The sequence below is a fragment of the Paramormyrops kingsleyae genome, chromosome 17 (genome assembly GCF_048594095.1).
Source record: "Paramormyrops kingsleyae isolate MSU_618 chromosome 17, PKINGS_0.4, whole genome shotgun sequence".
Lineage (NCBI taxonomy): Eukaryota > Metazoa > Chordata > Actinopteri > Osteoglossiformes > Mormyridae > Paramormyrops > Paramormyrops kingsleyae.
Genome location: NC_132813.1, coordinates 17,978,150 through 18,117,549, shown reverse-complemented (window position 1 = coordinate 18,117,549; position 139,400 = coordinate 17,978,150). Strand labels below are relative to the sequence as shown.

The window sequence follows — 139,400 nt, the reverse complement described above, 5'->3', positions numbered from 1 at the left end:
CATACTTCTCCCAACAGTTCGAGTCTGCGGTAAAATCGCTCATTTCTGTGATCAAAGATGATCTCAGGAACTTCGTGTCTCCGCTGAGGACAAGCCATGTTGCAGTAAGACAGAAACCGACGAAGTGGCGTCCAGTAACTAGGCAACGGAACAAGGTACGTTACATCATTACGTAACGCATCGGAAATTCGAACGAAAACATGAAATAACTTTATTTTCCCCCTCCAAGAAATCACAGGTATTACATAAAACGTTTCTGCAAACACACCCATTGGCATTAGTTCCACCAAAAAAAAATCAGTTTCAGTAACTCACAATATACACCTCTAGTTTTAATGAGAATATTAAATCAGCAATCCGACACGCTTTTACTGTCAGGTACCCAAACCCAAGGGAGGGAAACAAACAGCACGCGCAGCGGCTGTAAATGGCGCGCGGAGCGCTGCGCGGAGAGGAAGCCGGCATTTAGTCAATGTAGCTATTGCCAAGGTATTATTTTATAAAGGGGAATCTAAGTTGCATTTAGTTAAGTATATTTATAATTTAATTTAGTAATCGCACTCTTATTGTGCTGGCGTAATATACTTAATATACGGTTAATAACAAATAAAGAAAGGTGAAAAAAAATATATATACACGATTCCTATGATAAGCAAGTCGCAAGCACGGACATCGTTGAACTCTGGAAATGAAAGTTAGTTACAAGAACGTAGACCGACAATTTCCCTTTGTGGCATGCAGCGAAGGATGTATTTAATGTTTCTTTGCAGCTTGTTTTACTAAAATGTAATTCCGCAAGCTGTGCATTCTATTGATTTGTGTGTGGAGTTTGCATGTTGTTCCTGTGTCATCATGGGGCTTCTTCCAGGTTTCCCAGTTTCCCCCCACTGTCCAAAAACATGTGAAGTTATTCAGAGTTACCAAACAGCCCATAGTGAGTGACTGTGTGTCCTTGGTGATAGGTTGGAGCCCGATCCTGGATTGCTCCTTCCAGGGCAGGGTGTGCCAGTGCTTTTCCTGGGTGCTGCCTCACAAAAAAGATCTTGACTTGGTTTCATTTTGAGACAAATTGGCCCAAAATTGAAACAGCCGCACTAGGTGGCAACAAAGGAAGGATGGGGCGGCTATAGACGACAACTGACCTTATGAATTGTCGTCTTGTTTTCTGGTTGGTATAAGAATTAATAAAGCATTACAGCATGTCCCCGACCGCGTCCTGCTCGCCTGCAAGGGCCCTTGCTGTATCCTGCTAACCACAAGGTGCCCCAGCTGCATCCGACCTGCCTCCAGGTGCCCCAGCCATGCCCTGCTTGCCTGCTGTCCCCTTGGCATTCATCGCATCTGCGGAGCTGAGAGCTCCTGCCTGGTCTCCTGCCATCCCGTCGCTAATTAACAGGAAGACTATTCCATACTCTAACTACATACTGTGTAAAGAAGTGTTTTCTCAAATCTATTTTAAAATGTTCTCCCGCTAATTTCCACTTATGGCCACGAGCTCTAATATTTAAATTAATATTGAAATAGCCATTTGGCTGAACAGCATCCAGACCCGTTAGAATCTAGACCTGGATCATTTCCCCCCTTAGTCTCTTTTCTCCAGGTTAAACAAATTCAGCTCAGCTAACCTCTCCTCATAAGACATTCCTCTAAGACCAGGAATCATTCTTGTAGCCCTTCGTTACACCCTTTCCAAGGCAGCAATGTCCTTTTTAAGGTATGGTGACCAAATCTGCACACGATATTCTAGGTGGGATCTTACCAAGGAATTGTATAATCGTAGCATCACTTCCCTTGACTTAAACTCCACAGACCTAGAGATGTAACCCAACATCCGATTGGCCTTTTTTATTGCTACCCCACACTGGCGAGAGTGGGACATGGAACCATCAACATACACACCGAGATCTTTCTCGTAATCAACAAAATCACAAAGCGGAGGGACACATGTAACATTTTTCTGCTTGTCACACACACCCCATAAAGAGAATCACTTGAACAAAAAAGATGAGCATTGCTTAGCTAACATGTTTTTAACCACAGCGATAAAACATGATGTCTGATGATGAGGAGTTAAGGTGGCTACATAAATCTTTACACGATAGTATATATTTTATACAATTTTATGTACATTATACTATATACAACTATTATTTATTTGATTAATAAAATATGGAATATGGCCTTTTCCCCCTTCAGAACGCTTTCATTTGAGAACAAGGTTATACAAGTGGATTTCCCTGTTTACAGAACAATTCACTATACTATATTCACTATATCTTCCATTTCTTATAGCCCAGAGCATATGTGAAATTTGAGCACTATTTTTCATATGCAAAAATAATTTGAGTAGCCACTTGTGTGTTTATATCAGGACTTACCAGGAGAGGGGGCCATTGCTTTTCTTACATATACCATATGTAGGCCTACATCCATTCATCTTCCAACACCTTAGTTAGAAGGGTAGTTACCACATACTCAGCCAGGTGGCTCTATGTGGTTTGGAAAACAGTCAATAGCAAACATGCAATGCAGCCAATGTTAATATCTGCTGTTCTGTACAGGAAATGCTCAGAATGCATGTGACATCAGTCCCAGAAAATTCAGCCCCACCTTCTCATCTGTGGTCAGTCTATTTTAGGTGCATTAAGTGGTAAATACTTTTTTCATCCACCCCATCCTCTCCACCTCGACACACAACCCCTCTAAAAGGACGTGGTTAGACTCTGCTGGCCTCAGTTTAGCTGCAGAAGTGAGGCTGATCTTCACAAACGTCCAGTGGAATCATGAAGTCCCATCAGATCTCTGCCTTCTTCCTCCTGATGACAGTGCCGTTGGCTCATAGTAATCTGCAGCATCTCACAGCTTTTATCAGGACTTAGTCGGCATCTTAAATTTTAATGATTCATTAAGATTATGGACCCAATTGTGACATGAGTCCAGGTCTGACTAGTTTTCACTGCATTTCTAATGTACGTATTCAGAGTGGCTGTATATATTTTGTATATAGACTGTATATACATTTTCTGTTCTTCATGTCTGTCCAGATGAGTGCTGTCTTGCATACTTTCCGGGATGGCCCTGATACCTGGATATGAAGAGGCCATTGTGAAATGCCCTATACCTGGAATTATGTAAATATTTACTCTTTTCATATATTGTTTTGACCTATTACTGTTTTGAGACTTAAAGTCTTGTGTGCATAATGTCTATAATATGCTTTTTACTTCAGGGATCGATACAAATGATTTTAACAAGTGAGAAGCAGATCCATGTGTTTTTTTCAACTTTTGGACTGTTCACCAATATCGGCAGTGAAATTTGTGTCAATCCCAGCAGTTACTGCGTTTAGCAGGTCAAGAAGAAGCTGGATCAGCAGTAACGCCTCCTCTCTGCCTGGCAAAATGAAAAAAGAATGAATTTTATTGCATTTCACCTTCTGCTGTAATTCTCATATAACATTATTTTGTGTCATCATCCAAATCATTTAAGGTTCTGCTACATTTTATACTTCATTATCTTCAGCTTATATGTTTTTAAAACAGTAGTCAAATTTCAGTTGCACTTATATTGCTTTGCATGCATGTAACTGATTAAAGAGTATTGAAAGTTAATGGTGGCTGACTCGGGTTTTTCATTTAAACCGTTTAATTTACAAAACAACAATTCTTTGGTTGGTGGGCATATGAAAAAGACAGTTACAGCTAACAAATGTTGAATGAATGATACAAATACAGTCATGGCCGAAATTAACGGCATCCCTGGACTTTTTCCAGGAAATGCACCATTTCTCCCAGAAAATTGTTGCAATTAGAAATGATTTGGTATATCAATCAATCAATTTATTTATAAAGCACATTTAAAACAACTTCCGTTGACCAAAGTGCTGTAGAAGTATAGGAAACAAGTCAGTAGGTACTATGCAGTGTTTATAGTTAATATACAGCGAGTATTAATACAATAAAATACCACAGGACACAAATCAACAAGATAAGATAAAAATAATACAGTGGTACCTCAAAACTGGAATTTAATCCGTTCAGAACTCTAGATCGAATCCTAAGAAGTTCGAGTTGTGATCGAATTTTCCCCCCATAAGAAATAATGGAAAACCAATTAATTGGTTCCCGGCCCCAAAAAATTACACCTAAATATGTTTTTTTTTTTAAGCATTTAAACACAAAATGAACCGGATAAAACAAGAAGAGCATATACTGTACTAAACACATTTATCAAAACAGTAGTTTGTAAAGTAAGAAAATAAATGCATCCAAACAATGTGTAAAGTTAAAAAAATAGAATGTGTCCTGCCCCAATCGTCCGCACCTTCCGTGTGCCACGCCCCCTCGTTAACCCCGTGTGGAATCCCCCTCTGATGAGCTGTTTCTGGTTGTTGTCATTAGTCCTCTGTATTTAGTCCGCGTTTCAGTTTGTTTCTCCAGTCCGGTCATTGTATTACCTGTAATTAAACCCTGTTTAAAAGTGCACACACCCCTTAAAATTCCAGGTTATTGTGATGTAAAAAATGACATCATGATAAATAATTTCAAAACTTGCCCACCTTTAATGTAACCTTATAACCTGTACAATTCAATTGAAAAACAAACAAATATTTAAAAAAAAAAAAAAAAAGATACAATAAGCTGGTTGCATAAGTGTGCACATCCTTAAACTGATACTTTTTCAAAGCACCTTTAGATTTAATTGCAGTCTTATTGGGCAGGAGTCTATCAGCATGACACATCTTCAGTTGCCAATATTAGCCCTTTCTTCCTCGCATAAGCGCTCCAAATCTGTCAGATTGCGAGGTCATCTCTTGTGCACAGCCCTCTTCAGGTCACCCCACCGATTTTCAATTGGATTTAAGTTGCTAGCGGGACAACAACCACCTGAAAATACAAAGGAAGGCGTTGAGGCCCAGGAGTGGAGGGCTGGACTTTAGGTCACACTGTAGCACTGACATTCAGCAAAGACGGCATCTGCCATTCTGGCGGCCATCTGGGCCCCTGGGCTGCAGCCTAGACAAGCCTGTTCATTAAATCGCCCCTAAAAGTGGGGTAATGTAACTTATTCTTTTCACCAAATTTGGAATCCTACCACCAAAGGCCATTCTGGGGAAGCATTTCATCAATCAGCGGCGCTACAACTAAAAACTAAAAGATTCTTTTTTCCTCAGATACAGTGGGCCATGCCCTACCAACATCTGAATCACACTTTTTAGCTGTGCCTTGAATTTTTTTTTTGGCTAATTTGCATAATTTTCAAAACCTACTTTTGCAAACTAGTCCTAGGTTTTCTGACCAATCCAGACACGTGGTTTCTGACCAATCAGACCTCTGAGCTGATCACTAATTAGCAAAAAAACCTTTGACATTTGTCTACCGCAAAGCCAATAGCTACACACAAACTGTACCATAATCTGACCAGTTTTCATCAGACAGCTATCACTCATGATGACTTAGCCAATTTTCACCAAATTTGGAATGCAAAAGGCCATTCTGGGGAAGCATTTCATCAATTGGCGGCGCTAAAACTAAAAACTACATACATCTCTTGACCTCCTTGGCCAATAGAAGTGAAATTCGGCACATATATTCTGTGACCAAGCCTGAGGTCAGCCATGTGCAGTCATATATCATAAAACCCCGGCCACCATCAGCCAATCAAAATCAAGCAGCCATTACACAGGCCTAACAATCACCAATCCGAATCAAAACTGGATGATCCATTTCTATACAGACCCTCAGCTCACCATGTTAAGGGAAACCCAGTCTGCCAGATGGTGGCGCTAGAGACTACAGAAGCAAACTCAGAGGGGCAGCCGATCCTCCTCTGGCCCGGCAGCAGTCAGTGTGGTATGTTACGCTCCCAATCCGACTCCATTAATAGTGCAGTGGATGATGCAGTAGCCAATAGGCTGCATAGACAGATGATTGGCAGCAGGCAGAGCCTATCCAGATGAGCAGAGAAGCTCCTCCCTCACTGGTGTCCTAGGGATATAGATAGGAAAAGTGAGGTTCGAAATCTGGAAGATAAAAAGGCAACACTTAAAATGTGTATTGTAGCGACTTTACAGTTTAAGGTTTGGTTTATTGAGCATAATTCACCATTCTATCAAGTCTATGTTGTTCATGAATACTTGATATCTAATCTGTAATTGGCTATCTATGCCTTAACCTGGGTTGTGATTGACCTATTGGAATTAGTGCTCATCTTCACATGGTGGGATTGTTCTGGTAAGATAATTCCGTTCTTTGCTATATGTGCAGTTGTGAGTTAATAAAAGAGAGTGACGTGCGTCACTGCTAGTGAGAAATTGTCAGATTTTTCATTCCAATTTCCACGCTGTAAACGTATTATAGATTCTGTCATAATGCATTATAATGGTCAGTATAAGAATGAAGGATGCTTTGTAATGCATTATAAATGTATCTATAGTGCATTGTAGATGAGAGCAAAAAGCATCCATGATGCATAATAAATATGGCTGTAATGTATTATGCCTTTTCATAAGTAGTTATAGCCATGTCCCAGGACGTGGACGCAAGAGGAAATGCAACCCCAGGTTGATCAGAAGGATGGTGTGGATGGTAGAAAAAGAGTCAAGGAAACCATCCAAAACCATTCAAGCTGAGCTCCAAGGACAAGGTACATCAGTTTCTGATCACACCATCAGATTTGTTGGCACCCTTCCACAAAAAACAGATAGAGGGCCAGGATTCCTCAGCTCCATGTCTGTGGAGTTTGCATGTTCTCCTGTGTCAAAACAGTGTTTCCTCCTCAAGAAATATGCTATAAATATTTTTTAATTAAAAGTAGGGCTGTCAAAATTAACGGGTTAACGCAAATTAATCCATCATCGTGATTAATCCATCTGCAGAGCAGAATGACTCAAAATCCCTGAAATGTCTCTGTCAACCCATTTCGGGCAGTTTCGGTGCGTTCCGTTTGCCCTCGGAACTCGTATTTCGAGTCGTATTTCGAGTTTTGAAGCCACAAGTGACAACATGCGCACTCCCGCTTCTCTGAGATCCGAGAAATATCTCGGAGCGGCACAAAGGATCCCAAGTTCAGAATCCAAGATGGCTGCACCCTTTATGAACAGAAGGGAAAGTTGTAGTTACAGTATATACTGTTTAAGCACTACTTTTTTGTGGCTCATTAAATCGGTCGCACACACTATACCGTCCAACTTATCTGTGGACGTGTTGCTACAGAGTTTTATATGTAAAACACTGTGTGTCATGTGTTATCAGCTGATATTGCTGACAGTGGCAATTAACCGGGCTAGAATTGCATTTCATGATTAGTCGGATTATTTGTCGGATTTACGGTAGTTCAGGCTAGGTGAACGAAGATAAAGACCATTTAAACTGAGGTACCTTAAATCTGACAAGTTATCCGGCTAAGCAAAAAATCTTGCTTTTTGATATGGGTCCATGGTATTGCACCTCTGTGGCAGATGGAGTGCATCTGACTCGTGTTCAAGATGTTCAATAAACATGTTAAGTGTATATATATTCCCTTTTTTCTTGAGTGTGTTTGCTCATACAAAATGAAATGCGATTAATATAGATTAAAAATGAATGCTATTTAATCGTGATTAATCGAAATTAATCCACAGCAACCCTGTGATTAATCTGATTAAAAAAAATTATCGTTTGACAGCACTAATTAAAAGGTATAAATAACAATTACATAATTTTAACAATTTTTTCATGCTTTGTACAAAATAATACACGTGCCATTGTCTAAAAATCAGTTAATATGCATCCATCCATTTTCTGTAACCACTTGTCCTCTCCAGAGTTACTGAGGGTCCAAAGTCTATGGATACAAGGCAAGGAATTACATAGCATAGGGCAGCAACCCATCACAGAGCACACTGACACCCCATTCCCTCACACAGTCATACCACCTGTAATTCAGACTAGGTCATCCACCTGGAGCTAAGTAGGCTTGGGCCTGGATAACACTTAGAGGGGAGACCAGTTAGGAAGGTTGGCTTGCTGTTGGAGGAGGTATTGGTGTGGCCAACAGGTTAGGCCAGGGGTGGACAATCTTATCTGCAAAGGGCCGGTGTGTATGTGGGTTTTTGCTGCAACTCCCTAACTAGATTACTAATTAGAGGACTGATTGGCTGTAGAGTCCTCACACCTGGATTTGATCAGCTGACCTACAGGTTATCCCTGCATACACACTGGCCCTTTGCAGATAAGATTGCCCACCCCTGGGCTAGCCAGTCATGTGGTCCATCTGGATCCTAGGACAGATTTCCAACCCATCACAAGCTTCAGATACAACCAGTTATAATTAACAATAGCAGAACATCTGTTTGTGCTTAAATAGACATAAATATTGATATATTTATATAATACACATGTATGATTGGTGCTGTGAGAATTTCCCACTTTGTGGTCGTCCAAAGTTACCCATCCGTCATCTCTGGCCGGGATCCTCAGACCTTCCTCTCCTCTAGTCACAAAGACTTTGGAAGAAAAAAAAGTCATATTGCCCTCTGTGTTTGTCCTAAAAGGTGTTGCATGTATTTTTCCTTTCTATATACACCGATCAGCCATAACATTAAAGCCACTGTCAGGTGTAGTGAATAACATTGATTATCTCATTGATTATCACATTAATTATTACATTACAATGACACCAGGTATATTAGGCAATTGAACAGTCAGTTCTTGAAGTTGATGTGTTGGAGGCAGGAAAAATGGGCAACCATACGGATCAGAGCTACTTCAACAAGGGCCAAATTGTAATGGCTGAATGACTGGGTGAGAGCGTCTCTGAAATGTTTAGTTGTAGTTAATTGTTGCTGCAAAAGGGGATCAGGCCAGATACTGAAATGAAAGATTCACATACTTTTGCCATTGACAGATATGTAATGTATTAGATCATTTTCCCCAATAAATAATTGACCAAATGCAATATTTTTTAATCATTTATTTCACTAGTTTCTCTTCATCTACTTTGAGGACTTGTGTGAAAATCTGATGATGTTTCAGGTCACATTTATGCAGAAATTCTATGGGGTTCACAAACTTTCAAGCACCATTTTATTTAGGTGCAGCAGCGTCCTCCAGGCCAAAGTCACTGGATCATCTCAGTTTGTGTTGGGGGCTCCAAGATGATCAAAAATATCACTGGCAGTAGGATTTGTTTTTTTTATCGGTGATGGACAGGCAGCTCTCCAGGGTGTACCCCAGCCACGTGATGGACAGGCAGCTCTCCAGGGTGTACCCCGGCCACGTGACGGACAGACACTCCTCCAGGGTGTACCCCAGCCACGTGATGGACAGGCACTCCTCCAGGGTGTACCCCAGCCACGTGATGGACAGGCAGCTCTCCAGGGTGTACCCCGGCCACGTGACGGACAGACACTCCTCCAGGGTGTACCCCAGCCACGTGATGGACAGGCACTCCTCCAGGGTGTACCCCAGCCACGTGATGGACAGGCAGCTCTCCAGGGTGTACCCCGGCCACGTGACGGACAGACACTCCTCCAGGGTGTACCCCAGCCACGTGATGGACAGGCACTCCTCCAGGGTGTACCCCAGCCACGTGATGGACAGGCACTCCTCCAGGGTGTACCCCAGCCACGTGATGGACAGGCAGCTCTCCAGGGTGTACCCCGGCCACGTGACGGACAGGCAGCTCACCAGGGTGTACCCCGGCCACGTGACGGACAGGCAGCTCTCCAGGGTGTACCCCAGCCACGTGATGGACAGGCAGCTCTCCAGGGTGTACCCCGGCCACGTGACGGACAGGCAGCTCTCCAGGGTGTACCCCGGCCACGTGACGGACAGGCAGCTCTCCAGGGTGTACCCCGGCCACGTGACGGACAGGCAGCCCTCCAGGGTGTACCCCGGCCACGTGATGGACAGACACTCCTCCAGGGTGTACCCCAGCCACGTGATGGACAGGCACTCCTCCAGGGTGTACCCCAGCCACGTGATGGACAGGCAGCTCTCCAGGGTGTACCCCAGCCACGTGATGGACAGGCAGCTCTCCAGGGTGTACCCCGGCCACGTGACGGACAGGCAGCTCTCCAGGGTGTACCCCAGCCACGTGATGGACAGGCAGCTCTCCAGGGTGTACCCCGGCCACGTGACGGACAGGCAGCTCTCCAGGGTGTACCCCGGCCACGTGACGGACAGGCAGCTCTCCAGGGTGTACCCCGGCCACGTGACGGACAGGCAGCTCTCCAGGGTGTACCCCGGCCACGTGACGGACAGGCAGCTCTCCAGGGTGTACCCCGGCCACGTGACGGACAGGCAGCTCTCCAGGGTGTACCCCGGCCACGTGACGGACAGGCAGCCCTCCAGGGTGTACCCCGGCCACGTGATGGACAGACACTCCTCCAGGGTGTACCCCAGCCACGTGATGGACAGGCACTCCTCCAGGGTGTACCCCAGCCACGTGATGGACAGGCAGCTCTCCAGGGTGTACCCCAGCCACGTGATGGACAGGCAGCTCTCCAGGGTGTACCCCGGCCACGTGATGGACAGACACTCCTCCAGGGTGTACCCCAGCCACGTGATGGACAGGCAGCTCTCCAGGGTGTACCCCGGCCACGTGATGGACAGGCAGCTCTCCAGGGTGTACCCCAGCCACGTGACGGACAGACACTCCTCCAGGGTGTACCCCAGCCAGGTGACGGACAGGCAGCTCTCCAGGGTGTACCCCAGCCACGTGACGGACAGACACTCCTCCAGGGTGTACCCCAGCCAGGTGACGGACAGGCACTCCTCCAGGGTGTACCCCAGCCACGTGACGGACAGACACTCCTCCAGGGTGTACCCCAGCCAGGTGACGGACAGGCAGCTCTCCAGGGTGTACCCCAGCCACGTGACGGACAGACACTCCTCCAGGGTGTACCCCAGCCACGTGACGGACAGACACTCCTCCAGGGTGTACCCCAGCCAGGTGACGGACAGACACTCCTCCAGGGTGTACCCCAGCCAGGTGACGGACAGGCAGCTCTCCAGGGTGTACCCCGGCCACGTGATGGACAGACACTCCTCCAGGGTGTACCCCAGCCACGTGATGGACAGGCACTCCTCCAGGGTGTACCCCAGCCACGTGATGGACAGGCAGCTCTCCAGGGTGTACCCCAGCCACGTGATGGACAGGCAGCTCTCCAGGGTGTACCCCGGCCACGTGATGGACAGACACTCCTCCAGGGTGTACCCCAGCCACGTGATGGACAGGCAGCCCTCCAGGGTGTACCCCAGCCACGTGACGGACAGACACTCCTCCAGGGTGTACCCCAGCCACGTGATGGACAGGCAGCTCTCCAGGGTGTACCCCAGCCACGTGATGGACAGGCAGCCCTCCAGGGTGTACCCCAGCCACGTGACGGACAGACACTCCTCCAGGGTGTACCCCAGCCAGGTGACGGACAGGCAGCTCTCCAGGGTGTACCCCAGCCACGTGACGGACAGACACTCCTCCAGGGTGTACCCCAGCCAGGTGACGGACAGGCACTCCTCCAGGGTGTACCCCAGCCACGTGACGGACAGACACTCCTCCAGGGTGTACCCCAGCCAGGTGACGGACAGGCAGCTCTCCAGGGTGTACCCCAGCCACGTGACGGACAGACACTCCTCCAGGGTGTACCCCAGCCACGTGACGGACAGACACTCCTCCAGGGTGTACCCCAGCCACGTGACGGACAGACACTCCTCCAGGGTGTACCCCAGCCAGGTGACGGACAGGCAGCTCTCCAGGGTGTACCCCAGCCACGTGACGGACAGACACTCCTCCAGGGTGTACCCCAGCCAGGTGACGGACAGGCAGCTCTCCAGGGTGTACCCCAGCCACGTGACGGACAGACACTCCTCCAGGGTGTACCCCAGCCACGTGATGGACAGGCACTCCTCCAGGGTGTACCCCAGCCACGTGACGGACAGGCACTCCTCCAGGGTGTACCCCGGCCACGTGACGGACAGACACTCCTCCAGGGTGTACCCCAGCCAGGTGACGGACAGGCAGCTCTCCAGGGTGTACCCCAGCCACGTGACGGACAGACACTCCTCCAGGGTGTACCCCAGCCACGTGACGGACAGACACTCCTCCAGGGTGTACCCCAGCCACGTGACGGACAGACACTCCTCCAGGGTGTACCCCAGCCAGGTGACGGACAGGCAGCTCTCCAGGGTGTACCCCAGCCACGTGACGGACAGACACTCCTCCAGGGTGTACCCCAGCCAGGTGACGGACAGGCAGCTCTCCAGGGTGTACCCCAGCCACGTGACGGACAGACACTCCTCCAGGGTGTACCCCAGCCACGTGATGGACAGGCACTCCTCCAGGGTGTACCCCAGCCACGTGACGGACAGACACTCCTCCAGGGTGTACCCCAGCCACGTGATGGACAGGCACTCCTCCAGGGTGTACCCCAGCCACGTGATGGACAGGCAGCTCTCCAGGGTGTACCCCAGCCACGTGACGGACAGACACTCCTCCAGGGTGTACCCCAGCCACGTGATGGACAGGCACTCCTCCAGGGTGTACCCCAGCCACGTGATGGACAGGCACTCCTCCAGGGTGTACCCCAGCCACGTGACGGACAGACACTCCTCCAGGGTGTACCCCAGCCACGTGACGGACAGACACTCCTCCAGGGTGTACCCCAGCCACGTGACGGACAGGCAGCTCTCCAGGGTGTACCCCAGCCACGTGACGGACAGACACTCCTCCAGGGTGTACCCCAGCCACGTGATGGACAGGCACTCCTCCAGGGTGTACCCCAGCCACGTGACGGACAGGCACTCCGCCAGGGTGTACCCCGGCCACGTGATGGACAGGCACTCCGCCAGGGTGTAACCCGGCCAGGTGATGGACAGGCACTCCGCCAGGGTGTACCCCAGCCACGTGATGGACAGGCACCCCCCAGGGTGTACCCCAGCCACGTGACGGACAGGCATTCCTCCAGGGTGTACCCCGGCCATGTGACGGACAGGCATTCCTCCAGGGTGTACCCCAGCCACGTTCCCTATGCCACCCTGTGACCCTGAATGGGATAAGCATGTAGAGGTTTATAAAATCAGTTTCTCTTTGGTACATGGAGTAATCTGATCAGTCACTGAAAGGCTGATTAGGATATGACTGGGTGGGTTGAACCGGAATGAAGTGCAGATTTATTAAGGCTCAGTTTGGCTGCAGCACAGACTACGGTAGAATCTGCCAAGTATAGCTTAGTTAGAAGGTTAGTTACCCCTGATTCAGTCAGGTGGCTTCATATGCTTTGAAAAACAGCCAATAGCAAACATGCAATGCGGCCAGTGTTAATATCTGCTGTTCTGTATACTGTAGGAAACACCCAGAATGCATGTGATGTCAGTCCCAGAAAATTCTGCCCCATCGTCTTGTTTGTAGTCAGTCTATTTTTGGTGCTTTAAATGCTAAATGTTTCTTCTTTAATCTTCCATCCACCCCTTCTAGCCACCTGCAGTCACACAACCCTTATAAAAGGTTGTAGTTCAACTCTGCTGGCCTCAGTTTAGCTGTAGAAGCGACGCTGATCTTGACAAACGTCCAGTGGAATCATGAAGCCCCATCAGATCTCTGCCTTCTTCCTCCTGGTGACAGTGCTGCTGTCCTCCACTCTGGCTCACAGTAAGTCTGCAGCATCTCACAGCTTTTATCAGGACTTAAGATTCATTAAATTTCTTTTATATAAGAACCAGGTTACAGACCAAATTGTAAGTTTTTTTGTTGTGCATTATTTTTTATGTATGTATTCAGAGCGGCTGTATATATTTTGTATGTAGCCTGTTATACATTTTCTGTTCTTCATATCTCTCCAGATGCCAATGGACTAGATCAGTGCTGTTCTACATACTTTCCTGGAAGACTGAGGATGGAGCTGATAGCTGGATATAAAGAGACCGGAGGGAACTGCAGTAAACCTGGAATTATGTAAATATTTGCTTTATTCATGTATTGTTTTGAACTATTACTGCTTTGGAATTTAATGTTTGTTGTGTGCAAAATGTCTTTAATAGAACTGACTTGTAGTTCGGGATCAGATGTATATGGAGAAGGATTCTAACAAGTGACAAACAGACCCATGTCATTTTATTTTTCATTTTCAGACTTTACACCAAAAAGGGCAATGAAATGTGTGTCGATCCCAGTGATCACTGGGTTCAGGAGGTGAAGAAAAGGCTGGACCAGACCTTCTTTCAGTAATGCCTCCTTCCTGACTGGCAAAATATGAAGAACAATTTTATGAAATTACATTTCAGCCACTTTTTTATTCTCCTATAATATTTTTTCCTGTCATCTTTTGCTGCATAAGATATGTCAGTATCTTTAATTTGTCATTTTTTAAAACAGTAGCCTAATTCTCCTGTAACTTTATTTCCTATCTTCCAAATCATATACATTTTAACTGCATATTATTGTTTAATATCTAAAGTTTTATTTAGCCAGTAGTTAAATTTGAGTTGCACATATACTGTATTGCAAGCATGTTACTAAATAAAGACAATTAAAAGGTTATGGTTCAGGTTTTTCATTTTAATCGTTTAATTTGCAAAAAATAACATTCTTGGTTGGGGAGCATATGGAAAAAACAGTAAGAGAAATATACAATGTAAGAATGAAAAATGTAAATGTATGCATGGAAAACAGACACATAAACCAGTGTCCATGCTAACCCCATTCAGAGGGTCCATGCTAACCCCATTCAGAGGGTCCATGCTAACCCCATTCAGAGGGTCCATTCTAACCCCATTCAGAGGGTCCATGCTAACCCCATTCAGAGGGTCCATTCTAACCCCATTCAGAGGGTCCATGCTAACCCCATTCAGAGGGTCCATGCTAACCCCATTCAGAGGGTCCATTCTAACCCCATTCAGAGGGTCCATTCTAACCCCAGTCCACTGTCGACAGAGCCTACAATGGCCATACAAATGGATAATAATAAATACTTTATTGATCCCTGTGGGGAAATTGTCTTTATGTCCCTCTCAACTTGCACTTTGTAAATTAAGTTGTCCACAAAGGGCAGCCACCCATAGCAGTACCTCAGGAGCTGAGGTTTAAGGGCCTTGAGGTTAAGGGTTTGAACCAGCAACCTTGTGATGCAAGACATACAGGCTTAGCCCACTGAGCCACACACAGCTCCAATTGTGCTTTGAGGAATGACTTCTACTCACTTGTAACACAACATAATGACAGTATGATGAGCAGCCAGTGGTTTGATCACAGGCTCAGTCTGCTGTTTATCACACCTGAATCAGGCACCTGAGTGACTTCAGCCATGTGTGACTCAGCATGGAAAGATTAAGCACTCAGAGCCACTTCAGTTAGCTGTATATTTACAGAGCTTTATTTAATAAAACAGTATTTACACATCTACTGATATTTTCCCCCTTGGAAATATTATAATCACACACAGACCCAAACGGGTGCAGAACACACAGAAGCACGACACAAAAAACAAACCAACAACCATGCAAGCATTGCTAGTGTAATGAGTTGGTGCCCCATCCTGGGTTATTCCTTGTGCTTATTGTTTCTGGAATAGGATCTGGACCCCTGTGACCCGGCATAAGATCACGGGATTTGGGAAATGAATGAATGAATGAATGAATGAATGAATAAATCACCAGTGTTCGCTACATTGATGCTTCTATCATCACCAAAGTCATCATACTCATAACAGAAGGACAGACACAGCCACAGGTAATACACTGTATATATGAGGGAGTTAATTAGTAAAGTGATGGATGGGTTAAACCCTGCTGAAAATAGCAGAACAACAGATGAAGAGAAATTAAAGTCCAGAAGAGACACGAACTGCAGAGAATTTTGATGACAAATTACCAGGCAGCAGTGGCAGTGATGACAAAATAGAAAGTGCAGCTGGCAATACAGACACAGCAGAAGGAACAGGAGATGCCATGTATGACAATGGGGACCAGGAGACAGGAGCCAGTCACAGCAACTGTGAACATGAGGAGGAGATAAGAACATCAGAGAGCGCTGAGCCAGAAACCAGGGTCACCAGTGAGGCTGAAGTCGGCCAAGAGGTTCCAGACGAGCTGCTGGACAGGAAGATGTTTGACCAGGAGGAATCAGGAGACTCCCACCTCCTAACCAGGGAGACACTATCCGGTGAGGAAGGCCGTTTACGGAAGTGGGCACTGTAACGAGGAGGGGGGCCCTTAGGGTAAGGCCCAGCATTCCTGAGATTAAGGGCTGCCTGGTGGAGGAGGTCCAGGGGAGCGAGCTGAGCTACGAGGAGAGCAAGAGGGAGCTGGAGGAGCTTCAGGCCGAAAGGGATCAGCTCAGCCAGCTGAACGGGCAGTTTCAGGCAAAGCTGGCGGAGTATTTCCTCCAGAGGAGGGGAGAGGAGGAGCGGTTTGAGAGGAGCGATGGGCACCGTTACCTCGTCTTCACCTCCCACATACAGAAGATCAGGCAGCAGCACCAGCAGCACAAAGAGCACTTTGGGAGGCAAGAGGAGGAGTTGCGGCAGCAGGTGCAGGAGAGCCTTCGCCAGGCAGAGTTGGAGTGGCAGGTCCTCCAGGCCCGGAAGCAGGAGGTGGCAGGACCAGCGTTGGCCTGGCATCTGGGTAAGGAATCTGCAAAGGCCCAGATGGAGCAGATCCAGGCAGCCGAGCGGCACAAGGAGAAGGAGCTGGCGCGTGTGCGCCTGGAGAACATGAAGCTGAAGGCGGCATCGCCAAGGGTGAGAGAGCACTGTCTGCCAAGAAGGGGCTGGCGGAGGGGCTGCACATCCTCGACTTCGAGCAGCTGAAGCTGGAGAACCAGACATACAGTGATAAGGTCGAGGAGCAAGACGAGGAGATTCTGAAACTGTGTAACAAGATCGCGGGCGCCGTGCGCGTGCTGACGCACATGAAGGAGAAGCTGCAGTGGGTGCAGATGGAGAACCGAACACGGCGCTCGCAGCTGGCGGAGATGGCGGTGGCGGTGGCACAGTCACGTGACTCTCTGACACGCACCAAGCGGGCTCGGGACAGGGTGCGGGCAGACAACCTGCGGCTGCGCCAACGCAGCGAGCTGCTGGGGAACAGCGTGCTGCTGCGAGACATGGAGGAACGGGTGGGCGATGTCATGGCGCTGGAGCTCAGGCTGGGGGCGCTGAAGAGCAGCAACTGCAGAGCTGAGAGGAAGGTGGAGCCGGTCTGGGACACACCGTAGTGGGAAGGACAGTCAGGCAGACAGATAGACACACACACACATGTCAACTGTCACATATGCAGGCTTTCAGATCTATTCCTGTTGGGCTAATATTTAGCATCACGGGTGTTGTTAGAGATTTTGGGCCCCATGAAAGCATATCATATTGGGCCCCAACCCAGCCCAGTTGTATTTTAGGGCCCTTGTCACTCAGGGGCCTAAATTGTCACATGCACAGCTGAGCCAACACATGATGCTGGAACCATTTTGATAGTTTTAAGTTATATATGTTTAATATCCATCCATCCATTCTCCATAACTACTATCCTATTCAGGGAGCCTGTACTGGAGGCTACGGGTGCAAACAGGGAACAACCCAGGATGGAGCGCCAACCCCTTGCAGGGCACAGTCACACACCATTCACTCACACACCACTCACTCACACACCACTCTCTCACACACCACTCTCTCACACACCATTCACTCACACACCACTCACTCACACACCACTCTCTCACACACCATTCACTCACACACCACTCACTCACACACCACTCTCTCACACACCACTCTCTCACACACCATTCACTCACACACCACTCTCTCACACACACACATCTACGGGCAATTTGGTAACTCCAATGAACCTCAGCATGATTTTGCACTGGGCGGGGATGGGGCGGAACCAGAGTACCCAGAGGAAAGCCCACAATGACACAGGAGAACATGCAAACTCCACACACATGGAACCATAGTGGAGACTTGGACCCAGGTGCAAGGCAGCAGTGCTAACCACAGAATATTGTCTATTACCTATTATTATGCCTAAATGCAATCTGTCTGTATAGGAACGCCTGCAAATTGATATCATGTTTTGGATACGTCCCAAAACACATTTAAATAATAATTTGTCACAGTAGGAGGAACAGATCTTTCTAACTGGAGTCACACTGACGGATACAGGTTTTGGACCGCAGTTGCCGAACCCTTTGAAGTTTGTGTAAGTACCCTTTTCCGTGTATAAATATTTACGTTTTCCTTAATTACGTTTTGTTGAGCAAATGTGGCTGTATATCGCAAGCGTCTGCTGGGTCTATTATTTATTCTATTTGATCGAACATCAAGACAATATTTTTTCCAAAAGGTCCCATTATACTTTCACATATTTGCGACGCATTAAACTTCAGTCGCAGCATACAGACGTTTAAAAACAGGAATCGGAGCTGTTTGGCAAATTAGGAACATTAGGAAAGCGATCCGCGTCGAGTGTATATGTCAGTAACATATATACACGGGAGAAAATGAGTAAACTTGTCTGCAAACGACATTTAAATATGAATTAATATTGAACTCGACACGTCTAGCAAATATATTGTGCATCACACAGAAAATACAAACGTACTTACATAAGAAATTCGATGATATGGTAAATGGTAAATGGACTGCATTTATATAGCGCATTTCTACTCTTACGAGTACTTGTTAAGATGTATGAAAAATATGTGTCCTCAGTTGTCAATGATCTAAAAAATAATTTAAAAAAGGGGTTATTTTCTGTTCGTATCACAAGAGGGCGCGAGAACACACAGAATGAATGTGTGTGAATATGCATTGCAGAGGTGTAAAGAGTACCTGAAAACCATACTTGAGTAAGAGTACAGATACCTTACTGTATAAATTACTCCATTACAAGTTACAAGTCACCAATTCCAATAAGACTTGAGTAAAAGTCGTAAAGTATCCAATTTTAAAAGAACTTAAGTATTTTACTCGTACTGAATGTAGGCTCAAAGAACACCAAGAAATGTGGAAAACAAGGAACTATTTATTTATGAGGCTTTATTTCCTAATATAGACATTAAATTGAACACCTCAATGTTTCAAAATGGCAGAAGAAGAAAATAGAACAAAAAGTCAGTCTCAGTCAAACTCAAATGTTCAAAAAAAAGGTAAAACAATAAAAAAAACTAATAAAAAAACAAATTCAGAGCTGACTTTAATGGTGTCTTAAGGGCAATTCTTAAGGGCAATTCTTAAGGGTATTTCAAGCAAAAATGGAGCACTCCTAGTAATAAAATAATGACTTGAATTACACCATGATAATTATCAATATCGTTTGATATGATCATGATAAAAATATTTTTGCTATATCGCACAGCCTTAATGGATGCTACCACAGTGGCTTTGCTAACTAGCTAATAACTAGTAACCCATAGGAAGCAAGCTGAACAGTCGTTTGAGCAGACAGTAATATCTGATGACGCACAAAGTCTTTAAGTGTCAAGTCTTGTTAACTACATGGAAGCTATATTATCAGCAAGAAGGTCTTTACCTAGTTACCATAGTTTTGGTAGTGAGTCGGCTAGATAGTCAGCTAACTGATGGAAACGTTTAACCAGCAGCAAAACAACCACAAACAACCATGCGGGTCCCACAGTAAAATCTTTGTGCAGTAATTGACAGTCAATAGTGTGTCTAGCAGAAACATTAACAAACAAAATAATAAATAATAGATAGCACTGTTATTACACTGGGATACTAAAGATTTTTAACTTAATGACATAACAGGTACTACAACGATTCCGTTCTGCGAGTTCGCTTTGGCTTCCGCTTTAAGACGTGTTGGACAAGGGCGTGGCTTTCGCGGTACGAATGGGCCGGGTTGGATGTGGGCGGGGTTGGATGTCCAACCCCGCCCTCCTGCAGGCTGCAGCCAGACATACTTGAAGAAATTAGCCGTGGTAGATAAAGATCCTGACTTGTCGCACGCAATCACAATGTAGCGAGTAACGGTAAGCGTCCGTTCAAATGTAGTGGAGTAAAGAGTACATATATTCAGTCACAAATGTAGTGGAGTAGAGAGTAAAAGTTGCTTATATTTTTGATACTCAGTACAAGTACAAAGTAGCCAAAAAAATACTTAAGTACAGTAACGAAGTCCATTTACTCAAGTACTTTACACCACTGACACAAAGTGTAGCTTCTATCCCGAGCACAATCCACATTATTACTTAAAACCTTATTGACCCTCTGATTCTGCTATCACTTATCAGTAATTTCAAGTAAACATTATGTGTGTTGTATTTGTATGATGAAACCAATCTTTGAGCTCAGTATGAAATAACTGAAATAAACACACAGTCATTCAAACTTGGGCACTTTTTAATTTTGTTTTGTCTTTCAATAAAAACTGCAGCATCAAATCTGATCTGCTTGCCATTCTTGCCTAAAAACAAATGCTGGGGTTATCAAAAACTATGTTATATAGCTATATTCCAGATTTATCACATCTCGGAGCTCCGAGGAACCTCCTTCCCCATACATATCCCTCTTTCCCACTCTTCCCTCAAATACTGTTACATTTGTGTTTTTTCCACTCACACCCTGTCTTGATCATGCTCTGACTGCATGGCATCCATATGCATGGCAAATTATTTTACAGTCTTATCTTATATAGTAGGACATGAACATTGAATTTGATAGTTATCTTTTATTTTCACTTCTGAACACAACGCACGAACAGGAAGGAATCGTTTGCATTTGCAACCAACCCCTCCGCAAAAGCCCCAGCGGAAAACTGGCCGCGAACCGGGGTGGGAATCCCCAAGCTGCAAGGCAGTACTGCTTCATGTTCACATTAGCTAGCTAGCTAGTTAGCATGGATTCAGAATGCACTGTACTACAACTATAAAGGACGTAACGTGACACAGAAAAACAATTACTAACTGGCAATGCAGGTTAGCATTACTTTAAATGACAACTTTACCTGTTACTTACCAGAAGAGTTGCCTATACTTTAGCCGAATGACAGCAGGCAGAAGCCGGCGCATTTTTCAGTAATATACCGGAGTTAAACTTAATTACACACTTTTAACACAAACACTGGCAGCTATAAACTCATAGGACAATGGAAAGGACATTAGACAATGGAAGACTGGAAAGAGGTTGCCTGGTCAGATGAGTCTCAATTCACTGCTGCAACATCCAGATGGTAGGGCCAGAATTTAGTGTAAGCAAAATTTTATTTGCACACTTTGGGGCCCTTAGTGCCAACTGAGCAATGTTTAAATGCCACAGCCTACCTGAGTATTGTTGCTGACCATGTCCATCCCTTTATGACCACAGTGTACCCAACTTCTAATAGCTACTGCAGCAGGGTAACGTGCCATGTCACAGAGCTCATATCATCTCAGACTGGTTTCTTGAACATGAAAATAAGTTCACTGTACTCAAATGGCCTCCACAGTCACTAGATTTCAATAAAGCACCTATGGAATGGGAGATTTGGATGGATGGATGGATTTGCAACAGAAGAGTCGCTTATACGTTAGCCGAATGACAGCAGGCAGAAACTGGCGCGTTTTTCAGTAATATACCGGAGTTAAACTTATTTACACACTTTTAACACAGACACTGGCAGCTATTAACTCATAGGTGGCAGTAAAGCTGAAATTAAAATAAGGCAACACTTATTTTGATACTTTTTTTGTTTGTTCTTTTTCTTAACCGTTCCTTCCTCCTATTCCTCTGTCTCTGCTTATTGACGTTTAGGAGAGAGTGCCAAACATAAATTAACGATGCAAGATTTTCAAACCAAGACAGACAAAGCACAAAAGAGACAACAAAGACACAAATATTGTATATATGTTTTATTGTAAAGCTCATATCCTAGCATATCTTATCCTAGCATATCTACAAACAAATTTACTTTTGTATAGCACGATATCACATTACACCGTCTCAAAGAGCTTTACAGCATCCCCACCCAAAGCCCCCAGTGAGTAAGCCATACATAGGCGACAGTGGCAAGGAAAAACTCCCTATTAGGAAGAAACCTTGGGAGGGACCAGACTCAAAGGGGGAGCCCATCCTCCAGGGGCCGGCAGGGAGAGTCAACTTATCTAACTTACCTACCTTAGCTTATCTAACTTACCTACCTTAGCTTATCTAACTGAAGTACCAACACTTAAACGACATCTCTATTAATACGCCGTCCCCGGCCGTAGCCCATTATTAATCCATTACTCCTGGCGGATTGCTGAGGCTGCCCCTGGCCCCTCTCAGGTCGCCGGTCACTGGAGCCATCGAAGTCCGTGCTTCGCCGTCCCCGGCCATAGCCCATTAGTCCAGCAGTATTCTGTTTAAAGACAAGGAGAGGTTATTGATATTGTATTGAACCTCTGTGGGTATTAAAGGTATATCCACAAGCAAGCCAGCAATAGTCCTAATTCACACTGTGGTGTACGCGAAACACCCCCCCTCCTAAGCGGCAGCATATACGATTCCATCCAGCACCCTCCCTTAGCACGCCATATTGCACGAGCCCAACTACCCATCCTAAAACAAACACACACATACATACACAAAGAAAATTAAAAAGGGCAATTCCCCATCTTCCACGAGAGCCACCCATAGGGTCTGGTCAGCTAACTGGCAGAGAGAGTGTTATGCCAAAAAAGGCATCCCTGTCGAAGAATGCATGCCTGTCTCTAAATGACCGATTGGTCACTGATCTGAAACGAGTTGAGCTACTTTGTCGAGTTAGGCTACCGTAGTGCTAATCGATAGCCCTAACCCTTACCCTAACCCACCAAACCCACCCCCCCTAAAACCCTAACCCTCAAAAAAAAAAACTAAAACCCCAACCCTAACCCCCAAAAAACCCCTAAAAGCTCAACTAGTCAGAACACCGGCATGCATTCTGCGGCAGGGATGCCTTTTTCGGCATAATGCATGTTATACTCTAATTCAAGTGTTCTAATAGTCTCTTAATCTAGGGCTTTACCTTCGGCATGTAACACTTCCTCCGCGTCTTATCTATCCTTTCCGTTTCCTTACTTGTTATTTTAATTTTGATAATAATTTTAATTTTGATCTTGATTACTTTAATTTCGTTTCTCTCCATTTTACAGAAGACTTCAAAACGCAGTCACTCGTTAAAGCGCTGGAAAGAAGTTTGAGAAAAGAAGCACATGTGATTCAAAAGTAATCAAGCTGTTGTCACGGATGCCCATTCGTACCATAACTGACAATACGATCCTATGCAGGTCGTCGGCGACTTTCGGCCGCGATCGGCTCCTACTGACCGGTCGTAGGTCCGATTCGGCCGTAAGCAGGGTTGCCAACTCTGACGCATCTGGCGTGACACTCACGCTTTCAAACTGAAACGCTCACAGCAAGAAATCTTACGGCGAATATCTATTAATCCATTTAAACCTAAAATTGCCTACATGAAAAGCGTTGGGGCAGTTTGTAAATAGTCTGCAGGGTTTGCAAGGTAATAAAACTGTTATATACATGTAAATATATGTGTGTAGACTTGTCTCGAATTCAAAATCTCACGCCAACGCCAACTCGATCATTCGCTGTCTAAAGCTATACGCGCTGCAATGTCTTGTAGTGCTTATTTTATGTGCATTCGCGCTGTTATGACAAGAAATCACTGTGCATTTTAGCTACAAATTAGCCACATAAATGTTAAAATGCAGGGTAATTTTTCGTCATAACAGCGTGGACGCACATAAAATAAATAGGCATTTGCGCTGCTATAACGAGGAATTGCCGCGCGTGTACGGGGAATGCGTAGGGGAGACCGGGTATGGTTGTAACACTTTTTGCTTTACCACCTATAACTCGATCACTGAATTTTTGAGCTAGAGATTTACATTTTTTCTATTAAGTACCTGTAGAAAAGGCTGCTAAATGAGCGGTTTGTTTAATTGTGCAGTGTTTTGAGCAGGCATTATTTCGGCCATTGGAGGCGTCACGCAGGACCCCAGGTTGGTTTTTTTCTTCTCTTCTTCGCTTTCCTTTAGGCTGGATGCAGAGTTCAACGTAGTTATACAAAGTTTTGTTTGGTTTATGGTGTAGTTGTGCGTGCATGCTGAGTAAGTTGCAGTTCATTCGTACCGCAACTATGCTTTGTAACCGGAGCAAATGTTTATTGTTTTATACGTTTGTAATTTAAAATAAACATATCGCGCTGATCGCAGTTCGCTGCGTTAATGCCGCTCAGTTTTGAGTATTGTATGTTTATTTGCGTTTTGTAATACAAATGGTTAATATAATTTAATATCTATATTTGTTTAATGTTTGTAAAACTATGTTACCCGTGAGCGGTAGTTATATGTTGATTCCTATGTTTTTATTTCTGTTTCAGTAAACCACAATTGCATAATCCCCCAACGAGTATCCGGACTGTTTTATTGGTGGTGTGTTAATGCGCTACTATCCAACTATAGGATAACCTGTCAAAAGTAGGCAAACAAACCCAGTGTTCTGATCGGACACTTTGTAAAGGTTACCACCGGGAGAGAATCGGCGTCCCTTTTTTTTTTAAACGACACTCTTCTACATGGTCCTTCGAGCCGGATAGGGTAAGTTTTACAGCAGTAATGATGGATGACAGAGAAAAGGATCTTGTCCTGAGTCAGGGGAGGCCTCGTAGAACAATTCGTCCTCCATGCTACCTAGACGAATATGAGACAGGCCATCATTACAGACAAAGAGGATTACCTGCATCATATCACCACCCTGATGCAAGAGAATATATGACGGATAGTTTCTCGGCGCATGACCAGCAGAGAAATGAACACTCATCACCTGGTAGTGTCCCAGAATGGGTGAAGACACTCAGGGAAGAGAACGATCAGCTGAGGAGAGATATTCGTGAACTAATTGAGTGGCGTGCATCGCAGACTTCTCCAACTCATATCCAGTCAGCTCCTCCTAGGCAGAGCCAAGATGATGAGGAAAGAGCCTCAACCTCATCCAGTATCGGCACCCCAATCTCCCAATATGGAGTCATGATGTCAGGCGATCGGTGGGATCCATGTCACGCAGGCCAACAGTCAAATCCAGTGCCTTGGGAGCATCGAGAGCCGTCAGTATGTGAGGGAGAAGAGGTAAATGAGATTGTGGAGTGGGTCAGGGATATTGCATTGCCACATAAGCAGTACCTTCATTCATCTGGTTATGGAGCACACCAGTCCCGACGGTCATCTCGCCATGTGACTCCTGAACGCCATCATGGTAACTCATTAAACAAGCCGCTCATTTAACAGCCTTTTCTACAGGACCCACATTTGTTTGCTACAAACTGCACCAAGTCAAACCTCTGCAAGAATATCACAGACCTGGTGAGTTCATGACAAATAGGCCTACGTGGTGCTCCTTTGTTACAACCTGCCCCACTACCGGGGTAGGATGTAACACGTGTTGCGGTAAGTTGCAACAGTTAGACAAAAGAAGCAAAAACACTGGCCACACTGTGCTATATGGTTCAAAAAGAAGTTTTTGAAGACTGACCATAACTCATATATCCACTAGTGTGCTAGAACAAATTTTCTTAATGGTATGTATGCTTAATCAATACTCTACTACAATGCATCTGAGCAAAAAAAACATCCAAGTCAAATAAAAATAATGTGTGTGTGTGTGTTCTTAATCGGTCACAATGCTGACAAATGAATCTTGGTAACCCTGCAGTACAGGCTTGGTGGGCCCAGATACTGTCAGTCTTTCAGTCTTTCTTTTCTACTGTCTAGACATTCTGTAAAATTATTAAAATCAAGAAAGTGTCCTTATTTGTATGTAAGGGGATGGTTGTAACACTTAAAGATGTGTTACAACCCAGCCCAGCCCTCTTAGCTATTGCACCTTCCTCTGTTGATCTGAGTGCTGTTACTGGACTGATCATTAAGCAGTGAGGCAGATTGCACCACCAACTACAGAGTAAATGAACAGATAGACTGGAAATACACTCACTGGCCACTCTATTAGGTATACCTGTTCACCTGTCTGTATGTCAGCAGCACAATGTATAAAATCATGCAGATCAAAGTCATGCTCATATCAAACACCAGAATGGGGATTTAAGTGACTTTGAAGGTCACATTGTTCTTGGTGTTAGGTGGACTGGTATGAGTATTTCAGGATATGCTGATCGACTGGTATTTTCACCATCTTTAGGGTTTACAGAGAATGGGCCGAAAAAGAAAAAACATCCAGTGAGCTGTGGTTCTCTGGGAAAAAATGCCTTGTTGATGGCAGAGGTCAGGCACAGACTGGCTCTAGGTGATAGAAAGGCAAGAGTAACTCAACAACTCGTTACCACCAAGGTATGCAGAAGAGCATCTGTGAATGCACAACACATCCAACTCTGAAGCTGATGGGCTACAGCAGCGGAAGACCACACCAGGTGCCACTCCTGTCAGCTACAAACAGGAAACTGAGGCTACAGCGGGCACGGGCTCACCGAAATTAGACAATGGAAGACTGGAAAGAGGTTGCCTGGTCAGATGAGTCTCAATTCACTGCTGCAACATCCAGATGGTAGGGCCAGAATTTAGTGTAAGCAAAATTTTATTTGCACACTTTGGGGCCCTTAGTGCCAACTGAGCAATGTTTAAATGCCACAGCCTACCTGAGTATTGTTGCTGACCATGTCCATCCCTTTATGACCACAGTGTACCCAGCTTCTAATAGCTACTGCAGCAGGGTAACGTGCCATGTCACAGAGCTCATATCATCTCAGACTGGTTTCTTGAACATGAAAATAAGTTCACTGTACTCAAATGGCCTCCACAGTCACTAGATTTCAATAGAGCACCTATGGAATGGGAGATTTGGATGGATGGATGGATGGATTTGCAACAGAAGAGTCGCTTATACGTTAGCCGAATGACAGCAGGCAGAAACTGGCGCGTTTTTCAGTAATATACCGGAGTTAAACTTATTTACACACTTTTAACACAGACACTGGCAGCTATTAACTCATAGGTGGTAGTAAAGCTGAAATTAAAATAAGGCAACACTTATTTTGATACTTTTTTTGTTTGTTCTTTTTCTTAACCGTTCCTTCCTCCTATTCCTCTGTCTCTGCTTATTGACGTTTAGGAGAGAGTGCCAAACATAAATTAACGATGCAAGATTTTCAAACCAAGACAGACAAAGCACAAAAGAGACAACAAAGACACAAATATTGTATATATGTTTTATTGTAAAGCTCATATCCTAGCATATCTTATCCTAGCATATCTACAAACAAATTTACTTTTGTATAGCACGATATCACATTACACCGTCTCAAAGAGCTTTACAGCATCCCCACCCAAAGCCCCCAGTGAGTAAGCCATACATAGGCGACAGTGGCAAGGAAAAACTCCCTATTAGGAAGAAACCTTGGGAGGGACCAGACTCAAAGGGGGAGCCCATCCTCCAGGGGCCGGCAGGGAGAGTCAACTTATCTAACTTACCTACCTTAGCTTATCTAACTTACCTACCTTAGCTTATCTAACTTACCTACCTTAGCTTATCTAACTTACCTACCTTAGCTTATCTAACTGAAGTACCAACACTTAAACGACATCTCTATTAATACGCCGTCCCCGGCCGTAGCCCATTATTAATCCATTACTCCTGGCGGATTGCTGAGGCTGCCCCTGGCCCCTCTCAGGTCGCCGGTCACTGGAGCCATCGAAGTCCGTGCTTCGCCGTCCCCGGCCATAGCCCATTAGTCCAGCAGTATTCTGTTTAAAGACAAGGAGAGGTTATTGATATTGTATTGAACCTCTGTGGGTATTAAAGGTATATCCACAAGCAAGCCAGCAATAGTCCTAATTCACACTGCGGTGTACGCGAAACACCCCCCCTCCTAAGCGGCAGCATATACGATTCCATCCAGCACCCTCCCTTAGCACGCCATATTGCACGAGCCCAACTACCCATCCTAAAACAAACACACACATACATACACAAAGAAAATTAAAAAGGGCACTTCCCCATCTTCCACGAGAGCCACCCATAGGGTCTGGTCAGCTAACTGGCAGAGAGAGTGTTATGCCAAAAAAGGCATCCCTGTCGAAGAATGCATGCCTGTCTCTAAATGACCGATTGGTCACTGATCTGAAACGAGTTGAGCTACTTTGTCGAGTTAGGCTACCGTAGTGCTAATCGATAGCCCTAACCCTTACCCTAACCCACCAAACCCACCCCCCCTAAAACCCTAACCCTCAAAAAAAAACCTAAAACCCCAACCCTAACCCCCAAAAAACCCCTAAAAGCTCAACTAGTCAGAACACCGGCATGCATTCTGCGGCAGGGATGCCTTTTTCGGCATAATGCATGTTATACTCTAATTCAAGTGTTCTAATAGTCTCTTAATCTAGGGCTTTACCTTCGGCATGTAACACTTCCTCCGCGTCTTATCTATCCTTTCCGTTTCCTTACTTGTTATTTTAATTTTGATAATAATTTTAATTTTGATCTTGATTACTTTAATTTCGTTTCTCTCCATTTTACAGAAGACTTCAAAACGCAGTCACTCGTTAAAGCGCTGGAAAGAAGTTTGAGAAAAGAAGCACATGTGATTCAAAAGTAATCAAGCTGTTGTCACGGATGCCCATTCGTACCATAACTGACAATACGATCCTATGCAGGTCGTCGGCGACTTTCGGCCGCGATCGGCTCCTACTGACCGGTCGTAGGTCCGATTCGGCCGTAAGCAGGGTTGCCAACTCTGACGCATCTGGCGTGACACTCACGCTTTCAAACTGAAACGCTCACAGCAAGAAATCTTACGGCGAATATCTATTAATCCATTTAAACCTAAAATTGCCTACATGAAAAGCATTGGGGCAGTTTGTAAATAGTCTGCAGGGTTTGCAAGGTAATAAAACTGTTATATACATGTAAATATATGTGTCTAGACTTGTCTCGAATTCAAAATCTCACGCCAACGCCAACTCGATCATTCGCTGTCTTAAGCTATACGCGCTGCAATGTCTTGTAGTATTTATTTTATGTGCATTCGCGCTGTTATGACAAGAAATCACTGTGCATTTTAGCTACAAATTAGCCACATAAATGTTAAAATGCAGGGTAATTTTTCCTCATAACAGCGTGGACGCACATAAAATAAATAGGCATTTGCGCTGCTATAACGAGGAATTGCCGCGCGTGTACGGGGAATGCGTAGGGGAGACCGGGTATGGTTGTAACACTTTTTGCTTTACCACCTATAACTCGATCACTGAATTTTTGAGCTAGAGATTTACATTTTTTCTATTAAGTACCTGTAGAAAAGGCTGTTAAATGAGCGGTTTGTTTAATTGTGCAGTGTTTTGAGCAGGCATTATTTCGGCCATTGGAGGCGTCACGCAGGACCCCAGGTTGGTTTTTTTCTTCTCTTCTTCGCTTTCCTTTAGGCTGGATGCAGAGTTCAACGTAGTTATACAAAGTTTTGTTGGGTTTATGGTGTAGTTGTGCGTGCATGCTGAGTAAGTATGCAGTTCATTCGTACCGCAACTATGCTTTGTAACCGGAGCAAATGTTTATTGTTTTATACGTTTGTAATTTAAAATAAACATATCGCGCTGATCGCAGTTCGCCGCGTTAATGCCGCTCAGTTTTGAGTATTGTATGTTTATTTGCGTTTTGTAATACAAATGGTTAATATAATTTAATATCTATATTTGTTTAATGTTTGTAAAACTATGTTATCCGTGAGCGGTAGTTATATGTTGATTCCTATGTTCTTATTTCTGTTTCAGTAAACCACAATTGCATATTTCCCCAACGAGTATCCGGACTGTTTTATTGGTGGTGTGTTAATGCGCTACTATCCAACTATAGGATAACCTGTCAAAAGTAGGCAAACAAACCCAGTGTTCTGATCGGACACTCTGTAAAGGTTACCACCGGGAGAGAATCGGCGTCCCTTTTTTTTTAAACGACACTCTTCTACATGGTCCTTCGAGCCGGATAGGGTAAGTTTTACAGCAGTAATGATGGATGACAGAGAAAAGGATCTTGTCCTGAGTCAGGGGAGGCCTCGTAGAACAATTCGTCCTCCATGCTACCTAGACGAATATGAGACAGGCCATCATTACAGACAAAGAGCATTACCTGCATCATATCACCACCCTGATGCAAGAGAATATATGACGGATAGTTTCTCGGCGCATGACCAGCAGAGAAATGAACACTCATCACCTGGTAGTGTCCCAGAATGGGTGAAGACACTCAGGGAAGAGAACGATCAGCTGAGGAGAGATATTCGTGAACTAATTGAGTGGCGTGCATCGCAGACTTCTCCAACTCATATCCAGTCAGCTCCTCCTAGGCAGAGCCAAGATGATGAGGAAAGAGCTTTAACCTCATCCAGTATCGGCACCCCAATCTCCCAATATGGAGTCATGATGTCAGGCGATCAGTGGGATCCATGTCACGCAGGCCAACAGTCAAATCCAGTGCCTTGGGAGCATCGAGAGCCGTCAGTATGTGAGGGAGAAGAGGTAAATGAGATTGTGGAGCGGGTCAGGGATATTGCATTGCCACATAAGCAGTACCTTCATTCATCTGGTTATGGACCACACCAGTCCCGACGGTCATCTCGCCATGTGACTCCTGAACGCCATCATGGTAACTCATTAAACAAGCCGCTCATTTAACAGCCTTTTCTACAGTACCCACATTTGTTTGCTACAAACTGCACCAAGTCAAACCTCTGCAAGAATATCACAGACCTGGTGAGTTCATGACAAATAGGCCTACATGGTGCTCCTTTGTTACAACCTGCCCCACTACCGGGGTAGGATGTAACACGTGTTGCAGTAAGTTGCAACAGTTAGACAAAAGAAGCAAAAACACTGGCCACACTGTGCTATATGGTTCAAAAAGAAGTTTTTGAAGACTGACCATAACTCATATATCCACTAGTGTGCTAGAACAAACTTTCTTAATGGTATGTATGCTTAATCAATACTCTACTACAATGCATCTGAGCAAAAAAACATCCAAGTCAAATAAAAATAATGTGTGTGTGTGTGTGTGTGTGTGTGTGTGTTCTTAATCGGTCACAATGCTGACAAATGAATCTTGGTAACCCTGCAGTACAGGCTTGGTGGGCCCAGATACTGTCAGTCTATAATACAGGTCTGCCGCCTGAGTCAAATATTCTGCCAGTACCTTCTCCTGCACCTCAGAGAAGACTTTGTCGCTGCTGTGGTAACCTTCACTGGGAAGATCACTGGACCCCTGGTCTCTCAGCTTCTGCAGTGATTTGCAGTATCTGCTCAGTGTTACATGGCAGATCCCGTGTGCCTTCGCAACTGACCTGACTGACTTGCCCTTCCTTGTGACCTCATCAGATGCTTTTTTAAAAACACTGGCAGGCACACCTCTTTCAGTCTTTCTTTTCTACTGTCTAGACATTCTGTAAAATTATTAAAATCAAGAAAGTGTCCTTATTTGTATGTAAGGGGATGGTTGTAACACTTAAAGATGTGTTACAACCCAGCCCAGCCCTCTTAGCTATTGCACCTTCCTCTGTTGATCTGAGTGCTGTTACTGGACTGATCATTAAGCAGTGAGGCAGATTGCACCACCAACTACAGAGTAAATGAACAGATAGACTGGAAATACACTCACTGGCCACTCTATTAGGTATACCTGTTCACCTGTCTGTATGTCAGCAGCACAATGTATAAAATCATGCAGATCAAAGTCATGCTCATATCAAACACCAGAATGGGGATTTAAGTGACTTTGAAGGTCACATTGTTCTTGGTGTTAGGTGGACTGGTATGAGTATTTCAGGATATGCTGATCGACTGGTATTTTCACCATCTTTAGGGTTTACAGAGAATGGGCCGAAAAAGAAAAAACATCCAGTGAGCTGTGGTTCTCTGGGAAAAAATGCCTTGTTGATGGCAGAGGTCAGGGACAGACTGGCTCTAGGTGATAGAAAGGCAAGAGTAACTCAACAACTCGTTACCACCAAGGTATGCAGAAGAGCATCTGTGAATGCACAACACATCCAACTCTGAAGCTGATGGGCTACAGCAGCGGAAGACCACAGCAGGTGCCACTCCTGTCAGCTACAAACAGGAAACTGAGGCTACAGCGGGCACGGGCTCACCGAAATTAGACAATGGAAGACTGGAAAGAGGTTGCCTGGTCAGATGAGTCTCAATTCACTGCTGCAACATCCAGATGGTAGGGCCAGAATTTAGTGTAAGCAAAATTTTATTTGCACACTTTGGGGCCCTTAGTGCCAACTGAGCAATGTTTAAATGCCACAGCCTACCTGAGTATTGTTGCTGACCATGTCCATCCCTTTATGACCACAGTGTACCCAGCTTCTAATAGCTACTGCAGCAGGGTAACGTGCCATGTCACAGAGCTCATATCATCTCAGACTGGTTTCTTGAACATGAAAATAAGTTCACTGTACTCAAATGGCCTCCACAGTCACTAGATTTCAATAGAGCACCTATGGAATGGGAGATTTGGATGGATGGATGGATGGATTTGCAACAGAAGAGTCGCTTATACGTTAGCCGAATGACAGCAGGCAGAAACTGGCGCGTTTTTCAGTAATATACCGGAGTTAAACTTATTTACACACTTTTAACACAGACACTGGCAGCTATTAACTCATAGGTGGTAGTAAAGCTGAAATTAAAATAAGGCAACACTTATTTTGATACTTTTTTTGTTTGTTCTTTTTCTTAACCGTTCCTTCCTCCTATTCCTCTGTCTCTGCTTATTGACGTTTAGGAGAGAGTGCCAAACATAAATTAACGATGCAAGATTTTCAAACCAAGACAGACAAAGCACAAAAGAGACAACAAAGACACAAATATTGTATATATGTTTTATTGTAAAGCTCATATCCTAGCATATCTTATCCTAGCATATCTACAAACAAATTTACTTTTGTATAGCACGATATCACATTACACCGTCTCAAAGAGCTTTACAGCATCCCCACCCAAAGCCCCCAGTGAGTAAGCCATACATAGGCGACAGTGGCAAGGAAAAACTCCCTATTAGGAAGAAACCTTGGGAGGGACCAGACTCAAAGGGGGAGCCCATCCTCCAGGGGCCGGCAGGGAGAGTCAACTTATCTAACTTACCTACCTTAGCTTATCTAACTTACCTACCTTAGCTTATCTAACTTACCTACCTTAGCTTATCTAACTTACCTACCTTAGCTTATCTAACTTACCTACCTTAGCTTATCTAACTGAAGTACCAACACTTAAACGACATCTCTATTAATACGCCGTCCCCGGCCGTAGCCCATTATTAATCCATTACTCCTGGCGGATTGCTGAGGCTGCCCCTGGCCCCTCTCAGGTCGCCGGTCACTGGAGCCATCGAAGTCCGTGCTTCGCCGTCCCCGGCCATAGCCCATTAGTCCAGCAGTATTCTGTTTAAAGACAAGGAGAGGTTATTGATATTGTATTGAACCTCTGTGGGTATTAAAGGTATATCCACAAGCAAGCCAGCAATAGTCCTAATTCACACTGCGGTGTACGCGAAACACCCCCCCTCCTAAGCGGCAGCATATACGATTCCATCCAGCACCCTCCCTTAGCACGCCATATTGCACGAGCCCAACTACCCATCCTAAAACAAACACACACATACATACACAAAGAAAATTAAAAAGGGCACTTCCCCATCTTCCACGAGAGCCACCCATAGGGTCTGGTCAGCTAACTGGCAGAGAGAGTGTTATGCCAAAAAAGGCATCCCTGTCGAAGAATGCATGCCTGTCTCTAAATGACCGATTGGTCACTGATCTGAAACGAGTTGAGCTACTTTGTCGAGTTAGGCTACCGTAGTGCTAATCGATAGCCCTAACCCTTACCCTAACCCACCAAACCCACCCCCCCTAAAACCCTAACCCTCAAAAAAAAACCTAAAACCCCAACCCTAACCCCCAAAAAACCCCTAAAAGCTCAACTAGTCAGAACACCGGCATGCATTCTGCGGCAGGGATGCCTTTTTCGGCATAATGCATGTTATACTCTAATTCAAGTGTTCTAATAGTCTCTTAATCTAGGGCTTTACCTTCGGCATGTAACACTTCCTCCGCGTCTTATCTATCCTTTCCGTTTCCTTACTTGTTATTTTAATTTTGATAATAATTTTAATTTTGATCTTGATTACTTTAATTTCGTTTCTCTCCATTTTACAGAAGACTTCAAAACGCAGTCACTCGTTAAAGCGCTGGAAAGAAGTTTGAGAAAAGAAGCACATGTGATTCAAAAGTAATCAAGCTGTTGTCACGGATGCCCATTCGTACCATAACTGACAATACGATCCTATGCAGGTCGTCGGCGACTTTCGGCCGCGATCGGCTCCTACTGACCGGTCGTAGGTCCGATTCGGCCGTAAGCAGGGTTGCCAACTCTGACGCATCTGGCGTGACACTCACGCTTTCAAACTGAAACGCTCACAGCAAGAAATCTTACGGCGAATATCTATTAATCCATTTAAACCTAAAATTGCCTACATGAAAAGCATTGGGGCAGTTTGTAAATAGTCTGCAGGGTTTGCAAGGTAATAAAACTGTTATATACATGTAAATATATGTGTCTAGACTTGTCTCGAATTCAAAATCTCACGCCAACGCCAACTCGATCATTCGCTGTCTTAAGCTATACGCGCTGCAATGTCTTGTAGTATTTATTTTATGTGCATTCGCGCTGTTATGACAAGAAATCACTGTGCATTTTAGCTACAAATTAGCCACATAAATGTTAAAATGCAGGGTAATTTTTCCTCATAACAGCGTGGACGCACATAAAATAAATAGGCATTTGCGCTGCTATAACGAGGAATTGCCGCGCGTGTACGGGGAATGCGTAGGGGAGACCGGGTATGGTTGTAACACTTTTTGCTTTACCACCTATAACTCGATCACTGAATTTTTGAGCTAGAGATTTACATTTTTTCTATTAAGTACCTGTAGAAAAGGCTGTTAAATGAGCGGTTTGTTTAATTGTGCAGTGTTTTGAGCAGGCATTATTTCGGCCATTGGAGGCGTCACGCAGGACCCCAGGTTGGTTTTTTTCTTCTCTTCTTCGCTTTCCTTTAGGCTGGATGCAGAGTTCAACGTAGTTATACAAAGTTTTGTTGGGTTTATGGTGTAGTTGTGCGTGCATGCTGAGTAAGTATGCAGTTCATTCGTACCGCAACTATGCTTTGTAACCGGAGCAAATGTTTATTGTTTTATACGTTTGTAATTTAAAATAAACATATCGCGCTGATCGCAGTTCGCCGCGTTAATGCCGCTCAGTTTTGAGTATTGTATGTTTATTTGCGTTTTGTAATACAAATGGTTAATATAATTTAATATCTATATTTGTTTAATGTTTGTAAAACTATGTTATCCGTGAGCGGTAGTTATATGTTGATTCCTATGTTCTTATTTCTGTTTCAGTAAACCACAATTGCATATTTCCCCAACGAGTATCCGGACTGTTTTATTGGTGGTGTGTTAATGCGCTACTATCCAACTATAGGATAACCTGTCAAAAGTAGGCAAACAAACCCAGTGTTCTGATCGGACACTCTGTAAAGGTTACCACCGGGAGAGAATCGGCGTCCCTTTTTTTTTAAACGACACTCTTCTACATGGTCCTTCGAGCCGGATAGGGTAAGTTTTACAGCAGTAATGATGGATGACAGAGAAAAGGATCTTGTCCTGAGTCAGGGGAGGCCTCGTAGAACAATTCGTCCTCCATGCTACCTAGACGAATATGAGACAGGCCATCATTACAGACAAAGAGCATTACCTGCATCATATCACCACCCTGATGCAAGAGAATATATGACGGATAGTTTCTCGGCGCATGACCAGCAGAGAAATGAACACTCATCACCTGGTAGTGTCCCAGAATGGGTGAAGACACTCAGGGAAGAGAACGATCAGCTGAGGAGAGATATTCGTGAACTAATTGAGTGGCGTGCATCGCAGACTTCTCCAACTCATATCCAGTCAGCTCCTCCTAGGCAGAGCCAAGATGATGAGGAAAGAGCTTTAACCTCATCCAGTATCGGCACCCCAATCTCCCAATATGGAGTCATGATGTCAGGCGATCAGTGGGATCCATGTCACGCAGGCCAACAGTCAAATCCAGTGCCTTGGGAGCATCGAGAGCCGTCAGTATGTGAGGGAGAAGAGGTAAATGAGATTGTGGAGCGGGTCAGGGATATTGCATTGCCACATAAGCAGTACCTTCATTCATCTGGTTATGGACCACACCAGTCCCGACGGTCATCTCGCCATGTGACTCCTGAACGCCATCATGGTAACTCATTAAACAAGCCGCTCATTTAACAGCCTTTTCTACAGTACCCACATTTGTTTGCTACAAACTGCACCAAGTCAAACCTCTGCAAGAATATCACAGACCTGGTGAGTTCATGACAAATAGGCCTACATGGTGCTCCTTTGTTACAACCTGCCCCACTACCGGGGTAGGATGTAACACGTGTTGCAGTAAGTTGCAACAGTTAGACAAAAGAAGCAAAAACACTGGCCACACTGTGCTATATGGTTCAAAAAGAAGTTTTTGAAGACTGACCATAACTCATATATCCACTAGTGTGCTAGAACAAACTTTCTTAATGGTATGTATGCTTAATCAATACTCTACTACAATGCATCTGAGCAAAAAAACATCCAAGTCAAATAAAAATAATGTGTGTGTGTGTGTGTGTGTGTGTGTGTGTTCTTAATCGGTCACAATGCTGACAAATGAATCTTGGTAACCCTGCAGTACAGGCTTGGTGGGCCCAGATACTGTCAGTCTATAATACAGGTCTGCCGCCTGAGTCAAATATTCTGCCAGTACCTTCTCCTGCACCTCAGAGAAGACTTTGTCGCTGCTGTGGTAACCTTCACTGGGAAGATCACTGGACCCCTGGTCTCTCAGCTTCTGCAGTGATTTGCAGTATCTGCTCAGTGTTACATGGCAGATCCCGTGTGCCTTCGCAACTGACCTGACTGACTTGCCCTTCCTTGTGACCTCATCAGATGCTTTTTTAAAAACACTGGCAGGCACACCTCTTTCAGTCTTTCTTTTCTACTGTCTAGACATTCTGTAAAATTATTAAAATCAAGAAAGTGTCCTTATTTGTATGTAAGGGGATGGTTGTAACACTTAAAGATGTGTTACAACCCAGCCCAGCCCTCTTAGCTATTGCACCTTCCTCTGTTGATCTGAGTGCTGTTACTGGACTGATCATTAAGCAGTGAGGCAGATTGCACCACCAACTACAGAGTAAATGAACAGATAGACTGGAAATACACTCACTGGCCACTCTATTAGGTATACCTGTTCACCTGTCTGTATGTCAGCAGCACAATGTATAAAATCATGCAGATCAAAGTCATGCTCATATCAAACACCAGAATGGGGATTTAAGTGACTTTGAAGGTCACATTGTTCTTGGTGTTAGGTGGACTGGTATGAGTATTTCAGGATATGCTGATCGACTGGTATTTTCACCATCTTTAGGGTTTACAGAGAATGGGCCGAAAAAGAAAAAACATCCAGTGAGCTGTGGTTCTCTGGGAAAAAATGCCTTGTTGATGGCAGAGGTCAGGGACAGACTGGCTCTAGGTGATAGAAAGGCAAGAGTAACTCAACAACTCGTTACCACCAAGGTATGCAGAAGAGCATCTGTGAATGCACAACACATCCAACTCTGAAGCTGATGGGCTACAGCAGCGGAAGACCACAGCAGGTGCCACTCCTGTCAGCTACAAACAGGAAACTGAGGCTACAGCGGGCACGGGCTCACCGAAATTAGACAATGGAAGACTGGAAAGAGGTTGCCTGGTCAGATGAGTCTCAATTCACTGCTGCAACATCCAGATGGTAGGGCCAGAATTTAGTGTAAGCAAAATTTTATTTGCACACTTTGGGGCCCTTAGTGCCAACTGAGCAATGTTTAAATGCCACAGCCTACCTGAGTATTGTTGCTGACCATGTCCATCCCTTTATGACCACAGTGTACCCAGCTTCTAATAGCTACTGCAGCAGGGTAACGTGCCATGTCACAGAGCTCATATCATCTCAGACTGGTTTCTTGAACATGAAAATAAGTTCACTGTACTCAAATGGCCTCCACAGTCACTAGATTTCAATAGAGCACCTATGGAATGGGAGATTTGGATGGATGGATGGATGGATTTGCAACAGAAGAGTCGCTTATACGTTAGCCGAATGACAGCAGGCAGAAACTGGCGCGTTTTTCAGTAATATACCGGAGTTAAACTTATTTACACACTTTTAACACAGACACTGGCAGCTATTAACTCATAGGTGGTAGTAAAGCTGAAATTAAAATAAGGCAACACTTATTTTGATACTTTTTTTGTTTGTTCTTTTTCTTAACCGTTCCTTCCTCCTATTCCTCTGTCTCTGCTTATTGACGTTTAGGAGAGAGTGCCAAACATAAATTAACGATGCAAGATTTTCAAACCAAGACAGACAAAGCACAAAAGAGACAACAAAGACACAAATATTGTATATATGTTTTATTGTAAAGCTCATATCCTAGCATATCTTATCCTAGCATATCTACAAACAAATTTACTTTTGTATAGCACGATATCACATTACACCGTCTCAAAGAGCTTTACAGCATCCCCACCCAAAGCCCCCAGTGAGTAAGCCATACATAGGCGACAGTGGCAAGGAAAAACTCCCTATTAGGAAGAAACCTTGGGAGGGACCAGACTCAAAGGGGGAGCCCATCCTCCAGGGGCCGGCAGGGAGAGTCAACTTATCTAACTTACCTACCTTAGCTTATCTAACTTACCTACCTTAGCTTATCTAACTTACCTACCTTAGCTTATCTAACTTACCTACCTTAGCTTATCTAACTTACCTACCTTAGCTTATCTAACTGAAGTACCAACACTTAAACGACATCTCTATTAATACGCCGTCCCCGGCCGTAGCCCATTATTAATCCATTACTCCTGGCGGATTGCTGAGGCTGCCCCTGGCCCCTCTCAGGTCGCCGGTCACTGGAGCCATCGAAGTCCGTGCTTCGCCGTCCCCGGCCATAGCCCATTAGTCCAGCAGTATTCTGTTTAAAGACAAGGAGAGGTTATTGATATTGTATTGAACCTCTGTGGGTATTAAAGGTATATCCACAAGCAAGCCAGCAATAGTCCTAATTCACACTGCGGTGTACGCGAAACACCCCCCCTCCTAAGCGGCAGCATATACGATTCCATCCAGCACCCTCCCTTAGCACGCCATATTGCACGAGCCCAACTACCCATCCTAAAACAAACACACACATACATACACAAAGAAAATTAAAAAGGGCACTTCCCCATCTTCCACGAGAGCCACCCATAGGGTCTGGTCAGCTAACTGGCAGAGAGAGTGTTATGCCAAAAAAGGCATCCCTGTCGAAGAATGCATGCCTGTCTCTAAATGACCGATTGGTCACTGATCTGAAACGAGTTGAGCTACTTTGTCGAGTTAGGCTACCGTAGTGCTAATCGATAGCCCTAACCCTTACCCTAACCCACCAAACCCACCCCCCCTAAAACCCTAACCCTCAAAAAAAAACCTAAAACCCCAACCCTAACCCCCAAAAAACCCCTAAAAGCTCAACTAGTCAGAACACCGGCATGCATTCTGCGGCAGGGATGCCTTTTTCGGCATAATGCATGTTATACTCTAATTCAAGTGTTCTAATAGTCTCTTAATCTAGGGCTTTACCTTCGGCATGTAACACTTCCTCCGCGTCTTATCTATCCTTTCCGTTTCCTTACTTGTTATTTTAATTTTGATAATAATTTTAATTTTGATCTTGATTACTTTAATTTCGTTTCTCTCCATTTTACAGAAGACTTCAAAACGCAGTCACTCGTTAAAGCGCTGGAAAGAAGTTTGAGAAAAGAAGCACATGTGATTCAAAAGTAATCAAGCTGTTGTCACGGATGCCCATTCGTACCATAACTGACAATACGATCCTATGCAGGTCGTCGGCGACTTTCGGCCGCGATCGGCTCCTACTGACCGGTCGTAGGTCCGATTCGGCCGTAAGCAGGGTTGCCAACTCTGACGCATCTGGCGTGACACTCACGCTTTCAAACTGAAACGCTCACAGCAAGAAATCTTACGGCGAATATCTATTAATCCATTTAAACCTAAAATTGCCTACATGAAAAGCATTGGGGCAGTTTGTAAATAGTCTGCAGGGTTTGCAAGGTAATAAAACTGTTATATACATGTAAATATATGTGTCTAGACTTGTCTCGAATTCAAAATCTCACGCCAACGCCAACTCGATCATTCGCTGTCTTAAGCTATACGCGCTGCAATGTCTTGTAGTATTTATTTTATGTGCATTCGCGCTGTTATGACAAGAAATCACTGTGCATTTTAGCTACAAATTAGCCACATAAATGTTAAAATGCAGGGTAATTTTTCCTCATAACAGCGTGGACGCACATAAAATAAATAGGCATTTGCGCTGCTATAACGAGGAATTGCCGCGCGTGTACGGGGAATGCGTAGGGGAGACCGGGTATGGTTGTAACACTTTTTGCTTTACCACCTATAACTCGATCACTGAATTTTTGAGCTAGAGATTTACATTTTTTCTATTAAGTACCTGTAGAAAAGGCTGTTAAATGAGCGGTTTGTTTAATTGTGCAGTGTTTTGAGCAGGCATTATTTCGGCCATTGGAGGCGTCACGCAGGACCCCAGGTTGGTTTTTTTCTTCTCTTCTTCGCTTTCCTTTAGGCTGGATGCAGAGTTCAACGTAGTTATACAAAGTTTTGTTGGGTTTATGGTGTAGTTGTGCGTGCATGCTGAGTAAGTATGCAGTTCATTCGTACCGCAACTATGCTTTGTAACCGGAGCAAATGTTTATTGTTTTATACGTTTGTAATTTAAAATAAACATATCGCGCTGATCGCAGTTCGCCGCGTTAATGCCGCTCAGTTTTGAGTATTGTATGTTTATTTGCGTTTTGTAATACAAATGGTTAATATAATTTAATATCTATATTTGTTTAATGTTTGTAAAACTATGTTATCCGTGAGCGGTAGTTATATGTTGATTCCTATGTTCTTATTTCTGTTTCAGTAAACCACAATTGCATATTTCCCCAACGAGTATCCGGACTGTTTTATTGGTGGTGTGTTAATGCGCTACTATCCAACTATAGGATAACCTGTCAAAAGTAGGCAAACAAACCCAGTGTTCTGATCGGACACTCTGTAAAGGTTACCACCGGGAGAGAATCGGCGTCCCTTTTTTTTTAAACGACACTCTTCTACATGGTCCTTCGAGCCGGATAGGGTAAGTTTTACAGCAGTAATGATGGATGACAGAGAAAAGGATCTTGTCCTGAGTCAGGGGAGGCCTCGTAGAACAATTCGTCCTCCATGCTACCTAGACGAATATGAGACAGGCCATCATTACAGACAAAGAGCATTACCTGCATCATATCACCACCCTGATGCAAGAGAATATATGACGGATAGTTTCTCGGCGCATGACCAGCAGAGAAATGAACACTCATCACCTGGTAGTGTCCCAGAATGGGTGAAGACACTCAGGGAAGAGAACGATCAGCTGAGGAGAGATATTCGTGAACTAATTGAGTGGCGTGCATCGCAGACTTCTCCAACTCATATCCAGTCAGCTCCTCCTAGGCAGAGCCAAGATGATGAGGAAAGAGCTTTAACCTCATCCAGTATCGGCACCCCAATCTCCCAATATGGAGTCATGATGTCAGGCGATCAGTGGGATCCATGTCACGCAGGCCAACAGTCAAATCCAGTGCCTTGGGAGCATCGAGAGCCGTCAGTATGTGAGGGAGAAGAGGTAAATGAGATTGTGGAGCGGGTCAGGGATATTGCATTGCCACATAAGCAGTACCTTCATTCATCTGGTTATGGACCACACCAGTCCCGACGGTCATCTCGCCATGTGACTCCTGAACGCCATCATGGTAACTCATTAAACAAGCCGCTCATTTAACAGCCTTTTCTACAGTACCCACATTTGTTTGCTACAAACTGCACCAAGTCAAACCTCTGCAAGAATATCACAGACCTGGTGAGTTCATGACAAATAGGCCTACATGGTGCTCCTTTGTTACAACCTGCCCCACTACCGGGGTAGGATGTAACACGTGTTGCAGTAAGTTGCAACAGTTAGACAAAAGAAGCAAAAACACTGGCCACACTGTGCTATATGGTTCAAAAAGAAGTTTTTGAAGACTGACCATAACTCATATATCCACTAGTGTGCTAGAACAAACTTTCTTAATGGTATGTATGCTTAATCAATACTCTACTACAATGCATCTGAGCAAAAAAACATCCAAGTCAAATAAAAATAATGTGTGTGTGTGTGTGTGTGTGTGTGTGTGTTCTTAATCGGTCACAATGCTGACAAATGAATCTTGGTAACCCTGCAGTACAGGCTTGGTGGGCCCAGATACTGTCAGTCTATAATACAGGTCTGCCGCCTGAGTCAAATATTCTGCCAGTACCTTCTCCTGCACCTCAGAGAAGACTTTGTCGCTGCTGTGGTAACCTTCACTGGGAAGATCACTGGACCCCTGGTCTCTCAGCTTCTGCAGTGATTTGCAGTATCTGCTCAGTGTTACATGGCAGATCCCGTGTGCCTTCGCAACTGACCTGACTGACTTGCCCTTCCTTGTGACCTCATCAGATGCTTTTTTAAAAACACTGGCAGGCACACCTCTTTCAGTCTTTCTTTTCTACTGTCTAGACATTCTGTAAAATTATTAAAATCAAGAAAGTGTCCTTATTTGTATGTAAGGGGATGGTTGTAACACTTAAAGATGTGTTACAACCCAGCCCAGCCCTCTTAGCTATTGCACCTTCCTCTGTTGATCTGAGTGCTGTTACTGGACTGATCATTAAGCAGTGAGGCAGATTGCACCACCAACTACAGAGTAAATGAACAGATAGACTGGAAATACACTCACTGGCCACTCTATTAGGTATACCTGTTCACCTGTCTGTATGTCAGCAGCACAATGTATAAAATCATGCAGATCAAAGTCATGCTCATATCAAACACCAGAATGGGGATTTAAGTGACTTTGAAGGTCACATTGTTCTTGGTGTTAGGTGGACTGGTATGAGTATTTCAGGATATGCTGATCGACTGGTATTTTCACCATCTTTAGGGTTTACAGAGAATGGGCCGAAAAAGAAAAAACATCCAGTGAGCTGTGGTTCTCTGGGAAAAAATGCCTTGTTGATGGCAGAGGTCAGGGACAGACTGGCTCTAGGTGATAGAAAGGCAAGAGTAACTCAACAACTCGTTACCACCAAGGTATGCAGAAGAGCATCTGTGAATGCACAACACATCCAACTCTGAAGCTGATGGGCTACAGCAGCGGAAGACCACAGCAGGTGCCACTCCTGTCAGCTACAAACAGGAAACTGAGGCTACAGCGGGCACGGGCTCACCGAAATTAGACAATGGAAGACTGGAAAGAGGTTGCCTGGTCAGATGAGTCTCAATTCACTGCTGCAACATCCAGATGGTAGGGCCAGAATTTAGTGTAAGCAAAATTTTATTTGCACACTTTGGGGCCCTTAGTGCCAACTGAGCAATGTTTAAATGCCACAGCCTACCTGAGTATTGTTGCTGACCATGTCCATCCCTTTATGACCACAGTGTACCCAGCTTCTAATAGCTACTGCAGCAGGGTAACGTGCCATGTCACAGAGCTCATATCATCTCAGACTGGTTTCTTGAACATGAAAATAAGTTCACTGTACTCAAATGGCCTCCACAGTCACTAGATTTCAATAGAGCACCTATGGAATGGGAGATTTGGATGGATGGATGGATGGATTTGCAACAGAAGAGTCGCTTATACGTTAGCCGAATGACAGCAGGCAGAAACTGGCGCGTTTTTCAGTAATATACCGGAGTTAAACTTATTTACACACTTTTAACACAGACACTGGCAGCTATTAACTCATAGGTGGTAGTAAAGCTGAAATTAAAATAAGGCAACACTTATTTTGATACTTTTTTTGTTTGTTCTTTTTCTTAACCGTTCCTTCCTCCTATTCCTCTGTCTCTGCTTATTGACGTTTAGGAGAGAGTGCCAAACATAAATTAACGATGCAAGATTTTCAAACCAAGACAGACAAAGCACAAAAGAGACAACAAAGACACAAATATTGTATATATGTTTTATTGTAAAGCTCATATCCTAGCATATCTTATCCTAGCATATCTACAAACAAATTTACTTTTGTATAGCACGATATCACATTACACCGTCTCAAAGAGCTTTACAGCATCCCCACCCAAAGCCCCCAGTGAGTAAGCCATACATAGGCGACAGTGGCAAGGAAAAACTCCCTATTAGGAAGAAACCTTGGGAGGGACCAGACTCAAAGGGGGAGCCCATCCTCCAGGGGCCGGCAGGGAGAGTCAACTTATCTAACTTACCTACCTTAGCTTATCTAACTTACCTACCTTAGCTTATCTAACTTACCTACCTTAGCTTATCTAACTTACCTACCTTAGCTTATCTAACTTACCTACCTTAGCTTATCTAACTGAAGTACCAACACTTAAACGACATCTCTATTAATACGCCGTCCCCGGCCGTAGCCCATTATTAATCCATTACTCCTGGCGGATTGCTGAGGCTGCCCCTGGCCCCTCTCAGGTCGCCGGTCACTGGAGCCATCGAAGTCCGTGCTTCGCCGTCCCCGGCCATAGCCCATTAGTCCAGCAGTATTCTGTTTAAAGACAAGGAGAGGTTATTGATATTGTATTGAACCTCTGTGGGTATTAAAGGTATATCCACAAGCAAGCCAGCAATAGTCCTAATTCACACTGCGGTGTACGCGAAACACCCCCCCTCCTAAGCGGCAGCATATACGATTCCATCCAGCACCCTCCCTTAGCACGCCATATTGCACGAGCCCAACTACCCATCCTAAAACAAACACACACATACATACACAAAGAAAATTAAAAAGGGCACTTCCCCATCTTCCACGAGAGCCACCCATAGGGTCTGGTCAGCTAACTGGCAGAGAGAGTGTTATGCCAAAAAAGGCATCCCTGTCGAAGAATGCATGCCTGTCTCTAAATGACCGATTGGTCACTGATCTGAAACGAGTTGAGCTACTTTGTCGAGTTAGGCTACCGTAGTGCTAATCGATAGCCCTAACCCTTACCCTAACCCACCAAACCCACCCCCCCTAAAACCCTAACCCTCAAAAAAAAACCTAAAACCCCAACCCTAACCCCCAAAAAACCCCTAAAAGCTCAACTAGTCAGAACACCGGCATGCATTCTGCGGCAGGGATGCCTTTTTCGGCATAATGCATGTTATACTCTAATTCAAGTGTTCTAATAGTCTCTTAATCTAGGGCTTTACCTTCGGCATGTAACACTTCCTCCGCGTCTTATCTATCCTTTCCGTTTCCTTACTTGTTATTTTAATTTTGATAATAATTTTAATTTTGATCTTGATTACTTTAATTTCGTTTCTCTCCATTTTACAGAAGACTTCAAAACGCAGTCACTCGTTAAAGCGCTGGAAAGAAGTTTGAGAAAAGAAGCACATGTGATTCAAAAGTAATCAAGCTGTTGTCACGGATGCCCATTCGTACCATAACTGACAATACGATCCTATGCAGGTCGTCGGCGACTTTCGGCCGCGATCGGCTCCTACTGACCGGTCGTAGGTCCGATTCGGCCGTAAGCAGGGTTGCCAACTCTGACGCATCTGGCGTGACACTCACGCTTTCAAACTGAAACGCTCACAGCAAGAAATCTTACGGCGAATATCTATTAATCCATTTAAACCTAAAATTGCCTACATGAAAAGCATTGGGGCAGTTTGTAAATAGTCTGCAGGGTTTGCAAGGTAATAAAACTGTTATATACATGTAAATATATGTGTCTAGACTTGTCTCGAATTCAAAATCTCACGCCAACGCCAACTCGATCATTCGCTGTCTTAAGCTATACGCGCTGCAATGTCTTGTAGTATTTATTTTATGTGCATTCGCGCTGTTATGACAAGAAATCACTGTGCATTTTAGCTACAAATTAGCCACATAAATGTTAAAATGCAGGGTAATTTTTCCTCATAACAGCGTGGACGCACATAAAATAAATAGGCATTTGCGCTGCTATAACGAGGAATTGCCGCGCGTGTACGGGGAATGCGTAGGGGAGACCGGGTATGGTTGTAACACTTTTTGCTTTACCACCTATAACTCGATCACTGAATTTTTGAGCTAGAGATTTACATTTTTTCTATTAAGTACCTGTAGAAAAGGCTGTTAAATGAGCGGTTTGTTTAATTGTGCAGTGTTTTGAGCAGGCATTATTTCGGCCATTGGAGGCGTCACGCAGGACCCCAGGTTGGTTTTTTTCTTCTCTTCTTCGCTTTCCTTTAGGCTGGATGCAGAGTTCAACGTAGTTATACAAAGTTTTGTTGGGTTTATGGTGTAGTTGTGCGTGCATGCTGAGTAAGTATGCAGTTCATTCGTACCGCAACTATGCTTTGTAACCGGAGCAAATGTTTATTGTTTTATACGTTTGTAATTTAAAATAAACATATCGCGCTGATCGCAGTTCGCCGCGTTAATGCCGCTCAGTTTTGAGTATTGTATGTTTATTTGCGTTTTGTAATACAAATGGTTAATATAATTTAATATCTATATTTGTTTAATGTTTGTAAAACTATGTTATCCGTGAGCGGTAGTTATATGTTGATTCCTATGTTCTTATTTCTGTTTCAGTAAACCACAATTGCATATTTCCCCAACGAGTATCCGGACTGTTTTATTGGTGGTGTGTTAATGCGCTACTATCCAACTATAGGATAACCTGTCAAAAGTAGGCAAACAAACCCAGTGTTCTGATCGGACACTCTGTAAAGGTTACCACCGGGAGAGAATCGGCGTCCCTTTTTTTTTAAACGACACTCTTCTACATGGTCCTTCGAGCCGGATAGGGTAAGTTTTACAGCAGTAATGATGGATGACAGAGAAAAGGATCTTGTCCTGAGTCAGGGGAGGCCTCGTAGAACAATTCGTCCTCCATGCTACCTAGACGAATATGAGACAGGCCATCATTACAGACAAAGAGCATTACCTGCATCATATCACCACCCTGATGCAAGAGAATATATGACGGATAGTTTCTCGGCGCATGACCAGCAGAGAAATGAACACTCATCACCTGGTAGTGTCCCAGAATGGGTGAAGACACTCAGGGAAGAGAACGATCAGCTGAGGAGAGATATTCGTGAACTAATTGAGTGGCGTGCATCGCAGACTTCTCCAACTCATATCCAGTCAGCTCCTCCTAGGCAGAGCCAAGATGATGAGGAAAGAGCTTTAACCTCATCCAGTATCGGCACCCCAATCTCCCAATATGGAGTCATGATGTCAGGCGATCAGTGGGATCCATGTCACGCAGGCCAACAGTCAAATCCAGTGCCTTGGGAGCATCGAGAGCCGTCAGTATGTGAGGGAGAAGAGGTAAATGAGATTGTGGAGCGGGTCAGGGATATTGCATTGCCACATAAGCAGTACCTTCATTCATCTGGTTATGGACCACACCAGTCCCGACGGTCATCTCGCCATGTGACTCCTGAACGCCATCATGGTAACTCATTAAACAAGCCGCTCATTTAACAGCCTTTTCTACAGTACCCACATTTGTTTGCTACAAACTGCACCAAGTCAAACCTCTGCAAGAATATCACAGACCTGGTGAGTTCATGACAAATAGGCCTACATGGTGCTCCTTTGTTACAACCTGCCCCACTACCGGGGTAGGATGTAACACGTGTTGCAGTAAGTTGCAACAGTTAGACAAAAGAAGCAAAAACACTGGCCACACTGTGCTATATGGTTCAAAAAGAAGTTTTTGAAGACTGACCATAACTCATATATCCACTAGTGTGCTAGAACAAACTTTCTTAATGGTATGTATGCTTAATCAATACTCTACTACAATGCATCTGAGCAAAAAAACATCCAAGTCAAATAAAAATAATGTGTGTGTGTGTGTGTGTGTGTGTGTGTGTTCTTAATCGGTCACAATGCTGACAAATGAATCTTGGTAACCCTGCAGTACAGGCTTGGTGGGCCCAGATACTGTCAGTCTATAATACAGGTCTGCCGCCTGAGTCAAATATTCTGCCAGTACCTTCTCCTGCACCTCAGAGAAGACTTTGTCGCTGCTGTGGTAACCTTCACTGGGAAGATCACTGGACCCCTGGTCTCTCAGCTTCTGCAGTGATTTGCAGTATCTGCTCAGTGTTACATGGCAGATCCCGTGTGCCTTCGCAACTGACCTGACTGACTTGCCCTTCCTTGTGACCTCATCAGATGCTTTTTTAAAAACACTGGCAGGCACACCTCTTTCAGTCTTTCTTTTCTACTGTCTAGACATTCTGTAAAATTATTAAAATCAAGAAAGTGTCCTTATTTGTATGTAAGGGGATGGTTGTAACACTTAAAGATGTGTTACAACCCAGCCCAGCCCTCTTAGCTATTGCACCTTCCTCTGTTGATCTGAGTGCTGTTACTGGACTGATCATTAAGCAGTGAGGCAGATTGCACCACCAACTACAGAGTAAATGAACAGATAGACTGGAAATACACTCACTGGCCACTCTATTAGGTATACCTGTTCACCTGTCTGTATGTCAGCAGCACAATGTATAAAATCATGCAGATCAAAGTCATGCTCATATCAAACACCAGAATGGGGATTTAAGTGACTTTGAAGGTCACATTGTTCTTGGTGTTAGGTGGACTGGTATGAGTATTTCAGGATATGCTGATCGACTGGTATTTTCACCATCTTTAGGGTTTACAGAGAATGGGCCGAAAAAGAAAAAACATCCAGTGAGCTGTGGTTCTCTGGGAAAAAATGCCTTGTTGATGGCAGAGGTCAGGGACAGACTGGCTCTAGGTGATAGAAAGGCAAGAGTAACTCAACAACTCGTTACCACCAAGGTATGCAGAAGAGCATCTGTGAATGCACAACACATCCAACTCTGAAGCTGATGGGCTACAGCAGCGGAAGACCACAGCAGGTGCCACTCCTGTCAGCTACAAACAGGAAACTGAGGCTACAGCGGGCACGGGCTCACCGAAATTAGACAATGGAAGACTGGAAAGAGGTTGCCTGGTCAGATGAGTCTCAATTCACTGCTGCAACATCCAGATGGTAGGGCCAGAATTTAGTGTAAGCAAAATTTTATTTGCACACTTTGGGGCCCTTAGTGCCAACTGAGCAATGTTTAAATGCCACAGCCTACCTGAGTATTGTTGCTGACCATGTCCATCCCTTTATGACCACAGTGTACCCAGCTTCTAATAGCTACTGCAGCAGGGTAACGTGCCATGTCACAGAGCTCATATCATCTCAGACTGGTTTCTTGAACATGAAAATAAGTTCACTGTACTCAAATGGCCTCCACAGTCACTAGATTTCAATAGAGCACCTATGGAATGGGAGATTTGGATGGATGGATGGATGGATTTGCAACAGAAGAGTCGCTTATACGTTAGCCGAATGACAGCAGGCAGAAACTGGCGCGTTTTTCAGTAATATACCGGAGTTAAACTTATTTACACACTTTTAACACAGACACTGGCAGCTATTAACTCATAGGTGGTAGTAAAGCTGAAATTAAAATAAGGCAACACTTATTTTGATACTTTTTTTGTTTGTTCTTTTTCTTAACCGTTCCTTCCTCCTATTCCTCTGTCTCTGCTTATTGACGTTTAGGAGAGAGTGCCAAACATAAATTAACGATGCAAGATTTTCAAACCAAGACAGACAAAGCACAAAAGAGACAACAAAGACACAAATATTGTATATATGTTTTATTGTAAAGCTCATATCCTAGCATATCTTATCCTAGCATATCTACAAACAAATTTACTTTTGTATAGCACGATATCACATTACACCGTCTCAAAGAGCTTTACAGCATCCCCACCCAAAGCCCCCAGTGAGTAAGCCATACATAGGCGACAGTGGCAAGGAAAAACTCCCTATTAGGAAGAAACCTTGGGAGGGACCAGACTCAAAGGGGGAGCCCATCCTCCAGGGGCCGGCAGGGAGAGTCAACTTATCTAACTTACCTACCTTAGCTTATCTAACTTACCTACCTTAGCTTATCTAACTTACCTACCTTAGCTTATCTAACTTACCTACCTTAGCTTATCTAACTTACCTACCTTAGCTTATCTAACTGAAGTACCAACACTTAAACGACATCTCTATTAATACGCCGTCCCCGGCCGTAGCCCATTATTAATCCATTACTCCTGGCGGATTGCTGAGGCTGCCCCTGGCCCCTCTCAGGTCGCCGGTCACTGGAGCCATCGAAGTCCGTGCTTCGCCGTCCCCGGCCATAGCCCATTAGTCCAGCAGTATTCTGTTTAAAGACAAGGAGAGGTTATTGATATTGTATTGAACCTCTGTGGGTATTAAAGGTATATCCACAAGCAAGCCAGCAATAGTCCTAATTCACACTGTGGTGTACGCGAAACACCCCCCCTCCTAAGCGGCAGCATATACGATTCCATCCAGCACCCTCCCTTAGCACGCCATATTGCACGAGCCCAACTACCCATCCTAAAACAAACACACACATACATACACAAAGAAAATTAAAAAGGGCACTTCCCCATCTTCCACGAGAGCCACCCATAGGGTCTGGTCAGCTAACTGGCAGAGAGAGTGTTATGCCAAAAAAGGCATCCCTGTCGAAGAATGCATGCCTGTCTCTAAATGACCGATTGGTCACTGATCTGAAACGAGTTGAGCTACTTTGTCGAGTTAGGCTACCGTAGTGCTAATCGATAGCCCTAACCCTTACCCTAACCCACCAAACCCACCCCCCCTAAAACCCTAACCCTCAAAAAAAAAACCCCAACCCTAACCCCCAAAAAACCCCTAAAAGCTCAACTAGTCAGAACACCGGCATGCATTCTGCGGCAGGGATGCCTTTTTCTGCATAACACATGTTATATTCAAACTCAAGTGTTCCAATAGTCTCTCAATCTAGGGCTTTACCTTCGGCATGTAACACTTCCTCCGCATCTTACCTATCCTTTCCGTTTCCTTGCTTGTTATTCTTATTTTGACTTTAATCTTGATGACTTTAATTTCGTTTTTCTCCATTTTTTAGAAGTGTTTTTAGAAGACTTCAACACACAGCCACTCGTTAAAGCGCAGGAAAGAAGTTTGAGAAAAAAAGCACATGTGATTCAAAAGTAATCAAGCTGTTGTCACGGATGCCCATTCGTACCATAACTGACAATACGATCCTATGCAGGTCGTCGGCGATTTTCGGCCGCGATCGGCTCCTACTGACCGGTCGTAGGTCCGATTCGGCCGTAAGCAGGGTTGCCAACTCTGACGCATCTGACGTGACACTCATGCTTTCAAACTGAAACGCTCACAGCAAGAAATCTTACGGCGAATATCTATTAATCCATTTAAACCTAAAATTGCCTACATGAAAAGCGTTGGGACTGTTTGTAAATAGTCTGCAGGTTTTGCAAGGTAATAAAACTGTTATATACATGTTAATATATGTGTGTAGACTTGTCTCGAATTCAAAATCTCACGCCAACGCCAACTCGATCATTCGCTGTCTAAAGCTATACGCGCTGCAATGTCTTGTAGTACTTATTTTATGTGCATTCGCGCTGTTATGACAAGAAATCACTGTGCATTTTAGCTACAAATTAGCCACATAAATGTTAAAATGCAGGGTAATTTTTCGTCATAACAGCGTGGACGCACATAAAATAAATAGGCATTTGCGCTGCTATAACGAGGAATTGCCGCGCGTGTACGGGGAATGCGTAGGGGAGACCGGGTATGGTTGTAACACTTTTTGCTTTACCACCTATAACTCGATCACTGAATTTTTGAGCTAGAGATTTATATTACATAATTACCCACATTTGTTTGCTACAAACTGCACCAAGTCAAACCTCTGCTAGAATATCACTGACCTCTTGAGTTCATGACAAATACACGGTGCTCCTTTGTTAAAACATGCCCCACTACCGGGGTAGGATGTAACAAGTGCTGTGGTAAATTTTAACAGTTAGACAAAAGAAGCAAAAACACTGGCCACACTGTGCTATATGCTTCAAGAAGTTTTTGAAGGCTGACCATAACTCAAATCCACTAATGTGCTAGAACAAACTTTCTTTATTGTATGTATGCTTAATCAATACTCTACTACAATGCATCTGAGGAATATGTTGGTGACCCCTGGTATAAAGTTATTAAAACAAAGATTAGCAGATTTTCCGTTGCATAATGTAAAGTATTTAACCAGAAAGGAACAACAGCACTATATTCCCCGGACAAGTCCTTCACCTGTCTAATCCGTACCAAAATGGTTATTTCCATGGGCGTAAATTTCATTTCACAGTAGGGGGGGACAATAAATATGAAATTTCTCATGAGCAATTTTTGAAGGGAACACATATAATAAAGTCAAATTGTACTTATAAAAATATGTCCCCACAATGAAAAACTTTGGTTCTATCATTATTACTGTAGCATGCATGGAGACTGCGTCATTATGGTTATTTTCAAAGTTTTTCTCAGGTTCAATGACAAAGCAGATTTTTCTTCAAAACTATTTATTGCATTGTTTGTTATGTTGTTTACAGTCAAGCCATCAAAATACCACCTATAACTCGATGTTTAAATAAAAATTTAAACATGACTGTTTAAATGCATAATAGAAATTGATTATACAAAAAAATACAGTGGGGTCAGTTCGGACGTAGCACAGTGCTAATTTAGTAAATGCACAGCTAAACAATATGCTAATTGTGGCCGTTAATGTTAAGTTAACATTATGCCAAGTCGTCACAAATAAAACAATGCATGGGAAACGGCTTTGGCGTGTTAGTTGCAGTGCACTATGCAACAAGCTATTGTAAACAAGCTAACGTTAACTAGATAAGTAATATTTTAATCGCTAATATAGCAGATTCATGGAAAATTACATCGGTAATCAGCATTTTTGCCGCAACTAATTTATGAATGAGTCTGCATCAACTACATTAAAGAGAATCGCTTTATTTAAAGTGAATAAAATACCCTACTTACTGGAGTTCAACATTAATTGAGCCGCAGCCACACACCTGATTCGTGTGTGTAGAGTAGGTGAGATGAACTGGGAAAGCAGGCAGTTGGCCAAACCACTGTGAGGAAGGGGAGGGGGAACTTTCAGTCTTTCAGAATTATTTTAGGTATACATACATATATTTTTGACAATAGATAGTGCGATTTTTTTTTTATAATTTTTTTTGGGGGGTCAACCCTCAGATAGGGGGGGACATGTCCCCTCCGTCCCCCCCGGGATTTACGCCCATGGTTATTTCCTTTTAGTGGCTGCATGTCTGTAGACAAAAATCCTCATTTGCAATTAAAGTTGTTTATAGACATTTTTTAAATAAAAATATAAAAAAGGTTCAAGGTACACAAGAAAGTACACAAGGAAAGACATTCAGTAATATTATAATATCATCTATATAAATATAATGCATGCAAACATTGCTCAAGGTACGTGATTTCTGTACACGGTGCCTGAATCAGCTGCAGAATGAGCTCCAAGTCTCCATCAAGGTGGATTTCATTACAGATTTCATCGGCGACCTGCCGTCCGAAGGTGAGTAGGAGCCAGGTTTCTACCAGCAGGAGGACACTCGCTGCAGCGAGCAGGATCTCGTCAGTGTCCCAGGAGTCTGTAGCACACTTCACGGTTCTGATAGCTGCAATTTCGTTCCCCCATCTCCCCCCTGTGCTGTGTGCTGATTTAAAATTATGTTATCCATTAATTTATACCTAGACGATTCCTCTGTTGTTTTAATGTCTTTCTATGAAAGTGTTGCAGTAACCAAACCATATATCCAAAAACATCACGTCTTTTTGATGATTCTGTGTTTTCAAAGATAAGTAAATTGATTTAAATCGTTGGTAATAGATGTTTATTGGGAAAATACAGAAAATGGTACAGAGCTTTTCGGATCTAACCTATATTATGCGTGATGATGGATTTGATGTTGTTTATTCTAATTATAACTTAATTGTAGCAACTTACTCCTTACATTACATCTTCAGATATTAAGTGCAGCCCATTAATTTAAAGAAATCTGCGCACTTGAGCTCTTCAGCACTTGCGCACTTTGTAGTATCACAACGCGCTTGAACCCAAAGTTATTCATGGCCGAAGGGAGAGCAAATCAAGGCACCATAATGTAAACAAGTCATGACGTGTTTAATGTTTTTAAAATGATGATGAGTGGTATAGCCCATTAGGGTTACCGTATTTGGTGAGACGAAAAAGAGGACGTGTCAGTGGATCAAAATATTCATGAGTTGTCACGTTCACTGACCAATGAGGTATCGCTCCTCATGAATATTAATGAGGTAACCACTTTCAAATACATCTTGCAAACGCACTGTTTGCAAGGCCTGCAGCATTGTGCAGGACCCATCACATGCCACATATCGTCTTTTCACTCTCCTGCCATCCAAGTGAAGATACTGCAGCATCAGAGCCAGGTCTTCCAGGCTGTGTGACATTTTTTACTGGCTCCTCAACACCATGCTGCCCACAAGAGGATCCCTCAGAATGCCTCATCACTGCCTCAACCCCCCAACCCACAAATGGAAAGCCACACACCGACACTTAAGCGCTGCACTGCACTTAACACTTTGTCACTGTCACATGGGGCGATAAGAAGAATCCTCATAATTCTCTGTCTGGTCCATTATTCTGCTTCTATCACTATTTTCGGCTGTTACTGTTATTGCTACTATTATCATACACTGTGAACTCAAGCTGCTACAGTGTAGATGTTGGTGAACTCGGGTCTAACTTGCTACCTCTGATAACATTAAACACTTAACATATAGTTTTATCAATATTGCAGATTGCCATATATTGCACAATGTATACTTATTAAATTGCACTATCCTGTATGTCCTTTGCACATTGTCTTGTTTTGTGTTTTAATGCACTAAGTTTATGTTTACACTGTGGTCCCTGAGCTTCGCCATTTTGTCTCTCCATATACTTGTATATGGTGCAGATGACAATAAAGTTCACTTTGACTTTGATCTCAGTACTAGACCTTTGTTTTAAATGTCGATTTTCCACCTATTTAAAGCATCTGCCCCATGCCCTCAGTACAATGCTCATACTTACAGTAAGCATTACTGAAACATACTTGACATGGTTAAGAACTGTATGGACTGGTGCTGGGGGGTTTTCCACAAAGCAGGATTTCTCAGTTAGAAGTAATGATCGTCCTATAAGAGTTTAGGTAAGGAGTATTCCAATTGGACAGTTATGACTTGTAGCTTAAGTTAACCCAGCTAACTGAGAAGTGTTGGGGGGTGTTCTACAAAACAGGATTTCTTTGCAGAACACGACCCCACCACCCCAGATGTCCGCAGTCCTGAATACTTGTTATACTTGTGTTATGGATGTGATCGGAAAACATTGTAAGTTTTATTAAAATTAGCGATGCGATATTAAGAATACGCAAGGCAGGCTTATTATCGTGAATGAAAACATTTCCATAAACTGAAATAAAATGAGAAAATAGTATAAAATGCACAAAAACTACAAAACAACTACAATTATTGCATCTGAAACAAACAAATGTGAAATACTTCCTATTACCATTTTAAAATACTATGTAGCTAAAGTAATGATTTGTTGGTTTATCTTTGGGCTTTTTGTGCGATGCACTTTTGTGCAAAGCACTTGCAACAATAGAAAGAGCCAACGGCACAATATCTCGACGTTTTGTGGAGGCTAGTAAAGTTAGCTTTCCATCTATCCCTATAAACAAGATTACTAAAAGTAACATATAAATACAAACACAGAGAGGTAAGCAGTGTGTACTGATACATCATGGAGTAGAATTACTTCTGACATTTATGGCGTTCAAACCATCTGATTGCTGGCTCAGATCCCGAGCCTCAGCGTGATCATACCTCCATGTTCCAGGACAAATGTACACAGTGCTGCTTGAAAGTTAGTGAACCCTTCAGAATTTTCCATGTCCCTGCAAAATATGACTTAAATTCTCATCAGATTTTCACACTAGTCCTAAAGGTAGGGGAAGAGAGCACAATCGAACAAATAAGACAAAAATATGATATTTGGTCATTCATGTATTGAGGAAAATGATCCAATATCACAAATCTGTGAGTGGTAAAAGTATGTGAACCTAGCGGGTAATTTGAAGGTGGGGTAGTATCCAGTTTAGCTATAGTTTTCAGTGTTGAATACAAGTTTAATATAAGCACGGTTCCCATTCACATCTGATTGTTATCGCATTGATTGACAAGCTTGACAGTGATTGACGACACCCGACTCTAAATAAGCAACCGGGGAGATGCACAAGAAGGGCCCAGAGAGACAGAGATGTAAACATGTAAGCAGCAGCAGAATAAAATAGAAATATAATTTCAGAATGTTTTACTTATGCAAATGTCATTTTCGAGAAATGTTTGGCTCACATTATCACCAAATTGATGACAATATCACCATTTACTACAAAAATTTGAACTCAATAATTAACAAAATAATATATAAGAAATAAATTGAGAAACTAAATTTCCTGTTACAGACAATTTATCTTAAAATAGTTTGATGTTCAGAATGCTCCTCACTCCACTTCACGCAACTTTAAAACACGTAAGGACCATGTTAGGCCAAAAGCTGAACAATGTTTGTGGGCAACACTCTTGATTTCCCCAGGAGATCTAGACATAGCATATATGTGTGTATGTGCACAATGAATAAATGGAATAAGCTGCTAGTTACATTGAACCATGTGCTTGTGCTCATGTGCACAAGCACACACACACACACGCCGATGGTCAGGGGCTTTAGAGTTTAACTTTAGGTCTGTGAAAGTAGGACCGTGATGTGTATTCAAGCCCACATAACACACTAACTTAGTCGTTCACTAACTTATCCTAAAAAAAAAAAAAACAGACAGAATAGACTTGTAAATTTTAAAGAAAAGACATTAACGGTTTTCGTTAATGTTTGAAGGTATAAAAACTTTAGATGTATTTGTTAAATAGGCAAACAAAAATGTGTTACTTTAAATTAGTATACAATATAACCTTAGCTTTAGATGCAAGATGTACACCCCCCCCCCCCCCACACACACACACACAGCACAGCACAGGACATGGGCACAAGCATGCACCCAAGGGTTGGCCTTTAGAGTTTGATAATCAAACTGTATGAAAAAACACCAGGCATATATAGTTTACGTTTTTTCTTAAAATGTATAAGGATTGTTTTGTTATAGCGAAATTTTAAATTAGTATGAGTGTGATATAAGTCATTTAGGCAACAAGATTTGAGGAAGAACCTATATAGCGGCTAGAAATGATCGACCAGGCAGACAGAAGGGGGCTTTCTTATCTCACAAGCCATGGAAGGGTAGGGGGTGTAGGAACTGCGGAATCAGGCAAGTGTGTAAGAATTTAGGATATATTTTTGTTATTTTAAAGAAGGTGGACATGGTTATTTAATTACATTTAATAGGAACTAGTAAGCTGCATTTAGCATCATGCAGCAAATTCACATTAAAAACTTTAAAGAATAATGCCTTAGTTGTTTTAATAAAGACATTCTTCAGTAAATGTCAGACACGTCCAGAGTAGCCACTGAGCGCCGCCGTCGAAATGCCCCGTCGCCATGCTGCCTCCGGTGGAACCCCGCCCTGACCGTCTGCCTCGCTTATACTGGTTTGTTTCCTTGATTGAAAGACTCATCCAGCTGTTTCACATTAACATTAGTGACACATGTATGATCATAGGAGACTGACCAATCAGCACACGGCAAGAACTCAAGTGCTAAAGTGAAATCCAGGTCTTTTTAACTGAAATGGTAGTTTACAAACCCTGTCCCAGCTCATAGTGACCCCCCCCTGACATGGATTAGGTGACCATCCAAGTATGTGTTGAACCATATGGTGCGTGTGATGGCAATTCCCCATAAGATAACATCCCCCCCATCCTCCATCTCAGTCACATGATACCCAGTGCAAATGTTATCATCCCCTTTCTGACAGGCATCTTCATGGTCCATTAACAGTGACCATAGATGACAGGTGCCACCATAATCCCATCACCATATCAACACCTACTTCCTTTTTATTGCCTGAACTTTGGGAAAGAATTGATTACTGAATAAAATCACAAGGATCCTACCCCGCACTCCAGTCCATCATTAAACATCCAAATGGATCCATATTCTCCGAACTTCATGGCTTGGAAAAGGTCTTAATGATCTGCTGAAAACATCACAAAGGATATTTAAAAAGTGTAATTCCTACATAGTGAAACCGAAATGTACACAAATAACTTTAAATGAAAGTGTGGGATGTGCACTTTAATCCTGTCTGAATTGTTTGATTTGAAGTTATAAACTGTGGAGCAGAGTGGGAAAAATGTGTCTTTGTACTGTATTTACGAACAGGCAATATAAGTGTATGCCAGGAAACTGAGTATGTAAGCATAGCATACGTGTATATCCCATGCACAGTGTGAATTAGGTCCCCACATACAGCTTTAGTGCTGAGGATTCTCGCATTTTCTGCGCTGGATATTTTACGCAGGATCATGATGATACCGCTGCGATCGTGAATCTGATCCTCTTATATTTCTTGGCCCGTCTCGGCCGGCAGGGGGCGTGGCCGCGTCGCCCAGCTCGTGCCGGGAGGATGGGCGGTCGCTTAGCCGGAGATGCTGGGAGCGGCGTGACGGAGACAGTGCGTTGGGATCCAGTGAGATAACGCGCTTTCTATGTTTTATATTCGTGGTCTTTGATGTTTATTAAGCTTCGTCGTTGTGGGGGGAGAATATCGCCTCGCGTTTTATGTATTGATGCGATATTGATTATAATTAACATACGGACGGCCAGCCGCTGGGCGCCGGCCGAAAGCATCGCTTAGCGTCTTGACAGCTATGGTACCTTGCTGATCTGGCCAGAAACCAGTTTTACAGACGGTGCAGGATCTGCGAAAGTAACGGAGCATTAATCCATGTCTCTAGGCCCTAGACAAAGGCAGGAGGAAAGCAGCGCCTCTCCGGTTAATCGTATAAAACCATTTCGGCAACTGAACCCCCCCTTCTCCGGGGCTGCTTTACTGACCTGATCTGGGATATGTTCGGATTACCATATTTACTATAACATTTACCACATAGACAGTTACAGCCTGGATCAGGAGCCCCATTCAAATAAACGCGCGCGCACATAAATATTTATGTAGCCTATGTGCTTCCTTCCACTGCACGCGCTTTATCTTCGAATAAATCACTATATTTTAGTACTTGTTTAAGGATTAAACAATAATAATATTGTTTAATATTTCCTAGTCATAATAAAGTGATTCTTTTGGGATTTTCAGAAGTGTTCTGTGAATGCTCCTTTCACTTGTCGTGCACCTTCGCGAGCTGTACAGTTATTTCGCGATGTTCAGCTGTCACAGAGTGACGGAGTACCTCCATTGGCTCCGGCCCGGGGGTACTGGCTCTGGCTCCAAAACGCCGTCCGGCATTTCCCTCAGGGTTCAGGCGGAGCTGGACAGCTCCTTGCCGGCGCTCAGCGCAGCGATCAGAGCCCTGAAGTGTGCTACTGACTCCCGGGACAGTGACGAGATCTTGCGCGCCGTAGCCAGTGTCCTCCAGCTGGTAGAAGAAGCATGGCTCCTGCCCACCATCGGACGGCAGGTCGCCGATGAAATCTGTAATAAAATCCGCCTTGATGGAGGCTTGGAGCTCATTCTGCAGCTGATTCAGGCACCGGATATAGAAATCACGTACGCAGCTGCCCGGGTGCTTGAGCAAATACTGGTTGCAGAGAACAGGTATGAGGCATTCACATTTTAGTTAGTTGTCAAATGAATAAGCGGGTATTAACATAAACCATCGTTTGTGGACTTAATAACCCTGTTTAACATGCAGCTCAGCGCATTTCAGCTCCTGTCGGAGAGCTTTGCATGTCTGACCAGGATCGGTGTCATGCGCTCTGCAGGGACTACATGGCTAGGATGGGCCTCGGGGTGATCCTGAACCTGAGCCGCCAGCAGAGGGACCCTCAGCTGGTTCACAGTGTGTCTGGCATCCTGGAGCACATGTTCAAGCACTCGGAGGAGACATCCTGCCAGCTCATCGATAACGGGGCACTGGACGCCTTGCTGTTTTGGTGCCGGGGCAAGGATTCCCGGGTTCTGCGTCACTGCGCTGTGGCACTGGCTAATTGCGCCATGTACGGTGGGCACAGCTGTCAGCGTCTGATGATCGAGAAGCAAGCAGCCGAGTGGCTTTTCCCACTGGCGTTCTCTGAGGAGGACAAGCTGATCCGTTTCCATGCCTGCCTGGCTGTGGCCCTCCTGGCAGCTAACCGGGAACTGGAGAAGGAGGTGGTGCGCTCAGGGACACTGGAGCTTGTAGAGCCCTTCATCTCATCACTGGACCCTGATGAATTTGCCCAGGCCCTGCAGGACAGTGCTGACTGCATGCAGGGCCGTACCGCTGCTGACCTGCAGCACCTGCTCCCCCTGCTGGACGGAACGCGAGCTGAGGGGAAGTGCATCGCAGCCTTCTACCTCTGCGTGGAAAGCAGTATTAAGTCGCATCAGGGCAATACCAAGGTGAGCCAGCCCTCGCAATGACATCAGGGGCACTGCTGCCACCACAAACCTTGTTCAACCCTGAAGAGAAAAACACTCTGAGCTGACACTGAAATTTAAGTGGTTTGGTCGGGCATTCAGAGAGGAGACCCTTTCAAGCTGCCAGTGGGATTTGGATCTGTCAAATATGTGTTAGTGCTGTTGTTATTGTCTCTGTAACACCCAGGGTGGCTGCCCCCATCTCCCTCCCTCATCTCCTTCAGATATTCCATGAGATTGGCGCGGTGCAGAGCCTGAAGCGCATTGTCATGTACTCGGGAAACGGCACTGCCAGGCGCCTGGCCACACGGGCACTCGCCATGATGTCTGAGGAGGTCCCACGCCGCGTTCTTCCCTCCGTGGCCAACTGGAAGAGCGGTGAAGTGCAGAAGTGGCTGAAGCAGATCGGCTTCAGCGCCTACTGCGAGCGCTTCCAGGTGACTGCGCCACACGGGTCCCGGCACGGTAGCACACCACAGAGTTCCCGTTGAGGTCTGCTGTAACTTCAGATGCTCTGCTGTCTCTCAGGAACTCCAAGTGGATGGAGACCTGCTACTTAACATCACGGATCATGATCTCTGCCACGACCTGGGCATGTCACAATGCTTGGCTCGCAAGAGGTCAGTGTGGGGTGATGTCCAGTTGAAACATAGGCGTGTAGTTAACTGTGTAGCAGCACATCATGCATCCTGTAAACACCTGGGATTCATAAACATCCTTCCTTGTTGGTAAAGAGCTGGTACCTGCTGAGGCTCACTCAAACCATGCCACCCACTGGCTTGTACAAGTATAGGGGAAGGTTATTATTCATAATTGATTAGAATATTTGACTGATCACTATCTTTCTTTTGGCTCAACCGTAAGGTTCATCAGAGAACTTCGAGTCCTGAAAACCTATGCCGACTACTCGATGTGTGACCCCAACAACCTGGCGGACTGGCTGGCCATCGTGGACCCGACTTTCCGGCAGTACACCTATGGTCTGGTCCAGTCCAGGGTGGACCGCCAGAACTTGCTCCAGATCACAGACCAGCAGCTTGAGTCTGATTGCCATGTAGCAAACGGCATCCACCGGGCCAAGATTTTATCTGCGACTAGGCGCTTCTCCAAGCCAAGTCTTGTCGATTCTGGGCCGGATGGCCCGGATGTCTTCATCAGTTACAGGAGGACCACTGGCTCCCAACTGGCCAGGTGAGGAGTTTGTGTGTGTCAAAGTCAAGGAAGGGGAGCTGAAGGCCTCTGTTTCTGCCGCTACTGAAGGCTCCTTAGGGGTGACACATCTTGGGAATTATGCAGAATGTGCTGTTTCATTGGGTATTTCTGATTCCGGTGATGAATGCAAAGTGAGGGCACAGTAATATGTCATATAAACTCGAGGTTGTTCACTATGGAAGCATATGTGTAGCAAAATTCAATTTGCAATGCAATATTCAAAATGGCAACACAATATGCAAAATGGCAATGTAATTCTGTATTTAAATTTACATTTTCTATCACCTCCACACGTGCAAAATTTGATGCAGAATGAAATTGAAAATTAAATTATATTATTTACATTTGCCATTTCCAACAGTAGTCTTAAGTTGTATAGTGCATACTATTTTAATGCTTTATAAGTAGCAAAATGAAAATGAAAATGTATAACCCAAATTGATTTGATATGTGTAACGTGTCCAAGCAGAAACAGTAGCAAAATTATCATTTAAATGTTATTTGTCCTAAATGCATTTAGACTAACAGTTAGGACTCTTACGATTGCATTTTCATCATGACGCCGTGGGATATTTGTAGCAAAATTCAATGCGGCTTTGAAAATGCATTCCGAGCTGACTATTTTGCTACTGTTTCTGCTTGGACACGTTACACATATCAAATCAATTTGGGTTATACATTTTCATTTTGCTACTTATAAAGCATTAAAATAGTATGCACTTTACAACTTAAGACTTCTGTTGGAAATGGCAAATGTAAATAATATAATTTAATTTTCAATTTCATTCTGCACCAAATTTTGCACGCGTGGAGGTGATGGAAAATGTAAATTTAAATACAGAATTACATTGCCATTTTGAATATTGCGTTGCCATTCTGAATATTGCATTGCCATTTTGCATATTGCATTGCAAATTGAATTTTGCTACACATATGCTTCCATAGTTCACACGTGATTTATACCTGTAATCTGTCATGGTACCTTCCATGAATATAGCTTTATGAACATGTTATGAAGGTATTATCATGAGAGCAGAATCTTCTCAAAACTGTGTAGTTGGTGTGGATTGACTGGAGGGAGTCAATGTGAAGCTCTGGTCCCTCTCTGCTGTCTCCAGCCTGCTGAAGGTACACCTGCAGGTGCGAGGCTTCAGTGTTTTCATTGATGTGGAGAAACTGGAGGCGGGGAAGTTTGAGGAGAAGCTGGTCCAGAGCGTCCAGCGAGCAAGGAACTTCATCCTGGTGCTATCGGCCAATGCGTTGGACAAGTGTATGGGGGATGATGCCATGAAGGACTGGGTGCACAAGGTCTGGCCTGTCTCAGGGCATGCTGCTCTCTATTGTTTGTCGTGTCGCAGCCAAAGCCCCACTGTAGTTGGATGTTCTGTCACCTACAGGAAATAGTCATGGCATTGAACAGCCAGAAAAATATTGTTCCCGTCATCGACAGCTTCGTGTTTCCTGAGCCTGGCACTTTGCCAGCTGACATGAGGCCCATTCTCAACTTCAATGGCATTCAGTAAGTAAGAAGAAGCTTGCTGCCGTCTCGAGTCCATAGGGGCAGATTGTAAACATCAAAAGGCTACAGCCTCTCCTGTGTATCATTCCAGGTGGTCTCATGAATATCAGGAGGCGACCATCGAGAAAATCCTACGCTTCCTGAAGAGACCCACAAGCCATGACCAGGTGGATTGCCAGGAGAGCGCTCAGGAATCACCAAGGCCTTAGTGTGGACTGGATCCACCCTGGCATTGTGTTCCCTGACCGCATCGCTTGTAATCCTGCCCTCTCTAGATCTGCTTTGAACATGCTCACCACTCTGATCCCAATAGGCCAGTCTCTCCATTAGGAAATTTAGGCTGTTGTCTGTGCATGTTGTGAAATTTCTACTGGTGGAGACTGGCAAACTTCACCTTTCTCTCAGGAATCTAAAGATAGAAACCTTGTGCCTCTGAAAACCCCAAGCTGTATAAATAGCAGAGTTACCTACCCTGCCTTAAATGCCCTACTGTTAAAGGTCATTCGCCTGTGAATATGTATATTGTGTCAGCATTGTCATCCAGTTCTACTCCTGAACTGTTTGAGCATAGGTGTGATTTGTACCCCCCTCAATGGTGCTGAAACTAACTAATGGCAGACATCCATCCAAAATGTGTCCATTTTATAATACTGTATGACATTCAAATAGTGCCCGACAAAAGTCTTGTCACTTAACCAAGTTGTAGGAACAACATATAATAACTTGACCTGTAGTTAATCAGTTGGAATCAGAAATGGCTTATAAGAAAGGCAAAGCCCTCTAGATTATGCTTATTATACCAAAATAAAGTTTTTCATCATTCATTGAGTTTTGTCATGTAATTAGGACAGAAAGGTCAACTTTTGCCTGGACAAAAGTCTTGTCATATACAAAAATAATGTAGAAATTATACATATACTTTATTTAGAATACACAAACATGCTACAATAACATCAGAACATAAAGTCAGCGTGCCTTGGAAGAAAGAATTAATAACATGTATGACTTCCATGAGCTTGGAGGACCGCATCCATACGTCTTGGAAATGACTGAAATAACTTGTTGATGAAGTCATCTGGAATGGCAAAGAAAGCAGTCTTGCAGGACTCCCAGAGTTGGTCTAGATTCTTTGGTTTCGTCTTCCAAGCCTCCTCCTTCATCCTACCCCAGACATGCTGTATAATGTTCATGTCTGGTGACTGGGCTGGCCAATCCTGGAGCACCTTGATCCTCTTCAGTTTCAGGAACTTCAATGTGGAGGCTGAAGTATGACAAGGAGCGCCATCCTGCTGCAGAATTTGCCCCCTCTTATGCTTTGGAATGTAATGGGCAGCAAGAATGTCTTGATACTTCAGGCTGTTGATGTTGCCATCCACTCTGCAGATCTCTCGAACACCCCCATGGATGTAATCCCAAACCATGATTTTTCCTCCATCAAACTTGATTGTTTTCTGGGTGAATTTTGAGTTCATGTGGGTTCCAACAGGTCTCCTGCAGTATTTGGTATGCAGTTCAATGGATGATTCTTCAGAAAAATCAACCTTCTGCCACTTTGCCACTGTCCATCCTTGCTGCAAGCTGTGGGCCTTGGCAAATTCAACACGCTTTTTTTGTTGTGTTCTCATTAATGCTGGTTTCTGTGCACTAATTTGGCCATGGAGACCACTGCGTGCGAGAATTCGAGAAACTGTTCTTGTAGACACAGCGGTTTCTGGTGACCAGTTCTGATGTCGCTCTGTTGTAGTTGAAAAAGGGTTGGCCCTGGACTTTCGAAGCAACAAACGGTCCTCTCAAAGAGTTGTCTTACGTGGTCTGCCTGACCTGGGCTTGTCATGAACATCACCAGTTTCTTCATATCTTTTTTTAATCCTCTCCACTTGATGTTTGGATACATTAATGACGTCTGACACCTCAGCAGACTTGGTTTGTGGTTGAATCTTTGGCATGTTGTCTGAAGTCAGGTTACACTTCAAGTGAAGGTCTGGTGTGCTGGGGTTCTTTTTATACACACCTGGGATTACGTTAATTACAGTATTTGTCACAGGTGAACCTCTAATTTGTGATTGGTTGAATAATTAAAAGACATGACAAGACTTTTGTCCTTGCAAAAACAGGTGTTATGGACTTTAACAAGCTGTGAACATCAGGACACTTTTTGACTGTTTCATTTTGCACCCAGTTATTAATGTGAAAGCCCTTGGCATTAAATTGATCCATTTATCGTAACAATTGATTGATTAGAAATAAAGTTATATGCCTTTTTAAGTTACTATGTCCTTATGTGACAAGACTTTTGTCAATGACTGTAGGCTTCAGGCATCCAATAAGAAAACAGCAGAGATCTGAACTGAGATTGGTGTTTCATTCTAAAGTGATAGGGCTCCTTGCCAATAGGGAAAGGCCTCTTCACTAAGTCAGCCTGATACTGCACTTCTCAGGTTAAGCTGGAACTTATACAGATGTTCCTCGCTTTACCATACTTACCATATTTTAACTTTATCGGTTTTACTTTGCAAAGCACATTATCCCTGCCCAAAGCCCCCAGTAAGCAAGCCAATGGTAAGGGAAACTCTCTAGAAGGAAGAAACCTCAGGAGGAGCCAGATTCAAAGGGGAAGCCCATAATCCAGGCTGGCACAGGAAGTCAAATGAACAGGATGGCAGAATCTTTATTTACACTGTCCGAATTTTTAAATTAAGTGAATGCAATACGTAAGCTCTGGCAGATATGGCTGTGGCAGCATAAGTAGGAGGGAAAGGCAGGTGGGAACGCAGGCATGGGGAGTCCCTGAACATCAGCACTCCAATTCCACGAGGGAGTGTGAAGCTAGAGTGACAGCACTGACAGTTCAGCTCATCCAAAGCCAATGGCACCGATCCCCACCCAGCTCTGCACCTCACAGTGTAGGCTGTGGAGTGAGTGGTTAGCTAGAGCTAGAACTGCAGTCCCTATAAGCTAGACTAAACAAGTGTGTTCTTAGTGTAGTCTTGAATACTGAGTGTGGGCCTGAATCTTGCACATCTGCTGGGAGACGATTCCATAGTTCTGTAAGAGAACGCTCTGCAGCCTGCCGCAGTTCTTTCTACGTTAGGTACTAATAATTATCCTGCTCCTAGGGATCGAAGCAGGTTACAGTGGTGCGATAGCGATGCACATAATCAACATGCCGTACTTTCTACTGATGCCCGGCAGTGACATCATCCACCCAGCCACGTTGCCACACGTAGCGAGGGTAAACATTGTAAGTCGAGGAGCACCTGAATTGACACTGTACTATGTATAAATATTACATTTCTAACTGCCCGTTCTCTCAGAGGTATAGGGTAATATGACATCAGTAACAAAAACATCTCCTCTATATTTAGCCTACTTTAGCTTACCGTTTAAGCTGAACTCATGCAAATGCTGAAGTAGCGGATCTAACCTGCATCAATATGAGCTTCAAAATTAACCAGTGCTGTCGGATGTTAGGGTAACCCTGTTTGTCCCGTGCACTTATCTGTCGACCGGACTGCGTCCTCCCTCTTTGGCGCGTTTTCGGCCACTCTGCGTTGTATTTATTTTACTGGAGACGAAGGGACGACCATGCACACAGGAGCGTTCGCTTTCTTGTTGGTCCGCTGCCTCTGCAGTTTATTTCTTGTGCAGAACACATGAACACTCAGCGCTTTCCTTCGACGTTACAATCGGATTCAAAAGAACACTGTACCAAGTCTCAATAACCAGAACATTTTAGCAGATTTCCTAACGACCGCTCCATATCCGTAGTGGGATACTTACAACCGATATTAAAACAATTAATTACTGCAAATAAAACGCAATGAATAGTACAATATGTTATAAAACACAATGCTACTGCCTTATAAAACATCTTGGGTACATAATTTCAAAGGAAGACTTAAAACAATATTACATTTTCACTAACTGAAAAGAAACACTCCTTACCTTGTGCAGAACACATGAAAACTGAGCAAGGAGCACCGCATAACCTAATATAATTACTAATTGCATCTAATTACAATTAGATGATAGACGCCATCTAGTATCTGGGGGGTGGAACTACACCCTACGTTAGGATGAGCCTCGGCAGCATGCAATACTATTCTGGTTTTGTTTTTTGGAAATGTTAAGGCAGCATTAAACTGCCCACACTGCCTGTGAGGGTGTGTACTATATACTGGATGCTTTAAGCACCATCTCCCCTTGGCCACCCCAGCTGGTTAGAGCTCTGCTGGTTCATAACTCGTCACGTTTCTTGAAGCCACCTGACACTGAACCTGACCGTGGTCAGGAGCAGCATGGTGGTCAGCTGCCTCTGGCTTTCAAGTTGCGCTTCTCTCATGCTGTTTCCATCCATCCATCTGTCCATCCATCCTTCTATCCATACCTTTGCCTTAATATACATGTTAGATGTATTCAGACAGAAAGCAGCATGCTGAACTCCTAAATCAATAAAATGCCAACACAGAATATAGAATATTTTTTCTGTATTATATGAAACAATCACATCTTCTTTAAAAAATCAGTTAATATGGCTCATTGCCTTCTATTCAGCAGTAAGATAAGCGAATTAACAATCAGCCCCTGATTTCCCCCTGACATTTATTCAAATACTCCGGCCTCCCCCCAATCTCTGTGGAGATGGCATCTGCTTTCCCTCCTCCAGGGGGAGCTGGTGTCTGTGGGTTGGCGCCATAGCCTTGTAGGAGCCAGTCCTCTGTATAGCAGATTAACTCCGATATTCCTGCCTGCAGAAGCAGGCCAGTTATTTTCGTCTGGATTAGCTTGGCACAGAGCTGCAGGTTACAGTATCAGCATTTAAATATCAGCACACCATTGCTACACTCCCTCCACTGGCTTCCTTTAGCTGGTCACATCAGATTCAATGATGTGATGCTCGCCTACACATCCAAAAATGGACCAGCACCCTACCTAAAAGAATTGATCGCATCCCACACTGCATCACGCTCTCTCGGTTCCTCCAGCACCAGTCAACTAGTCCCACCATCTCTCAAGGCGCAAAGAAGACATGCACCTAGGCTTTTCTCTGTTTTGGCATTTAAATGGTGGAATGAACTTCCCGTAAATGTCCAAACTTCTAAGTCACTGGGTGCCTTCAAACGACGACTAAAAACCTACCCCTTTCGGAAGTACTTGGATTAGCACTTCCAGGACTATACTGTTATTTTTAAAAAATGTATTACTTGCCAACAGCTTTTAGAGTGATAGTCTGATTAGCCAGGTTCTGCTGAACCAGTATCAGAATGCATTGACTGATGAGACTTCTAAGCACTTATGTAAGTCGCTGTGACTAAAGGCGTCTGCAGAAGAGCTTTAAATGTAAATGTAAATTTTAGGCTTCAGTTTATATATGACAAGAGCAGCATGTCTTCCAGTTACAGACTGGGGACAAAGGAGCACTTCATTTCAGTTTGGAAGGCAGCTTTCCCCTACTGTGTATTAGTAACAGCAATATTACGGGTACCTGATCCATTCATCACAGTGCCTGTGGTCCAGACCAGGCTACTGACCTGATTATAATGTCAGTCTCCTCATCAGTGCCTCATGAAAAGGAGAATTGTGCTAAAAAAAATTAAGTTAGACTCCTTAACATGATCACTGCTTACTGTAAGCTGCCAAGTTCTTCAAATATTCAGTTTGCAGTTAATTCTTTAAAAAAATCTCTTGAAGTATAGGGAAGTTTGAAGTATAGCTTTGCTCTAGTTTCAGATGCGCATGTTAATGATGCATCTGAAGCTGCAGTCTTTGTTCCTGCTTTCCCTCTTCCCTGGCTCTCCTCTGGCATGACATGCTGTCAGGATGCCCCCGCGGCCTCCCTGCCAGCCGTTCTCTGTTCCCAACACCTGATGGCTCTGTGGACACAGAGAAAGAGGCGACGTACATTAACAGCAGCGTGCACATGAACACAGAGAGGGAGGTGATGTATGCTAACAGCAGCGTGCACATGAACACAGAGAGGGAGGTGATGTATGCTAACAGCAGCGTGCACATGAACACAGAGAGGGAGGTGATGTATGCTAACAGCAGCGTGCACGTGAACACAGAGAGGGAGGTGATGTATGCTAACAGCAGCTTGCACATGAACACAGAGAGGGAGGTGATGTATGCTAACAGCAGCGTGCATGTGGACACAGAGAGGGAGGTGATGTATGCTAACGGCAGCGTGCACATGAACACAGAGAGGGAGGTGATGTATGCTAACAGCAGTGTGCACATGAACACAGAGAGGGAGGTGATGTATGCTAACGGCAGCGTGCACGTGAACACAGAGAGGGAGGTGATGTATGCTAACGGCAGCGTGCACATGAACACAGAGAGGGAGGTGATGTATGCTAACGGCAGCATGCACATGAACACAGAGAGGGAGGTGATGTATGCTAACGGCAGTGTGCACATGAACACAGAGAGGGAGGTGATGTATGCTAACGGCAGCGTGCACATGAACACAGAGAGGGAGGTGATGTATGCTAACAGCAGCGTGCATGTGGACACAGAGAGGGAGGTGATGTATGCTAACGGCAGCGTGCACATGAACACAGAGAGGGAGGTGATGTATGCTAACAGCAGTGTGCACATGAACACAGAGAGGGAGGTGATGTATGCTAACGGCAGCGTGCACGTGAACACAGAGAGGGAGGTGATGTATGCTAACGGCAGCGTGCACATGAACACAGAGAGGGAGGTGATGTATGCTAACGGCAGCGTGCACATGAACACAGAGAGGGAGGTGATGTATGCTAACAGCAGTGTGCACATGAACACAGAGAGGGAGGTGATGTATGCTAACGGCAGCGTGCACATGAACACAGAGAGGGAGGTGATGTATGCTAACGGCAGTGTGCATGAGGAAATCCATGCCGTTAAAACACTCAGCAGCCGCATTACTTTTTACCAAAACTCCTGGAACAAATTTCTTGATCTATTTATCCTCAAGTGGAGAAGAGAACCCAGAAATCGCACTTCACTAATACCCCCCTCCCCATATACACCCTGACTCCGCCTTTAGCCTTTATAAGCTAATGACAGGACTGGGCAAATGAGGGGACGACCCTTACCCAATGACGGCCATGGGGATGAGGAGGAGGCCAGCTGCCAGCAGGAAGGGCAGCCCCTTCATGATGTGCAGCGTGACGGGGTACAGGGAGCTGAAGACCCCACTGGCCACCAGGGCGCAGAGCCCCTCCACGCAGGCCACCGACGCAAACAGAGCACCTGGTGGGGGGGGCGGGGGGGGGCGACAGGGCCCATTTTTACATACATTCCTGGGGAACTTCAGCTGTACTTTCAGACAGATATTTTGCATTTAATGCTTAAACCATATTGGGGAAAACATGTTTGTATAGCTATAGAGTTTTGTGGTGCTAGGGGGCGCCAAATTCTGTAGAGGTAGTTTTTTAAAGAAAGAAGCGCCAATTCCCAAATACGACTGTCATAAGAAATTCATTTTCTGACCAACGTGCGCTTTTATGACCAAATTTCTCATGCCTGACAACACACACTGCAGTGAGAGATCTATTCAGTAGAATGTACAAAATAGTGGAAATGTCCAATTTATGAAGGATGACAAATTGAGAACGTAAGTTTGAAATAAAGTCGTAAGCACAGTAATGGTCACACCCACGTTATCGTGATTTTCACCTAGCGACCATTTCGCTTAATGATCTGGTCACTGGAACAGAACTCAGTCACTAAGCGAGTAGTGGCTTTATGCTTTTTTAGAAAACCACTGCAGAAACAGGAGTCAGAACCTCTGGACCGAAGATTGACAGACAAACAGGCTTTTGGCTCATGCTTGTATGGTCCCTACGTGAGGTGCCATCGAAACCACACAGAACCACAGCAAGCTCCAATCCAGGCCCGGGCTCACCTTGCTCCGAGGGTCCAGCCAGCTTCGACATTTTTGAGCGCAGTACCGGTGTGGTGGCCAGGAAGAGAAAACACAGACCATAACCTGGTGACACAGAGGAGGAGCGTCAGAAGAGGTGCCTGATGGTGACTAAGGCCTGGCAACTACACCATCTACCAGCCATGATCCCAACACATCATACTTGTTAGACTCAATAAACTAGACATGGTTGTGCTCCTTAAATCCAGCAGATGGCACTATAACACAGGGATCCGGACTGCTACAGCACCAAGCTAGGCCAAGTGGACTTCCAACCTTCATGCTGATACGCTGACAGAGTGCAGCAAACATGCCAATGGTGGAAAGAGCAAAGCCTTTTTGAAACAGCTGCGACGTGGCACTGATATGTAGTTTTCTGTGATCCGGCCAGCCAGGAAGTATCGAGACAATTTTTTACAGAATTAACATTTCATCTCATTTATTGATTCCTTTTTATCAGTTATATAGTTTATCACCTATTTTCACACCATGCATTTTGGAACACAGACTGTGCGCCTTTGCCCACAGACTTACCCGTGAACATGAGGCCGGTGCTCCTGGCTAAGGAGATGACCACCAGGCCGGCCACGTTGGACACCAGACCCGCCACAGCTACCCAGGAGTCCTCCAAGCAGCATTGCATGACGCGCAGTCCCAGCAGGCTGCTCAGGTAGGCCAGGTAGAGCGCGGCAGAGCCCAGCCCCACAAGCTCGGGGCCCCAGCACAGCGGCTCACTCAGCTCGTACAAAACGTAGAGGTCCCGGCTGCCGAAATGCACCGTCACCACCACGAAGAAGCAGAGCAGGTAGAGCCAAAGCAGGCCTCGGCGCCGCCACCCCCCTGCACAGTAGAGCCGCCGGAACGCCGCATGGTGCTCCGGCGTGAGGAAGCGGGCCGCTGGCTCGGGGCTCACGGACTCGGACACGAAGACAAACACATAAGCAGCCGCCGCCAGGTTGCAGGCCAGCGCCAGCCAAAAGGGGCTGGTGTATCTGCAGAAGAGAGCCGGCAGGAGATGTCAGCAGCTCACCTGATGGGACACTTTTGGCGGCTTGTGAGGATCGTACAGGGCGCTGTACTGGCAACCAAATGGAGCTTCATGAGGCATTTGCTGTATTTTCTGAACCCACCAGATGATTCTAGATCAGGGGTGGGCAATCTTATCCAGAAAGGGTCGCTGTGTATGCCTGTTTTCATTGCAACTCCCTAATTAGATTACTAATTAGCGGAATGATTGGCTGAAGAGTCCTCACACCCGGGTTTGAACAGCTGTCCTAAATGTTATCCTAAAAACCTGTATACACACCGGCCATTTGCAGATAAGGTTGCCCACCTCGTGCTATATGATTCAAAAAGGCTAGTGGGGTGAAATATACCAAAAATGTTTTGTGAAGCCTCATTTGGTTATTTCCTGTCGACGGTAGCACCCCGTACCCCTGCGCCCGACGCCATGGGCCTCCAATGGCACCAGCAAGCATGCCAGCCACCCCAAGACTGGCCTCCAACACGGCCACGCGGAAGGTGCGGGAGCGACCGCTGCTGACGTCGGCCACATAGGCGAAGCAGCCGGCGAGGATGGCGTTGAAGTCACCCGTGAGAGCGCCGAGGAGCCGCCCAACCAGGAACCACCTCACGGGCAGCTGCAGGTACATCACCAGCAAGTAGATGGTGGCCTGCAAGGCCAGGCCCAAGCTGGCGATGACGAGCACTGGCTTCCTGCCCACTCGGTCGCTCCAGGAACCCAGCAATGTCACCATGACGACCCCCACGGCGAAGCCCCCCAGGTTGATGTACATGCTCCAGTGGGCGGTGAGGGTCTCAACCTCCTTGGTGGGATGAAAATATGAGGGCAGAGTGAGAAGTACTCTCTAAAAAAAACTTTAAAAGTAGATATCTGGCCTGCATGGACCAGAAGCACCCTCAGAAAACACACAGCATCATGGGAAATGGAAACTGGCAATTTCCTGTTAAGTCTGACATATGTAACAGCAAGAGAATATGAGCTGCACTATTACTTCTACCATAACGGCCAGAAGTGGGAGCACTTAAAGTCACTATGAATCTAGTTCTGGAAGAACTTTGGACAGGTTTCCTGAGTATCTCATGGACCATGTCTCATGGTTTAAGGTTAGGATTTTGGGGTTAACGTTAGATCTAGGGGGTTTCGTTGTTAATGTAAATTACAATGACAATAAAGTGTTTTCCATGTTAAGGTTTTAGGGTTACGGGTCCCATGTAATACGGGATCGTCCCGGTTTGGAAAATAAACTGGTGTGTGGCAACCCTAGTTACGGGATTTAGGGGTAGAATTAGGCTGCTTAAATGCCGACTGATACTTATTTTCACTTTCAATTTCATAAATACAAAAAAGTTGAGTTTGTTTATGTTAAATCACAAGCAAAATATGCAGCACCGAACATCTCCGAACAGCACTCTGATTCCGCCGTCAGCCTGCCAGTGCGTTGCGCCCTATTCTTCCGTCCCAGTCCCCCTCCGCTTCCCCGGTACCCTGTCCCCCACCTTCTCCAGCGCGTCGGGCGGCCCACTCGAGTTGCCGCATCCCCGCGTCGCAGTCCCGTCGTATCCGACGGCGGCGCTAAACCGCTCCCAGAGGTACTGCGTGTACAGCGGCATCTGCAGCGCCAGTGAGAACATGGAGAGGAAAAGCACCGGCTCCACGGTGACGCCGAGCCGGCGGGGAAAGCACCTCGGCTCCCGCTTCGCCCCGTCCTCCGGCTCCGGCCTCCCCCCGTCACTCGATCTGCCGTCGTCCTCCGGTAGAAGCGCTTCGGTGTCCGAGGCGTCCATGACCAAACTGGAGCTCCTCTCGCAAACTAAGCCACAGCAACTACTTCCTGGACGCCTAACACCTAAAAGATAACTTAATAACTAATGAAAAGCTGGGCTCCTAACCAAAAAGTACTGTTGTGTTAATCATTTTACACGTTATGTAGCCCGTTATACAACAAAACGATGATACGTTTATACGTATAGAAGTTAAGCGGACCTAAGTGCTATTCCATAAAACGGGCAGCAGGCGGCGTCGTGGTTCAGGGACTGCGCTGCAAATGCTAAAGTCTTTTTAATGTTTTAAAGTAATTATCCGACATTGTGAAGGGAGGTTTGTGTATTCCCTTGGATAAAACGGTGAGGTAAACGGTCTATACACATCTACAGTATAGCGATTCCTAAACAAGACATAAGGCAGACTTGCCACAGACCTTAGTTTGGATGACGGTATTTTCCTGACATCACTGTTTTTTAGACTCTGCATTTTCTCGGAGTTATAGCAGGTAATGATTAAATCCTTCAGTACAAGCTCTCCCTGAAGTCTTGATAAAAGAGACTTAGACCTGTTTATCTCGTCAGTAACATTGATTACTCTGCAGTTCTTTGAAATCATCCTGCCAACTTCTTAAACAAGCAGCGCATCTTTATCAAAGCACGAGGCCGTAACTGCAGTGTGGGACGCGCTCACGCTGCCATGCTGATACAAACGGAGCAGCACCTGCCTGCCTGCTCTAAGACGCTGGGCTCGTAAATTTTATTTTATCTTGCTGTCCTCACTTTAACCTCTTTAGTCTATTTCTGCAGGAAAAATCTTTTGTGATTTTGTCTTCCTGGCATAACATTTGGACTTCAACTAGAAAAACAAAGTTTATTCAAATCAGCAGTTGGTTTATAAAGAATTAGTGAAATTTGTTAATTTTCATACAGTTTAATATCCTGAAAGTCCAAAAATGTATCTTCAACTGTACTTATGTATTATTAACTTTATCCCCAGTTCTGAAAGTCTTAAATCTGTTGTTGCTGGTATTCAAGAATCGACTGACTGACTGATGACTCAGACAGTGAAACGCTACCAAAAGTGTATTTTTTTTAGTTTAACAAAATATGGGATTGCATTAATATGGAGGATTCGTGAATGGAGTGAGACACTGGTGAGCGAGGAGTTGCAGACGGGGCTCCACATGTGACGTTTGTGCAGATGGCAGGGCGAAGGAGACGTTTAGTACTTTTGTGAAGCTTTTCTTACTGGACTTTGAGCATCTCCGGTAACCTTATCAACGCTGTACACATACCTACGTTTTAAAAGCTGGTCGGAATGGTAAGTGTCGGTTGTTATGGTTATATAAGGTCACACTGAGTGTGTGTGTGTGCTCTCTGAATAAAGGTTTTTGCTTATTTTTTGTCTTGTCGAACATTATTTTGTTATGTTAACCTGTTTAACCCTGAGCCATTTGAAGTATAGTGTTTTACATGATGACATTATTATTAAGGATCTGTTTCAGGAAGCGTTTTGTAGTTATTTTGTTAAAGATTTTGGATTTTGTTAAAGATTTGTTGCTATTTTTAAAACTATTCACTTCCTTTATTTTACAATACTCAGTGCTCACTGACACACACACACACACAAATTATGTGTATGTATATATATATATATATATATATATATATATATATATGTGTGTGTGTGTGTGTGTGTGTGTATAGATAGATGGTGTGTTCCTGTATATGTAATTATAAAAATGATGGTATATTATAGTCTTTTTGCCAATTTGAGGTTTACAACTTTTATCATTACTGCTGATAGCAAGTTTCCTTCTGAGTGACTGGAAACATCTTATCCTTCATCTGAATCATAAAAGATAAGTTAATAATGGTTGAGAGCAGCCACATTTTGGCAGCTGTGGAAGCTCCACGTCCCACCCAGATCCCTATAGCTGGCATTAAAGACACAAAGAGCAGGTATGGATATTAATGCAGGGCAGCTGCCCAGACCCATCCGTGCCCCCGGGCTTCACTCCCTCCCTGTAGAGATTCTCATCGCTTGACTTATCTCATCAGCTGTGAACTCCCTGCAGAAGTTAATGAATCACCTTTGTACATTTTTCATTTTTAGATCCTCTGACAATCCAAAATACATATAATTTTTTTTCAGGTTTTGATTGCTCAATCTAAATCAAGTAAGGTTAAAAGTTTGTACACCGGCAGTTAACCTTAATATTCATACATGTAGCATGTAGTGTTAGAGTATGTGTAGAACCATATGGTGCATGTGATGGCAATTCCCTGGAAGGTGCCCCCCCCACACACATCTCAGTCACATGATACCCAGTGCAAATGTTATCATCCCCTTTCTGACAGGCATCTTCATGGTCCATTAACAGTGGTCGTAGATGAGAGGTGCCACCATAATCCCATCACCATATCAACACCTACTTCCAGTTTATTGAGGGGGGCAGGGTTCTGTTAAGCATGGCTGCAGCTCAACTGCTCACACCAAACTCAGCATTTTTGCCATTGAGCTGTTTGCTGAATCATCAATAGCTGAATTGATAAAGGAAGTCAGAGCCAGTATCAAGTTATGCAGCTTTTCCAGCTATTAAATGAAAATAGCTTGTAACAGAACCACTGCTGGCTGTTCAACATCCCCCATAAGTACCAAGCTTCCCTCTGACGGCCTGGAACATCTCTGGAGGCCAAATTACTCTAGCTGAATTTCAAAAAGCCTGGATTTTACATTTTCACACTGGTGTTAAATGTGGCATACTGGGCTAATTAGCAGAATGTTATTAATTCAGAGCAAACATGCAATTAAGCTCTGTGACTCCTCGTTCTCTCAATCTCCTCTGTCGCTCATAGCAAAAGTTTTTAACCCTCCCCTAAAGTTTCGGGTTAATGTTTAATGACTGCTCAGAGTTATATACGCTGCTTTTATGGTGCTCTTTCTTTTCAAATGTGGCTAGTAGTATATTCCGGATTAGAGGAATTTTTTGCTACAGTCACTTCTTGCCCTGTAGGCATTTTGCTATTTTCCACCCCTGGTTTTTCATTTACTCTGAAGCTGAGCCATGGCTGAATGGTGGAGATGGATGTGGAGTCATCGGAATTATTTGATCATCTTCCTGACCCCACTGTTGATCCTGCCCCTGCCCTTGGTCATTAACACCCCGGTAAGATGCCTCTGTATGAGTGCAGACCTACATTCTTTCTGTTTGAACGAGAGCAGGCCTATACTCTTTCTGTTTGATTGAGAGCAGGCCTACCCTACTTCTCTCCGAGTGAGAGCAGGCCTACACTCCTGTTCATGTGAGTGCAGACCTATACTCTTTTTGTTTGAGTTAGAGCAGGCCTACACTCCTGTTTGTGGTAGCGCAGACCTACACTTCTTCTGTTTGAGTGACAGCAGGCTTATACTCCTTCTGTTTGTGTGAGTTCAGACCTACACTTCTCTCATTCTTGTGGGTACAGATGTACACTACTTTCTGTTCGTCTGAGTACAGACCCACACTCCTTCTGTTTTTCTAAGTGCAGACCTACACTTTTATTCATGTGAGTACAGACCCACACTTCTTTTGTTCTTGTGAGTGCAGACCTTTATTTCTCCTGTTCATGAGTATAGACCCTCAATCCTCCTGTTCATCTGAGTGCAGACCTACACTTCTCCTGTTCATTTGAGTACAGAGCCACACTTTGCTTGTTCTTGTGAGTGCAGACCTTCATTCCTTCTGTTTGTGAGTATAGACCCACACTCCTCCTGTTCGTCTGAATGCAGATCCACATTTTTCCTGTTCATGTGAGCACAGACCCACACTCCTGTTTGTCTGAGTGTAGACTTACACTTCTCCTATTTGTGTGAGTACAGACCCGCACTTCTCTTGTTTTTGTGAGTACAGACCTACACTCCTGCTCGTGCGAGTACAGACCCATATCTATTTTATTCTAATGAGCGCAGACCTGCACTCCTCCTGCCTGTGTGAGTGCAGACCTGCACTCCCCCTGTTCAGGTAGTGCAGACCCACACTCCTCTCGTTTGTTACGTGATGTTTGTTTGTTTGTAAGTAGAAATCTGGTCTCCATCTGTGTTTGTGAGAGTGCCCTGTTCTCCATCAGTGACCAGATTCCTCTCCATCAGCTGCTGTCTCTTCAGACCATGGATTTTTTTTTTTGCTTGATCAGTCTGGTAGCAAACGGGAATCTTGAGCACATTTTAGTGGCACATTCTGCTGGATTTTATGGCCAGTGGCTTATTAAGTTTTTATAATCATAAAATGCTGCTCTACACTTTTATTACTGTACTGTACTGAAGGAGGTACCTTTGAAGTATCATAATAATTAATCTTTATTGTAATTACCTGTAATAATAACAATACTGTCAGGACTGCTTTGCTTTGCTTTGCTTAGAATCGTAAATTACTTCTTTAATGAATATTCCCCAAACCTCACAGAGTGGGCATTTTTCGAGGAAGTCACTCTGACTCATATATGGAAACCATAGTTGTGATTGCTGACCCTACCCTGGACTCCAGTCCATCATTAAACACCTAAATGGATCCATATTTTCTAAAGTTCATGGCTTTGAAAAGGTCTTAATGATCTGCTGAAAACATCACGAAGGATTAACAAAAATGCAAGTAGCTGCTTCTGTCACCTGATACGCCTGAGGAAACAGATGTGGTCCCTGCTCTTTGTGTGCATGTGTGTTCTGTGTATGGGTGTTAATACTGACTATTGGCACAGATGCCGTGATTTGATTAGATTCAAATTCACAAGCTAATGATTTGATTCGATCCCAATCCTATAGGAATGAAATATGAATTACTGTATTGCAGTTTAAAAAGCCCTAAACAGAACACAAACTTACAACTGCAGAGTCACTGAAAACAAATTGTAAAAAACACTAAAGAAAAGCCAAAGGCTTGTATACAAAAATATTTCTATTTTAGCAACATACTGTATGGGTATTGCTCCTTAAAAAACAAAGCCAACCTTTCAAAGCACAAAAAATTACTTCTGACTGAAAAGAATAGCTGAAAATAAAAATGGGTAAGTGTAAAATTCACATGCTATGTTTCAGGACTTTAATGTAAAGATATGTGCAAAAACATCAATTGGAATATTTTTATTTGAGGAACATACATGAAAGTCAGCCCTGATCATAAAATTTGATTTACAAGTGCCTGTTTGGATTTCATTGCAACTTCATTTAATCTACATTTGACACACATTCATTAACATGCATTCAAACCAGATCTGTTGTTATATTTTGACCTTGTGGAAACATTTTTTCCCACAAGGGGAAGCACAAGTTTACAAAAATCTGTGAATGCAATCAAAAAACTAAAAATACCATATTTGGTTACCTATGGTTAATGTTAGGGCTGGGTTAGGGGTTAAGGTGTTATAGTTAGGATAGTTAGGTTATGCCCAGAGAAATTAATGGAGAGTCCCTGCAAAGATATAGATACCTAATCTACTGTATATGCCTATGTTTGTATTTTCTCCCTGTGTTTTGCCTGCAGTCCAAAGACATGCATTTAGCTGAATCGGCGTACATAAATTTCCCAGAGTGTGTGATGCTGTGCTCTCTACTGGACTAGCATCCCATCCATGCTACACCCCTGCCCTATACTGCCCCCCCCTGACCTTGTACTAGATAACCAGTTTGGAAGATGGATGAATTAATAAAAATTCAGAAATAAAAATGATCCTACTGCAGGCAGTTTTTTGTAATGTATCCCTCCGATAACCTGGAAAAAAAAACTCCTTGGCTTCCCAGAGACACAGAATAGAAAACAAAAATCCACCGATCAAGCGTGATCATTTATCTCCTGAAATTCTATCAGGCTTGACGCTGTTTAAAGTGCTTTCCTCTTCTCCACTGAGAAAAGGATCTGTGACTTTGCGGGGCTCGGGGCCCACTGGCCTCGGCGATGCCTCTGACCGGAACCGGCCTCATGCTGCTCTCCCGCCTCCCGCTGCAGGAGGCTCGGTGTGGCTTTGTCATCATCCTCATGGCTCTGTACTGGTGCACCGAGAGCCTGCCCCTGGCGGTAACAGCACTGCTTCCCGTCATCCTGTTCCCTATGATGGGCATCATGGAATCCGGAGAGGTACGCCGTGCGTCTGCAGGACGGGCTGATAGAAATCTTAGCAGGCAGCCATCAGAGATCAGGCCTTGAGAGAGATGGGGGAGGGGAGTGTTCAGAGGAGGCTGACTGTGAGTGCTGCCCCCTGCAGGTGTGTGTGCAGTACCTGAAGGACTCCAACATGCTGTTCATCGGGGGCCTACTGGTGGCCATCGCCGTGGAGCACTGGAACCTGCACAAGCGCATCGCCCTGCGGGTCCTCCTGCTGGTGGGCGTGCGGCCGGCGCTGTAGGTACCACCCCCTCCCCTGCGCACCTCCCTGGGCTGCTGAGCCTCGCCCACCCTCCCCAACCCCTGCGGCATCTCTCCGCAGGCTCATGATGGGCTTTATGGGCACCACGGCCTTCCTGTCAATGTGGATCAGCAACACGGCCTCCACCGCCATGATGCTGCCCATCGCCCAGGCCGTGCTGGCGCAGCTGAGCAGCACGGAGGCCGCGGCAGACGAGCGGGAGCAGCGGGGCGGCGAGGACAACCAGGCTTTCGAGATGGACAGCAAACTCAAGGAGGACATTGTGGGTGCGTTATTGTTGTGCTGGGGAGCATCACTGAGCTCAATTAGCATATCGCTAAACTCTTTTAATGCCGTAGAGCTGTTTTAGCATGCAGAGCAGACCACCTTGCATTTGACTGCAGGTTACAGCTGGACTGATTACCATGCATGTGACAAATAAAATCTCTTGAATTCCCTAAGTCCCTGACCTCTTTTAGTGTCATAGGTCTGTTTTAGCATGTCACGGATCTATTTTAACATGCCACAGACCTCTTTTAGCACATCACAGAGCTCATTTAGTACGTCAAAGCTCTTTTAGCATGTCACAGACCTCCTCTTGAGTCACTGAGCTCTTATAGCATTTCACAAAGCTTTTTAGTGTCACAGAATTTGTAGCATGTCACAGTGCTTTTTTTTTTAGCTTGTCACAGTGCTCTTTTAGAATGTTACAGCGCTCTTTTAGAATGTTACAGCGCTCTTTTAGCATATCACCGTGCTCATTTTTTAAGGCTGATTTTTAAACCTTTGATTATCATGAACAGTTTAGTATTGAAAACAACCTTTCTGTGTCAAAATTCACAAAATAGAAAACCTAACTTTTAAAATGCTACTGATTATGATGTTAGACATTGTAAGTTCAAAGTTAGGGTGTGCTAAGGGGGGAGAGTTGAGGCTCACTGGCTCTCTCCACCTTTTAGAGTCAATGAAGGATGCGGAGGAAGGTGACCAGAGGAGGGAGCGGAGGGAGCAGAAGTACCTGAAGCTGTCGAAGGGCATGAGCCTGTGTGTCTGCTACTCAGCCAGCATCGGGGGCACCGCCACCCTGACCGGCACCACCCCAAATCTCATTCTGAAGGGGCAGGTGGATGAGTAAGCTCAGCGCCGCCTAACCCCAGCCCCAAACCTCATTCTGAGTAAGCCCAGCGCCGCCTAACCCCAGCCCCAAACCTCATTCTGAGTAAGCCCAGTACCGCCTAACCCCAGCCCCAAACCTCATTTTGAGTAAGCCCAGCGCCGCCTAACTCCAGCCCCAAACCTCATTCTGAGTAAGCCCAGTACCGCCTAACCCCAACCCCAAACCTCATTCTGAGTAAGCCCAGTACCGCCTAACCCCAACCTCATTCTGAGTAAGCCCAGTACCGCCTAACCCCAACCTCAAACCTCATTCTGAGTAAGCCCAGTACCGCCTAACCCCAACCTCAAACCTCATTCTGAGTAAGCCCAGTACCGCCTAACCCCAGCCCCAAACCTCATTTTGAGTAAGCCCAGCACCGCCTAACTCCAGCCCCAAACCTCATTCTGAGTAAGCCCAGTACCGCCTAACCCCAACCACAAACCTCATTCTGAGTAAGCCCAGCGCCGCCTAACCCCAACCTCAAACCTCATTCTGAGTAAGCCCAGCGCCGCCTAACCGCAACCCCAAACCTCATTCTGAGTAAACCCAGCACCGCCTAACCCCAACCCCAAACCTCATTCTGAGTAAGCCCAGCGCCGCCTAACCCCAACCCCAAACCTCATTCTGAGTAAGCCCAGTACGGCCTAACCCCAACCCCAAACCTCATTCTGAGTAAGCCCAGCGCCGCCTGACCCCAACCCCAAACCTCATTCTGAGTAAGCCCAGCACCGCCTAACCCCAACCCCAAACCTCATTCTGAGTAAACCCAGCGCCGCCTGACCCCAACCTCAAACCTCATTCTGAGTAAGCCCAGCGCCGCCTAACCGCAACCCCAAACCTCATTCTGAGTAAGCCCAGCACCGCCTAACCCCAACCCCAAACCTCATTCTGAGTAAGCCCAGCGCCGCCTAACCCCAACCCCAAACCTCATTCTGAGTAAGCCCAGCACCGCCTGACCCCAACCTCAAACCTCATTCTGAGTAAGCCCAGTACTGCCTAACCCCAACCCCAAACCTCATTCTGAGTAAGCCCAGCACCGCCTAACCCCAACCTCAAACCTCATTCTGAGTAAGCCCAGCACCGCCTAACCCCAACCCCAAACCTCATTCTGAGTAAGCCCAGCACCGCCTGACCCCAACCTCAAACCTCATTCTGAGTAAGCCCAGCGCCGCCTAACCGCAACCCCAAACCTCATTCTGAGTAAGCCCAGCACCGCCTAACCCCAACCCCAAACCTCATTCTGAGTAAGCCCAGCACCGCCTGACCCCAACCTCAAACCTCATTCTGAGTAATCCCAGTACCGCCTAACCCCTACCCCAAACCTCATTCTGAGTAATCCCAGTACCGCCTGACCCCAACCTCAAACCTCATTCTGAGTAATCCCAGCACCGCCTGACCCCAACCTCAAACCTCATTCTGAGTAATCCCAGTACCGCCTGACCCCAACCTCAAACCTCATTCTGAGTAATCCCAGCGCCGCCTAACCCCAACCCCAAACCTCATTCTGAGTAAGCCCAGCGCCGCCTAACCCCAACCCCAAACCTCATTCTGAGTAAGCCCAGCACCGCCTAACCCCAACCCCAAACCTCATTCTGAGTAAGCCCAGCGCCGCCTAACCCCAACCCCAAACCTCATTCTGAGTAAGCCCAGCGCCGCCTAACCCCAACCCAAAACCTCATTGTGAAATAAAAATCTCATTCTCCCAGAACTTTTTGGAGAAAACACCTTTACTCTTCCCCTGGTAGGCTGTTTCCAGACAACAACGATGTGATCAACTTTGCCACCTGGTTTGGATTCTCCTTCCCCAACATGCTCCTGATGTTGATACTCTCCTGGTTTTGGCTCCAGTTCATGTTCATAGGTTTCAAGTAAGACACACACCCATATTTTGGGCTTCAGCATAAATGCTAATGGTCCTCCAGAGTTCAGACCCTGATGCATGATGGGATTCACAGAGGTTTTGAGGCTAACCGTGGGTGGGATTATTGTGCTCTGTCAATCAAAATTGGTGAACTCAGTCCCCACTGGTTTCCCTGTAAGTTTCTAATGGGTTCCCTTTGAGTTAAACAAGGCAGCAATTGACGTAGGATCATAGTAGCGCCCCTATGCATGAATAGCGTCCTTTGGGGAGGATGAGTGTGGTGTGATACCCAGTGCAATGCAGGCAAATGCAGAGCTGACAGGCTAGTGAAACCCGCAGCTACAATTCTGAAAGCTGCCACCAATCCCTGACATATGACTTGCCCCATAGCCTCAAGGAGTCGTTTGGCTGTGGGAAGAGGAACGAAGGTGATGAAGAAGCCTACCAGGTGATGAAGAATGAGTACAAGAAGCTGGGCAGCATTTCCTTCGCGGAGGGCAGCGTGCTTGTCATCTTCGTCATTCTGGTGCTGCTGTGGTTCACCAGGGAGCCTGGGTTCATGCCTGGCTGGGCTACAGTGTTATTCAATATGGACAAACAGTGAGTGAGGCATTGGCATCATGTTCTTCCTCAGAATGGATGTTAGTGTAGCTAAACCCATCAGCAGAAACCGTGTAGACCTTCAAAGGCCATGTATGCTTTACAGCACAGCTGTCAGCCTTTCTTGATGAACATAAGTCATGAAAGGTCCATTTAGGACCTGTTCTACTGAGTGTTAGGGTTAGGTCTGAGGAGCCCAGCTAGCTGCTGTTCTAACGATGGTACGTCTTGTGTTCCAGATACGTCACTGATGGCACAGTAGCCATCTTCATGTCTATGCTGTTCTTCATTATCCCATCCCGGATGCCGTCACTGGCTTATCGTGGAGGAGGGGATGAAGGTGCATGTGGTGAGAACTCCTTGACACACACCCCCCACCCTTCCCAAACTAATCCCTTAGCTGGACTAGATTCCAGCTTTTTGAAAACCCCTTTTCATGTCGGTCTTCACAGTGGTGATTGGCTTGAGTGACCAGCTTTTGCTCGAAAGTGTCTCCTGACTGTAAACATGTTGCTTGAGGCTTGAATGTTGATGCGATGCCTCAGGGGCTGACTCTCCAAGGTCATGTGTAAGCGTCCCTGTGAAAACGCCCTTGTGTTTTGTAAATATAGACAATGTCATCATGATTAAGTGCAGCAGGCCCTGGCGGCGAGTCGGGGAATGTTTCTGAGATACCATATCTATTGGAATGGAGGGAGGTGGTCTGTTTGGCTGGGAGATACATTTGGGTGTGTAGAGAGGGGTCTGAAGTGCCCATCTAAGTGGAAAAACCGTGAGGTCCACAATCTTGTTCCTCACATTTTCTTTTCCAACTTTCAGAGGAGAACATCAAGGCTCCACCAGCCCTGCTCAGATGGGAGGTGGTCCAGGAGAAGATGCCCTGGAACATCATCCTGCTGCTGGGAGGGGGCTTTGCCCTGGCCAGAGGCAGTGAGGTTGTCTATCAGATGTTTCCATACATTTGAACTGTGTTTTACATTTCCTGTACTGTAGTAAGAGGATCGACCCGTGTCGCCTTTGTAATGTGTCGCCATTTTAATGCGACGGCTCTGTGAGCAGGTCTCGGGCTTGTCCCTGTGGTTGGGGGAGAGCCTGACGCCCCTGAAGAGCATCCCCCCGTTCGCCATCTCGCTTCTGCTCTGCCTGTTGGTGACCACCTTCACCGAGTGCTCCAGCAACACAGCCACCACTACACTCTTCCTGCCCATCCTGGCCTCCATGGTGAGCCCCATCCCCTGCATGAAAAGAGAGATCTTGTGAGGAAACCCAATTGGGGCAGCAGTAGCTTACAGCACCTACTTTTTGGGGCATTTCCCCCCAGGCCACCGCCATCCATCTGAACCCGCTCTACATCATGCTGCCCTGCACCCTCTGTGCCTCCCTGGCATTCATGCTGCCGGTGGCCACCCCCCCCAACGCCATTGCCTTCTCCTACGGCCAGCTCAAAGTCATAGACATGGTGAGTGTGTCCGACGGGAAGCCCGCGGATGTTTCTCCGTGGCCATCTGTGAGGCTTCCTGACTCCTGGCTTCTGTCCCACAGGCGAAGGCTGGCTTCGCTCTGAACCTCATCGGCGTCCTGGCCATCAACTTCGCCCTGAACACCTGGGGCACAGCAATGTTTCACCTGGACACCTACCCATCCTGGGCCAACACCACGGGCCCCGCCTGAGCCTCCTGGAGGGGGGAGGCACCCAGAGAGCAAAAAGAATATTCCGCACTCAGCCTCTGTGAATAAACTGCCTCATGTACTCTGCAAAACCATGTCCTCTGCCTCCCCAGGACCATAACAGAGACCCCAGAGTCAGCCCTCCCTGCAGCACCCGTGTTCAGCCTCAGGCTTGGCCCCCCATCACACATGCGTCCAGTTTGGGGGGGGGGGGGAGGTGATGGCAAACAGCTCCCCGGTTACAGTTTGTGTAAATTAACATTTGTTAACTAAAATAAGCAGAATAAGGACAGTGTTGTCTTCCAAATGTAATCACTTTAAAAACAATTATTGCCTAAACACTCAAAAGTCCCCTACAGATGGAAAATTAACACGTTCATAAATGGATTTTATACTTTTATATGTGTGTTTTTTCCAAAGAAAACGATATCAGTTGGACATACCTCAGAATCTTTTGGCTCGAATCAGTAAAAATATTTATTTTCCTTATTTTCTGAATGTAATATTTATCTGCCTTTCTCAAAGGAATAAATCCTGCAGAGCAGACTTGTGTGAGTGAAAATGTATTTGCGAGCACAAAGCAACACGATCGGTTGTGGGTTCGAGGGTGTAGAATCTGGGATGTGGAGTGAGTGTGTGTGTGTGTGAGTGGTGTGTCTGGAATATTCTGATCCTTTCTGGACAGGAATTCCAAGCAGAGAATCCCACAACTGGTTTGAGATGATCCAAGTGGTTAGAAACAGTGTGAAACAGTTTGGGAAGAGTGTGTCATTCCGGGCAATGACATGTGGTGGAAAGTCAGTCCAGGTGGGGCTGATTCCCCTCTAAAAGCAGCAGGTGGTGTTCCGGGGGGGGGGGGGTTGGAAGATGATTGGCTTACAAGCGCCTCCCAGCATCTCTGGAGCTTGCCACGTCCCTCTGGGTGGCCTCTGGAAGCACCTCGGTGACGATCCGCTGCTTCTGTTCCACGGTGCCTTGCTGTCAGCACACTGCATTCGCGCGCGTCTCTGAGGATCTCTGCGTCGAAGGACGATCCCCGTCAGATTTGCGGGTAAGCATGTCACCACTGCTCTGTGTTTGTAAGCATCTCTATGTAGGACAGCATTCTGCTGTTTAATGTGGGACTGCATTTGCTTGCCACAAAACTCATGGCTCATGCATATTTGCATAAATATAGTTACCCATATGATTGGCAGGCAGCATAAAGTATTAATTATTGTGGTATTTTTTCTTGTCTTAACAGCTTGTTTTCATTGCATCACATTCTTAAAGGGATCAGAACAAAGGCGCATGTCAACCATAATTGCTTACACAATGCTTTTGTTAAACTACTGTTGGCATTAATGCAAACTATACCTGTGTGTTTTCACTGGGCTGTTATGAATGGATAAGATTCTGTACACATGGTAATGAAGTTTTTCAGAAAACATGCCCAAATCCGTCCCTGAAGTATAATTCATTATTTTCTTACATATTTTTGATGGAAAAAGCATCTGCTGGAGAAATGTGATGAAACCACACCTGACACCTTGAGCTGTAAATCCAGCTCCAGCAAGACTTTTGCAGCCTGGATTTAAACACGGAGCCATAAATCAGGGCCTGTTCCAATCAGAGGTGGGCGTTCCTCGCTTGCTAAATATGGTGTCTCTCTCCAGGAAACTTCTGTCTCTGTATACAGCTAGATTCGTCCTCATTTGTCGATAATCACTAATCCAGGCAGGTATTTTACCTTGTATATTCACCTGATCGGTTATTTTACTTGGTTAATTTGGCTAATACCTCTGAAGACAATGTACTCTTTGACCATTCGCTGCTGCTCTGCCAATGCTGTTCAGTCTCAGGGTTTAGCAGCAGAGACACCTTAGGGATTAGAAGAGCACCAGCCGTTGGCTCCTACTGTCCCTGCATAGCTCAGCGTTGCTCCAGTGTAATTCCTGCTGTCCCTAGGTCCTCCAGTGAACTTCCGTGCACATGATTTCGGGGGTTGCCTGCCCCGTCACGCCTGGTATTTGGTCACCCACTCACCCCGGCTGTTTGATTGCGTTTAGTAAGCTGCTGTGACGTGACACCTGGGCACTGATTGGCAGCTGTTTACTGTAGACAGGACAGGTGTGCTCAGTTATGTTCCAGCACCATTTTTGAATCCATGCCACGGGGCCTTAGGCTATCCGCGATCCCCAGGAAAAAAATATCAACACGGAAAAACACATCAAAGAAAATTAACTGGCAACATACCTACTAAAGGAACAAAACCCCACAGGTACATCACAGCGCAGCATGTTACCACGCAGCCACGTTTGCAGCAGCCGTAACACGCGGTCGTGTTTCGTCTGTGTCCCTTACGCCGTATCGTCAAAAGCTGAGACCGACTTCATGCTTTTTGGTCTGTGTAGGGAGCTCTGCGCAGGCAGCCTGCTAAAATCCTGCAGGGTGAGCGGGGGCACGTCACCTGTCAAGTGTGGCCGCAGGGCTCAGTGTCATAGGAAAATAATCCCATTCCGCCCATCAGAAGCGCCTACGTGAAAACGTGTGCACAGCTGTGACATCGTGCAATCACACCCTGTGCAGTTTGAGGGTCATTCATTACTCCTTTGCTCTCCGTGTGTTATGGATCATGGCATGAATGGTCTGTACCCCGGACAGGTACTGCTCCTTTGGGTCACCAGAAGGGTAGAGTTTTCTCTTACCTGTTGCGCTCTCTCTTCCCCCTCTCTCTCTCTCTTTCTCCCCCTCTCTCTCCCCCCCCCCCCCCTCTCTCTCTCTGTACTATCTTTCAGTTGTACTGTATAAAAGATCATGGATTGTATCCAGCTGCCTAATTCTCCTCTCACCCCGCAGACTGAAGACTGTTGATGGTAGCGTGAGGGATAGGGCCCCCGCCCGCGGGCATCTTCTCGGTCTTTTGGGGGCGTGTGCGCATGGATTCCTCCTGACGACAAGCCCTCAGCACGGAACCGCTGTATTGGATACGTCTCCAAGTCGCGTCTGGGTATGTGTGACTTTTTTAAAAACAATGTGCCGATGAGCCCGTCGTCAGCATCCCGCTGTTCCCCTTCTCTCTTCCCCCCTCTCTCCTTCTCTCTCTCTCCCTCTCTCTTGCTCCTGCGCTGATTGCCTGGCTTGTTCCTGAACCCCGGGACGCCTCTCTCTTGCACCTGAGTTCCTTTCGGCTCTGAATGGGTCAGGTGTGTGGTGACAGAGCTGGATGAGGAGAGACTCTTCTGGGCCTCACGCACGTCCGCTGGCAGGATGGAGGGATGTTAGGGAGCCTATCAGCAGTAGCCTCAGCACTCAGGCTCTCCTCATCACCTGTCCGCCGGGCCCACCTGCACCTCCGCCCGGGCTGCATTTCCGCGGTGAAATTCGCCTCAGTGAGCGTGTAGGCGGGGGGCGGAGGGGCAGGTACTGCACAGACAGTGATCATATCAGAGGGTCCGTCAGCCAGAGCACCTGACAGGCAGGCAGGGAGTCATTTCCCGAATGTGTCCCGGGGGCTCTGTCTAATTTTTTGCTGCTAAAGTGAGGGGGGGGGGGGAGGGTGAGCTGACGCGACAGGACCTGCCAGCAGTGCCGTAATGCAGTGTTTTTCACCCAGTCCTGATGGACCCGCAGACAGACCACATTGCATCCGCACCCGGCTCCCAGCCAATGAAAAACACCGAAAAGGTGCCTTAGGAGCTGGAGCTGGGAGGGAGCAAAAATGTGAGCGGGCTGCGGGTCGCACACAGGACACGCGCTTCTTAGCAAGGCTAACATTCACGAGTGGGCAAGCCTGAGTGGCCGTGGTCAGCCCTGGCTCGCTGCGGAGATGAATGCGCTGTCTGTGGTGGTCTGGCTGGGCCATCGATACGGGCAGATTACAGCTTGTTATCTTTCATTGTTACAGCCTGGGGTGTCAAAGCTGCACGCTTCTGAATCCTTAGGGCATGTCAGTCTGGAAAAGTCAAGGCAATAAGTGGTTCAGATAGGTGACAGGGCCTTGGATCATGGCTCCTGCAGGACTGCCTGCCATGTTTACACTGCGCTGCCTGGCTGGTGATCGGGCTGGATTTGGTGCTTTAATGTGTCTGAGGTGCCGCTCTGTGTGTGTGTGTGTGTTTATGCATAGCTGCATGTGTGTGCATGTGTGTGTGTGTGTATGTGTGTATGCATAGCTGCATGTGTGTGTATGTGTGTATGTGTGTACCCTCCTGGTTGGCCTCCCATTGGTGTGTAACTTGCTCTGACCACCCCACCCCCCAAACTAAAAGGGCCTGTATCATTCTCTTCCTTTCCTTTCCTTTCCTTTCCCATGATGAAAACGACAGCCGTTGTCGATTTGCATGTCTTGCCTTGCGTGTCACAGGTTGCCGTGATGTGTGTTCATACTTGTACTATTTTTCTTTTTCGTGGAAACCTGAACTTTCATTGAGATTGTTCCAGAAGATTATTACTCAACACAGCATTTTATGAGGAATTAGCTTAATAAGGCTGACACACACGTGTAGGCACACACACACACACACACACACACACACACGTGTAGGCACGCACACACACACACACACACACACACACAGAGGTTTGCAATTACCGTATATCTTTGTGGAGACTCTCTATTCATTTATATGGGGAAAAACTAATCACAAAATGACAACCTTAACCTCTATCTAGCCCTAACCCTAACCATAAGTAACCAAACAAAATACGAGACTTTTGGCATTTATAGGTTTGTGTATCCCCACAACATCAAAATAACAGGTTTTTATCACATTGTGGGGACACGCAAAGGTGATGTCATCAGTGCTGTCTGTCCCTCAGTTTCTTGACTGATGCAGATGCTTTTGGAATTTAAATTGCATATAATTTAACATATTTTACATGATTTGTACTTCTGCAGCTTTTTGGTGTTTGTAATTACACAGGCAGAGAGAAAATTGGAGAGAGAGCAGAGAGGGAATGGAGAGAGGGAGAAGGGGGGCAGAGAGGGAGCAGAGAGAATGGAGAGAGGGAGAAGGGGGGCAGAGAGGGAGCAGAGAGAATGGAGAGAGGGAGAAGGGGGAGCAGAGAGGGAGCAGACAGGAATGGAGAGAGGGAGAAGGGGGAGCAGAGAGGGAGCAGAGAGAATGGAGAGAGGGAGAAGGGGGGGCAGAGAGAATGGAGAGAGGGAGAAGGGGGGCAGAGAGGTAGCAGACAGGAATGGAGAGAGGGAGAAGGGGGAGCAGAGAGAATGGAGAGAGGGAGAAGGGGGGCAGAGAGGGAGCAGAGAGAATGGAGAGAGGGAGAAGGGGGGCAGAGAGGGAGCAGAGAGAATGGAGAGAGGGAGAAGGGGGAGCAGAGAGGGAGCAGAGAGAATGGAGAGAGGGAGAAGGGGGAGCAGAGAGGGAGCAGAAAGAATGGAGAGAGGGAGAAGGGGGGCAGAGAGGGAGCAGAGAGAATGGAGAGAGGGAGAAGGGGTAGCAGAGAGGGAGCAGACAGGAATGAAGAGAGGGAGAAGGGGGAGCAGAGAGGGAGCAGAGAGAATGGAGAGAGGGAGAAGGGGGAGCAGAGAGGGAGCAGACAGGAATGGAGAGAGGGAGAAGGGGGAGCAGAGAGGGAGCAGAGAGAATGGAGAGAGGGAGAAGGGGGAGCAGAGAGAATGGAGAGAGGGAGAAGGGGGAGCAGACAGAATGGAGAGAGGGAGAAGGGGGGCAGAGAGGGAGCAGACAGAAATGGAGAGAGGGAGAAGGGGGAGCAGAGAGGGAGCAGAGAGAATGGAGAGAGGGAGAAGGGGGGCAGAGAGAATGGAGAGAGGGAGAAGGGGGAGCAGAGAGGGAGCAGAGAGAATGGAGAGAGGGAGAAGGGGGAGCAGAGAGAATGGAGAGAGGGAGAAGGGGGGCAGAGAGGGAGCAGAGAGAATGGAGAGAGGGAGAAGGGGGAGCAGAGAGAATGGAGAGAGGGAGAAGGGGGGCAGAGAGGGAGCAGACAGGAATGGAGAGAGGGAGAAGGGGGAGCAGAGAGGGAGCAGAGAGAATGGAGAGAGGGAGAAGGGGGGCAGAGAGGGAGCAGACAGGAATGGAGAGAGGGAGAAGGGGGAGCAGAGAGGGAGCAGAGAGAATGGAGAGAGGGAGAAGGGGGGCAGAGAGGGAGCAGACAGGAATGGAGAGAGGGATAAGGGGGAGCAGAGAGGGAGCAGAGAGAATGGAGAGAGGGAGAATGGGGAGCAGAGAGAATGGAGAGAGGGAGAAGGGGGAGCAGAGAGGGAGCAGAGAGAGTGGAGAGAGAGAGAAGGGGGGCAGAGAGGGAGCAGAGAAAGGGAGCCTAGAGAGAGTGGAGAGGGAGAAGTGAGGGAGCTGAGAGAGGGAGCAGAATGAGGGGGTGGAGATGGAGCATAAAGGGAGCAGACAGGGAAGAAGAAGGAAGCGGAAAAGAGAGGGAGAGGAGAGGGAGAGGAGAGGGAATGGAGGGGGAGCAGGGAGGAGAAAGAGTAGGAAATGATATTTCCCAGCACCTGTTTGTGTCGCATGGCTGCTTGTGAGGCAGGTGCAGCACTGAGCATGTCTGGGCTCGGCTGTGGGGGGTGTGTAGCCCCAGGAGGCATCTTGGCCCCTTCTTCAAATGAAGGGGGACAGGAACTAATTGTCACCAGTGGATCCAATCTGGGCTGCACTCCCCAGAAGAAACCTGAAGAAAGTCGTAAATCCAGGGATCACTCCAGAGTAGGCTTTCAGCATATCACTGCAGGCAAGTGGGTGGGTGGGACCAAATAATCATTTGCGTCAGCTACCAGGGGTCGTGGGAGAGCTCGCGAGTGCCCCCCCTGTGGGGATAGCAGACTCCCAGTGGTGGAAATCCAGCTGACTACTATATGTTTCCTAGTAATAAGCTTTAACATCATGATTGGACCTGAACTGGGACAGTCTGGGCCAGAGAGGTCAAAGGCCTCATCACCAGGAAGTCAGATACGGAGTGGGATCCTGCCACATAGCCACACACTCCGAGGGGGCCCCACGCCACACACTCCAAGGGGGCCCCACGTCACACACTCCAAGGGAGCCCCACGTCACACACTCCGAGGGGGCCCCACGCCACACACTCAAAGGGGGCCCCACGTCACACACTCCAAGGGAGCCCCACGTCACACACTCCAAGGGAGCCCCACGTCACACACTTCAAGGGGGCCCCACGCCACACACTCCGAGGGGGCCCCACATCACAAACTCCAAGGGAGCCCCACGTCACACACTCCAAGGGGGCCCCACGCCACACACTCCAAGGGGGACCCACGCCACACACTCCGAGGGGGCCCCACGTCACACACTCCAAGGAAGCCCCACGTCACACACTCCGAGGGGGCCCCACGCCACACACTCCGAGGGGGCCCCACGCCACACACTCCGAGGGAGCCCCACGTCACACACTCCAAGGGAGCCCCACGCCACACACTCCAAGGGGGCCCCACGCCACACACTCCAAGGGAGCCCCACGCCACACACTCCAAGGGAGCCCCACGCCACACGTCCAAGGGGGCCCCACGCCACATGCTCCAAGGGGACCCCACACCACACTTTCCAAGGGGGCCCCACGCCACACGCTCCAAGGGGGCCCCACGCCACATGCTCCAAGAGGACCCCACGCCACACTCTCCAAGGGGGCCCCACGCCACACGCTCCAAGGGGGCCCCACGCCACACACGCCGAGGTGGCCATGCCACATGCTCCGAGGTGGCCCCACGCAACACGCGGAGGGCTGGGAGCACCAAGGAGGAACACGAAACCTCGATCTGCGCTCTAGATGAAGCATTTTCAATTAGCCGGGGAAATTCTAGTCAACCCAGACAGCGGCAAGCCTGCCATGACACTTCAGTAAGTATTTATTTTGCTAGCGGAGATGATACTCACACCCCAAACCAATGGAGGGAAGAATAAGAAGAAAAAGGAAAACACCAGTTTGTTGAACTCTGCCTTTGATGAAAAGTGAAATAAAGGGTGCGTACAGCCCATTTGAGATGCCAGTCAAGTGTTGTGCTGGGGAGGGATGAGCGGGGGGGAAATGTCTGGACACGTCGGGGAAACAAACCGAATATTCAAGCCTCGCAGAATCATCACGGACGAGGAAACGCGAGACTCGGCTGAAACCCGAACGCCCTGAAACAATCGCTTATCTCATTATTACTGAGCTAGTTTCAATTCTACTTTTTTAACCAAAAGACGACTGTTGGGCTTTTGCAGCTCATGGAAACGGTGGCGCCCTCCGGTGGTGACCTCTTCCTGCGTGTCACCCATGTTTGTGGGGTGTCTGGGTGGAGGGCACTGCTGTACTGCTGTGTGACTGTCAGTCAATAGACAATGCTACCCTTTGTGAGTGAACAGGGCACTGATTTGCCATCGGTGTGAGATTATGTCAGGACTAAATCTCCTGGTGAAAGCTGTAGCACCATGGCAACCAAAGGGAAAAACAAATATTTAAAAAATCAATTAACAGGCACATCAAGAGTAACAAGGATCAGTCTTGGGGCAGAATTCCTCACAGTGCTGGCAGTGACTGGAGGCCTCCTGTCCTTCCCTCTCAGCTCGTTTTTCCAGTGGCCAAAGTAGGTGCTGAGATCACGGTGAGATATGGCAGACAGATAGCAGCCATCTGCATCACCTCGGCGGCTTTCCTTTTCATTCCTGTCCTGGCTTTGGTTGCAGGTGACCTCATTGTCACGGTCTGTTGCCAGTTTTAATGAGCTTCGTGGCTGACGGAGCAGTCGGATGCATTTGGATAAAACACTGGCATGGCAGGCCTTTCCTGGAAGCCCCACCCCACCCCCCACACCTCTACTCTCAGATGGAGGAGGTGGAGCGGCTAATGGATTCAGTGTAACATGATACATCCATGATCCAGAGCAGCTAGTAGGCCAAGCTTAGGGTTGGTCCTGTTGGAAGGTTTGGCATGTGACCCGAGCTTGAACTCTCGCTGCAGGCTCCCCTCGGACCCCAACCTGGCTCCACACCTTCACCAGAGCAGCTCTGCGGTGGCCAGTATGTCCAATGACCCCCCTGAAACCACCTTTTCCCCCAGGGCAGAAAAGAGCCCCCACTCACCCCAGCCTGGTCTTCTGCAAACATCTCCCTGTGTGCAGACTGAGGCGGTAAGCAGTCGTTCTGGTTCTGGTAATGGTACTGGTACTGGTTTTAGTTCTGTGGAGCTCTTGCTGTGGTATATGATGCTTGGCTGGAGCAGTGCTGCAAATCTGCACATGGACCCTGAAGGGTGTTGGTTTGGGTCCCACGAGGGGGGCTGCCTTGTTGCCTTCAGACTCAAATACCTGAATACCTCTGGGACACGTGACCTGTAAGAAAAACTATGCCCAAAGGGCATCTTCTTCATGGAGCCATTAATCACATGATTTTAGGCTAATTAATTATGCCTGGTGGGCATCAGCTGTGTGACTGCACATACTTAAGCAACATTTATCAGAATAATCTCAGCTATAAATATGGATCTATCAAGCGATAAACTCTTCACCTTTGATCTCTCCTATGGAGTCTTGTTAGCAGTACAGTGATGATGCAGTGGTGATGCAGTGGTGATTCTCTTAGTACTTTGCCCTGTTGATCCCATAATAAACTAAATAGTCCAGTTGATCTTGACATTGGTTAATAACTTGAGCTTGTCTGCCTGCCTGATGGCCTCCAATTTAATGATGTCTTTCGATAGCACGAGAAGCACGGCCTTGAGGATAGGCCTTCGGCTTTGAGCCAGACAGACAATGCCATCTTCAGGCCAAACGTGGTGGCTATGGAGAGATTCCGCCGGCACAGCAGTGATGGGGCCACGGGCATCCAGGAGCCGGTGCCAGGGGAGCCCCGGCGTTTCCACCCTTACCGTCGCCAGTACAGTGACCCCCCGGGCTTCCAGCAGCCCCTGGATCTCTACCAGGGCATGGAGGTCCATGAGATTCTCCCCGTCACACAGCCCCAGCACCACCAGGCCAACAGCCCAGGATCCTGGTCTCCATCCATGGGATCTGTTCTGCAGGCATCTAGGGCCGTGGTACGATGGGGGGAGGAGAGGTCAGGGGCTGTGGAGGTCATGCTGAAGCAGAGGAGGAATGCTGCTTAGCTGGAGGAAGCTTACAGTTAGGGTTACCTGGGGGGAAAGGGGAAGGGTTAAGGTTAGCTGGTATGCCGGGGGGGCAAAGGCCTAAATGGGAGTAGGACCAGCTGGAACTGAGGGCCGGGCCAGTGGAGTTTGGGGGGGGGCAGTAAAGGCAAAGTGTGGGACCTTCTTGGACGATCCTCACAATATTCTCTCTGTACGCATCAGGGAGAGGAAGGCGAATTTATGGATGCTCCAGAGGAGTCTTCATGCTACCCCTCCCAGATAAACACTGTCTCCCTACCCCCCCTGGAACAGGTAAGACTGATGGACACCCTCACCGGCCTCTGACACGAGGGCCCCGAACTCGTCTGGTGGACCACTGTTTACGGTGCCACTTGTTGGTAGTTGGGGAAAACATGACTTTACAACCAGTGGGCATGATTATATTGACTGGTTCTAACAAGTACACTGCAATTGTTTACCTATGCAGCAACTCCCACAAAACATGGCCAATGGCGCGGTCCAAATGTCGATATGTCAGTGCTATGTCCCGACAGGCCCTAACTGGCACAATGCAGTGTAATGCAGTGTATGTGCCATATACAACAGAGATCACAGCTGACAACAGCAGATGATACCATGGTCTGCTGTAACCCAACAGAAATAATGGTGACTAGCTATCAGTGACTAATGGGTTAAACCAGTCAGTGGGACATGGTGACCCTCCACCAAGAAGTCTAAGGTTTGTCCCACTGCAGAGGGGCTGCTGTTGCAGTAAAAGCCATCTGTCTAATGGGTCAAGTAGCTGGGGTTCTCTTAAAAAAGGAATTGCATAAAGAAGGTACTGTCAGGTCCCAGGTCGTGTTATTTCTGTGCTGGGGCTTCCATTGTTCAAAATTTTTAGAGCGTGATCAGCTGCACCTAATCTATGTCAGAACATTTAAGACGTGCATTTACGTGAAGAAAAAAGGCACAGTACACATCCTTGTGAAAACACACACGTGCACGGTGTGCTGCCAGAATGTTTACACCCCCGCGGGACAGGCACCCGCAGGCACGGCAGCCAGCACGCAGCTCTGCCAGGAAGCTCCCTGCCCAGGTCTCTCACGGCCCCCACGCTGTCCCAGGCTCTGGTCATGGATGTTCAGCTGCTTGGTTTCCTCCAGGTGGGGGAGGGGGAACAGGCTGCCCCAAAGGAGCCCCTAAAGTGGGGAGCTAAGCTGGGTTAAAACAATAAGCAAGGCAGGCACACCATGGTGCTGCCCTTACCTGCCTGGATCCCAGCATCCAGGAGATACGCCATCCAGCCCTCTGCCTGCTGCCCGTCATTCAGGAATGGCTTTTAAAAAATGTGAGTGTCATAAATCTTTGCCAGTACATGAACACCTGTGTGCCCCTCTCTCTCTGTGTGTGTGTGTGTGTGTGTGTGTGTGTGTGTGTGACTTGCTCTCCCCAGGTCCCGGTGGATTTCTACTCCCAGGCAGCACCGTTGAGAGGCTCCCAGTATAACTTCCAGCGCGTTGCCCCTGCCATATCCCACAATACCATGCTGCACACTCTCTACCCCAAACCCATCTACTCCTACAGGTACACTCTGTCTATCCCAGACCCTGCAGACGCCCCTCCCCTCCTGCTATAAAACACCCATATACTGTCACTGACATGATGCCTGTAGTATGAACACGAAAGGGCAGTTCCTGTCACAAAGCTGCTTATGCAGGAGAAGTTGGGCTGAGCAATGTGAAGGTGTTGGAAGGACAGCGCCATCTGTGGGGCATGTCATGAAGCGTAAAAGAGTTCCTCCCGTGTTGGTGTGATTTAGAGCTGGGAATCCCCCCACCCCCTTCCAAACACCCCACCCCCTTCCTTGCAAGCAAGTAAAACAGTGGAGAAGCAACTCACTGCTTACCTTACCCCCTTATGCACAGTAGTCAGACATTTCCCATGACAAACCAAAATCAGCCCTACCTATAGGGGGTGCTAGTGTGCTTGTCCTTTGCTTCCCCTGCAGCATCCTCATCTTCATGGCACTGAGGAACAGCAAGACTGGGAGCCTCCCAGTGAGCGAGATCTACAGCTTCATGACAGAGAACTTCCCCTATTTCAAGGTAAAGCTGAAATGATTGACGTGTAGTAAATGGGGGGTGGGGGTCATGTGTGGGAAGGGGGGGCATGTTTGGGAAAGGGGAGGTGTGTCCAGGAATGGGGTGGGGGGGTGTATGTGTAAGCGGTCTGTCTCAGAACCGCCCATCCATCCATTCATCTGCCTATCCTGTCCATCCGTTCATCCTGTCCATCTCGTCCATCCGTTCATCCCGTCCATCCATTCATCCTGTCCATTCATCCATCTGTTCACTTCGTCCATCCATTCATTTGTTCAAGCCTTCCATCCTTTCAATCTGTCCAACTATTTATCTGTTCATTCCATCCATCCATTCATTTCTTTCATCTGTTCATTCCTTGTCTGTTCATCCTGTCCATCAGTTCATAATTTCATCCCCTCCACCCATTCATCCCATCACTCTGTTCATCCCGTCCATTTGTTCATCTGTTCAACCATTCATCTGTCCATTCATTCATCCCACATGTTCATCCGTTCAATCCATTCATTCCTCCCATTAATTTATCCCATCCATCCATTCATTGCATCCATCTGTCCAACCCATCTGCTTCTTTTTTGACAGGGACCCTGGGTCAAAGCTCCCCCTAGTGCCGGACTGAAGCGTCTGCGTGTACACTGTCTGTTTATTTGTTTATCCGCCCATCCGTCTGTCTGTCTATCACCTCAGCAGACACCTCCCTCAATGCCTGTACTGCCAGCCCCACTACCGGGAGCTGGGAGGGAGCAAAAACATGGACTGTCTGTGGGTCTCTACCTACCGGATTGGCAAACACTGGCGTAGTGAGAAGACACGCGGTGATTCTGGTGTGTCTTGCGGAGGGGCCGTGTATTTGAATGTCAGTGGTTTCCTGGCGAAGGCCCCTCCCTGGGTACATTGGTGCTGAACCCCGCTAAAGCGAATGCCCTGTCAGCCCGTGCCCATCAAGGCTCCGTGCCGTCGCTGGCCGTGCATGGAGCTGCTGTCCGGCTCAGCTCTGCATCCACAGGCAGGTGGACGTGGGCTTGTAGCAACACTCAGGGTCCCTGACAGAGAACATGATTCTCTATATCATTCAGCTTTCATGTGAAAATCTTTCGTAGATATTATCTGGTAAGAGCTTCCAGAGTCTTTAAAGGTCTCATTACTGCCTCTTTGTAGGCCACTGATCAGCATGTCGCACATGCAGATGTTTTAAAAGCCCTGCTGTGTTTAAAGTGTGGCGACTGTCTGGGGAGATAAAATGCGAAGCATTTGGGCCAGGAGAGAAGGTGTGCTATGAAAGTAATTTAGCTGGGCTGTCAGACGCTGTCAGGAAGTTGACACAGACGCCTGAGGTGCTTTTAGTGAAGTTCAGTATTGTCACAGAGGCTGGTGGAGCAAAGGTCAGAGGAGGTTTCAGTGTGAGTTACGGGACGGGAGTGAGGCCTCCGAGAACAAGCCCAGGGAAGCCATGCTGTAAGGTTACCTGCTTTGTGAAACGTCTTAGGGGAGGAGTGCAGCCCACCTGCTGAGAAATCAGCTCTGGGAAAGTGAGGGAACCTCAAGTCCTGAGTGGGGGTGGGGGGGGGCAGCCACGTGGCATGAAATGTGTGTGCCTGTGTGTTTGGTTTCTGTTTGTTCAGTGGGTCCTTCCACCCAATCCCTGTATCTCATGGTCTGCAAATTTTTCAGTGTTAAAACACCTGGGCATTTTTTCTGAAGCTCTAAGGCACAGACCTTCTCCGGCACTTTTCTCTTCCAACTCTTCCTTCCTTCCAACCTTCCTTCCTTCTTCCCTTCCTTCCCTCCCTCCCTCAGACGGCCCCTGATGGCTGGAAGAACTCAGTCCGTCACAATCTGTCCCTCAACAAGTGCTTCGAGAAGGTGGAGAGCAAGAGCGGCGGCACCTCCCGCAAGGGCTGCCTGTGGGCCTTGAACCCGACCAAGGTGGAGAAGATGCAGGAGGAGCTGCACAAGTGGAGGCGCAAAGACCCACACACCGTGCGCAGGAGCATGGCGCGGCCCGGTGCGTGAGGGGGACCTCAGGAACTCATGGGGGAGGGGGACCAGCCAACACAGTGTTAGCATAGAAAGTATTCTAATGTCAGCAGTGTGTCATACAAGAGATGTTAGTGTAGCTTTGGACACAGCAGAGTATCGAGCCAGAGGCTCAAGCCAGAATACAAAGCCTGAGCATCAAGCCAGAGGATTAAGCTGGAGTATCAAGCCAGAGTATCAAGCTTGAGTATTGAGCTAGAGTATCAAGCCAGAATACAAAGCCAGAGCATCGAGACAGTGTACCAAACCAGAGTATCAAGCTGGAGTTTCGAACCAAAGTATCAAGTCAGAATATTAACCCGAAACATCAAGCCACAGCATCGAACTGGAATATCAAGCCAGAGCATCAAGCCAGAGTATCAAAACATAGTATGAAGCTGGAGTTGGGAACCAGTGTATCAAGCCAGAATATAAAGCCAGAGCATCAAAGTAGACCATCAAGCCAGAGTATCAAGCTGCAGTTCCGAAGCAGAGTATCGAGGCAGAAAATCAAGCCAGAGAACCGAGTAAGAATACCGAGCCAGAGTATCGAACTAAAGTATGACAGAGCACAAGGTCTGTAACACAGAGTGGTAGTGCAGCATATGAGACATAGGCAGGGAACAGAGAGCAGAGCATTGACTTACAGGAAACGATGTGATGGGTCATCGACAGGGCTGCTGATTCTGCAGAATCAGCAAATTCAGTAGAAGTGTTTAGTGGTACATTCTTCATTGTTGTCAGTTTGTTGTTTCAGTATTTATGCGATATCATTATTATGGTAACATTTAGCAATGTTCTCCTCAATGATTTGACTGCCTCTCTGTGTCTGTTCCCAGAGGAGCTAGAGCGCCTCCTTGGGGAGCGACCGCAGAAGTGGAAACTCACTGAAGCGCACAGTTATGGTCAGACTCTGCTCCCAAGAGGAGTGTCACCCTGCTTCCCCACCCTACAGCAGAGGCTGTCAGGCCACGCCTTACGACATTCCCAACAGGGCTCCACCTTTCCTCAAGCCCCACAAAGCCGGTCCCCATGGCCGCCTGATGACCAGCATCTGCATCATCATCCCCCTGAGCACAGTGCCTTCCCATACTACCCCCCAAGCCGACCTTGTATGCTGGAAACTCACCTTCCCTACAGCGCCGCCCTACAGGCGAATAATGGAACCCCCCAAAGCATGCAGGAACTGCTGCTGGAGGGCGAGCCGAGCAATGACGTCGATGCGCTGAACCCCAGCCTCACCGACCTCCAGCTGCATGGTGTGTGGGGTTAACGTTAAGAGATAAGCATTAAGGGTTAGGTTTAACAAAACCATAACTTTTGGATTTTCCCTTGCAGGTCACCTTTGGGAGGAGCTAAAGGACGACAGCCTGGCGTCCGACTCGCTGCTGGTCATGGCCACCTCGCCACCCCATGTGAGCAGCTGCATGCACTTTGCAGGCTCCGAAGCAGGCGAGCCTGGGGCTGTGAGTGACCTCCCCACACAGGAAAACGGCAGCCCGTCCACCGTGCTCATCTCGGGACTCTACTCCGCCACCTTCACCAACCTGGACTGCTGCGTCCCGGGAACCCCTCCTCCCGCAGCCATGGGACGAAGCACCGGGGGGTCCGATTACTCCCCAGGCACCAGCGGGACTTACAGGAGGCAAAACTCATCACATCCATCACCAGCACCCATCACCATCACACAATAGACTGATCACTGCTAAACCACGTGGCCTATGGTCCTTTCTTTACGCATTTTTATTACATTGTTAGTATTAAAAAGACGAGTGCAGCACAGCAGCACTTCCACAAGGGGGCGGTATGGTTTTTTATATTTCCCATTTGTGTGCCTCATAGCACAGAATGTATCAAGCAAATAGAAAATAAACAACTTCTGATGTTTCACGGCTTCTTAGTGTCATTTTCCAGCTAAATATTACTTTCAGATAGACTGTACAGGAGAAATACAATAGCTCACTTTTTTTTGGATACAAAACTAAAATACATATTCTTGATGTCATGGATGTTACCAGTAACCTGTGTGCCTAGTAACACGGACATGTGATGTTTCCTCAGCTCTCATCTCCTCATTTTTTCCATGGGCTACAATATAATGATCCTTGCCAGTAGATTTAAAAGTTTCAGAACAAAACATAAAAATGACACTCTTAGGACACAAATTATTACTATTGTTATTTTAAAAATCACACATTTATTAACTTATCAAGACTGGCATTTAATTGTCCAAAAATTAACAATCAAAAAATTAATCAAATCATTTTACAATAATCTCATGAATTGAAATGATTGTTTTCATCTAGATGGTGCGCATGACCATATAGTGAGAGTACTCTACATCTGGGCTGTTAGATCCTGTCCAAGCAAAGTCCACCACGGCATGACAGGTATGAAGACAGAAATGCTTAGGAAAACGTCACCAGTGTGTTCTTGTCACTAATGTGCACTACTGTTTTTGCTTTATAATACGGAATGTCTTCAGAGAATCAGCTATTACTCACATGAACAGCAGTGATGACACCTCACCATAAACCAGGTCACCACTTCTACTGTGCTCGTAAAAAACATGCACGGACCACGAATCTCAGTGCTTCAGAAGCCGCTGTTTTGCAGTCCCTCCTGGAGTTCATTTGCTTTCTCTTTCTGAGGGTGAGCGGTATAACCCCTATGTCGTTTACATGAACTCACATCCCGCAGGGATGAGACTGAAGTCAAGGGCAGGTGCACACAATGGCTGTGCGCACACACACACACACACACACACACACACACACACACAATGCCCACATGCACACACACACACACACACACACACACACAATGCCCACATGCACACACACACACACACACACACACACAATGCCCACATGCACACACACACACACACACACACACACAATGCCCACATGCACACACACACACACACACACGCACACACAATGCCCACATGCACACACACACAAAATGGCCGTACACACACACACACACACACACACATAATGCCCACATGCACACACACACAAAATGGCCGTACACACACACACACAATGCCCGCATGCACACACACACACACACACACACACACACACACACACATGCATGTGCAGTTCATATCACTGTGGGTACTCTCTATAACCCTAACCCCTACCCAGCCCTAACTTTTGGGTTTTTCAGTTTTTTGATCGCAGTCACAAATTTTTTTATAAAATTGAGGTTTATATTGTGTGGACCTGAAAAATGTCCCCACAAGCTACACAGTAACAGGTTTTCCCACATGGGGACATTTGGTTGCCACGATGTGATAAATACACCCCCCCCCCCCCCCCCCCCAACACACACAGAGGTTTGTAATTATATATTGTGGGGAATCTCCATTCATTTTTATGGGGAAAAATCCCAACATGACAACCTTAACCCCTACCCAGCCCAAACCTTAACCATAAGCAATCAAACAAAATACGTGACCCCACACACACACAGGCTCCTGCTCCCAGTTGCCATTCCTGGGAATGATATTCTAGGTAGTTTTCCAAACCCTCCCCTTTAATGACTGTCCATTGGCTGTCCCTATAGCCACTCAGCTGTCCATATGGTGATTTAATATATTTATTTAACATAGTAATATTTATCCTAATACATGTTTAAAAATAACATTTTGCTCATTGAAAGTGAAAAAATATCCTCATGCCCTTTACTTCCGGTTACGTCGTCATCTTGGGAAGTCCTGCATTGCTCTGCAGCAGTGGCTGAATGTGAAACTCCAATGTGCTCATTCCAGGACGTTATTTTACACAGAAACGGGGCAGGAATTTTTAAAAATGCCATGTAGGTCATATTGGCCTCTTTGTCACCTGAGAAACACAGGTGTGGACATGGGGAGATGGACAGGAAGCAGCAGGAGGCGGGGAGCCTGAGCCTCGCGGTGCCTGAGCCTCGAGGTGCCTGGAGGTGTTTGTACGCGCTGCTAGGCTGTGGCTGGCGCTCGGCGTCATGTACCACAGCGCATCCCAGGCCGGCCTGCTTTGTGACACCGCGCCTCCAGAGGAAGCGGAGTGCTACATATTCACCCGAACATCCTCCGTTTAACAAAAAAACAGTATTATGGCTACCAGTGTTTGGAAAACACATGCACTGGGAAAACGTCTGTCAGAGAATGTGCTGGAAAGCAAAAGTGGATCAAAAGATTCCAGCTCCCACTTGCTTCTCCTACTGGTTAAAACACACAATCAAGCGTGGATGACAGGAGTAATGGGAAACTTAATCAGGAGTGGATTTTTTGTGCTGCATCTTGAATTGGATGTTGGGAACACATTTCAGACTTACTGCTGTGACTGCGGACCATGAAGATGCATTAAAAAATATGTAACATCAGTCACAAGCTGGGCGTGACCTCAAGGTCACGTTAAGTGGAAGGGGAGCTATAGGACAGATGTAGCCTTTTCCAAAGGGCGGAAGCCGTCCGCCATTGAGGATTCTGCTTCTCTTTCAGTCAGCAGTTTGCCCAAGGGTTGTGTCAGTTTCAAAAAGCATTAAGAGTCTTCTAGAAACCGCAGCATGTCCTGCTCTGCCCAAGACTAATATGCCATGACAGGGCCTTATTAAGGGCCTGCTGAAAAGCAATGTACACAGAGAACCTTCCAGAAAGGAAGGGAACAATTATCTAAGCGTTCCAAAGAGGTGAGAATTCTCCTTAACTCCGTGATTTTCGACAGACCCCTCTGCCCTCAGGACGTGTCTTTTCAGGGCTCATCGATGCCTTGATCTTGGAGACGGAATTGTGCGTATGTCAGATTAGGGGGGTGGGAGGGGTCTGTTGCCACTTGAACCCTGGGTTGACATTTGAAGAGGATGAGAAATGGGGGAAAGAATGATGAGAGGTGTGATAATGGCAGTGTGCTTAGAGAGGAGGTCCCATCAGGATGTCTGCTCACTGCTGGGGGGGGGGGCGGAGCTGCTGGTGAGAGGGGAGCATCTTGCTGAGGACTGGTGGAGCGAGACTGTGTGGGTGAAGCCAGCGCTGTGTGTGTTCCTCCAGTTCTTGGGCTCAGACAAAGCTGGCGTGGCATCCTCCACTTCCCCTGGGTCCTAGGGCCCCCCACTGTAAGAGTAATCTGCCTTGTTGTGCATCACAAGCTTGCTGTCCACAAAGTAGAAGCTGTCCGACTGCGTCTCGTAGGGGTGAAGGATCATTTCCTGGACTGAAAAGAGGACAGAAAGGCTAAGATGTGTCAGACTCAAAGGTCAGTGTAGGTGTTCCTCTCTTATCTCATACCTTCCCTCGAGAAAGAGGACCAGACAGTTCCCCCTTTATTAAAAAAACACACTTGGAGAAAACTATATCAATCAGTCAAGTTCACTTTATCAAGGTTTTAATTCAAGAATATTACTCCTGAGAGCTGACGTTCTTTTATATCCTGCCATCTTATTTTCTAAACAAAAACAATTACTTGCACCTCCATTTCTATCCATATCTGCGTCCAAATATGGCCCATAGGTCGAAGTGGGTGTGGCCTGGTGCAGAAGGGGGCAGGGAAGGCTGGCGGTACTCACTGATCTCCTCAGAGAGGGCTGGGAACTCGTAGATGTGCTCGCAGGTGTTCTTGCTGTTGGGGATGCAGAAGCCAAACTCGAAGTCAAAAGACTTGAGGAGCCGCTCGCGGAAGTAATGCCTCTCGATCATGCGGAAGTTGTTAATGGGAGTGTCGCCCACGGTGAACTCCACCCTGTGGAAAAGTAGTGACCCAGCATCAGCTCTGAGAAGGGTGGGGCCAAGCTAAATGAAGAGAATGGAGGTTTGTGCTTAGACTGGTGTCTTTAACTTACTGGGAAGTCCATCCCCAGCTCTGGCTCCCAGAATGCACTAGGGGTCCCAGCTGAGAATTATTATGACAGCCCCCTCTGGGACCAAGCATGTCCTGGTTCCCCATCTCCTCAAAAACTGCCAGTTCTCCCAGCCGTCTATCTGTTTGTCTGTCTCTCTGCTAGATGCCCAAACTCCTCCGTCTGTCTGTCTGTCTGTGTGTGAGTGTGAGAGAGGCCCTCTGTGTGACTCGTCCAGTTCAAACAGAGGTACAAATATCCTGCTGAGTTATAATAGTCGCCCTCAAACCCCCCCCAACTGGCTCCCTGCATCTACGCCCCCCCCCCCTCACTCACGTGGCCCCGACCTGCTGCAGCCTCAGAAATGCGGGGGTGAACTGGTACCGCACAAAGCGTCCGGCGTTGGGGTCAGAAGGCCTCTTCTCCCTCGTCCTCTCTGCAAAGGACAAAGGATGATGTGACATGGACCCCCTAGTGGAGAGTCCCAGTACAGCAGGCATCACGGGGCTTTGGGTTAGGGTTAGAATTACAGTGTAACTCACCGGCATTGTGGGGTTTGGTAATCTCAAAGAGCACGGTGCCAGTCGCCATGTCACGGATCTTGAATCTTGTGAAGTCGATGTTATGAACGTTCTCCTCCGGAGAGCACAGGTAACCTGAAAGGCAGCGAGATGGTGGCCCGGTGCGTTTGTATGAGAACAACGGACAGCTGCCGTGAGTCTGCATGTACTCAGTGCTGGTAACAATACACGTGTTCAAACAGTGAAACTCATATGTGATGAAGCTCCACAGACACACACCCAGAGAGCCACATCCGCCCCCCCCCCAACACCACCCTGGCAGTCAGAATCCTGCCTGCCACCTAGAGGGGATGCAGAAAATTACAGCAGCTTCAGCAAAGGATGGTGTCATTGTACTGACTGCTATCCAAACTGCAACATGTAGGGTCAGTGAGCTGCCAAACCACACCTTACAGCCTCACTATATATTAGCATATAAAACACCATAGGCCATTTTACTGGGGTGCAATTGCACCCCCTATTGGTTAGATGAAAGAGCTATTTGTAGATATTAGGGTCAGTAAAATTGAATTGTATTCTAAAGTTATATTTGAAAATGACTGTACTGTAATAATAAATAATTGCAAATTATTGTAAATTTAGTAAATTCACCTGTTTTTTACAAATTCATTTCAGTGGGTGACTGAATTGTGGGCCTTTTGCTCTTTATCTGCTGTGACTGACTGGGCATTATGAAGGCCCCAGTGTTTGTACAGATGTTAGTCTAAGTGTCACTGAGTAATAACAGGACATGGGTAATGACCCTCAGGCTGAACTACACCAAAGAGGCTTAAGCCGCGTGCTGTGGGGTTTATGTGGCAGGTGAAGGGATTTGGGGCAGGTGGCTTGATTCTCAGGCAGCATGGCCAGCCTGGTGCCTGTGTGTGTGGGGGTTAGGGTTAGCTTTTATGGATAGGGTTAGGGTTAGGGTTAGGTTTATGGATAGGGTTAGGTTTATGGATAGGGTTAGGGTTAGGGTTAGGTTTATGGATAGGGTTAGGGTTAGTAATTAAGTCACATTGTATAATGCTGGTCTCAGGCCACCCTGTACTGCCACTGCAGGTCGTTGCCTCTCGGAGACCCTAAAGCAGTGTGTCACAGTGCTGACATAAGCCCCTCTGGGGTATTTTTAACGACATTACATCACAGATTAACACCATTAAACAGCAAAGGCTCTCATGTTTTTCTGTACCAATGTATTTTTTTTACAATACGCCTGCATTATACAAAACATATTATTCATGTCACATATATCATACATAACACCTAGATGGAAATCCTAGAGCTACATTTGGTAGCCGACAATCGGTCCTCCGAGGCCCCCTGTCTTCAACTGCCACCTGATTCACACTGTGCCTGATCCCCATGGCCCCTCCTGCAGGTTGTGGGCCCACAGGAGGGAAGAGCCATGGTATCACTTTGGGCTATGCCTGGTGGGGCCCCATGGGTAAGGGCCCGGCCACCAGCCTGTCACCTACAAGCTCTACCCCAGGCCTGGTTCCAGGGCAGAGCTCCAGTTTCCATAATTTGGGCGGGGGTCACATTGTCCTTATTCTTTTCCATCATGGGGAATCACACTTAGTCTAGCCGCTCACCTAAGACCAGTTAGCCCCCACCAACATAGCTGCTAGGATCACTGAGGCACACAAACCCCTCCACCACGATAAGGTGGCGATTCAAACCGTCAGGCGACTCAGGAGGTGGAAGCAGGGCTTTACCCATGCTGCTACCAGCAGGGATGGAGTGCTGTTGACCTCAATTTGAGATATAATCAAGTGGTGGAAGGAATATTTTGAGGACTTCCTGAATCCCACACACCTTCCTTGGAGGAAGTACAACTGGAACTGGGCTCATACATCACTGGGGCTGAGGTCAGTGAAGTAGTCAAAAAACTCCTCAGTGGTAAGGCTACAGGGTGGATGAGATATGTCCTGAGTTCCCGAAAGCTCTTGATGTTGTTGGAACGTCTTGGCTAACATGCCTGTTCAACATTGCATGGAGACCGGATAGTGACCAAAAGAATGAGATTGTGGATATAAGAGGTAGAAATGAGAGTGTCTGGGCTCAGCCTTAGAGATGGGGTGAGGTGCTTAGACATTTGGGAGAGGCTCAAAGTAGAGAATCAAAACAGTGCCTTTGGACTGTCAGACTGAGGTGGTGGTCCCAATCTTTAAGAAAGGGAACTGGAGGATGCGTTCCAGTTTCAGGGGGATCACACTCCTCAGCCTCCCTGAAAAGGTCTATGCCGGGGAACTGGAGAGGAGGGTCTGTCTGTTGGTTGAATCTTGGATCCAAGGCTGCCCTTTGGCACTGATTCTGTTCATTACCTTAATGGACAGAATTTCTAGGCATATCAGAAGGGCAGAGGGGGTCAGGTTCAGTGACCTCAGGATCAGGTCTTTGCTTTTTGCAGATGATGTGGTTCTGTTAGCTGCGACCTTCAGCATACGCTGGAGCGGTTTGCCGCTGAGTGTGAAGCGGCTGGGATGAAGATCAGCACCCCCAGGTCTGAGGTTAGGGTTTTCAAGCAGAAAAGGGTGGATTGCCCTGTCCGTGTTGGGGTTACTGCCTCAAGCAGTGGGGTTTAAGTATCTTGGCGTCTTGTTCACAAGTGAGGGAAGAAGGGAGTAGGAGATTGACAGGTGGATCAGCACAGAGCTTTGGGTAGTGACCAAAAGAATGAGATTGTGGATACAAGAGGTAGAAATGAGAGTGTCTGGGCTCAGCCTTAGAGATGGGGTGAGGTGCTTAGACATTTGGGAGAGGCTCAAAGTAGAGAATCAAAAGGAGCCAGTTTAGATGGTTTGGGCATCTATCAAGGATGTCTCCTGGACATCTAATTTCCATAAGTGGTGGAGAACAAATGAATGAATGAGTGAATAAAAATTATTGTTCTTGGAAGCTCAGGACACTACTAGAGACATACCTGAGGCATGTACCTGAGGTGTACAGGCTGTTAATCATATTTTTGTGGACATGGGAGCACTGGCAGCTGGTGCAGTCAGGGTTTCTGTGCACGTTCAGTTTCCCATCCTACTGCTCTGAAATCCCTGATGCCAATTAGCAGGGGCAGCGTTTCTCTTCTGTTATCTAATCTGCCACATGACGGCACCATGTGGGGCAGGAGGAGAGGCCGCCAAGGCCAGTGGAGGCAATTAGTCTAGCTGTGTCCGGCTGACCACTGGCTCTCTTCTGTTCCCAGTGAGGCACCTGTCTCTCTGCTTCCCGAAGGCTTGCACTTTCTTGCTAACTCGTGCCCTAGCACTGTGGCGTCCCTTATATCCATAGCAACCACCCAGGGGGTGGCGGTGTAGGTACCGTTTGGCAGACAGAGGCTGCTGCTCAAAGCCAACGGGTTTATTGCTATTCTACTCTCCAGGGCAGTCTGGAAAGAGCGCCTGCAGGACCCTTACTGACTAAGTCCATGGCGGGTCAATGTAGCGCCATCCATTGGGCATCCTGAGAGTCTCAGACTGGTAAAGGCCCATCTGAAAACCCCCGTTTGTCCAAGCTGCATGCATTGCCGCTCGACTGCAGCACCAGTCAAGGGAGAACTGGCCTGCTCCTGTGTACTGGGCTGCACAGTGCTCGGTGACACAGCAGAGGACTGTACAACCACAATCCAGCAAGTCATGCCTGAAAGGAGCTGATATGGGCTTTGTTTTCACAGGCCGTCGGTTGCTAAGAGGCAGCCGGTGATGTAACAGCCTCCCCTGTGAATATGTTAATCTGCCATCTGGCGGGGCCGAGAGCGGACATGCGAGGAGGTACTGGCTTGCACTACAGACATGAGCTAAAGGGGTTAGCATCGCATTACATCGGGGTGCTAACAGACGCGCTGGCTGTTAATTGATTTTCCTGTTTTCAACCTTTGTCCCCAAAACAAATAGTACCTATGCTGTTTAATATAGCCAGTGAGTCAATATATCATTTATTTAGAGCAATGTTTGGTAGTAGATTCATATATAAAGCAAGTTATTGTATCTTATTTATGTAAAGCAGTGCTTGGTGAAAGGTCAACAACATGATTTATGCAAACAATTCAATGATAGGTTACTATAAAGTATATACATGTAAATCATAGATCAGTGGGTGGGTAAATCATGTCTTATTTCTGTTAATCACGCACAAAGCTACTTTGGCCCATGACTTATGATTTTTTGGTGCAAGGTAGCTGAATGTGCTTGCAATATATTTGTTTGATTGTTGAAAGGTAAATTTAACATCATGTTTATGCAGAGCAGTGCTGATAAGTTGGGAGATAATTTGAACAGGAATTCATTTGCCAGAGTAAATTTTAAAATTGGCCTAAAAATAATCCTGGCCACATTGAGAGGGCCCTTGTAGACTCCCAACATTGTGCGATAAACCACCATGGGTTTGAAAAATTCTCTGTATGTATGATAATAAAGAAAGTAAGAAACTGCATAGGCACAATTATACATGTAATGAACGTGCTGCTATAAACTATGACTGTATAAGATGAACATGACATTGGCCCACCCCTAGTGGGTGCTCCGTGTGACCCAAATCGCTCAGACCCCCTCCTTTCATCGGGGACCCCACTGGGGGGCTCAGAACCCATTTCCCCATGGGCCTGGCGCCAGCCTGAGCCCAGTTTTGGGGGAGAGGAGGTTCCGGGATGGGGAGGTCTTTGGGGCCTGTGTCCACATTCCCATCAGTCACCTAGCAACGTGCCTTTTTGTACCATTCTAGAACATCTGCCACCCACCCCCACCCCCCCAGTCCGGATGATGTTATACAAGGAAGGCTTCCATCGCAACATCAAAGGACCACAGATCAGGATGACTCTCAGGAAATCTCTGTGTCTTGTGTCCTCATGTCCTCCTCTGTGTGGCATTTTGCCTGAAAACGTCCTGCAAATGTCAGCGGTGCCACACGCCAGGAGGCTGATATCACATTTCTGTCACTCGGAGTGAGTAAGAGGACTGTCTGTCACCTTAACAGTGATCCAAAAACCAGCACAAAAAGTAAAAAACTGAAATAAAATGTACTCAGAAAGCGTTACATATGAAGCCGACATGGGAGCTGTGTGTCTCCCATTCCCCTTCGTACAGACTCAGCTGTCTGCTGTGAGAGACTGCACAGCTGCATCTGCGAGGTCTGCAGGCCAGTTAGCCTATTAGCAGGAAAGTCTGACAGCTGACACTGTGATTTACTGAGGCTGCTCTGTGTCTGCTCAAAGGGCAAAGGGGCATCTTACAGAGGGAGTCCCAAAGGTGCCGTCACATAGTCAAAGCAGGAACATCAGTGACATGTGAACTGAGAATTACACGCCCTGAGTGAACCCGACGGCCGGCCGGTGTGACAGGAGGCCTGCCAGGCTTGCAGCCCTAGAAGCAGCTCTAGAATTTTGGCCTCATGAGCTGGACTGAAAAATATTTCCGGAGATGTATTAGGTACACTACAAGATGCTGGGAAAGAAGCCACAGTTTCCAGATTAATGTTTATAGCCATCAGAAACCAAAACTCATGTTAGTAACTTCATACATCATCAATCACCGGTAAAACAAAGACTGGGTTAAAATAGTTAAAATATATACTCAAAAGCGACTTATTAGGCCTTCTGTGATTGTGCCAGAAGCGAGAGGCTATTTCTGGGTGAGTTGTTGAGTGCTCAGTCGAGTGCTGCCTTATCTAATTTTGGACAGCTGGGTTCCGGGGTGAGGGAGGCATATTCAACCTCCAGGTGGTCAACCAGCCATGAAGATGTAGAGGATGCCCTGCACAAGATGGCTTCCGGGAGCTTAAGTAAAGTCGGCATGCACTAACACGCACCTTCAAGCTGTGTTTGTGCACTGGAAAAAACTATAACAACCATGCAAGACGAACTTGGACCTTTATGCTAAATAAGCAGGAGATGCAAGAAGTTTGTAGGTTAAACTTCACACATAATTTTGAACGAAGCTACCGCACCACCCAAAAGAACGGCCGACGAACAAGTCATTTTGTTAGTTATTGGGATTGGGGGTGATCAGTTGCAATCAAAATGGGAGAGAGCCTTTTATTTATATTTTATTTATGTGACCCGCAACATGTTTATAATTCTTAATAATATGGCCAGCAGATCTTTTGTTTCCCGCAGAATAAAAAACGATGTAACGTTATCCTGCCGGCAGCAGCAAGTTTCACAGCCTGCATCGGTGATAATAGGCAAAAAAGTGTATTGATTGAACTTTGCAATACAGAAATATGGGGATGCATGCAAAAAATGTATTCATTGATGCATTAAATGTAACTGAGGTACAAAAATAATTCCATCTGCTCAATGTTTGCTCCACTACTCCTGTCCCTTTTTCTGAAAGTTAATGCTGGTGCTTATAGTCAACCAAGCAGCAAGCTATCGTTGTAAGTGCCTCCCCTCCCCGAATGAAAATACCTAGTCTGGAGTAGGAACTAAAAAATGTGTTCCAGAACTGCCTCTGAGGAAGTACAATCGGGCCAGTTCCTGTGGTGTGAACACGAAACCTGGTTCTGGAAAAAGGTTCTGGTTCTTGAAAAAAGCGCGGTGTGAAAGTGCCCCATGATCACAGTGAAGATGCCCTTATGACGCCTGAAGAAGCAGGCAGAAGACAGGATCTTCTGGAGGAATGGTATCTGTATGGTCACCCAACAGCATGCAGTAATAATTACAATGAAAAGGTGTCTTCACGGTTCGACTGCTTGCTGCCATAATGAAACACTACAAATTGATTTCCATGTAGGCATCTGATGACCTTCGCGTCTTCATACACGACTTTCCGAGTCGCTGACTCCATGACTTGCTGACTCTGAATGTCTGACTTGCTGGCTCACTGAATCTCTGACTCACTAAATCTCCGAATATTTGACTTGTTCACTCTCTGACATGCTGATTCTCTGGCTGTTTGACTTTCTGACTCACTGACACACTGAACCTGACTTACTTTCTGACTCTCTGAATTACTGAGTCGCTGACTCACTGAATCTCTGACTTGCTGACAATGAATCTCTGACACTGATTCACTGAATCTCTGGCTTGCTGACTCACTGACTAGGTACAGCAGGAGATGCAAGGCTAAGTATGAACCAGGGAGAGGAGACAGTCCGCCGCTGGGCAGCCAGCATGGATGCTGTCCTGTTACCTGCATCTTAAACAAAAACCACGAGTTCATCCTGACTCGTAAGGGTTGACCATGTGGAGTTTCCCACAGTGCCTGAAAATGAGTTCGGAAGATTCTAGACGATGCTACTGCTAATCATTCGTCCCTTTGCAATGACCAGGTGGTGCCGATGACAGCACTTATAAATCGGGCAAAAAGATTAAAGTGCCCAGTGGATATATGGCAAATAATTATACTTTTCCTGCAATTCCTGTAAACTCCCCACCCTACCCCAGCCCTCAGGCTGACCTCCATCCTGCCGGTTAGCTGATTGGCTGATCTCGTGCCCGTTCCCTCCTATGGAACAATATGTAAGCTTGTAAAAGCTGCATCATTTCATAGCAGACAGTGACAGTGGGAGTCAGCGCCACGTGGGAGAGGGTCCAGGCCTGATTCAGTCACATGGCGCATCGGGATCGCGGCCCGCTGCTCGCCGGAGGATGGCGACTACATCCTGTACCCGTGATGCGAGGAGCTGCGGCGTGCGGCCAAGCTGAGGCAGCGCTGTAAGGCCTTCAGGCTGTGAAATATAAGCTGGATGTGAGAATCAGAAGATAGACAGAAGAACACAGAAGCCACCAGAGTGAACTGCAGCTATCCATGACACTGGTCTTAATTCAGCTTGTATATATAATAATACCAACTGCAAAAATGTAAAGTTAACAAACGTGTAATTAAGCCACATGAAGAAGCATCATTAATAAGGCTGGGGTGAGGTGGGTCCATGTGGTCCCGGGGGGGGGGGGGGGGGGGGTGACTTCCACCATCCCTCATTCCCAGAGTTTGATTTAAATAGCTGCCCTCATTTCTTTCTTGCTGTTGGTCAACAGCCCGAGAGAGGGAGGCAGCCTCCAGCGGAGACCAGCCCGAGAGAGGGAGGCGGCCTCCAGCGGAGACCAGCCCGAGAGAGGGAGGCGGCCTCCAGCGGAGACCAGCCCGAGAGAGGGAGGCAGCCTCCAGCGGAGACCAATGTGCCGGCTTCGCTGATTCCGCTGCTTTCCCCCCTCTTTCCTTCCCTCACCTTTTCAGGTACGAAATCCACCTGCCAGTAAAGTATCTCTGTCTCCTTAATATACACACCATACGCATCAACAGCTCTGAGAAATAAAAGACTGAATCTTCAGGGCTGCAGCGCTCCGAATCTCAGCCGCTGCTGTTCTGCTCCCTGAAGCGTGAATGATGTGATTTAACTTGCTGTTACTCTGTGCTTTTCTATGCCCCCCCCACCCCCCCCACCTGCTCGAGCTGCTTTGCAGTAAAGTGGTTCTGTATCATCTCCAGTCCACAATGTCACCGCGGCAACTGTACATCAGCCCAGCAGGGACCCTGCCTTCCTGTGAGTGAGTTTCTGCCTTACTGAGTCACTGCCTTCCCATGAGTCCCAGCCTCCCTGTAATTCCTAGCTTTCCTGTCAGTTTCTGCCTTTCATGAGTCCCTCCTCTTTATGAGTCTCTGCCTGCCTGTGAGTGAGTCTCTGCCCTCTTGTAAGTCCATGCCTTCCTGTGAGTGAGTCCCTGCCTCCCTGTGAGTCCCTGCCGTCCCATGAGCCCACTCTCCTTGCTTCTTTCTATACCTCCTGCATACAGATTCGCAAGGCGTGTTTCGAAATACTTCTGCAATGCATAAAAGGCTTTTGGAAAGTGGAACCAGGTGCTGGGGCCATTACCGTTATTCGCATCAAAGTGGTGCATCACAGCCACAGTGCTTTCATCGGCTATCGTCTGCAGTGATACCCAAAATGAATCGCAGAGACCTTCATAAGCCCGAGCACAGCAGCCTGTAGGTATGCCCAGGGTGTGTGCCTGCCATTATGGGTGTCCATACATATTTTAGGAATAACACTCAGTGGCTTGATATTTTTAACCTGGAGAGGCACAACATCAAGATGTATAAAGACCAGCAGCCATGGGATAGCTGACCAGTATCATCTGCAATCCCCATTGCTAATCTGCTCTTTACACCCTGCCTCACATTTATATAAATACTGTATTGAATACTCTCATTCACATACATGATACTCATTATTGTTGTGGACACTTCATGTACAGTACTATGCAAAAGTCTTAGGCAGTCAAAGAAAATGTTTATGGCTATTTATCTTGGTAGTACGTTTATGTTTGCTCAAAACAAAACAATTACCATGATAACATATGCAAATTAATGGTAGCACAATAAAAATGAACAAGAATTTCATTTGTTTCTCCAAAAAGTTACGGGTATCTGGTTGGATGGCGAGATTAGCTCTGATCTGCTTCACAAACCTCTCCTCAGGGGTACATCAGCCATTCTATATGTTCGCTGAATTTCTCCACCAGCTCAATTAATTAATCACCATGATTAGTTAAATAAATTAATAGGATACTGAGTAACCACACAAGGTGGGGTAGCGGTCGAGTCAAAAAATACACGAGTGTATTGGACAGTTGCTGCAAATACTGTAGTGAGTTTAGGAGATGACTTGACATGCTAAAGCTGACATACTTTGATAGACATAATGTCAGTTTTACACCATTTAAATAAAATTTTCTGTGACTGCCTAAGACTTTTGCACAGTACTGTATATTACTTGTATATAATCTGTATATGACTTACATTGAATTTTATGTTCATTGTCTGTATATTGTGTGTCTAACTTGAGAGACACCACCGCTCGAAACCAAATTCCTTGTGTGAGTTAACACACTTGGCCAATAAATCTGATTCTAATTCTGATGGCACGTTTAAGGGAATAACAGAGACCTGAAGCGGCTTCCCGGTCACAGCGTCCAGACCTGAAGCACTTGATCATATCTCACTGCGGTGATGCCGGACTGAGCTGGTGCTGCACCTTGTAGGAGAGGCTGAGTGAGACCTGGACACGTGGCCCATTACCGCTCACCATCTGCTGCTGAAAATGGGTCAAAGGCACAAGCGCGTGACACCAGGGCACATCCTGGCGGCTGGAGATCAGCTTCAGCTCTGCGTGATGGGGTCAGGGCTCCAGAGTGTGGTCATGTGGGCCGCTGCTCCTGGTGCGAGCAGGTCGTGATTTATGTAATCGGGACCCCCAGAGAACTCACACCCCATATGTATGTCTGGGGAACATGACGGAATAGACTGAGAGATTCACACGCACCGCTGACTCTGGTGCACAGTGCGAGTTTACACCATTCCTCTATCTTACAAAGGAAGTGTGATAACTTCTATGGTTATGGTTGTCGACTTTGGTCAACTGGCTGGCGTGAGATTGTCAATACGTGACAAGTCTGCACACACATGCACAGGCATTTGCATGCATGTAACAGTTTTTTGTCATCATGTAAATAGTCTTTAGAGCTTGCAAACTACCCTGGTGCTTTTGAGGTAGCCCATGTTGTGCCACGCCAGATGACTAAAGAAAAGGAATCGAAAATATAGAGTTGCCTCCGATGTTTCCGTTTGTTGCACAATGTCTATTGCAGGTTTTTAAAGTCTCCTGACTGTGGTCAGTATTAAACACCTGTTACCTAATCGCGAACCGTCGCACAGGTAAAGGACTGATGGTGAAAATTGGTTGGATAGCAGTCTATTTCAGGACGTAGCCTAATGAATAAGGCTGGAAAATGTTCATACACATAAGTCTCCTCTAATGTTTAATTGTCATCAGCGGGCGTCCATTGTGTGTGGTTTATTTATGGACCCCGGTTCCGCGGTCCGTATTTGTCAAACACCGAAAGCACAAATCGATTATATATTCCAAGCTACGCGTCTGTTGCAAACCTCTTATATATGACATGCAGTGCGTCGTATTCTGACATTTCGTCGTTTTACTTAAAGAGATGTGGAAAGACACTTGGAGGTTAACGGCGATTTTTGTGCATAAGTGCACGTTAGTGTTTGATTACATAAGAGTAATGAAACCATCGGCTTATTGCCTAAGATTAAAAACTCATTCGCTTATAGCAGCTTAAAACATTCTTGCGAAAAAAGCGCAATTAAGCGCATTAACTCTTGCCACCTTGCAACGTCTATAAACCTTTTATAAAATAAAAAGGGGAAAGGGCCAATTACACAAAATTGTTATGTATTTCGCAGTAATGCATGCACTATCCTTGCATATGAAGTCAATTCCCAACCAGTTTATGGCTTTCAAGCATTCAATTCAGAAAAAAAATAAATGTTTTTGTTACTGTAGTAGCCCTATGTAATTAAACCGTCCAGTCAAAGTTATCTCGCAGAGATCGCATTGCATATGTGCTGTACGGAGACGCTGACGTCCCCTAACGATGAGCGGCACAGTGCAGCTGGGGATGTACAATGAGGTTTTTCCCTGGAAATAGCTCTTTCTGATAAAGCCGAATTAATATGCTGCTCTCATGGCAGCGACCATCGCGTCGGGGGCACAATCGACAGCAACACAACGGTGAGACAAATTCAAGGAGAAAATATGGTAATGGTTATAAACACGCTGTTGCATGTCAGGAGAGACATGGTGGTAAGCACTGCAAGTGGAAAAGGTACGACAGCAGTGTAGCTGTCTCCGTGTCTGCCGGGAGCATCTTAGTTAAATTATCTGCCAACTTACTTTTGGTGATATTTTGTAGCCCGAGTACATCTTCTGGGGAGATCAGGGGCTTCCGGAGCAGCTCCTCCTCCGTGGTCGCCGGCACCCCCGGTTCTGATGACTCGCACCCTCTCTTGACTTTCATTTCCAGCTGCGGCTTGGGCTTGGCGGTCGCTGGGCTGTGGCGGGGTCTCTTATCACTACTGTCCTTATTATTACCGGCTTTCTTGGAGCTGCTTTCAGATTCGCCCTGGCTATTGCGACCGACCTCTCTACTGGCACAAGAATAGCTCATCCTTCGTCCCTCCTCCCCCAGCCTGGTAGATAGATTGATACGAAGCAGTCACTCCCCCCACCCACCCCTCTCAAAGACTAAGCCTTCACTCCTACTCTGCGTGAATCGCCTTTCTTTAAATCGGTCCCTTCAGTCCAGCGATGGTGCGATCAGCCGCTGTGGAGCCGCACAGATCGCGGGTGTGCGCGCACGCGGCCGCGCATTGGCTGCGCACCTGACCGCACAGCAGCGCTGGCACACGGTCCGTGGAACAGCAAAGCAGCAAAAGTGTTATTATGGCCGGAAGACGAGTGTCCCCTCAGGTCTTCACCGGTGGAAAACTCAGGCAAAGCGTGAAAAGTGAGTTACGGAGCTTTTGTGTAACGTCAATGTTAGAAGCCAGAGACTCCGCAAGATCAAACCGCAAGTCTTAATATCAATAGCAGAAAGCCAGCGGTTGATTCAAGGCTCAAGGCGTAGTTTTATTTTCTGACCCGAAACCAGACCGTCCACGTATATTGAAAAGAATTGCCTAACATGCATTTCCATGAACATGTGGACTGTTGATGATATTTTAATATTTTATCGTTTGATATGAACGGCTTTCTAACTGAATAGGCCCATGTCACAGTTTGAAGTAAAGCATTAATCATGTACCTTAAGCACAATCTTTGGGTGCAGTTCCTGGTACATTTGCAGTAGCCTGTGTGAAAAACCAGCAGAAGACATGCATGAAACAGAATTCAGACAAGACACTTTAATGACATGATGAAAAGACAACCACATCTATTTTAAAGTATGGTGCGTAATGAATAGAAGTAGATAAAAACAAATTCCCATGCACCAACCCACTGCATTGATAGGACTGCATCAGTTTCCAGATGTCAGGATCCCTGAGAAAGATGTAAAGTAGGTAGACCCGTTACTGTCCAGTTATGGTAAAAAAAAGTAGAATGAAATGACTGTCCAGAAGAAAGGAAGAAAAAAAGCAACAATTCCACATTGTTGTGTCACATCCTTGTCATTCCACATCTCCTTTTGACATACATCTAACTGGAGCATGTCAAGCACATTGTTATTATATTGTGGCTGGATCCAGTTACCAATCACAGCAATACTATTGGCCTATAGTGATTAATGAGGGCTGTAGTACAAACTGTGCATCTGATGGTTCTTATGCTTCTTGACTGATGATAGTTTTATTTCGTCAGCAGCTGATGACGTCACCAGAGGGGACGCCGGCTCAGCTTGGCCCCTCCTACAGCCCCATGGTGAAGCGGCCCCTGTGGTACGTCTGTGAGTCCTTCGCACGTCGGATAGACTGGATCTGGGGGTGGCGGGCACCCCAGTTGTTCCAATGTGGATAGGTACCACGCTCAAGTACGTACTGGTAGCCACGGTAACCAGGATACTGGTAGCCCACCCAACTGGTGGGATGGAGACAGAGGGAGAGAGACTTGACTAAAACACTTCAATTTTGCACATAATGTTTTCCCACCACGATCAGGTACATGCAGGAAATACTTTAAGAAAGAAAATTATATGAAACATTATTCAGCTTGTAGTATGATGGGTAAAATGTAGGATTTCACTAACACTCCACCAGTGACCTGGATGCTGGCCACGCGGTCCTGGAAGCTGTAGGACCACAGACTGGGGATGTCCTCATCGCAAACCTCCATCTTGCGACCATCAAAGTTGGTACATTCAAACAGGCAAATCTTATGGTACATGCTGTTCTGCAGAGAGATGTCCAGGAGTGATCTGAGTTAGCATGCCGCTTATCAGACAATGGGGATTTGTGGTCTATCACTGTTAATCTGTTTCCAGAACTACATGGAACATAGTGGTGAATCTGTCTGCTACACAGGCAGACCAGGTACCTTTACAGTCATTGGTGTATAGAGCTATGGTCTGATCCCAGATCAGTGTGCCGCTGACATACAGTGGAGTGACTCACCATGTAAACAGGTCTAACAGACATGAGGTGGTCATTTCTGTAGCTGCTAGTCCAGCTGTCCCAGCGAGGGTACTCTCCTTTCTCCAGCATGAACATCTCACCCATCATGTTTTGCTGCTCATATCCCACCCACCTGCACGGGGACACGGCGGCACTTAAGAAGGGACTGATGCAAAAGGGGCCGTGAGATGAATGGGCGAATGATACAAAAGGCTCCCTGCCTAGGAGTCAACCGACAGGATGCAGTTGCAAAGTAGGTGATGTCATCTGCAGTACCATGTATGGCCAACAGAGGGCATATTTTCACATGCAGGTCACGTACGACCGCGGATCCAATTGCAAACGTTACTACACATTACTTATTTAAAATATGCCACTCAAAATTTAATAAACAAAGTGGGTGGGGAAATGCCACTCAGAAAAATTTGTATGTAGCAAACAGTTATAAAATAACTGTCATACATTTTTGTATAACATACATTGTATAACATTTGTATAACATGTTTCTTCTTTATAGACTAAATGACATTCTATATCTTAAAGTTTTTATCTAAATGGTGTGTCCTTTATATGGCAATTATTAGATTTTGATCTATTTGAAGTATATTATGGCAGCCACTGGAAAGACTGGAAAGACTTACAGTCCACAGTCTACCCTGATGGACCTGACCCGGTCAAAACCATAATCACAGACGTTAAGACATTCCCCCGTCAGGTGCACCCTTCGGCCCTGGAAGTTCTCGAACTCGAAGAGCCAGACCTGGTTACACAGAGGAAGCAAAGCAGATGTGCATCAAGCCTTCTGCAGAGAAACCAGAAGACTGAGGCTGTGACACTGTGTTAAATTTCATCAAGCTGATGGGGGAATGGAACACTAACAAACAGCCACCCGGCAGTGGGGGTATCCTACTGGCAGGCAGGGGGGGCTAGTGCACTGGAGGATGATGTGCAGGGAAAGGGTGCAGGTGAGATTTTTGAAGTGGGGGAGAGGGACAGAACAGAACAGTGAGCAAAACAACTTTCAAGCTTACCTAGCCATGCTTAATACACTAAACATTTTGAGTGACACAGGTCGACATACATACACTATTACTTTGTTGTCTTGTACGAAAACAGAGTTGGGTAACTCAGGTCCAGAGAGTAAAATTCCAAACCGGGATTTTGTTTCAACCAAGCAGTTGAGTACTCTCTGACTGTGACTCTTTATACTTGGTTGAAACAAAATCTTGGTCTGGACTTCTACTCTCTGGATCTGAATTACCCAGCTCTGGTTGGAATTACCTATCATTCACACATGGCCTATTGGACAGTAGCATAAACAACAGACAGCCTTCTCTACAATGTTATAAGTTTAAATTTACTGAGCCCCAGGATACTCTAATGTTACACATGTGATGACACATTCATAGATTTATTGTTCTACTCTAAGACATAATTTCACATTAGGTCCAACTTAAATCGTTAGCTTTCTTGCAGTAACATAAATTAGCCTGAGATACGAGAAAAATTATGAATCGCATCCAGCATAGGCTTGATATAAATTGCATTGAATTGAAGTTTGCGTACATTGATATTTAAAAGAACACTCTGATGGACTTTTGCCCTTCTGGGTTACTTTTGTTCTGTATTGCATACCGTCTGTGTGACCAAAACTGCATCCAGCACAACATAGGCAGCTCAGATCTCAACTCGTTCAGGACCTAAAACCCGCAATGGCAGAATACAAGCAGAATGCACAAATGCGGGAAGTACCTAAAATACTTTCTCGAATAAAATGTTTCAGAACGTGGCGTCAGTGTTTGAGTTATTTTTGCTTTGTTAAATCAGGAGGTCATCTATGAAATGGAAATTTTTACAGCTATGTATAGGCTAATAGGAATGTGTGCACTTCACTGTCTACCTACAAACAGAGATAAAGGGAGACAGTGGGAGCGCGTGAGTGCAGGCGCCGGGATGCGTGTGCATGTGAAGGGTCTCCTACCTACAGCAACTACATTCTGTGGACGTGGTTTGATGAGTACAAACATCACAGTATCCAACCCTAATCAGGGGTGCTACTTATTACAGTCTTTTTTTCCTCAAAATGGATCAGGGCCCCGATATACTCCCCCACCCGGCCATCTGCACCCCTGGTGTAGGGTAGGTGGGGGGGTTGGGCGTTACCTACTTTGTGGGTCTGCACACTCAGTACTGAGTGGCTTCCCATGCTGCCCCGAGCTCCTGAGTGCGACATGGCGGGTCCTGGGGTCACAGAAGAGACTGAGAGAAGAAGAAAGCAAAGAACGTGAAGGACACAGAGAATGTGAAGGACACAGAACGTGAAGGACACAGAGAACGTGAAGGACACAGAGAACGTGAAGGACACAGAGAATGTGAAGGACACAGAGAACGTGAAAGAGACAGAGAACGTGAAGGACACAGAGAACGTGAAGGACATAGGAGCCACCAGCAGTGCTGGGCCATTAGGCGACACCAGTGGCTGTCTAGGGAGCCATCTTCGGAGGAACACCGACTTAGTTCTCCGATTTCACTTTGTTTTGAACGCTTGACGTGCTGCTTGTGCTTGCAGTGAAGATTGCTGAGGGCTCCACATAGGCATCAACCCCAGGGCACGTGTCTTACAGAGCACCCAGCACTGCATGACAACATGCATCCGCACAGCATCCGCACTGCAAAGCAGAATCACTGACCCCGAAAGCTCGCTCTTTGATAGAAATAGTGATGAAGCAGTACAGTCAGTCTGTACGATGAATCTGTTCCTATCAGTTTTGGTCTCTGACACGTGCTTCCTATTTTTCCTTTTTCCCGCTCTTGGTCCCATGTTCTGCATGGTCATAAGGTCACTCCCAGAGCCACAAAGGTAAAGGTAACTTTCTCCTAGTAGGGTGGTCCAGAGCTGCTTTGCCAGTTCCCCTGCTCTGACAGTCCCTGATTCCGCATATTCACACTGCCCCCTCCCAAACAAAACCCCAAACCATCTCACACCTGAGAATCTCACCTAATAGCTGTAGGTGGATGGGAAAAATCAGAATGAGGGGCTGCTGCAACGACCAAACAAAGTGCTGCGTGTGAGCTTATATACACATGCTGCTCTGCTTGTTTTGTTCCCCCTGCCTGTGATTGGCCAGGGGAGCCCACCTTGGCACTGGACAGATGAGGGGCCCCTGTTTCTGGAGGGTGGGGAGGGTGTGCTGATTGCCTGGGCTGGCTGACTCTGCACATTTTTTTATGCTGGGGCTCAGTGCAGGCCCCCCAGCATCAGCAGAAAGCCGCCCGACCCCCTCCAGGGCTGGACATGCAATGTGCTGATTGCGGGACTCAGCTGGATCCCTGCTGTTGCTGCCTTCATGCTTTCTGGCAGAAGGGGAGTGTGCTTCTGTTTGTCTGCAATGCTGCCTGACAGGTGAGGGCCCCAGCAGGCAGGGCGGCGCCCAGCATGGTGCAGGTCCTTGGGTGATCTGACACTGTTACCATTCCCTGATGTAACCATATCAGGCTGACGGGAGCAAGCACTAATCCTCATAACTACTACATGTATTAATGAAATGCTGGTCAAATAATTTAAAATTACTGGTTCTGAATTGTTCCTTTCTGGGGGCAGGAAAGACAAACCTGCCTTGATGACATTTTAATTTCATAATGGCAGCTTAGGCTAATTATGGCCGGTCTATGTTTTTGCTCCTTCCCAGCTCCCTGCCAGACAGTCCATATTTTTGCCGAGAGGGAGCAAAAATCTGGACTGTCTGCAGGTTCCCAAGGACTGGATTGGGAAACACTGGCATAGCGTGTCATGTACTGCACTCCTGTTTCAATAGGTGTTCCGATAAATGTTCTTGTCAGGGACAAGAATTAGTCCCTGTGATTTTGAAGAACACAAAGCAGACTAAATGATATAAAACCAAATGTTTTTACAGTTGCTCAAAGCAACAGAAAATATGCTATATATATTTATCAGTTATTTGCCTGGTCTGGCTTATTTAAAACATGAGATGAACCTCATTAAATTGTTGCAATGCTTTAATTTTGAACTCTTTGATATCAAAGTACAGATATACAACCGTGGAAAAAATTAAGAGACCATTTTATATTCTTAAATAAATCTGCATTTTTAAATCCTGTTTTAATGGTGGTTTTTCTTGCAGAAGGCTATGCTGAGCTGCAGGTTCAAATTTTCTAAGACAGCAGTAGAAAAGAATAAAGTGAAGCAGGAGACAATGGGAATGACCAGAAACCAGCCAGGTAACCGGTGGACGTGACTTTCTAATGGTAGAGACGGTTAACTTATCGGACAGCTTCTCATGAATTGGAAGATGACATCAAGTGACCTTCAAAGGAATGGGAAACATTAAGTGCAGGTGTGAAGTGAATATTGGGCTCCTAGAAGCTGGACTGAAGTCCCATAAAGCAAGACCTTCATTAATGAGAAACAGAGAAGAACAAGGGTGCAGTTTGCATATATATATATATATATATATATATATATATATATATATATATATATATATATTCACAGACGCACACCCATAAATTGAGAAGTGTGTGAAACGAAAAATATTTTTCCACGGCTGTATATTGTGGCGGAATGCGGCAGTTGACCGCAAGAACTGTAGTTTCTGTAAAGAGATTCCAGATATCCACATCATTCCTGTTTTGTAACTTGAAACTTCCTGGAATCCTGGAACTTATAACAAAATAGAAAACCTCAGCGGAAAATGGTATACTTGCGTCACCAAGTGGTCAAGAAAGGGGGATTGATTATAGAAGTTAACGATTTTTAATTGTCCCACAAGTCCATGGTGCACTAATAGCTCCAGGTTTTGTAGCTCAAATAATAATAAACACATTCAAAAGCATTCAAAATGAATCTATATATATTTATTACCTTTTAATATTCTTAATTCAATTTCAGAAGTCAATCGCAGAAATAAACAATATAATTTCTATTAAAATACTCCGCTAAATTTAAGATTATGGATTATTTTGTTCTACTTATGACAAAGGCAATCTCATTTTCAAAAAATAAAAAATTAATTCAACGTTATGCCGCTAATGAGGCGTGCAGTTTATACTGCGACCTTAACACAAGCCCCGCCCCCGGATGATGACACGCACGAAGCCCCGCCTCTCTCCGGGGTTAAAGGGAAGTTGTAAGTAAGAAGGAATCTGGTCAAAGATCAAGAGATCGGCTAAGGATCTGTCTGGGGCCCCCTACGGACTGGATCAGGAGATAGGAAGTGGGCCAGGAGTGCCGGGATCATGTTGGAGCAAAATCAGCGGCGGTCGCGTTCGCTGGCCGGCCGGAAGCTCTCGCTTTGGGGCTTCTTTTTTGGCTGTGCGTTCGCGGTGGCTCTCAAGCCACCGTATGTTAGCGGGGCTCGGGTGCTGAGGAGCTCGCCGGAGGAATCAAGTCCGGAAACCTATGATCGATACTACGGCTACGAGGAGCTGAGCACGCTGCTGAAAGCGCTCGCTCTCCGGTACCCGCACATCGCCAACCTGTCCAGCGTTGGCCGCTCGGTCCAGGGTAGGGAGCTGTGGGTGATGCGCATCACCGCGGAGCCGGGCGCCGACGTGCCGGGGAGACCCCGCTTTAAGTACGTGGGGAACATGCACGGCGACGAGGCGGTCTCCAGACAGGTGCTGGTCTACCTGGTGGAGCATCTGCTGGACCGCTATGGCGAGGACCCCCGGGTGACGCGGCTGGTGAACAGCACGGACATCTACATCATGCCGAGCATGAACCCGGACGGCTTCCAGCGCTCGGTGGAGGGGGACTGCGAGGGCAACCACGGTGGCCGGGAGAATGCCCTCAATCAGGACCTTAACCGCAGCTTCCCCGACCAGTTTAAAACCGACGATGTCCAGGAAGACACCATTCCCGAAGTCCGGGCCATCATGAAGTGGATCCTAGAGAAAAGGTAGAGCTTTTGTTTTTAACTTTTGTTTAATTTCCAGGTTCTTTCGTGTAGCCTGGTAGTAATAGACCAGTGCGGCTGGACTGCAGGAACCGCAGCTGTCGCACCAGCCGTCAGATGTCTCGTCATGTCTGGTCCCCAATGACAGAATATAAACACCTGTTTGAGTCCCTCAGTGACCCGGAACATAGATGGTGTGAATATTGCTTCATTTCTTTAGTGATACAGCTGCCCCTCTTCCTCTGTCCCTCCATCTTAGGTTCGTCCTCTCTGGCAACCTGCACGGCGGCACTGTGGTGGCCAGCTACCCATTTGACGACTCGGCGTCGCACGACGTCACGGGGCACTATAGCCGCTCCGCGGACGACGCGCTCTTCAGGTATTTGGCCCGCACCTACGCGGACCACAACCCCATAATGAGGACCGGGCGGCCGCAGTGCCCGGACACGCCGGAGGAGACCTTCGAGGACGGCATCACCAACGGGGCGCAGTGGTACGATGTGACGGGTAAGGGCCTGCCTCCTGTGCTCTCTCTAAATCCGAGTCCATGAAACTGAGAAGGTTCTCAGTTGCTATGGTGATAGCGCCCCCAAATCCCCCCCACCCACCCCCACCCACCATGTGCGAAGCATGTGCTTGTTTTTTTGTCACCTTAATAGCAACAATTATAAGCAATGTTGCTGTACAGTGGTGTTTTGGTATTTTAAGCCGATTGCTTTGAAGTCATCTGTTGTTTCTGTTGTGTCAGGATAAGGCTGTGTTCTGTTACACAGCTGTTGTGTTTGTTATTCACATAAAAATGTGAAGTGTTTCTGGATTTGGACAGTTGGTGAGCGGGGTTGATTTTCCTTGTTGATGTTTTGTGTGCCATTGTAGTTAAGGTGTTCATTTGAGCCTAAATATGTCGTCTGCCCATGCTGATTATGGGTTGTTGTACAAACACGTCGCATAAACTTGGCTTCTACCCTGAATGTTCCATAGAGACGGTCACAAATATCTGAGCTGAACTACCAGCATGACAGGCCCAAATTCTCCTGGCAAGACTCCACTGTCTGAACTGGCATGTTCCTATCTCATGCTGTCCTGATCTCATACCTTTTTGTTTCGTTCATTAAAACAATGTGTAAAATGTTTTTGACCTTTCTTGTATTTACAGCTTGGCAATTCTTGTGCTTTGTTTTGGGCTGGTGTCTGTACTGGTACAGTGACCATTGTGAAGTGAGGCATTTTACCCAGACTGCTGATTTCAATCTGCCTGTAATGTTGGTCAGAAATCTTGACAGATTAAAATCCTGCCATAGAAACCATAAATAACCCGATTTGAATCTACCTAGTTACCAACCAATAGGCACTGTTAATGTAAGGAGTGTTCAGAAAGGCTGCTCTAAAATGCTATCGGGGTCACTTGAGGACATGGTCTGTTTACTGAGACACACTGGAACATACCAACCAGCCACCCGAACCCGGGGCCGTGAGGGACGATTTGTTCCTTTCAGGAGCCATGCTGGGTGCCGTCGTTTGCCGCTGACCTCAGCGCTGCTTGCTTACTTGGTGACATCACGGTGTTTCTGGCAAGGCCTCGTAACCACGCCCGGCCCACGCGCAGTCATGCCCGCTCGGTCTGCACCCTTTATTCCACGGCTATGGTCTACCTGGTGTCTAGTTGCACTGGTGGGAGTCGTGTAAGGGCATCTCCAGTTCCTGCAGCCTGTGTGCACCGCCCCCTCCCCCAGAATAAGCAGGAAACCCAATCCGGATGTTTACTCTTACATTTGTTGTCCCGTGTCCTGGAAGCAGCAAACGGTCAGAGCTGCCTTGTGTGATGTAACTCGCTCTGGCCCGTTTCATTCCAGTCACCACGTTGATGGGTGGGATTCCCGCTTTACAGAAACGTTAATGGGTAACTAGAGAAGCAATTAACACTGGTTTGAAAGGGATCCTTTATCCTAAACACCATTACTGTTCTGTTCCGTTGGGCAAGATCAGTTTGCCTTTTGTACGATATTCATACATTGTTATTCAAAATAGCAGATAGGGTTTTTAAAACGCTACACTGAGCTTGTACTCCGTGCTCTAAGGGCACTCGTTTGACATTGTGAGGGCTTTAATCTCGGCCTCTTGTGTCGGCCTCTTTGGCCTTCCTGTATAGCTGCATTATTCCTCTATGCTCTGCTGGAGGCTCCGTGGTTCCGATTCAGGGTACAGCCCCCCCAGACTGCGTTCTGTGCAAGTGCGTTCAGGTTGGGTTATTGTGAAGAGGAACCGGTTTCGGTGCCGCAGTCATTATTTTTTAGGTGTGTCCAACCGCAGGACCCAGACGGAAAGCTTAACAGATCAAATCACACCTCTGGGGAGGTATCATGAGCTGGCTGTTATGATGAATGTGTCTGGTGAAGCTTCTCACTGTAGGTCTGTGGTTCTTGTGCTGCTGGTCCCGATTCACAAACTGCTGTCGGTCTCGTGAAGGTGTGAGATCATACATGTGTCATCCGATAATGGAATTGGGTCTGTGCCAGAGGAATTTGTTAGAATTTGTTAGGACACGGGGGGGGGGGGGGTGCCACAGATAAGTGACTCTTCTGCTCATACTCTTCCAAAGTCAGCGTATTATTTTCCACCACGAGCAACTTAAGTCTGAAGAGGATGTGGAGTCTGAAACCAGGCTTCCCGGATATAAAATGAATGTCTTCTGTGGGGTGTTATTCTTCAGAAATTGTCAAGCTGACATTTCTGCTAAAATGGTTGTGGGTTCTGGGTAGGGATTCCCCTTAAACGAAGACCTCAGTTCTTCTTCTGTTAAACTTCTCTTGCTTGAAATTGCTGACCTGTTGATGAGCTGCAGACAGGAGTGTCGAAGCAAAGCCGTCACCCAAAATGCGGCTTGTGCTATTCCCGTTCTTAATTATCAGCTACATTTAAAATTGCGCTGCGGTTTGTTAGCCTTCCCCAGCCGGCTGCAGGAACGCTAAGGTAATGTTTGTAGAAATCCGAAACCCCGGGAAAGTACTGTGCGCTTTTCCGTGTGTTTGCTGTCTCCTGTTTGCTGACTTCCTCCTGTGTGGGGTTTATGAATGCCTTTTGATCTGCTGCCACGGGCTATGTGTTGAGTAATGGCCCCTTTGTGTATCTTGCCGTCCGCGACCGGGTTCAACATGCCCACCTCACGGATATGCATAAGTCAGAACTGGGCGGAGCTTGTGCAGAGCAGTGGGCGTGGTCATGGGAGCAGCACCTGCGGTCGAGTACTGTGCACTTGGAGGAGCAGAGAATGGAAGAGCCTCGGGGAGCAAGTTGCTGTGGGATGGGTCCCCATATCCTGGTCCTCTGGCGGCCATGCTTTTGTAAGTGTCATGGAGTAGCCATGCATATTGTGACCAGAAGAGTCTTTCTAAGCCCACAGGCATGAGACAGCAACTGCGGTGAGCTTTTGCTTCTCACAATTGTCTGCCTCTGTGAAACCAGCAGGTCATTCCCGTTCACTTCCCAGGAGGGCTAGAGCCCCGGAATGCTGCTTTGGAAGCTTGGCCTGTAGTTCTAAACCCTTCTTCATTTAATCAATTCTCATATTGCTACAATCAGTCCATTTATTTCATTGTAGAATAATGATTCATAATTCTTCCAGGCTGTTCTGATTGTCTGTAACTGGTTTGGGGGGGGTAGACATGCCAAAGGCCAATTTTAAGTAGTCATTATTGGAGTTTCCGTCATGTGACTTGTCACATGACCCGGCTTACATACTGAAACTGGGAGGGGCCGGAGCTGATCTATAAACAATGACGGGCAGTTTTGTGTGAGCTGTTGGTCTCCTGCTTTCATTGATGCTGACACGTGCTTTCCAGTCTAACCCTGATGAGGAGCCCCGGTGGCTTTTGCTGCGTGTCACCTCCTATAATGCTCTAATATAGCAGATTGTATGATACTTTAGTATTTTAGGAATCCGAGACTGTTATTAAACATTTTTAGTGTTGACTTCCATCCTGTGTTTCCTGATGAGACCTCGGATTGACTAATAGATCAGCATCTTTTACACAGTCGATTATCCTCCTGTTGCCTCCTGCTGCTGTTCCCAAGCTGACTCTATGTCGCCCATTTTCCTTAGTTTGCTTTGGTGGGAGGCAGCAGACACTGGAGGTGAACTCTGTGCCTTTTGGGATCTCTTTGGGATGTTCAGGTGGGATGCAGGACTTCAACTACCTGAAGGGCAACTGCTTGGAGATCACAATGGAGCTGAGCTGCTGCAAACACCCGTTTGCTTCAGCACTGCTCTCCGAGTGGGAGAACAACCGCGAGTCCCTGCTGGCGTACATGGAGAAGGTGGGCATGGCGGCAGGCTGGGGCGGTGAGGGGGGCGGGGGGCTTTCCTGTAAGGCCGGCTTCCTGAATTCCTGATGGACATCCTCCATCAGGTTCACATTGGTGTCAGGGGGTACGTCAAGGAGGCGAGGAATGGGACGTATCTTCCAGACGCGATTGTGTTGGTGGAGGGAATCAACCACAACGTGACCACAGGCCAGTTCGGAGACTATCACCGGCTCCTGCTGGCGGGGACGTATAACGTCACAGCCAGCGCTGCGGGGTGAGTCCTGTGCTGAACACAGCCAGCTTTCCACCCCACTGCCACCATACCAAAGAAGCCTGTTTTATTTTCCATCCCCAGTCATGTGATGACATCACAAAGTCGGCTTTTCGTGCTTGAACTGTACTCTGCTGTTGGTTTATCTTCATGGGCCTCATTACTCGGCATGCGTTTTTATACTCCAGCTCCCAGAATTCAATGCATGCTGTCTCTGGTTGGTGCAGGTACAAGTCCATGACTGTGCAAGGTGTGCAGGTGGTGGAAAATGAGACCACGGAGCTGAACTTCACCTTGACAGCTCTGGATCAGGCGGGGTCTGCCGGCATTATGGCCCCAGCATCCCCGCCCCCACCTCTCACATCTAGGGCCCCCATCAGCCCTAGCAGAACCACCACCACTCCAGGGATGGATGTGGCCCCCAGTACAGACGGGAGAAGTGCAGGGACTACACCGAAGCCAGCGCCTGCAGCCGTCCAGCCCCAGGACTTCAGGCACCACCATTACTCCGACATGGAGCTCTTCCTACACAAGATCAGCACGGATTATCCCAGCATCGCCCGGCGCTATTCTGTCGGCAAGTCTGTGGAGAATCGGGACCTCTACGTGATGGAGATTTCCGACAACCCCGGCGTCCATGAGAAAGGTACCGCTGATCACGGCGAACCCTGATGGCGCACGATTCGCCCTGAAACCTCGAAACTGTGATTCTTACGCCTGCCCCCTCCCTTGGCAGGCGAACCCGAGTTCAAGTACATCGGCAACATGCACGGCAACGAGGTGGTGGGTCGCGAGCTTCTCCTCTATCTCATCGAGTACCTCTGTCAAAACTACGGGAGCGACGCCGAGGTCACATGGCTCATCAACAACACCCGCATCCATATCATGCCTTCCATGAACCCGGATGGTTATGAGGTGGCGCAGGAGGGTGAGTGCCTCCCTTAACCACCTGCTCACATGCATCCTCTAGTTTTACTAACTGACTAGTCAGTGATTTGGGGGGGGTGACTGTCGATCACTTGACGTACAGCATTGGTGCTAGAAGCCGCATCTCTTGGAGAGCTGCCTGTATGGTTTCCGCTCTGATGGGTTGGTAGACAGGAAGTTTTCCCAGAAGATGCCTGATACCTTTTTCTTGTAATCCCGCAGGTGACGTTAAAAGCTACATGGGCCGCAATAATAGCAACAATATTGACCTGAACCGCAACTTCCCCGATCAGTTCAGCTCCATCTCCGAGCCGAGGCAGCCTGAGACCGTGGCCGTGATGAACTGGTTGAAGAGCTCTCCATTTGTGCTGTCCGCCAACCTGCATGGAGGTAAGCCCCACCTCGCCCTCTCTCCCTCGCGTCTAGCCCCCGGCTGTGTAAACGAGGTGGAATTCCATTGAGCATCCTTTTTTCTTCCCTGTCCAGGGTCGCTGGTGGTGAACTATCCATATGATGGTGGCCCCCAAGGCACCACAGCGTACAGCAAGTCCCCAGACGACGACGTTTTTAGAATGGTGTCCCTTGCTTACTCTCGGGTGAGGCTTGGTGCTGTGATGCAGTGATTTGGGCCTCTGCGTGGCGCCACAGAGCGGAGGGCCCCTTACCAAATTATGGCTGCTTTTCGACCTGTTTCGTAATCATCTCCGAATGGCATTAGACTGACGCTTTGGTGGGTTGCGGCTTTTCTTCTCTCTTGACGACGGTCACTGGGATATGGTGGAGCGGTGACCTCTGCTGGAGGTGGGGCTGAGGCCTTCAGTTCGCTCATTACACTAAGCGTTGCTTTCCTCTCATCGTCCTGTTCAGGCTAACCCCATGATGCGCAAAGGTCACCCTTGTGAGGCTCTCTACCCAAACGAGTATTTTGAGAATGGCATCACCAACGGGGCACAGTGGTACAACGTGGCAGGTGAGCCATACAGTGCTGCAGTGTGTGGCACGCCCTCGTTCACTAGCGTGCTTGTCTGCTGGTGATCCAGCTACAAATATTGCTGTAGTGCTCTTCAAAAGGCATTTATCTGCGTTCTCCTTGGCCCAACAGGTTTAATATGTTCCTCATTTCTTTTGGATTTTGCTACATCAAGTGACTGCTTAATCATCATCCTACAGATTAAATTTTTAGTGTTAAGCTGTTAAATGTTTTTATGTGCTTGGTGATGTGGATCCGAGCTCCGCTATTGCTGGCTGCAGGTGGCATGCAGGACTGGAACTATGTGAACACCAATTGCTTTGAGGTGACCATCGAGCTCGGCTGTGTCAAGTACCCTTCTGCCGCAGAGTTGCCCACCTACTGGGAGGAGAACCGCCGGTCCCTGCTGCAGTTCATTCACCAGGTCTGCCCTGCCTCCTCCCCTTGATTGGGAGACTAAGACCACACCCCTTTTGACAGACAGACCTTGTTTGTTTATGCTGAAGCAAGACTCTGGGTCACGATACACAGGGCAACCTTTTGAGCCCTGTTGCTGACAAATGTTGCCCGGGCACATTTCCATTGATCCTCGGCCGCAAAGTTCTATTTGAAAAACTTTGATCAGCAGTGGGCAACTTTTAGCAATCATCCACATCCAGATGAGTTGCCCTTTGTCTCACCAGGTTGGCAGTTGTCCAGCAACATTGCTGAAAAAGTTGCCCTGTGTATCATCACCTTAAGACATAACACAAAATTTTGTAGGTGTGTGTGTCTGCTCCATAAATTAGTTCACAATTTTGCCTGTGCAATGTTTGATTAAAATCCCAAGGCTGTTACTATATCACTAGAGGGCACACTTCTTTGTACAGGTTCACCGGGGCGTGAAGGGTATGGTGCTTGACAGCAAGGATAGTACTGGCATCCCCAACGCCACTATCACCGTGGAGGGGATTGATCACCCGGTCACCAGTGGCAAGGATGGCGATTACTGGAGACTCCTGGTGCCCGGCACATACAAGCTGACAGTCTCCGCCTACAGGTCAGGATGTGCAAGTTGCCTTCCGGGGTCTTTCTATAGGACGGGCCATTTCTTTTGTTTTTTATTGGTACTTGTCTTGCTGTAGGTACACTCCAGTGACGCTCTATGCAACGGTGCCTGCCGAGGGCGTGGAGTCCGTAGACTTCCGGCTGACGCGCGTGCGCAGCGAGGAGATAGACCCCCAGGAGGAGGACTTTCACGCATTCATCAAAGAGCTGTCCTCAGACCATGGCCTGGAGCAGCTGGTCCGGAACATGGCCACTGACAGCAGCTTCCGCTATCGCCGTTACAACGAGCTGTCAGAGTACCTACGTGGACTCACCCTCAACTTCCCTAACATCACGCGGCTAGTCAGGTAAGACTCTCAGAAAGTCCAGGCTGGTGGCATGATTCTGGGTCCTGTTCCTGCCAAACACTGTCCCTATTCTACACTACACCCGTTGGTGCATGTGTGCAAAAAATTACTCTTGTGGTCCACTGTGATCGATAAAGAGGACCCTCTTTGTAGAACTTCTTTTCATTTAAAGGTTCAGTTCATTTCAGACAATGTGCTGTTTTTGTTTCAAGGATTACACCAGACCGTTTTAAGAGTACAAAATCATTAACAAGAGGTGGCCATTTAACCTGAAGTGCTTGTTATTAGGTTAGGATGATGTGAGGTGAGGTTCTTATTTGAACTGGTCTGGTGGTCCTCTCCAGAAGAACCAGCCAGTACACCTGACACAGGGCCATGATGAAGAGTGTAATGCTTGCATATGTTCTTGCTGGTATATTGAAACACTTGAGAGATGATCATCACCCGCTGCATGTTGACTGATACGGTGATTAATACCACTGAGGTGGCATTTCATCTGATCTTGTTCTTTTATGCCAGCTTGGGTCAGAGCTCTGAGGTCAGGACCATCTGGGCCCTCGAGATTTCCAACAAACCAGACAAGCCAGAACCTAATGAGCCCAAGATCCGCTTCGTGGGTGGAATCCATGGCAACGCACCTGTGGGAACTGAACTTCTGCTAGAGTTTGCTGCCTCTCTGTGTCTCAACTATGGCAAGAATCCAGCGATCACAAAGGTGGGCTACTTCTGAGCAGCATCATCTGGAGGCTGGGACTCGACCTGGTAGCGTGCATGAAGAAGATTCTCATCCATGTTTTCGTTCTCCATTCTGACCATTGTGCAGTTGATTAACCGGACGCGTATCGTGATCCTTCCCTCGATCAACCCAGACGGCCGGGAGTTGGCTCGAGAGAAGCAGTGTGCCTCCACCAAGGGCCTGACCAATGCACAGCACAAGGATCTCGACACCGACTTCTTCGGTCTGTAGGCCACCGGTGTCATGTCTGTCCAGGCCGTCGCTTTCCTGCAATGACCGTTTTGACCGTGCTGTGGTTTTTCAGGAAATGCGTCAAACCGTTTTGTGAAGCCGCAGCCGGAGACTGAAGCGGTCATGAAGCTCATATTGGAGAAGGGTTACACACTGTCCGTGGCCCTGGATGGGGGCTCTGTACTTGTCACCTACCCATATGACAAGCCAGTACAGCCGGGTACATGACCTGCTCTTCTGCCCTGTGTGGCTTTAGTATCCAAGGAAAGGGCAAGTCTACTTAATTTTGATCCATTTATTTGTATTTTTAACCAATTCAGTTGAGAATGAGGAGACCCTGAAGTACTTGGCGTCTGTGTATGCAAACAACCATCCCAAGATGCGCCTGGGCCATGCTAGATGTCCTGACAACCAAGGTATGCTAATGGAAATGTCTCGCTGGTTGAAGAGGCCGGTGCAGGAATTTCACAGCCCTGGGTCAAGCGTGGCCTCCGTCATGTCTCACGGGAATAGTGTAGCTGGGTTTGTGACTGACTCCTCCCGTTTGTTCTCAGCGAACTTCCCCGGCTGGGTGGTGCGGGCAGCTGAATGGCACAGTCACATGGGCAGCATGAAGGTACGTGCCCCAGGCCCTGGAGTGTGGACCTCAGGGGTCTCCAGAGTGCCACTGACCCGCCTGTGCTCCCACTGCAGGACTTCAGCGTAGACTTTGGTCACTGCCCTGAGATCACAGTCTATACCAGCTGCTGTCTGTTCCCGGCTGCTGAGCAGCTGCCCACCATCTGGGCTGACAACAGGAAATCGCTCTTCAGCATGCTGGTGGAGGTAAGATAGGGGTCAGGGTGAATGTCACCTCTTCTACAGTCATGCCCTGCTCTTCTCATATTATAGCCGTGGTTTTGTGCAGTTTTACCCCTCAGTCAAAAGGTTTATTCAGTGATTTTCATCAAACTGTTGCAGGTGCACAAGGGCGTCCGTGGCATTGTCAGGGACAGGAGTGGCAAGCCCATCTCGGGGGCTGCCATTGTTCTGAACCGCGGCGTGAGGGTCTTCACTGGCGAAGGGGGTTACTTCCATGCCCTGCTGGCCCCTGGGTCTCACAACATCGAGGCAGTGGCTGAGGGCTACCAGCAGCAGAGACAGGAGGTGGGTGCAGTGTAGAAACTGGAGTTTTTGTTGGGGAGGTGAGGTCTGTGAATCGCCATTGAATTGGCGCTCGTTTTCCCTGCAGGTGTTTGTGTCATCGTACGAAGCTGCCAGCTCCATCGTCATCGAGTTTGACATGGACAACCACCTCTTCGGCCTGCCCAGGGAGTTTGTGGTGGCCACTGCAGGTGAGTTGGAGGCTCCTGCATTTTGAGGTATTTCCACTTCGACCTTTATAAGGTTCAGTTTCAGCCCTTGAAGGAGACCCAGTGTTATGTACCCAGAACTCCACCTGTCACCCCACCGACCTCATGTTTAAAGCGTGACGTTTTAATGGCTCTGCCCCCCCTCCCCTTCAGCGGCCTCCATGACGGCGCTGGTCATCACCGCCTGCATCATCTGGTGCGTCTGTGCCGCCAAGTCGGACCCACAGAAGGACGGCTTCCATCGTCTCCGCCAGCACCGCGACGACTACGATGACGAGATCCGCCTCGCCTCCATGGGCTCCAAGAAGTCCCTGCTGAACCACGAATTCCAGGACGAGAGCGAGAGTGACGAGGACACTCTGTACGCTAACAAGCTCTGAGGCCGCTGTCCCTTCGACTGTCACCCTGCGGGGTCACCCGGGGGGCAAGTGGGTGGTCTGTGTCCCACCCCACCCTGCCCTGGACCTTGTGGCTTTTAGGAGTCCACACACACACACAGAGGCCTTTCTCCACTCCTTTTCCAAGCCATCCCAATAGAACTCGGTGACAGTGCCCAATCAAACGCCCAAGTAAACGTGTTCTGGTGCCCCTAGTTCCACCAGGCCACTGAGATGTTTCCTGTCTGATCCGAACACCACAGTTCACTGTCATGACCCCTGAATGGTCACAGCCCTAAAAGTAGTGAGTAATTGGTGGGATAGATCAGAGTCCACAGGACATTTGGGAAGTGAACAAGCCCAGTGCCTTGGCTAATCAGTAGTGTGATAAGGCTCCGTTCTGCAGTCACATGACTGCTGGGTACATCACCCTCTCCGACTCAGGTGACTCAGGCAGCCTGGTACATGTAAGACCTGCATGAGGTACTTAAACCCTCTTTCACAAGTTTACTATGGATCCATAGCAGAACCAATCTCATCGCTCAGGGGGAGGCTGACCGAAGCGGCTTCCATGCAGGGCCTTGCATGGACGGTATGACAGCGAGAGCCGCACACCGTCTCCATGTTACGCCGACCGATAGGGTGTGCTGTACCTCTGTGGCCTGGGACTTCCTCGGCAGGGCGGGGGGCGAGGTCTATGTGGGGAATTGGCAGCCATGGGGCTGACTCCAAACCAAGGGACTATAGCAGGAAAATGCTCCTTATAAATTATATTTTCCTTTCTCTGTGTTTTTGTAGTTCTGTGTGTTTGGATATTGAATCGCAGAATTCTTTTTTTTTTTTTTTTTGTCCTTTCACCTGACAGCAGCCTAGAGCAGAAAAGGCTTTACAAAGTGTGTGTGTGTGTGTGTGTGTGTGTGTGTGAACGTGCAAATGGTGAGATATGCATTCTTTTCTGCTGTTGTACGGGTTATGGGGTTACGGAAAGAAAAATCTGTTCTGTTTGAATAAAAGCTATTAAGTATAGAGTACTCCAACTCGTATGGAGTCTTCTAGAGCTAAACTTCAGCACTTTGCAAAACTTAAGAATCCCAAAAGCAACATTCTCCTTTGTCCTGGGGTCACTTTCCCAAAAGCGCCGTGGCACCGATTGACTTGTGCTGGGACCCTTTGAGAAATGGCTCTGTGGTGCCCAAGCTTGGAGGGAACCTGTCATTTTAGAAGCACTGATTAAGTGGCAGCTCATCCGACTCCAAGCACAAAACACTAAAAGCAGACCTGGCTGCGCCTGCCGGGTTTCCACCCAGGGGACGTCCAGGGGCCTTATGGCAGCTGGCTGACGCCTGGATGCGTGGCTGCTTTCCTGTCAACATACAGAACACAGTGTCCAAATTATATTGTGGACTGGGGGGGGGGGGTAGCACAGTGTCTTTAAATCAGGTTTACTGTGTATAATATTCATGCATCAACAGAAGAGGAAAACAGACTTTGTTTTGACCTAATAATTCTCTTTATAAAATAAAAGTATGCCTAAGGCAGAAACTGATTAAGATTGAGGTTGATTCTTGTGTTTTATTCTTGTACTTCGTATGGGGTGGGGCTGGTGTTTTTTTTCTTTCTTTCTTTCTTTGTATTGTTGCTCTTTTTATATAAAATAACTGAGTGTACATATTGAAATGTTGCCAATTATATGTAAAATGAGAAAGATGTGCAATTGCAGGAATTTCCGTAATGCTTATGGGCTAACAAACCGAACCTTGCGGTGTATGTGGTAATATTGACACGGTCACGTGATGCTTCATAAAAACATTGATAAAATAAATTCAATATCACTTAACCGACAGACTTTGCATTTTGTTTATCAGACTGCACCCCCTCCCCCCAAGGCCTGTGACACACCGGCTGTGTGGCCGCTGTGGAATGTGTTGATTTTCTTTTCGGTGTCCGTGTTAACGGGTTAGAGCAGAATCTCGGGCACAATTCAGTGTAACAATGTAATGAATGAGGGTAAATAAAAAATCACATTACTGCTTGCTGGTTAAAACTGGTCAACTTTATGGTTTTCACTATTCTAACCTGCTAAAGTATCGAAGGCTATTATCAAAGGTTCTGCACTCAGTGGAACGTAGTATGGCCCCTGTCTTTCGTTTTATTCATTTTCTTTTTTTCACTTGTGCATTAAAAAAAACTACAAGGAAATTGTAGGAAGTACAAGCCATTTCCAGAAATGTGGACATTTTCTAAAATGCAATAAAAACAAAAATCTGATTTGTTAATTCATGTGACCCATTATTTAACTGACAAAAGTACAAAAAAAAAAAGATTTTCAACAGCAGTACTGACCAACTTAAGTGCATTTTGTAAATGTATGCAAAGTTTGAACTTGATGGCTGCAGCGCACTCAACAAAAGTTGGGACAGAGTCAAAATACGATTGAAAAGTACACAGAATATTCCAGTAACACCGGTTTGGAAGATGCCACATTAAGCAGGCTAATCATTAGCGAGTGAGCTTTCTTGATTGGGCATAAAAGGTCATGGCTCATCCCTTTGTGCCAAAATTCATGAGAGAATTGTTATTCAAAAGTAACATTCCTCAATGCAAGACTGCAGAGAATTTAGGTCTTGCAACAC

The 139,400-nt window shown here is 46.5% G+C and overlaps 7 protein-coding genes, 8 long non-coding RNA genes and 1 pseudogene across 39 annotated transcripts; 7 read left to right on the top strand and 9 right to left on the bottom strand.

Annotated features, from left to right (window-relative positions):
• The first annotated feature begins 3,062 nt into the window (after positions 1–3,062).
• LOC140579021 (uncharacterized) lies at positions 3,063–3,611 on the top strand. Its single transcript, XR_011983269.1, has 2 exons — positions 3,063–3,131; positions 3,230–3,611. It is a non-coding gene; the product is annotated as an uncharacterized lncRNA (long non-coding RNA).
• A 12,312-nt stretch (positions 3,612–15,923) lies between these two features.
• Positions 15,924–17,190, top strand: LOC140579225 (cilia- and flagella-associated protein 184-like; annotated as a pseudogene).
• Positions 17,191–21,804: 4,614 nt separating this feature from the next.
• LOC140579310 (uncharacterized) lies at positions 21,805–23,559 on the bottom strand. 2 transcript variants are annotated; one of them, XR_011983411.1, is made up of 3 exons: positions 23,257–23,559; positions 22,956–23,114; positions 21,805–22,307 (listed from the first exon to the last, which is right to left on the bottom strand). It is a non-coding gene; the product is annotated as an uncharacterized lncRNA (long non-coding RNA). The 2 variants fall into 2 exon arrangements; XR_011983410.1 differs by lacking the exon at positions 23,257–23,559 and having other exon boundaries at positions 22,956–23,184.
• Positions 23,560–27,150: 3,591 nt separating this feature from the next.
• On the bottom strand, positions 27,151–28,761 carry LOC140579309 (uncharacterized). Of its 2 annotated transcripts, XR_011983409.1 has the most exons (3): positions 28,648–28,745; positions 28,347–28,505; positions 27,151–27,699 (listed from the first exon to the last, which is right to left on the bottom strand). It is a non-coding gene; the product is annotated as an uncharacterized lncRNA (long non-coding RNA). The 2 variants fall into 2 exon arrangements; XR_011983408.1 differs by having other exon boundaries at positions 28,347–28,761.
• Positions 28,762–32,814: 4,053 nt separating this feature from the next.
• LOC140579307 (uncharacterized) lies at positions 32,815–34,448 on the bottom strand. 3 transcript variants are annotated; one of them, XR_011983403.1, is made up of 3 exons: positions 34,335–34,432; positions 34,034–34,192; positions 32,815–33,386 (listed from the first exon to the last, which is right to left on the bottom strand). It is a non-coding gene; the product is annotated as an uncharacterized lncRNA (long non-coding RNA). The 3 variants fall into 3 exon arrangements; XR_011983402.1 differs by having other exon boundaries at positions 34,034–34,448; XR_011983404.1 differs by lacking the exons at positions 34,034–34,192; positions 34,335–34,432 and adding an exon at positions 33,612–33,830.
• Positions 34,449–38,501: 4,053 nt separating this feature from the next.
• Positions 38,502–40,135, bottom strand: LOC140579308 (uncharacterized). 3 transcript variants are annotated; one of them, XR_011983406.1, is made up of 3 exons: positions 40,022–40,119; positions 39,721–39,879; positions 38,502–39,073 (listed from the first exon to the last, which is right to left on the bottom strand). It is a non-coding gene; the product is annotated as an uncharacterized lncRNA (long non-coding RNA). The 3 variants fall into 3 exon arrangements; XR_011983405.1 differs by having other exon boundaries at positions 39,721–40,135; XR_011983407.1 differs by lacking the exons at positions 39,721–39,879; positions 40,022–40,119 and adding an exon at positions 39,299–39,517.
• Positions 40,136–44,188: 4,053 nt separating this feature from the next.
• On the bottom strand, positions 44,189–45,822 carry LOC140579305 (uncharacterized). Of its 2 annotated transcripts, XR_011983390.1 has the most exons (3): positions 45,709–45,806; positions 45,408–45,566; positions 44,189–44,760 (listed from the first exon to the last, which is right to left on the bottom strand). It is a non-coding gene; the product is annotated as an uncharacterized lncRNA (long non-coding RNA). The 2 variants fall into 2 exon arrangements; XR_011983389.1 differs by having other exon boundaries at positions 45,408–45,822.
• Positions 45,823–49,875: 4,053 nt separating this feature from the next.
• LOC111860513 (uncharacterized) lies at positions 49,876–59,388 on the bottom strand. Of its 11 annotated transcripts, none has more exons than XR_011983396.1 (4): positions 59,241–59,311; positions 59,061–59,104; positions 58,298–58,834; positions 49,876–50,447 (listed from the first exon to the last, which is right to left on the bottom strand). It is a non-coding gene; the product is annotated as an uncharacterized lncRNA (long non-coding RNA). The 11 variants fall into 11 exon arrangements; XR_011983401.1 differs by having other exon boundaries at positions 58,298–58,380; XR_011983399.1 differs by having other exon boundaries at positions 58,298–58,377.
• Positions 59,389–59,474: 86 nt separating this feature from the next.
• Positions 59,475–65,013, top strand: sarm1 (sterile alpha and TIR motif containing 1). Its single transcript, XM_023844263.2, has 8 exons — positions 59,475–59,955; positions 60,123–60,741; positions 60,984–61,196; positions 61,288–61,379; positions 61,624–61,950; positions 63,090–63,279; positions 63,369–63,490; positions 63,582–65,013. The coding sequence occupies exons 1-8, from the start codon at positions 59,510–59,512 to the stop codon at positions 63,697–63,699; spliced, it is 2,127 nt and encodes a 708-aa protein (XP_023700031.1). The 5' UTR covers positions 59,475–59,509; the 3' UTR covers positions 63,700–65,013.
• A 2,949-nt stretch (positions 65,014–67,962) lies between these two features.
• slc46a1 (solute carrier family 46 member 1) lies at positions 67,963–74,678 on the bottom strand. Its single transcript, XM_023845146.2, has 6 exons — positions 73,917–74,678; positions 72,831–73,222; positions 71,931–72,388; positions 71,379–71,462; positions 70,567–70,723; positions 67,963–69,363 (listed from the first exon to the last, which is right to left on the bottom strand). The coding sequence occupies exons 1-6, from the start codon at positions 74,202–74,204 to the stop codon at positions 69,306–69,308; spliced, it is 1,437 nt and encodes a 478-aa protein (XP_023700914.1). The 5' UTR covers positions 74,205–74,678; the 3' UTR covers positions 67,963–69,305.
• Positions 74,679–77,146: 2,468 nt separating this feature from the next.
• On the top strand, positions 77,147–86,358 carry LOC111860951 (solute carrier family 13 member 2-like). Its single transcript, XM_023845134.2, has 12 exons — positions 77,147–77,353; positions 80,165–80,293; positions 80,421–80,557; positions 80,643–80,848; positions 81,521–81,692; positions 83,463–83,585; positions 83,969–84,178; positions 84,418–84,527; positions 84,998–85,113; positions 85,238–85,399; positions 85,500–85,637; positions 85,721–86,358. Exons 1-12 carry the CDS (start codon positions 77,252–77,254, stop codon positions 85,847–85,849), a joined length of 1,734 nt encoding a protein of 577 aa, XP_023700902.1. The 5' UTR covers positions 77,147–77,251; the 3' UTR covers positions 85,850–86,358.
• Positions 86,359–86,741: 383 nt separating this feature from the next.
• Positions 86,742–101,898, top strand: foxn1 (forkhead box N1). Of its 6 annotated transcripts, XM_023843948.2 has the most exons (11): positions 86,742–86,897; positions 87,337–87,460; positions 88,685–88,835; positions 94,772–94,940; positions 95,510–95,845; positions 96,119–96,208; positions 97,350–97,480; positions 97,905–98,001; positions 99,793–100,000; positions 100,851–101,270; positions 101,350–101,898. In XM_023843948.2, exons 4-11 carry the CDS (start codon positions 94,833–94,835, stop codon positions 101,703–101,705), a joined length of 1,746 nt encoding a protein of 581 aa, XP_023699716.1. In that variant the 5' UTR covers positions 86,742–86,897; positions 87,337–87,460; positions 88,685–88,835; positions 94,772–94,832; the 3' UTR covers positions 101,706–101,898. The 6 variants fall into 6 exon arrangements, with proteins under 6 accessions (XP_023699716.1, XP_023699698.1, XP_023699706.1 ...); XM_023843930.2 differs by lacking the exon at positions 87,337–87,460; XM_023843938.2 differs by lacking the exon at positions 86,742–86,897 and having other exon boundaries at positions 86,953–87,460.
• A 309-nt stretch (positions 101,899–102,207) lies between these two features.
• Positions 102,208–118,353, bottom strand: unc119a1 (unc-119 lipid binding chaperone a1). The gene is made up of 5 exons (XM_023844430.2): positions 118,080–118,353; positions 106,377–106,490; positions 106,171–106,270; positions 105,565–105,737; positions 102,208–105,212 (listed from the first exon to the last, which is right to left on the bottom strand). The coding sequence occupies exons 1-5, from the start codon at positions 118,351–118,353 to the stop codon at positions 105,100–105,102; spliced, it is 774 nt and encodes a 257-aa protein (XP_023700198.1). The 3' UTR covers positions 102,208–105,099.
• Positions 118,354–118,570: 217 nt separating this feature from the next.
• Positions 118,571–122,392, top strand: LOC111860603 (uncharacterized). Its single transcript, XR_002842060.2, has 4 exons — positions 118,571–118,692; positions 119,544–119,620; positions 119,939–120,545; positions 121,008–122,392. It is a non-coding gene; the product is annotated as an uncharacterized lncRNA (long non-coding RNA).
• On the bottom strand, positions 118,832–127,730 carry crybb1l3 (crystallin, beta B1, like 3). Of its 3 annotated transcripts, none has more exons than XM_023844411.2 (5): positions 127,654–127,730; positions 120,934–121,052; positions 120,293–120,425; positions 119,929–120,071; positions 118,832–119,759 (listed from the first exon to the last, which is right to left on the bottom strand). In XM_023844411.2, the coding sequence occupies exons 1-5, from the start codon at positions 127,708–127,710 to the stop codon at positions 119,591–119,593; spliced, it is 621 nt and encodes a 206-aa protein (XP_023700179.1). In that variant the 5' UTR covers positions 127,711–127,730; the 3' UTR covers positions 118,832–119,590. The 3 variants fall into 3 exon arrangements, with proteins under 3 accessions (XP_023700179.1, XP_023700170.1, XP_023700187.1); XM_023844402.2 differs by lacking the exon at positions 127,654–127,730 and adding an exon at positions 122,460–124,654; XM_023844419.2 differs by lacking the exons at positions 118,832–119,759; positions 127,654–127,730 and adding an exon at positions 122,460–124,654 and having other exon boundaries at positions 119,943–120,066.
• Positions 125,418–138,604, top strand: cpda (carboxypeptidase D, a). The gene is made up of 21 exons (XM_023844393.2): positions 125,418–126,210; positions 126,467–126,714; positions 130,379–130,521; positions 130,614–130,783; positions 131,008–131,426; positions 131,517–131,708; positions 131,930–132,097; positions 132,194–132,303; positions 132,575–132,677; positions 132,959–133,101; positions 133,547–133,716; positions 133,802–134,071; positions 134,591–134,786; positions 134,895–135,030; positions 135,112–135,258; positions 135,359–135,454; positions 135,593–135,654; positions 135,732–135,863; positions 135,999–136,184; positions 136,270–136,372; positions 136,544–138,604. Exons 1-21 carry the CDS (start codon positions 125,549–125,551, stop codon positions 136,768–136,770), a joined length of 4,083 nt encoding a protein of 1,360 aa, XP_023700161.1. The 5' UTR covers positions 125,418–125,548; the 3' UTR covers positions 136,771–138,604.
• The last annotated feature ends 796 nt before the right edge of the window (positions 138,605–139,400 follow it).

Bases quoted from the DNA above. Each gene is read 5' to 3' on its own strand.
- slc46a1 (XM_023845146.2), bottom strand. From the start codon at position 74,204: ATGGACGCCTCGGACACCGAAGCGCTTCTACCGGAGGACGACGGCAGA. The intron at 73,223-73,916 runs GTGGGGGACAGG...CATCCCACCAAG, and splicing joins CGCCCGACGCGCTGGAGAAG to GAGGTTGAGACCCTCACCGC. The intron at 71,463-71,930 runs GTAAGTCTGTGG...CTGTGTCACCAG, and splicing joins CACCGGCCTCATGTTCACGG to GTTATGGTCTGTGTTTTCTC.
- foxn1 (XM_023843930.2), top strand. From the start codon at position 94,833: ATGTCCAATGACCCCCCTGAAACCACCTTTTCCCCCAGGGCAGAAAAG. The intron at 97,481-97,904 runs GTACACTCTGTC...CTTCCCCTGCAG, and splicing joins AAACCCATCTACTCCTACAG to CATCCTCATCTTCATGGCAC. The intron at 101,271-101,349 runs GTGTGTGGGGTT...TTTCCCTTGCAG, and splicing joins CACCGACCTCCAGCTGCATG to GTCACCTTTGGGAGGAGCTA.
- LOC111860951 (XM_023845134.2), top strand. From the start codon at position 77,252: ATGGCTGAATGGTGGAGATGGATGTGGAGTCATCGGAATTATTTGATC. The intron at 80,294-80,420 runs GTACGCCGTGCG...TGCCCCCTGCAG, and splicing joins GCATCATGGAATCCGGAGAG to GTGTGTGTGCAGTACCTGAA. The intron at 84,528-84,997 runs GTGAGAACTCCT...TCCAACTTTCAG, and splicing joins AGGGGATGAAGGTGCATGTG to AGGAGAACATCAAGGCTCCA.
- unc119a1 (XM_023844430.2), bottom strand. From the start codon at position 118,353: ATGAGCTATTCTTGTGCCAGTAGAGAGGTCGGTCGCAATAGCCAGGGC. The intron at 106,491-118,079 runs GTAAGTTGGCAG...GCTGCCTTTCAG, and splicing joins GCTACAAAATATCACCAAAA to GTTACCTGTGCTCTCCGGAG. The intron at 105,213-105,564 runs GTGAGTACCGCC...TCCTCTTTTCAG, and splicing joins AGCCCTCTCTGAGGAGATCA to TCCAGGAAATGATCCTTCAC.
- crybb1l3 (XM_023844402.2), bottom strand. From the start codon at position 122,729: ATGTCCTTCACGTTCTCTGTGTCCTTCACGTTCTCTGTCTCTTTCACG. The intron at 121,053-122,459 runs GTAGGTAACGCC...CTGTGTAACCAG, and splicing joins TGAGTGTGCAGACCCACAAA to GTCTGGCTCTTCGAGTTCGA. The intron at 120,072-120,292 runs GTGAGTCACTCC...ATCTCTCTGCAG, and splicing joins CTGTTAGACCTGTTTACATG to AACAGCATGTACCATAAGAT.
- sarm1 (XM_023844263.2), top strand. From the start codon at position 59,510: ATGCTCCTTTCACTTGTCGTGCACCTTCGCGAGCTGTACAGTTATTTC. The intron at 61,380-61,623 runs GTCAGTGTGGGG...CTCAACCGTAAG, and splicing joins CAATGCTTGGCTCGCAAGAG to GTTCATCAGAGAACTTCGAG. The intron at 61,951-63,089 runs GTGAGGAGTTTG...TGCTGTCTCCAG, and splicing joins ACTGGCTCCCAACTGGCCAG to CCTGCTGAAGGTACACCTGC.
- cpda (XM_023844393.2), top strand. From the start codon at position 125,549: ATGTTGGAGCAAAATCAGCGGCGGTCGCGTTCGCTGGCCGGCCGGAAG. The intron at 131,709-131,929 runs GTGAGTGCCTCC...GTAATCCCGCAG, and splicing joins TTATGAGGTGGCGCAGGAGG to GTGACGTTAAAAGCTACATG. The intron at 136,185-136,269 runs GTGGGTGCAGTG...TTTTCCCTGCAG, and splicing joins ACCAGCAGCAGAGACAGGAG to GTGTTTGTGTCATCGTACGA.